The sequence below is a fragment of the Balaenoptera acutorostrata genome, chromosome 2 (assembly GCF_949987535.1).
Source record: "Balaenoptera acutorostrata chromosome 2, mBalAcu1.1, whole genome shotgun sequence".
In the NCBI taxonomy this organism is placed as follows: Eukaryota; Metazoa; Chordata; class Mammalia; order Artiodactyla; family Balaenopteridae; genus Balaenoptera; species Balaenoptera acutorostrata.
In genome coordinates, this window is record NC_080065.1 from 86670261 (window position 1) to 86814439 (window position 144179).

Below are 144179 nucleotides of genomic sequence, written 5' to 3' on the forward strand. Positions count from 1 at the left end.
AATTAATATTGTTAAAATGCCCATACTACCCAAAGCCATCTACAAATTTAATGCAATCCCTAACAAAATATCCATCACATTTTTCACAGAACTAGAACAAATTATCCTAAAATTTATATGGAACCACGATAGATCCAGAATAGCCAAAACAATTCTGAAAAAAAATAACAAAGCTGGAGGTATCATGCTCCCTGACTTCAGGCTAAACCACAGACATACAGTAGCCAAAACCCCATGGTACTGGTACAAAACAGACACACAGAACAATGGAACAGAATACAGAGCCCAGAAGTAAACCCAAACACTTATGATCAATTAATCTATGACAAAGGAGGCACGTATATACAATGGATAAAAGATAGTCTCTTCAATAGATGGTGCTGGGAAAACTTGACAGCTACACATAAAACAAACAATGAAATTAGAACATTTTCTCACACCATATACAAAAGTAAATTCAAATGGGTTAAAGACCTAAATGTAAGCCTTAAAATCTTAAAACTCCTAGAAGAAAACAGGCAGAACACTCTTTTGACATAAATCGTAGCAATATTTTTTTGGATCTGTGTCCTGAGGCAAAAGAAACAAAAGTAAAAAATAAGCTATTCGGACTTCCCTGGTGGCACTGTGGTTAAGAATCCACCTGCCAATGCAGGGGACACGGGTTCTCTCCCTGGTCCAGGAAGATCCCACATGCCGTGGAGCAACTAAGCCCATGCGCCGCAACTACTGAAGCCCGCGTGCTCTAGGGCCTTCGTGCAGCAACTACTGAAGCCTGCGTGCCTAGAGCCTATGTTCCGCAACAAGAGAAGCCACCGCAATGAGAAGTCCGTGCACCACAACGAAGAGCAGCTCCCGCTCGCCACAGCTCCCGCTCGCCACAACTAGGGAAAGCCCACACAGCAAAGAAGACCCAATGTAGCCAAAATAAAAAATAAAAAAGATAAGCTATTCAGACCTAATTAAACATAAAAGGTTTTACACAGCAAAGAAAACCACTGACAACTTACTGAATGGGAGAAAATATTTGCAAATGATATGGCCAATAAGGGGTTAATATCCAAAATATATAATCAGTTCATAAAACTCAGTATCAAAAAACCAAACAATCTGATTTAAAAAATGGGCAGAAGACCTGAATACACATTTTTTCTACAGAAGACATACAGATGGCCAACAGGCACATGAAAAGTTGCTCAATATCACTAATCACCAGAGAAATGCAAATCAAAACCACAATGAACTATCACCTCACACCTGCCAGAATGGCTATTATCAAAAAGTCTACAAATAACAAATGTTGGTGAGGATGTGGATAAACAGGAACTCTAATACACTGTTGGTGGGAATGTAAATTGGAGCAGCCCCTGGGAAAACAGTATGGAGGTTTCTCAAAAAAACTAAAAATAGAACTACCATATAATCCAGTAATTCCACTTCTTGGTATATATCCGAAGAAAACAAAAACATCTTAATAAATCTTAGCACAGCTAAATCTCCATAGCATTTTCACCCAGCATCACAGTCACTCAGTCCTTTGTAGGTTTAAATGCTGGGGCTCACCTCCCTCCTTTGAGATGTAGTTCCTTGAGGGCATGAATTCCCAATAGAGAACAGTTTCATCAAACATTTAAAATCTGATACTTAAAAGTGTCTTTGCAGCTTCTTCATCTGCGCTTGCAGCTTCACTAGATACATTAACGTAGAAAGTGTAATGATCCTTGTTAGCATTAAAACATTCAAAACTGACTCCAAAGGAAGGTATTTCAATAGGATTTTTAGCTGGTTTTTTTTTTTAAGACTTCTTCTTAAGGTCTTCTCATTAGTAGTGAGAAAGCTTCCTCTGATTGTTTCAAAAGCTGCTAAATTTGTGTTAACCAGTGACTTTGGGTTATATTTTCTCTATTTATCAATCCTCTATGAACTATAATAGTTTGTGACATAGAAACACATGGTCTATTGTAGCAGAAAGTTATACGCAAATTTAAGTCTTAACACTACTCTCCAAATTATTATAATCTTTATTATACCTTTGCTGGTTTGTTTTCCAAAAAAAAGCAAAAAGAAAATATGTAGATATTTACATATACACACAGAAATATATTATAAGCACCTTCAAATTGGATCTGAATATTATTCTTTTACCTTATTTCCTAGTTGCATAAATTTTCAAATAATATTTTTAGACAATAGAATATTAAGAAAGAATATAAATAACCTAAAATTATTAATCTTTAATTCTAGATAAACATATATTGTACATTGATGTTTAAAATCCTACATACATTAAAAACATATGAGAAATGCTTTATAAGAATGTACTTTATTATGAAAATACAAATCACCACAGATACATTTCTACTACTTCGGTAAACATCACATGTGATGTCCCTTTTCTGAAAGTAGGGCACAGCAACAGATCTTGTAGAATCTTTAAAGATTCTGTTTTCACACTCTGATCCTCAGATATTCTGCCATCCTGCTGGTTCAAACAGAGAAGAGTCAAACTGTCAAGTAGAGTTTCACATAAAGACTGGTTTATAGATTTTCATAAATGCATGTTAAAGTTAGGTAAGAAAAACGTATAGTAAGATATGAATACTCCCTGCTTCACACTTCCTTCTGCCAGCCAAGACCAATAGGGCAATGTCTGCCCTTACACATAGGGTCATTGACTAATGTAAATAACAAAGAAGAAAATTTGTCAGTTATTCATTCTCCCAAGAGAACAAAAGAAACACTGCAGAGAAGTTTTTGTTTCAGAACAATTTGATTTTTATTTCAATATTTGGAAAATTGCTATATAATTTGGATAGATGTAGAATCATGTATGAAATAATTATATCAAAATTTTTCTATAGAAACACATTTAAGCTTAAGAAGAATTCCACAAATGGTTGACACATTTTCTGCATCCGAATTTGAACATTTCTTTAAGTGAAATAATTACGATTAATCATAAAATTAAATATAAAAACACAAAAATGGATATCAACTTAGGTACCAGTAGTCTTTATCAATAAAATTCAAGTCAAGGTAAAAATAGAGAGGTATATGATCAAATTGAATTTTATGTCTACTAAAATTAAAGAAGCATGAAAATATATATTACAAACTGGCCAACTGACCAGAGAAATTTTCTGAGGAAAACCTCTCCATTAACAGAGATAAATGTTAATTTTAAAATGTCTCCTTTTGGAGAATAAATATGACCTTCATATAAATTTTTATTATATGAACTGGACTGGCACATCTAATATTACTTTGAAAAATTATTGCGAAATAAATATCCACAGCCCAAATGAAAAGTAATAAGAATAAACTATATGAAACCTAAGTAAGCCTACATAACCAAAGACCAATAACTAATATATAAGATATCATTGCAGTCAGAATTAACTTATGTGTATTTTCCCATTTCCACTTCATGCTTTTCTTTCAAAGTATTACCTTTCTATTGAAAGTATTAAATATGTATCTTATAATATCTTTTAAAAGTGCAAAACACAGAGACTATATTATTATATTTATACTCAAAATATAATAAAGCTTATAAGATCACATGAATCACATTCACTTATTAAACATGTAGTTATATTAAATCATTTTAAATTTTATTAATATTTAATAATATACCATTGATAGATTGACAATGTGTAATTCTTACATAATGATGATCCAGTTCTTTCCTTTTTTTTGACTTTTAGATTCTTCACAACTGTAGGCAGGACGTCACTGTTTTCCTGTGGTAAATATTTATATAGGCCAAATGCAATAGCAGTGAAGAAGATAGTAACTACTTTGCAAATAAAACCTGAATTCGAAAAAAATACAGCCATCAGATGTGTCAATTTATTTAGAGCAAAAATGTTTGTGGAAAGAGCCATTTACCAAAGAAAAGGTAAGTATATTTCATCTATAAAGGTACCAATTTTCCAATTATAGAATGCAATTAATGTCATAAACTTATGTCAAGTTACTTAAAGGAAATTTTAAAAATATGCTTATAAAACCTTTTAGACTTCTTAAACAAATAGCCCAAGACAAATGCAAAGTGTGTTACTATTTCACAGAATGTATTAATTCTAAAACATAAAAATATATTTCTACTTTCAAAACTTAATTATCAGCAGAAACTGGAACCTTTTTAAACCACTTCATGCAGCTTTACTCCTTGAAATATTCATCATTTTCCAAATGCCAACAGAAATATTTTAGAAAAATTAATTGACTATGTAAGTTTTTAAATTCTTTTTCATTTTTCAAGTTTCGGAAAGTTAATACATTACAGGAATTATATAAAAGTACTTGAACTTTGGATGCAAATAACCCTGGTCATTAAAGTAAAAAATATTTTACAGCAACAATATCAATTATCTGACACTATCAATTATAGTGGTTTCAAAGATAAAATAGGAAACATTAATGAGTTATTTGTAATGATACAATACTTCAAGCATTTATTTATAACAGCTGAACACTGCAAACAACCCAAATGTCCATTAATAAGAGCATGAATAAGCTATAGCATATTCATAAAGTGAAACAATACTCAGAAATTTTTAAAAAGCACAAACTACTGCTATAGAATAGCATGGATGAATCTCCCAAAAGCATAACATTAAGCAAGACAGGTGAAAAACCCCACCAGCATGTATTGTATTCCATTTGCATAATTTTTAGAACAGGCAAAGCCAATATATTTTAATAGAAATATGAAAGGGGTTTATCTGTGGGGGAGGGAAATTGACTAGCCAGGGGCATAGGAGAAATTTCTATAGCTTCTTTTGAGTGCTGGTTCCACAGGTGATTGATAGACTGATAAAATAAATTTTTTATTAACTTTTTTGAGTTGATAAAACTTTTGAGAATCTGATGAATGCTACAGCCTTCCTTTATAGAAGACATACAATTGTACAAACAGAATTTTAGGATTCCAAAAATATACTAAAGTTTAATGTGGGCTCCTAGGGCTCATGCATCCCTCTTGAATAAGCCTTGCTCTAGAGTAGTGGTACGCATAGAATTTTCTGTGACAATGGCAGTGTTCTACATCTGCACTGTCCCATAGAATAGTCAAATGTGACCATTAAGCAAGTGAAATTTGGCTGTTGATACTGAAGAACTGAATGTTTAATTGCATTAAATTAAATTAAATTTAAATAGCTATGTGCGGGTAATGTCTACCATATTGGACAGTGCAGCTCCAGGATCTCTCACATAGCTGTCTTCAAAGTTTACTGTGATAAAAATCACCTGAGGTGCTTTATTAAAAATATACATTTCCTACCACTAATTCTTGGTATTCTAAATAAAGACCTCAGAACTTATATTTTAGCAAGCACTCCAAGTGATTCTGATTCAAATGACTCATGGAACAAAATTTAAATACTGGTTTACACTAAATTGCTGCAAATGCATATTCCTATTTCAGTTTCCTGAATTTGCCCTTTCTGACTGTAATTCCCTATGTTCTGTATTATCATTATCCCTTTTAGTAGCTCCCTAGTAGGATTTCTAATAGTTCATCAATTTTCTCAATTATATGCCGTGTTTGAAAATAGCTAAGCATATTACAGTTATATCTAAAATGAAAACTAAAAGGTTCAGCAGACTTTCTTAAGAATAATGCCTAGTTTTGTTGAATTATCTCTGAGAAATTAATTTTGACTTCCTAAATGCCATTTTTGACTTTTTAAATTTTTTTAAAGTTTATTTAGTGTTCAGTATTGACTAATAAGCTCACTGGACAATTGACTTCTGATTTAGAAGGCATTGCTGAATACTGTTTATCAAACAGATATTTGTTACTGTTAAATATTAGAGTCTATCATTATGTGGTTCTTTGAATTACTGAACCCACTCAGTAAAATCACAAAACATATAAACACTTTAAAATATTTAGCACACCAAAAGTATCTATACAATAAAACCACTGAATGTTAATGCTGATTAAGGCTTCAGAAATTATGTAGTCCAACATCTTCATTTCACAAGAAGATCTAGTGAATTTCCCGAAGTAATACAAGCATATCTAGACTTTCCCCAACACTTTGACCATATCAGTATAGCATCCCAATTTTCTATATCTCTTATTTATTCAACAATACTGAATGTTTGCTATATGTCGGCCCTGTTTTATCACTGAGCAAAAGAGATGATGTGAAATTTACATTTCAGTGGGGTAAGAGTATTTTGATACTTTTCAGTGGTGTAAAATTTCTTTTTTAAATTATCCAATCTCTTTTACTGCAGAAATGGAAAAGGCCATAAGGTCAAGCAACTTAGTTGTATATGTATACAGGCAAAATTGTTTCCCAAATTGAAATTCTGCTAATCATCACCCTTTATTCAGGAATAACATAAAACAATTGTGTAGTTAATGCAATGTCTCAAATATTTACATCAGTTCTATAGTAATTTAGTTTCTAAAATATTTTGTATATAATAATATATGTTTATTTAATAATCAAAGTATCCATTTGTTCTTAGTTTATTATGACTATAACTTACTCTAAACCGTAAGGTTTTAAAAACAATTTTACCTAGAGTCTGTCATACAGAGTGAAGTAAGTCAGAAAGAGAAAAACAAATACCGTATGCTAACACATATATATGGAATCCAAAAAAAAAAAAAAAAGGTCATGGAGAACCTAGGGGCAAGATGAGAATAAAGACACAGACCTACCAGAGAATGGACTTGAGGACAGGGGGAGGGGGAAGGGTAAGCTGGGACAAAGTGAGAGAGTGGCATGGACATATATACACTACCAAATGTAAAATCGATAGCTAGTGGGAAGCAGCCACATAGCACAGGGATATCAGCTCCGTGCTTTGTGACCACCTAGAGGGGTGGGATAGGGAGGGTGGGAGGGAGGGAGACCCAAGAGGGAAGAGATATGGGGATATATGTGTATGTATAGCTGATTCACTTTGTTATAAAGCAGAAACTAACACACCACTGAAAAGCAATTATACTCCAATAAAGATGTTAAAAATTTTTTTAAATAAATAAATAAAAACAATTTTACTTCTCGACATTCTTCAATAGATATCACTTACATACTCCTGCCAATAGGTAGGCCATTTTTGTCTTGTTATAGATCCAACAACTTCCAATGCTTCCACAGCGCTCAGTATCCCGAAGGATGCAAGAAGTTTCTCCTACTATTTTAAAAATTACTGGTCCAGGTATAGTCCCTACGAAAAACGCAATGGTTGTAAATTCACCATGAAAACACTGTAGGTTGGGATCAGAATGATTTTTATCCTAAACATAAACTTATATATTTAGTCATCATCACTGTAAACATATCATTTAAAGTTATCTAAGAAGTTGCTTATCAATAGGATTGTTAAAAACTGAAAACGTAATTGAGTGTTTTCGAAAATCCTTATCCCTGTAGATATAAAAAAAGCTAGCAGATTTTCATCTTCTTAGAATGATATGCATGTTGTTATTTAGTTGACGTCTCAACATTTTTGTTAATTTCTAAATGAAAAACAGAGACACTAAATATTGATTTTGTGAACTCAATATACCTCCTAAGATTTCAAATTGTGAAATTTTCAATGACTGAAAATTTAGTTTTGAAATGCAATGTATGCCTGTTATGTATCAAGATATTGAGAAAATAACTGAAAATGTAAACGCTTTGGCGTTTGTAGCAGCCCTAGCTTCAGAAGACCTCATATGCAGAGGAATAGTTGTGTGCTGCCTGAGGGAAATCTCTATATACTCATAGAGACATTTCCTCAGCAACAGTATTGCTTTCAGGTAAAAGTGAATGCAGTCTTAAAAATAAAATAAAATAAAATAAAATAAAATAAATAAATAAATAAATAAATAAATAAATGCCACTCCAAAGACATTAGAACTGGGTTTTCAGAACTAACATATCTAATGATTGACCATCTTCCTTAAGAAATTATCGGAGTGCTCATGCCTCATGACTTTTTAATTCCTGTCAAAGACCACTGCCCATCACCAGATTTCCCAATCTCAGTGAGTGCTGGTACTCTGTTTATAATTGTTCAAAGTGAAAAACCTAGGCCTACTACTCATTTTTTTCTATTTCCCACCATATTTTTTCTAATCCATGATAAACCTCTGTAACACCAACTCCAAATACACCTTGGATAAGTTGATTTCTCTTTTTCATTACAACCCCCAGAATCCAATTTAATATAACTCTGACTTAGACTTCAGCAAAAGCCTCCTTTTTCTTTTCCTCCACATTTATCTTTGATAAATATTTCTCCCTCCAGCAGCAGAGTTATCTTTTAAATGTAAATCAGATAATATCTACCCTCTGCTTAAATTCTCTGATGGCAAAACCCTGAAAGATCTAGAGACAGTTGTATCTAAAATATCATCACCTTATTCCACCCTCTCCCATTCAAAAATGCATCAGCCTCACTGGCTTCCTTTCTGAGGTAGGAAAATGTGCACTTGCTGTTTCCTATGCTCCTTCCTCCATTAAGAATCCATCCTTATCCACTGGATCACTTTTGACCATAAAAATATGCTCTAATTTTTCTCAATTAAAGCAGCTAATTTAAACCCTGCATATTGATCTAGCTATAGAACAATTTCTCTGATCCCCATTAGAGCCACACTTCAATTTTTCTACATTCTTGACTCCATTTATCATATGGCTTTCAGTCTTCAATCCAGTCTAATCTTGTTTCCTTACCCCACCGATAATTTTAATCAACTTCTTGAATCAGAGGTCCTAATATAGTCATAATGTGGATTTGAAAGCTATTTTTTGCATTTTAAGAAAGCCTGAAGTACACAGTGCATCACCCTCAGCAAAACCAATTTGTTCTTTGGATATAAATCTTTTAAAACATCAGATTCAGTGTCTTTGGTAATGAGAAATTTTTAAAGCACTAGTCTAGGTTAATGTCTCAAACATGCAAGCAATGTAAAATATAGTTTCTGTGCTTATATGTGCTTTGTTTCAGCTTACCAAACCACTTGTATAAGCTTGAAGAATATACTTCTGATCAAAAAGATTCTCTTCTAACTGAATATAATATTAATGCATATTATATATGACAGGATAGGCTTTACATTAAGTATTATCTTTTTACACTAAGTATTGTCTCCTAAATTCTATAAAGCAGCTCCTCCATTCACTTGTTTTGTGTCAGTTTATCATAATTATTCATTTGAAATTCTAAATATACATGTTCACACATGTATAAATCAAAAAAGAAACAATTCAATTCAATGTAATAATAGATTACCAAAAGTCCATACCAAATATTCTCAAAATCACAAAGGTCACACCCATGGCCAGAGAACGTTGTTTGTCAGATACAATCCTGCAAGCAAATAGCAATGATATCATGAAAACATCATTATTATTAGCTGTAGAGAATGTCTGCTAGGTTCAGGGGTAATTTTTTTCCCTGTGCATCCATTAGACTAAGGATCTTTGGCCAGTTGACAGAGTGCAATCTGGGTGAATTAACTGCAACTCTTCCCATTTTTCCATATTCTGCCCCCTGCCAACCAATTCCAAAGCTACTTGCGCTTCACTAGGAGGAAGCATTTATGGCCCAAACTCTCTGCCCCAGCCTTGGCTGAAAAAAATTTAGCACTACCTTTCACACTTCTCATTCTTCATTCTGTGGTGCACATCCATTGTTTCAGATTTCTTCCTTTTGTCCCTGTGAAACTTACTCTCTACCTTTCTCTACCTTGCTCTCTGCCTTGGGAGGCTGACCTAAATGGACTACATCAATAGGCTCTCTTGCCTCTGGCTACTGATTGGGTTATGCCAATAGGGTGCTCCAGAGTGAGAAAGGAAAGTGAAGTCAAGGTCTTCATTCCCAGACTCCTTCTCTGCAGTTACCCAAGTTGACTGGGTCACTAGGCAAAGCAGTACCCTCTACAGGTCTCTCTTCTTCCTACCCTTGTTTCCCTTTGGGTGTTGGGTGGTAACAGACCTGAAGTATTGCACTATACTTTGGGATTCCTTATACCCTGCCTGCATTTTAAATAGCCACTTTATTCAACCTTACTTGAATTGTCCTAATTTGAGGGTGCCTCTGACTTTTACCCTCACTATTCAAAAGTTAAAATAAATAAGAAATAACTTTCTCAAATATAAAGAATGAAGATTTCTGTATTTTGTATTGGTCAAGTATTTGTTTTAAAAAGAAAAATAATGTATAAACATCACATATTAGTATTTTGGAAAATAAACTAAAATACAACAAAAAATAATCAACCATTGAACATTTTAGAAAGTAAAGAACTAAAAGCTACATTTTAAATGGATATTTTAAATAAATCCTATGCTTACCCTTTATTTCCTTGTTCCAGAACTTGAATAATAAACAAGTGTGACCAATATTGTCATCCAAAATGACTCAATTTATTAAAATGTAGCATATGTTCAGTATTTTATGACTATTTTGTAAAAAGTGAGATAATTCCACCTGTATCAACCTGGTAAAAATATATGTTCTTTCCTCAAATATTTACTACTAGGAAATGAAAACATATTTACCAATTCTTAAAAGATAATGATGTTTTTAAATGAAAAATAATTTAACTTTTATTATGAGCAGATTCATTAAAGACATATAAAGGAAGTAAAGTGTCACATTTTAGAACCACACTTTAGGATAAAGTTTTTGGTATAAAATAGAAATGTGGGTCATATGCCTAACTAAAATTGAGTATTCTGCTTCATTTAGCATAAGCAGTTTTTTTATATGCAGTATGATAATGGTGTTCTCTGAAGTATATAAAGAGCTAACAATAACTCATAATTATTAACAAATATTTATGTATCTTCAGTTTGATTATAACCTTCTTTCTGATATACAAAAGAAGATGAAAAGATGAATGATTCTCATAATTTTCCAAAATCAGTTAAATGAACAGCAAAACAAGAAATAATATTCATAAAACACAATTTTTTAGTGAAAAACATTACTATGTTTTAAGAATAAAGTGAATTTTTTTGGTATTTTGTCTAAGGAGTAAGGCTATGATGGTATGGTTTAAGAATTTCATGGAATAAACAAAATATTGGTTAGTACTCTTCCAAGATGTAAAAGACAGCTTCCAATATCTTTCATGACTTCTAAATATATATTTTCAGTCCATATCTTTCTTGAGTTCTAGACTTAAGTTCCTATCACACACAAAAGTTGCTCTTCCCGTGGTGCTCCCTGTCACAAGAAATGGAATCGTCACCCATGCAGTTTTCAAGCCCAAAACCTGGAAAGAGGCATGCTTGAAAGAGTATTCTTTTCCTCATTCACCACAGACAATCAATAATAAAATACTGTGATTTTTATAAATAACTTTTTATATCTCTCTCTGATTTTCTTCATCTCTAATTCCACTGGCCTATTCCAAGCATGTATTTTTTGCCTGAAGAAAATAAAACAATTTCCTAACTTATCTGCCAACAACCATTTTTATCCCTGCAGTCCACTCTCCACATACAGCCACAGTGATTTTTTTAAGGTAAAATTCTGATTATTTCACTAACCCACTAGGAACCTTCAATGGCTCATCAGTCTCATTGCATGCCACCTCACACCTTTTGCCTTTACCACCCTCTTTGTTTACGACATTCTATCATACAACACTCTTATATAGCTATTTCTTGCACTCAGAGTCAGAGTCTTTGCATACATTGTTCCCACTGTGTGAAATTCTCATCCCCCATCTTTTAGGGCTTAGCTTAAATGCGATTTCTTTAAGGACACCCTCTCTGAATCCTCAGAGAGGGGATTTAGATTTAGATTGTCCCATAATTCTCTCTTGGCATTCTTCTACATTTTCTTTGCAGTATGTTTTAATATTACAATTGAAAACTTATTAGTGAAACTACTTTTTTTTTTTTTTTCTATCTTGCCACCCTCCAAAGTCCATCAGAGAAGCAGGAATCTGGTCACTTCTGTTCCTCTTTTATTTCACCTTTTTCTCTTAAAGTGCTCATCCACCTTCTTGTTTAAATCCATGGTAACTATCACAGGTGAGAATACATACACATATTAAAATAATGATGGATGGGGGCTTCCCTGGTGGCGCAGTGGTTAAGAATCTGCCTGCCAGTGCAGGGGACACTGTTTGATCCCTGGTCCGGGAGGATCCCACATGCTGCAGAGCGGCTGGGCCTCTGCGCCACAACTACTGAGCCTGCACTCTAGAGCCCATGTGCCACAAGAAATAAAAAATAATAATAATAATAATAAATTAATTAAATAATGAGGGATGGAAGGGAAAGAAATGAATGAAGAACTAATTTTTCTTAATGATCGCCTTGATGGAGCGAGAACTGACAAATCATGATATTGATACTTTTCTGTTTAGACTTAAGCCTCACACAGCTTCAGATTTCATCAGAATTCTCCAGAGGAAAAAGAATGGTGTCATTCTTGGCCCCATTTGGTCACCAGAAACTATGCCAGTTTGCTTGCCCCCTAGTGTGACACTACCTAGACCTAGTCCATGTTGTCAGCACCTAGCCCTCATCAAGAATTGACAAGAATGTCAGGGACAGCTTTAGATCCCTATTTCATCTCTAAAAGCTTCTGCTCTCTCTGGAATTTTAATCCCTCTAGTCCTCTGCCACTTTGTGCCTTTAAATATATGATTTTTAATTTAACCCAGCTTTTCTAGTTATCCTCTGCAGGAGCATTGGCCTGCAATGCTATTCCATCCTACACCACTTCCATGACATTATCACTTGATAATGATTTCACAATTTATGTATTTGGCTTTGACTTTTATTGTACTTTTTAAAAAATTAAACTGTTGAATTTGAAGTATGATTATATTTTGGAAAGCTATACAAAGAGCACATGCTGGAGAGACATGCTTGCTTATACCCCTGCTCTCATCTACTCTCATTTCTATCCCACCCCTTTAGGTTATCATTTTCATCACTTTCTTGTTTATACCTTCACAGTGTTTCTTTATAAAAATACAAATGATTATAAATGCATACCGCTATACTCTCTTCTTTCTTCAGAGGAAGTAGCAAACTATTGGGTCGGCCAAAAAGTTTGTTCAGGTTTTCTGTAACATCTCATGGAAAAACCTGAATGAACTTTTCGGTGAACCCAATATATTGACTGTTCTGTACCGGATTTTTTCATGTTACAATATATTCTTAAGATCCCCTCCTATATGAACATAGAGCTCCTCCCTATTTGTTTTCACTTTCATTATATTACATTGTGCAAAAATGAAATCATCTACTCAACCTGTCTGTTGCTCTTTCACACTTAGTTTTTTCCCAGTGTTTGTTGTTTCATGTATATATTAAATACACAATATGTGGTTGTATGTAATATAGATAGCCTTACGGATGTAAACATATTTTTTTGCAGGATATCTGCAAAAAGGATTTCAAGAAGTACAAGTGCTGGCATAAACGGTAAACATATCTGCAATTTTTTTAAGTATTAAAGATACCCTTTTCATCAGAGTTGCACCATTTTGTGCTCTTTCAAGCAATATATGAAAGTACTTTTTTTTATACAGCAACATAAACAGATCTACTATCAATGTTTTATTCCTGTCAACTAGGTACATAAGAAATACTATCACATAAAAATTTTAAATTCTATGACCTTTACTATAGATATGGCTGAACATCCTTTCATATTTGTATTTGTATTTTGTTTTCTTTGATGCTTTTCCACTTTTCTATTGGGATGTTAATCTTAGGAGAGCTTTACTTATTAGAGGAATATACTTATTATATTCTATAATCTTTTATAGAATATGAGTTGCATAAATTCATTGTTGCTTCGCTTTTGACTTTGCTTATTATTTTTAATTTTATGGAGTAAAATTTATCAGTCTTTCCCTTATGACTTCTAGATTTTTAGTCACAGTTACAAATACCTTCCCCTTTTAAAAATAATAATGGAATTAGCTGATTTTTTTTACCACTTGTATTATTTAATTTTTTTTACATTTAAATCTTTGTCCCATTTGAGTTTTTCCTGGTGTATCACATGGGCTCTGGATATAATTTTTTCCCCAAAGTCTATCCCCATTGTACCCAAACCACTTTCTTAAAAGTCCATTATTAATGCACTTATTTAGAATTTTACTTTCATTACATTAAATTCCTATATGAGTTGAGATCTGTTTCTAGACTTAATGTCAGTCTATTCATAAATCAATATTATATTTCTTCAGTGTTGAGACTTTATGGTGCATTTTAGCTTATGAGGCTAAGCCTCTGTTATTGTGTTTCTTTGTTTCAGATTCCCAAGCTACTCTTGCTTATTTTTCCATAAAAACCTTAGAATCAGGTTTTATAGTTCAATAATTCCATTAGTATTTTCGTTATCACATTAAAATTATGAATTAACTTAAGGAGAACTGATATATTGGTGGTGTTAGGTCTTCCTATTCAATAATATGAGATATATCTTTTCAAATTGTTCAAGTCAGTTTTTGTGACATTCAAGTGTGTTTCATTTTATTTTGAAAGTATTTTTATTTTGAAATTATTATTTATTTTGTAACTCACAGGTAGTTGTAAAAATAGTACAAAGCATCATGTGTACCCTCACCCAGCATCCCTAAATGGTGAAATCTTATATAACTGTAATATAATATTAAAACCAGGAAACTGGCATTGGCTTACTGCTGTTAACCAGACTACAGACCTTACTTTGTTTTTATTTTTCAGTTAATATACGTTAAATTTTTTTAACTGAATTTGTTTGTGTGTGAGTGTGTGTGTGTATAGCTCAATATATCTGCTATTTTTTATATGCTGTTACCTTACCAAATAGTTAGCTAAATGTACTGGCTATTATTTCTTTTCTTCTTTTTTTATAAATTTATTTTTGGCTGCATTGGGTCTTCATTGCTGCATGTGGGCTTTCTCTAGTTGCAGAGAGCAGGGGCTACTCTTCAATGTGGTGGCTTCTCTTGTTGCAGAACACAGGCTCTAGGCGCATGGGCTTCAGTAGTTGTGGCACGGGGCCTCAGTAGTTGTGGCTCACTGGCTTAGTTGCTCTGTGGCATGTGGGATCTTCCCAGACCAGGGCTCAAACCCGTGTCCCCTGCATTGGCAGGCGGATTCTTAACCACTCTGCCACCAGGGAAGTCCTATTATTTCTAATACAATGTAAAAAGAACTGGTAATATTGCTCTAGGAAGTTTTACTGTGACTGGGTAGACAAATACTGGAGTTCAAATGTCACCAAAAGTGAAGGATCCTATGTTTAACATACCTTTCAATCAGGACCTCTTGAAAGACTATACTCTAGGATAAAGGACAATCTGAAAATTGATAAGGTCTTTTAAAAACTTAAACCTATCCTTAAATCAGCTAAATTCCTGCTTGGTTTACAGGGAACTGTTCATATTCTACCTTCCTTAATAAAGCTATTGTAAAATATTTTTGGAGTTATTAATGTTCAGAGTCTCTATTATTTTTAGTACACAAAATCTCACATGATTAAAAATAATTATAGGAGTTATAAGAGACAGAGTCAAGAGAAAAAAAATGAAATTTAAATAGTACTACAGGATATTCAGATACTAGATATCTGACAGACATTTTAAATTTAGAGGATTAATATGTCCAAGAAAACAGATGACAAGATAGAGAATATTATCAGAGAACTAGAATCTATTAAAAAGAAATAAAATTCTATAACAGAAAAGTACACTAATTATAATGAACTCATAGGTGAATTTAACAACTAATTAGACACAGGGGATGGTAGAATTAGTAAACTAGAGTAGAGGTAACTGGAAAAGCAGGTGGAAATGTTATTAATACATTAGAGTAGAGATCAGTGAAAAAACTTTAGTCTGAAGCACAGAGCATAAAAGCAAATGAAAACAGAAAGTAGAAAAGAATAAAAGATACATGGATATAGTGAAAGGTTTACAATGTGTAACTGATATCCAAAAGGTAAGTAGATAAAGAATGGAGCAGAAGCAATATCTGAAGAAAGAATAGTTAAGTATTTTCCAAAACCAATGAAAGATACTGTGGTAGATAATCACTCAACATGGCTATCATTGATTCCTCTTTTCCCCCGATACATGCTTGTTGCTCCTGACATCAAGAGATGGAATCTAATCACCCTCTTTCTGAAACATGACTTTTTTGACAAATAGAATGCAGAAGAGTGACATTCTTGGACTTTCAGCCTAGGTCTAATGAAGCCTTGCAGTTTATGCCTTGTACCTTATGCCTGGGTCTCTTAGAACACTAAAACTTGGGATGTTCCCTTTTGGAATTCTTGCACTTTGTTAGCAGACATTTAAGTTACATAAAGAAGCCTCTATGACCAATCAACAGCCCCACCTAGGCTCCTAGCAAAATTTAGCCTAAATTGTCAGCCATCTAGGAAATCTAACCCAGTCATGCTATCAGGTAACTCAAATGTTATGTGCCATCTGACCACAAGCTCAAGAGAAACCTTAAGCAAGAACTACCCTGTTGAGCCCAGTCAACTCACAGAACCATGAAAGATAAGGATAAATTGTTGTTGTTAAGTGATTAAATTTGGGATGGTTTGTTACTGTTATGGACTGATTTCTGTTCCCTCCAAAATTTATATGCCAAAATCCTAACTCCCAGTACTTTGGAATGCCATCATATTGGATACAGGGTTTTACAGAGGTAATTAAGTTAAAATGAGGTCAGTTGGGTAGGCCCTAATCCAATATAACTGGTGTCATTATAAGAAGAGAAAATATGGACACAGACATTCACAGAGTGAAGACAATGTGAAGACTCAGGAAAAGATAGCCATCTACAAGCCAAGGATATCTGGAACAGACCCTGCCTTCATAGCCATCAGAAGGAACCAACCCTGCACCAACTGTACACTTCTAAATGACACATGGCTTAAATGAAAAATACATTGAAAGGCATATTTGAATTGAAAGTATGAGTAAAAATATATATCAAGACTTCTGGGATGCAGCTAAATTTATACTTGGATAGAAAAGGCATATATACCAATAGACAGAAGATATAGGTGAATAAAATAAAAATACTAAAAACATAGAAGTAAAATGATAGAAATTATAAAAATAAAAGCAGAAAGATTTGTTAGACACACACACACACACACACACACACACACACACACACAGACATTCAATTTTTAATTTAAAACATTCTCACAAAGAAATTCTAGGCCCAGGTACATGACAAGTGAGTTCTTCCAAAGATTCAGTTTAAAAATTATATCATACCTCCATAAATTAGTCCAGATATTAAGAGAAGAGGAAATATTTCTCAACTTATTTTATGAAACCAGAGTAACACTGATGCCAAAGCCTAACAAGCACATTAATAAGAAGGGAAAATTATAAGGCAACCTTATTCATGAATATAGATGCAAAAATTCTAAACAAAGTATCAGCAAATTGAATCAAGCAACTGACTAAATCCAATTTATTCCTAGAATAAAGTAGAGGTATCATATTGCAATCATTTCAATAGATGCATCAAATGCATTTGATAAATTTTAAAATTTATTAATTAAAAAAAAGTTTTAGTGAACTAGAAATAGAAACAAACTGGCTTATTTTGATAGATGGTACCACTACCACACTTAAGGGTAAATTTACAGCAAATTTTATATCTAACAATAAAATACCAAAAACCTTCATCTTGATGGGCATAAAAAACAAGTATACCATCACTGCTTCTATTCAACACTGTACAGGATATCTTAATCAGTGCAAGAGAAAAAAAATGTATAAGCGTTAGAGAAGAAGAAATAAAAATCATTATTTGCAGATTGTGATTATGTACTGCGGAAAAAGGAACTTCAGAATGTAGTCAGTATTGCTAAGAGAGCTCTTTAAAATGGAGTTGGAAGGCCATTAAGGAAGCAGGGCTTATGCACATCCTCACCAGCTGGAACTATGAACTTCTGAATTGGGCCAAACCACAAATATTCCAAGAACTCTACAAGAAAACCTGCAACCTGTCACAGTAACAAACTTTTCCCTCCCTCTGGTGGTAGCCTTTAGCAACCAATCATGTAAAGATAAAAATAGCTTTGGCTTGCCAGTACCAATCATAATTCTTTTGAAACAACTTTTGCAATCTTGTTGGTTTTTTTGCCTTTATAAACCCCTGTTTTTTATCTCCTCCTTGGAACACATTTTCAACTCTTGCTCAGATCAGTGTCTCCTGAATTGGAATTCTCAAACGCCAAATAAAGCCTTTATTTCTTTGCAGCTTTGCTGTGGTGAATTTTGTTCATTATTACATAGAAAATCTGAAGTAATCTACCAACTAACTATTAGAAATTAATATGAACACAGTCGCAGAATACAAGGTCAAAGCAATAAGAATGAATTGCATTTCCTTCATACCAGTAATAAACAACGATTTTATACTAAGTTTATTGTTTTCCAAAGTTATGTATTCATTTGTAGATGGTATTTTGCTGGCACTTTTTTAGATCTGCTATGTCTGGACCCCCTAGGCATTTTGCAAAACTTTTTTCCCATTCTTTCCAAAAATACTCTGCTTTGACTTATCTACCTCGGTCCTACTCCCAGAACTTCCATCTTAAGGTACAACCCTCTCTTCCTGAGCAGAAATATATGCTGGAGATATTTGAGATCTGTCAATCCTGAGACCCTCTCCACATTCCCTGTTATTCTTTGTAACATCTTTATGAATCTACAAGCTGGTTCCTTGTTCTACTTCAATTTTGGCAATATTTATATGCAATTACAACTCTGTCATTTTTTGTTGATCTCATACTTGTACTGAAACAACAGTATATGTGTGCATGTGTGTTTATGTGTGTGTGCATGCATGTTATATTTTATTCTACTTATTGCTCTCTACAGTTACCAGGAGACATGAGAAGATTCAGAACTAGACTTCTAGAATATTACTATGATCTTTCTCATCTCACTGCTGAGAATATTTGCTCAGAAGTTTCACATGAGCTTTAAATAAGGCATGCTCAACATTGTACTGATTATGTTCAATCTGAGCTTTCTCTTCTCCTTGAATTTCTTATCTCAGTTAATGCATTATCATTCATTTAGTTCTCCAGACTGGACAACTGGACATAATTCCAGATTTTTCCACATTGTATACCAGGAACATCAAATTAATAACCTTGCCCTTTGATCCAAACTAAATATTTCTCTATTATGTTCTATTCTCTCTATCTCTAAATAGAGATAAATTCTAAACTGGTCTCCTAAGTACCTTCCTTTGTTTCCAGTTTTCCCCTATCAGCTTCATCATCCACACTATCTTCAAACTAATCTATCTAAAACACATATTTGATAACTTTTACTTCTGAGGTTTACTCTTTTCAATGGCTTCCAGGTACATACAGGATAACATCATTCATGTTAACATGGCAAAGAAAGCCTCCCATGACCAGGCCCCTACCAAGCTCAAATCTCCCTGTCCAATTTACAATCATGCTACTCTTGTCATAACAAACTCCTTGCCAAGATATTTCACACATTTTTGCCTCTACTTTTCCTACTAATTTTTCCTGTTAAGAACTTGCCGCCAGTTTGCTTGCATTATGAGAAATCACTTATCTTCACAACTCAAGTTGAAGTGCCACACTGTCTATAAGCATTTCCAAATCATCCTAGATAAAAATGACCATTTTCTCCACTTTGTTCCCAGGTCAATCTGTACAAGCTTTAATCAAGGCATTTCTAAGTACTCCCTGCACTCCTTTTTATGTGTTTTTCTCCCCCTAGTAAACTCTAAGCAGCTTGAAGGCAAGGTCCATATTTTATTAGTTTTTGTAGTTTCAGTGCCAGATCTAGGTGAATAAGTAAAAACCTGCTTCACTGTATTGATATGTTAAAGTTTTGTCTCCCATCTAAACTGCAAGTTCATTGAAGTCAGAGACCATATGTGCCCAACTCAGATTTTTTTGCATATATTTATTCATGTTTTTTAGTCTGTTTTCCTAGGGGACAACAAATTGCTCCTGATGACCTAAAGGTTTATGTTAGCCTTTTGAAAAAAATAATTTGAAAATAATGACCAATTATTCTGCTACTATGATAAAAACAAATGTTAAATAAATTTCATATATTCAGGAAGAACAAATGAATAACAAATGTTGGTTTAAGTTAGAATAGTAATAAACTTATGTATTGAAATTCCAAAATTCTAGAAGTTATTTTGTTCCTTTGTTGATGACACTGATGTTTTCTCATAGTCAAACTGGTAATATAGGAGTAAATAGTCAATAAACATCTATAACCAATGAATCAACATTGTAATCACATGTGTTATAATTAAGATTTTTTTCCTATATTTATGAATTTTTCAGGTGTGTTAAATTAAGTAAATAAATTTAGTTTTAAGTTAAACTAAATGTGTTATCTATATACATACTTTATGCAAATAAATTAGTTAAAATAGAGAATTAAGCATATACATGAATTTTGAAAATATAACAATTTTCCCCTCTAGCAGTTGCTACCTTGAAACAAAAGCATAAATCATTTACTACAATATTCTAAAACCTTCCTAAACTTGTCTTTCATATGTATTAAATGAATAATGATTATGAATAACATATACACACCGAAGGATGGTCAGGATGCTTGGTATACCAGCAAAAGCAGAAAATACAATTGTAGAAAAGATAAAAGCAATGAACAAAGGTAATTTATAGCACTTTGAATCACATGTCCCATGTCTAGCGTCAATAAAATCACCTTGATTATCTGAGGTTGTTAATCCTTCTTTAATGCAAGAACAATTGTAATATGTCTATGAAAATGAAGACAGGAAACAATCTTTTAGAAATATAGTCATAAGACAAAAACTCTTATAATTGTAAAATAAAAATTAAATCATTAACTGCAGGGAGACTAGGCAGTTTTATTAGTAAATATCCTTATATTAAATCTGCCATTCATAATTTACAAATGAACCACTAATGATAAATAAGACCAAGGTATTTTACCTAACAAAGAATTGTGTATGTGTATATATAATTGTAGTTACTTAGGAAAAATTCTATTAATCTAAGAAATTTCACTAAAAATATTTACACTTAATTGTACAAATAATTGTTGGAGAGAGATATAGATTAAGGACAAATAAGGAAAATGTAATGAATAAAGTGGAATTTTAGCTAGGATTTGAAATACGGAGTTACCCAATCATAGACAGTTTTAGAACTATGCTGCAAAGGCAAGACTTTATTTTGTATGTGATGATGACAGGGCTGTTATCTATTAGGCAGAGTAGGCACAGTGTACCTAGGAACCACAATACTTTCAGAACCAAAAAAAAAAGGTTTTAATTTTAGTGTCTTTTAAAATCAGAGAAAAAATAAATATCATAATAATGAATATATTATAATGCATCCAGCCTGGATCATATTTGTCTTTACGCCAATGCAGTTGTACATTAAATCAATCTCTCTCTCTCTCTCTCTCTCTCTTTCTTTTTTTAAGTGAAGGAAAGGGTTTAAAAAGGCAAAAGTGCCTAAAGCCAACATAAGTCATAATGTAGTCCCTAATGGGAACGAATGAAAACTTGGGGTTGTTATATTATTATTGATAACTCAAGGAAGATGAATAGGTGATATTTTCTAAGAAGAACTAAACAGAGTTGGAGATACAGAGACCAGTTAGCAATTTGTTAATCTATTGAAAAGATTCTAAATTAAATAATAATAATAATTTTAAAAATTCAGTAGAAATATTAAACTAAGTTACCAGTGAAGGAATAAGAGGAAATAAAGATGGCTTGAACCTGGGTGATTCAGAAAATGATGGTACAAAAACCATGTCGTTGTTTAGGGAAGCTGCTAAGTGGTTACTGGATATATTAAACAAAAATAGAAATATCTAAATAGCAAATCATTCATTCTACCATACTTTTTTTATAATGCCTATGTGCCAAACATCATTCTAGGTATTGTGAAAACATAGTAAGCAATACAATAGAAATCCCTGCCCTCATGTAGGAAATTTTTTACTTGCATGAGATAGGCAATTTTTTTAAAAAAAGAACCTTTAATGGAGCACATGGTGACAAATACTATGGAGGAAAAAATAAAGTAAGGGATAAAAACAGGGATTATAGGGGTGAATTTAGCATGATCAGGTAATGCTACAATGATACAGTGATATTTGAGCAGAGATTTGAAGAAGGTAAGGGAGTGAGCCATGTGGTTACCTGAAAGAAGTATATTCCAGGTGGGAAAAACAAAACAGAAATTGAAAAGCCTTGGGACTGGAGCTTGCTTGACAAATTCAAAGAAAAACAAGGAGAAAAATTTGGTTGAATCAGAGTGAACATGAGGGAAACTAAGAGAAAATAAAATTGGAGTAATGAGGGAAGGATTTATATAGAAACTGGTAGGTAATCGCAAGAGCAATTTAAGAACTTCAGTTTTCATTCTTAGTAATGTGAAACCATTAGAGGGATAGATGTATAAATGGCATTTTTTAAAAGATCGCTCTAGCTGATATATTGAGGCTACTGAACTGTGCAAGCAAGGGTAAAAGCAGAGAAAACAGTTAAAAAGCTCTTGAAGTAAGATGCAAGTCATTGGTGACTGCGGCCGGGGTATCAGAGAAAATGATGAAGATAGTCAGATCTAGCATGTATTTTGAAAGTAGATTTGAAGGGTCCTAGGGTAAGAATAGTTACCAGAAGGAGAAAGTCATATGGAGAAGGCCTCCCTGAAAGAAATTAAGACTTGCAGGCAAGGGAGGCAGTCAGTCCATGGCTCAGAGAGGGAACCAAGACAATAAACACAACGACTTCACTTTTCCCCCCCATCTTTCTGATTTTCTATCAAGACTCCTTATTATCATAGTCTATATGATAATAGATTATATATGATAATAGAACTCTCATCCTATAGTTTGGTCTCTTGGAACAGTGAGGAGGGTAGAGAAGGTGAAAAGTGGATCTGGAGGTCAGAAAAAAGATATCGAGTACAACAAATAATTGAAGACCATAGAACCTAAGATGACTAAGGGGAAAAGTGAAAACGTGAAGAAAGTTTAGTGAACAGATAGTAGGATCACAAGATATTAGGCTCTGGAAGGGCTGAAGAACTGTAGAGTTATATCCAAAGAGATACAACCAAAATGGGAAAAATTATATTAAAATGAAATAGTAAAATATATTCAATTCAAATAATAAAAGAAGATAGATCTAAGTCTACCATATCAATAATTATAATAAATGTCAGTTGTCTAAAAACTCCAATTGAAAGACAGACATTAACAGAATTGAGGAAAAAGCAAAAGCATATTATACCTTGGCTACAGGAGACACTTTAAACATAAGGACACGAACAGTTGGAAAATAAAATGATAGAAGTAAGATAAACCATGAAAACAGCAAGAAAGCTTACAGTGACTGTTTAATATATAAAACAGACTTCAAGACAAAGAGTATTATCAGAGATAGAAAGGGACATTTTGTAAAGATAAAAGGAACAATTCATCAAGAAGCTGTGACAATTATTAATGTGTATGCACACAATAAGAGGGTCTAAAATACATGAAGTCAAAATAAAGAGAGAAATAGACAACTGTATAATTATATTAAGATATATTTTTCATATATAATGTTCAGGATTTCATATATTATTACAAGGTATGCAAAATGACAAGAATAATTGGCTTAAAATTAGAAGAACAAATATAAGTAGACTACTACAGATAGTAGACTTAATAGCAAGAACTTTAAATAGTTATGATTAATATTTTCCAGAAAATAGAGGGTAAATGGATAAAATATCTTAAATGATGTGGAATTTCACCAGGGACTTGGATTCTACAGAAACATAAATGTTAGAACGGAAAAACACAATGAGTAAACTTACAACCTCAGTAATGGGTTTAACAACAAAGCAGACACGGCAGAATACAGAAATAGTAAGTGGAAGACAGGTCAACAGAAAATATCTACATTTAAACAAACAGATAAAAGGAGATGGAAAATAGAGAAAAGAGCAAAAGAGTATGGGACACAGTGGAAAGGTCTATTTGTAGTCTGCTGTTAGGCAGAATATTAAGATGGAACCTGGGCTTCCCTGGTGGCCCAGTGGTTGAGAATCTGCCTGCCAATGCAGGGGACACGGGTTCGAGCCCTGGTCTGGGAAGATCCCACATGCCGCGGAGCAACTAGGCCCGTGAGCCACAATTACTGAGCCTGCGTGTCTGGAGCCTGTGCTCCGCAACAGAAGAGGCCGCGACGGTGAGAGGCCCGCGCACCGCGATGAAAAGTGGCCCCCACTTGCCGCAACTAGAGAAAGCCCTCGCACAGAAACGAAGACCCAACACAGCCAAAAATAAAAATAAATAAATAAAAACATGTCAATTCATTAAAAAAAAAAAAAAAGAAACAGATGGCACCTAAGATTCCCACCCTGCTATTTTATAAACCTGCATAATCCCTAGATTGATGTGAATTGGTGGATTTTAATCCCCTTACTAAGTTATGTTACATGGCATAGCTGACTTTAAGAAACAGAGGTAAACTTCACCTAATTAGATAATATATAAAAGGAACTGAGCTTTTCCTGAAGTCAGAGAGTGAAAGCATGTCATAAGGGAGATTCTGTTGCTAGTTTTGAAGATGGAAGGAGTCATGTGGCAAAGAATGGGGGTGGCCTCTAAGAGCTAAAATTGGCCCTCAGCAGACAGTTACCAAGGAAATAGGGGCTTCATTTTTTACAGCCCAATGGAACTGAATTTGGCCCAAAATCTGAATGACCTTGGAAGTAGATTTTTTCCCAGAGCCTCCAGAAAGGAATGTATTTCAGCCAACACCCTGATTTCAGTCTGTGAGACTCCGAGCAGAGGAACCAGCAATGCCATATCTAGACTTCTGACCTGTGAGCTAATAAATGGGTATTATTTAAAGACACTAAGGCTGTAGTAATTTGTTATGCAGCAATATTAAACTAATATTTGGTGCCTCCTCCACAACCAATAAAAGAGGAGAAAGTGAGGGAGAAATAATAGCTGAGAATTTTCCAACTGATAGACATAAATCCACGGACTAAAGATATTCTGTGAAACCCTAGCAAAATAAGTATAATGAAAACCGCATCCAGGCACATCAAAGTAAAATTGCTAAAAGTCAAAAAAAAAGAGAAAATCTTAAACGCAGCTAAGCAGCCAGAGACATAAAGACAATATAATGACATCTTTCAAACGCCGGGGCACGGTCAGGGGGTGGGGTGGCGGGCGGGCATCACTGCCAATACAGAATTCCATACCAAGTGAAAACAGTTTTTCTTTTCAGAAATGAGAGTGAAATATGGTTCTTAAGGAAAAAAAAAAAAATCTCATATGAAAACATGGAAATGCAAGGAAGTGGGTAAATATAAGTGCATACTGACTGTGCAAAAAACAACAATAACAGTATGTGTCCTTTAAAATATATGGAGAAATAAAATATATGACAAAAATAACACAAAGGTGGGAAATCAGTAAATGAAGTTAAAATATTCTAGGGATGTTTCAACTGGAAGAGATCCTGAAGCCTGGCTTCTTGTAATCCCTAATGCTTTGGACGAGACTGACTTCCCTTCTCTATAGATATGTAGAATGAGGCTCCTGTTGGACTACAGCAGTCTCTGGAAGAAAACCCCTGATACTGCTATTTTATACTGAAAGCCATATCAGCTGCTGAAAAGAGCTAGTCCTAGTGAGAAGATCATGAAGAAAAGCCCAAGATTTCTTTCGTATCTGTATAAGGAAATTTGAAGATCTTGATAGCATGGATAAGAATATGTGGGTCTCAATGAGGCAAGACACTTGGAATATTATCAACATGAAGAGCAGATATCTATTTTCAGTTTTGGTAAAGCTGTGATTTTCTATAGAAACTTAGGAATCTTCAAAGGTATAGTATTTCCTACCACTCCTCTTGTAAACTTTTGCATAAGTGTAATTGAAGAGCACTCAATTCTAATACATTTGACCCTTATATTTTGAATACGAACATTTAATCAGAATTATTTCAAAGTTGACATATTTTCATTGAAAAAAATTTTCCAGAGGGAATTCCATTAACACAATTTAGACACAATAATTTTTTTATATGGTATTTCTCTAATTTTCATTTTGTTAAAATTATTTTTACTGGCATCAGTTCTTTCCCATTTGAAATTAATGTATATTTTATCCATTAATTGGTTTCATCTGTATCAAATTGTACTAATCATTACTTCTGCTATTGTCAGTTTTCCTTCAGAGCCATTATTTCTTTCAAGGCTAATTGTCCTGGGTAATTCGTAACAGATCTAATTTTTGTCAAAAATATTTTATTCTTTCAAATTTTATTCAGCATCAAATGTTATCACACAGTTTGAGTCACTATTTTGTGAATTATTTCATTATTCATTATTCATTATTCCTTAGAGGAATGAAAGGAAATTATAAAGTTTTTTATGAAATAGAAACAATTCCCTAGAAGGGATTCCCCAGAAAAAGAAAGATGGGTTGGAGCTATATAGTGGCTGGCAGTTTTAGCTCTTGAATATCCCATGGATCAAAACACCAAGGTCAAGCAGTTCTGCTTTATTCTGTGGTGACAACATGAGCTTTAAAAAATCATTTACTTGTCAAGATAAAATGGAGGAGAGGAAGTAAACAGGAGTGTAAATTAAGATTTTCCATAAGTTAATAAATTGTTGAGGATGGGTAACTAACATATGGGAGTTCATTTTGGTTTTCTATTACATTTAAAGTTTCCCACAGTAATATATTTTAAAGATTTTAAATATCATTTAAAATATATTTTAAAATATATAAATCATTTAAAACATGTAATAGTTTTTAAAATATATAATACATATAAATGACCATTTTAAATTTAAAAATTTTAAAGAATCATTTTAAACATTTAAGAAGAAAGATTTTTAAAGGGTATATAATCTTTTTAATATTAATATTCAATTAAAAACTGAAGATATATTGTTAAATAGTAGGCCAGTGAAAATATGACAACGAGGAACTAAAGTTGGTCAGGCATGCTAATATACTGTAATAAAATGATCTGTGTGTAACAGGAAAAAGAATATTGTTATGTACGTACTAATAAATAAAGTACTAATAAAGTACTTCATTGCCTGCTAAGGAAGATGCTATAACGCCCATGGGTCAGGAAATATCCTCTTTGTTGCTCTCTTCCCCTCGCAAAGACTAGACAAAGAGAGGGGAGGGAGGAACACAGAATTTTTAAAACCTGGGTCCCTACTTCACTCCCAATTCTCACAAGTCCTATGTATTGTGATCACATGAAGCCATAATTTAAGAAAAATTTAAGAAAGGGGAAAATAAGAGGGGGAAACGATTTTATAGAGAGCAGGAGTAAAATATAAACATCATCTATAAGTTGCACTTCTTAATGGAGAGGAGGAAGCAGAGAAAAAGATAATTACCTTGTGATTCTTTAATGTTTTAGAATATGTACAACCTGCAAAGCAAGGAGAAAAATATCCAATATCATTTCTTCCACATGTAGCAGAATAAAATGAAGATGAGCATTTACAATGAGAATTGCAAGGAGCTGTCAGGTTTCCCAACTGCCCTGTTCTGTAAAAGAAGAGATTGAATGTAATTATAATACAACTGTATTATCCTTATTAATGTATACACAAAGATATCAATGAGATCAATAAAATATGATTATTTAAATAATTTTAACAGATTTAGGTATAACAGATATATAATAAACTGTACATTTTTAAAGTATACAATCTGCATACACTTGTGAAACCATCACTGCAATCATGTTAACAAACATAATCATCACCCCCAATAGTTCCCTCATGCTCCTTTATAATTTCTCCACCCCCTGGCATCTGCTGATCTACTTTCTGAAACTGTTCATTAGTTGGAATTTCATAGTGCACTAGGTGCACTTTCTTTGTCTGGCTTCTTTCATGCAGCTGGTCTTTACATGGTCTTTGTATGGTCATATGCTTCCATGTCTCTTGGATAAATATTAAGGAGTAGAATGTTTGGATCATATGGTAGGTGTTCATTTAACTTTTTAAGAAACTGTCAAACAGTTTTCCAAAGTGATTGTGCTATTTTGCATTCTCACACGCAGTGTGTAAGATTTCAATTGCTTTCTATATTCCTTGCCAACACTTGGAATAGTCAGTCTTTTTTAGACATTCTAACAAGGACACAGTAACTTCATATTGTGGTTTTTAATACGTATTTCCCTAATGACTGATGCTGGACATCTTTCCATGTGCTTATTTTCCATCTGTATCTATTATTTGGTTAATATCTGTTTAAATCTTTTGCCCATTTTTGTGCATATTACTAAGCATTGAAAGTTCTTTATATGTTCTAGAAACTAAGTTCTTTGTTAGATTTATGATTTTCAAATATCTTCTCACAGTCTATGGCTTGTTTCTGCATTACCTTAATGGGATCTTTCAAAGAGCAGATGCTTTTTATTTTAATGAAGTCCAGTTTATCAATACATTTCTTTATGTATCACATATTTGGTGTCATAACTAAGAAATCTTTGCTGAACCCAAGTTCACATAAATTTTCCTTATATTCCTGGAATTTTATATTTCACAATTATATCTACAATCCATTTTGAATTAATTATTTACATGGCATAAGATATGGATCAAAGTTTGTTTAAATATAGATATCTAATTGATCCAGCATCATTTGTTAAAATGACTGTATGTTCTCTGCTAAATTGCATATGCACCCTATCAAAAATCAATTATCTATATATGATTGTGCTTACTTTTGGACTCTCCGTTCTGTTCCACTGACTTATTGGTCTATATTTACACCAATACTACTTTCTTGATTATTGTAGCTTTATAATAAGCCTTGAAATCAAATAGTGTTAGTCCTCCATGTTTGTTCTTTAGAATTGTTTGTGGTTTTTCCAGATCCTTTGCATAACTATATGAATTTAAAAGTCATTTTTCCAATATCTAAAAACAAAAGCTTGCTGGGATTTTGATTGTGATTACATCACATACATACATCAATTTGGGGAGGATTAACATCTTAAAGATACTGAGTTTTGTAACCCACAAATATGGGATATCTCTTCATTTAAAAATTTAGGTCTTTGGGCTTCCCTGGTGGCGCAGTGGTTGAGAATCTGCCTGCCAATGCAGGGGACACGGGTTCGAGCCCTGGTCTGGGAGGATCCCACATGCCGCGGAGCACCTGGGCCCGTGAGCCACGATTGCTGAGCCGGCGCTTCTGGAGCCTGTGCTCCACAACAAGAGAGGCCGCGACGGTGAGAGGCCTGCGCACCGCGATGAAGAGTGGCCCCCGCTTGCCACAACTAGAGAAAGCCCTCGCACAGAAGCGAAGACCCAACACAGCCAAAAATAAATAAATAAATTAATTAAAAAAAAAAAAATTTAGGTCTTTAATTACTGTCAGCAATGTTTTACAGTAATCAGTGCATAGGGCTTTTACATCTTTATCATATTTATCCTTAAGAATTTCTTTTTCTTGATACTATTGTTAATGGTATTGTTGTTTAATATCAATTTCAAGTTGTTTGTAGGTAGTATATAAAATGCCATAGAGTCTTATATATTAATCTTTTCTTCTATGGTATTTCTTTTTGTTTGATAGTATTAACATTATTTTTTAAGTTTTTTCCAGAATTTATTGAGATATAATTGACACAGCACTGTATAAGTTTAAGATGTACAGCATAATTATTAGACTTACATACATCATGAAATGATTATCACAATAAGTTTAGTGAACATCCATCATCTCATATCAAAACAAAATTAAAGAGAAAAAATGTTTTCCTTGTAATGAAACTCTTAGAATTTACCCTCTTAACAACTTTCATGTATGACATACAGCAGTATTAATTATATTTGTCATGTTGTACATTACTTCCTTAGTACTTATTTACCTTATAACTGGTAGTTTGTGCATTTCGACTGCCTTCATTCAATTCCCGATCCCTTAACCCTCTGCCTTTGTTAACCACAAATCTGATCTCTTTTTCTATAAGTTAGTTAGTTGGTTGGTTGGTTGGTTTTAACATCTTTATTGGAGTATAATTTACAATGGTGTGTTAGTTTCTGCTTTATAACAAAGTCAATCAGCTATACATATACATATATCCCCATATCTCCTCCCTTTTGTGTCTCCCTCCCACCCTCCCTATCCCACCCCTCTAGGTGGTCACAAAGCACTGAGGTAATCACCCTGTGCTATGTGCCTGCTTCCCATTAGCTATCTATTTTACATTTGGCAGTGTATATATGTCCATGCCACTCTCTCACTTTGTCCCAGCTTACCCTTCTCCCTCCCAATGTCCTCAAGTCCATTCTCTACGTCTGTGTCTTTATTCCTGTCCTGGTTCTTCAGAACCTTCTTTTTTTTTTTTTTTTTTAAGATTCCATATATATGTGTTAACATACGGTATTTGCTTTTCTCTTTCTGACTTACTTCACTCTGTATGACAGATTCTAGCTCCATCCACCTCACTACAAATAACTCAGTTTCATTTCTTTTTATGGCTGAGTAATATTCCATTGTTTATATGTGCCACATCTTCTTTATCCATTCATCTGTCGATGGACACTTAGGTTGCTTCCATGTCCTGGCTATTGTAAATAGTGCTGCAATGAACATTGCGGTGCATAACTCTTTTTGAATTATGGTTTTCTCAGGGTATGTGTCCAGAAGTGGGATTGCTGGGTCGTATTGTAGTTCTATATTTAGTTTTTTAAGGAACCTCCATACTGTTCTCCATAGTGGCTGTATCAATTTACATTCCCACCAACAGTGCAAGAGGGTTCCCTTTTCTCCACACCCTCTCCACCATTTATTGTTTGTAGATTTTTTGATGATGGCCATTCTGACCGGTGTGAGGTGATACCTCATTGTAGTTTTGATTTGCATTTCTCTAATGATTAATGATTTGAGCATTCTTTCATATGTTTGTTGGCAATTTGTATATCTTCTTTGGAGAAATGTCTATTTAGGTCTTCTGCCCATTTTTGGGTTGGGTTGTTTGCTTTTTTGATATTGAGCTGCATGAGTTGCTTCTAAATTTGGGAGATTAATCCCTTGTCAGTTGCTTCATTTGCAAATATTTTTCTCCCATTCTGAGGGTTGTCTTTTCGTCTTGTTTATGGTTTCCTTTGCTGTGCAAAAGCTTTTAAGTTTCATTAGGTCCCATTTGTTTATTTTTGTTTTTATTTCCATTTCTCTAGGAGGTGGGTCAAAAAGGATCTTGCTGTGATTTATGTCATAGAGTGTTCTACCTATGTTTTCCTCTAAGAGTTTGATAGTGTCTGGCCTTACATTTAGATCTTTAATCCATTTTGAGTTTATCTTTGTGTATGGTGTTAGGGAGTGTTCTAATTTCATTCTTTTACATGTAGCTGTCCAGTTTTCCCAGCACCACTTATTGAAGAGACTGTCTTTTCTCCATTGTATATTCTTGCCACCTTTATCAAAAATAAGGTGGCCATATGTGTGTGGGTTTATCTCTGGGCTTTCTATCCTGTTCCATTGATCTATATTTCTGTTTTTGTGCCAGTACCATACTGTCTTGATTACTGTAGCTTTGTAGCATAGTCTGAAGTCAGGGAGCCTGATTCCTCCAGCTCCGTTTTTCTTTCTCAAGATTGCTTTGGCTCTTCAGGGTCTTTTGTGTTTCATTACAAATTGTGAAATTTTTTTTTCTAGTTCTGTGAAAAATGCCCGTGGTAGTTTGATAGGGATTGCATTGAATCTGTAGTTTGCTTTGGGTAGTACAGTCATTTTCACAATGTTGATTCTTCCAATCCAAGAACATGGTATATCTCTCCATCTATTTGTATCATCTTTTATTTCTTTCATCAGTGTCTTATAATTTTCTGCATACAGGTCTTTTGTCTCCTTAGGTAGGTTTATTCCTAGATAATTTATTCTTTTTGTTGCATTGGTAAATGGGAGTTTTTTCTTAATTTCACTTTCAGATTTTTCATCATTAGTGTATTGAATGCAAGAGATTTCTGTGCATTAATTTTGTATCCTGCTACTTTACCAAATTCATTGATTAGCTCTAGTATTTTTCTGGTAGCATCTTTAGGATACTTTGTGTATAGTATCATGTCATCTGAAAACAGTGACAGCCTTACTCTTCTTTTCTGATTTGGATTCCTTTTATTTCTTTTTCTTCCCAGATTGCTGTGGCTAAAACTTCCAAAACTATGTTGCTTCATAGTGGTGAGAGTGGGCAAGCTTGTCTTGTTCCTGATCTTAGTGGAAATGGTTTCAGTTTTTCACCATTGAGGACGATGTTGGCTGTGGGTTTGTCATATATGGCCTTTATTATGTTGAGGAAAGTTCCCTCTATGCCTACTTTCTGCAGGGTTTTTATCATAAATGGGTGTTGAATTTTGTCAGAAGCTTTCTCTGCATCTATTCAGATGATCATATGGTTTTCCTCCTTCAATTTGTTAATATGGTGTGTCACATTGATTGATTTGCATATATTGAAGAATCCTTGCATTCCTGGGATAAACCCCACTTCATCATGGTGTATGATCCTTGTTAAACGTTTCTTGTATTTTCTCCATTTTATTTCCAAGATTTTGGATCATCTTTAGTATTACTATTCTGAATTGTTTTTCAGGTAGACTGCCTATTTCGTCTTCATTTGTTAGGTCTGGTGGGTTTTTGCCTTGCTCCTTCATCTGCTGTGTGTTTCTCTGTCTTCTCATTTTGCTTAACTTACTGTGTTTGGGGTCTCCTTTTCACAGGCTGCAGGTTCATAGTTCCCGTTGTTTTTGGTGTCTGTCCCCAGTGGCTAAGGTTGGTTCAGTGGGTTGTGCAGGCTTCCTGGTGGAGGGGAGTAGTGCCTGTGTTCTGGTGGATGAGGCTGGATCTTGTCTTTCTGGTGGTCAGGTCCACGTCTGGTGGTGTGTTTTGGGGTGTCTGTGACGTTCTTATGATTTTAGGCAGCCTCTCTGCTACTGGATGGAATTGTGCTCCTTTCTTGCTAGGTGTTTGGCATAGGGTGTCCAGCACTGTAGTTTGCTGGTCATTGAGTGGAGCTGGGTCTTGGCGTTGAGATGGAGATCTCTGGGAGATTTTCGCCACTTGGTATTATGTGGAGCTGGGAGTTCTCTTGTGGACCAGTGTCCTGAACTTGGCTCTCCCACCTCAGAGGCACAGGCCTGATGCCTGCCTGGAGCACCAAGAGCCTGTCCTCCACATGGCTCAGAAAAAAAGGGAGGAAACAAAAGAAAGAAAGAAGAAGATACAATAAAATAAAATAAAGTTATTAAAATAAAAATAAAAAATAATGATTTACTAAGCAAAAATTTTTTAAAGTAATAAAAAAAACCCCAAAACGGACAGACAGAACCCTAGGACAAATGGTAAAAGCAAAGCTATACAGACAAAATCACACCCAGAAGCATACATATACACACTCAGAAAAAGAGAAAAAGGGGAAAAATATATATATATCATTGCTCCCAAAGTCCACCTCCTAAATTTGGGATGATTCGTTGTCTATTCTGGTATTCCACAGATGCAGGGTACATGAAGTTGTTTGTGGAGATTTAATCCGCTGCTCCTGAGGCTGCTGGGAGAGATTTCCCTTTCTCTTCTTTGTTGCACAGCTCCTGGGGTTCAGCTTTGGATTTGGACCCGCCTCTGCATGTAGGTCGCCTGAGGGCGTCTGTTCTTTGCTCAGACACGACGGGGTTAAAGGAGCAGCTGATTAAGGGGCTCTGGCTCACTCAGGCCGGGGTGAGGGACGGGTAGGGAATGCGGGGCGAGCCTGCATGCTGGCAGAGGCCAGCATGACGTTGCACCAGCCTGAGGCGCACCGTCTGTTCTCCCGGGGAAGTTGTCCCTGGATCACGGGATGCTGGCAGTGGCGGGCTGCACAGGCTCCCGGGAGGGGAGGTGTGGATAGTGATCTGTGCTTGCACACAGGCTTCTTGGCAGCTGCAGCAGCAGCCTGAGTGTCCCATGCCCGTCTCTGGGGTCCGCGCAGATAGCCACAGCTCACGCCCGTCTCTGGAGCTGTTTTTAGCAGCGCTCTTAATCTTCTCTCCTCACACACCAGGAAACAAAGAGGCAAGAAAGAGTCTCTTGCCTCTTTGGCAGTTCCAGACCTTTTCCCTGACTCCCTCCCAGCTAGCCGTGGCGCACCTAGCCCCCTTCGGGCTGTGTTCACGCAGCCAACCCCAGTCCTCTCCCTTGGGTCTGACCTCCGAAGCCCGAGCCTCAGCTCCCAGCCCCCGCCCGCCCCGGCGGCTGAGCAGACAAGCCTCTCGGGCTGGTGAGTGCTGCTCGGCGCCGAGCCTCTGTGCGAGAATCTCTCCGCTTTGCCCTCCGCACCCCTGTGGCTACGCTCTCCTCCGTGGCTCCAAAGCTTCCCCCCTCTGCCGCCTGCAGTCTCCACCCGCGAAGGGGCTTCCTAGTGTGTGGAAACCTTTCCTCCTTCACAGCTCCCTCCCACTGGTGCAGGTTCCGTCCCTATTCTTTTGTCTCTGTTTTTTCTTTTTTCTTTTGCCCTTCCCAGGTACATGGGGAGTTTCTTGCCTTTTGGGAGGTCTGAGGTCTTCTGTCAGCGTTCAGTAGGTGTTCTGTAGTTGTTCCACATGTAGATGTATTTCTGATGTATTTGTGGGGAGGAAGGTGATCTCCACATCTTCCCCTTCTGCCATCTTGAAGCTCCTCCCTGGGGATTGTTTTTATAGGTCTTTTTTGTTCCTTTCTCTTCCTTTGTTCTCTTCCCTTGTGATTTGATGACTATCTTTAATGTTATGTCTCGATTCCTTTTTTCTGTGTGTGTGTAACTAATAGATTTTTGATTTGTAGTTACCATGAGGTAGGTACACACACACACACACATCATTATTTTATGTTATTTATCTAAGTTCAAACACATTTTAACAATCCCGCATTTTTGCTGCACCCATGTTTCCTGTTTTTGACTTAGTTTACATCTTTTTGTGTATCTTTTAACTACTTATTGCAGATAGATATAATTTTACTACTTTTGTCTTTTAGTCTTCCTACTAACTTTATATGTGGTTGATTTACTGTCTTTCCTTCATATTGCTGTTACCAATGAGTTTTTTCCTTCTATTATTTTCATGTTTCTAGTAATGACCTTTTCTTTTTCAGTTAGAGTAGTCCTTTTAATATTTCTTGTAAAGCTGGTTTGGTGGTGCTGAAGAATTTTAGCTTTTGCTTATCTAACTTTTTATCTCTCCATCAAATCTGAATAAAAGGCTTGCTTGATAAAGTATTCTTGTTTGTAAGTTTTTTCCCTTTCATCACTTTAAATACTTCATGACACTCCCTTCTGGACTACAGAGTTTCTGCTGAAAAGTCAGTTGATAGCCTTATGGGAATTAACAATATTATTTTTAATATTGATTTCTGCATTTGTAGTTAGCATATAGAAATACCATAGATTCTTGTAGGTTGATTTGATCTTACAAACTTGCTAACCTCATTTTATTAGTTATAGTGTTTTTTGGATTTTCTACATAGACAATGGTGTTGACTTCAAATAAACACAGTTTTGCTTCTACTTTTGCTATTGTAATGCCTTTTGTTTATTTTTCTTACATTATTGTATGGCTAGAACCTTTAGAACAATGTTAAAATAGAAGTATTAAAAACAGATATCCTTGTATTTCTGGTTAGTCAATGTTTCATCGTCTTAGTCTGCTCAAGCCACTATAATAAAATATCATAGATTGTGTGGCTTAAACAACAGACATTTATTTCTCACTATTCTGGAAGCTATGTCCAGTTCAAGGTGCAGGCAGCTTTGGTGTCTGGTGTGGGCTGTCTTCCTGGATTGCAGAACATCACCTTCTCATTGTTATCCTCACACAGTCGACAGAGGGAAAGCTTTGGTCTCTTCCTCTTCTTAGAAGGACATTAATCCCATCATGAGGTGTCCACCCTCATGATCTTACCTAACCCTAATTATCTCTTAAAGGCTCCATCTCATAATACTATCATATTGGGGATTAGGGCTTCAGCATATGAATCTGGAAGGAGGGGGAAACACAAACATGCAGTCTATAATCATCAACTAAGTATGATGTTAGCTGTACATTTTCATAGAATCCCTTCCATTATTAATTTTCTACTTGATCAGGAATAGATGTTGCACTTTATCAAGCATTTTTGACATCTATTGAGATAATTTTTTTTCATTTTTAGTTTATTAACATGGTAGATTATGTATCAATCGATTTTCAACTATTAAACTATCCTTGCATCTCTATATGAATCTTGTTTGATCATAATTTAGTTTCCTTTTAATATACTATTGGATTCCATTTATTAAAGTTCTGTTAAGAATTTTTGCATCTATACTCATGAGTGATGTAGGTCTGTAGTTTTCCTTTCTTACAATGTCTTTGTCTGGTTTTGAGATCAGGATAATGCAGGTCTCATAGAATGAGTTAAGGAGTATCCATTCCTTTTCAATTTTCTAGAAGAATTTGTGTAAGAACAGATATTTTTTAAATGTTTGGTAGAATTCCCCAGTGAAACCATTTGGGCCTGGAGTTTTCTTTGTGGGAAAGTGTTTAACTACAAATTTGATTTATTTGCTAGATATAAAAATTAGCTATTTCTTCTTAAGTGAGTTTTTTGTCTTTCAAAGGTTTTACCCATTTCATGGTAGCTGTTAAATTTACGGGCATAAAGTTGTTCATAATATTAACCTATTATCTTTTTATATTAGTAGAACCTATACTAACAACAGATCTCTAACTCCTGATTTTGGTAATTTTCTCTCTGTAGTGGTTTAGCAATTTCATCAATTTTCTCAGAATAACACCTACTATTTTACTGATTTTCTCCATTGTTTTTCTCATTTCTACTCCACTGATTTCTGTTCTGATCTCAATTGCATGCTTTGTTCTACTTAATTTACAATCAGTCTGCTTTGATGTTTATAGTTTTTTAGGGTAGAAAAAAATGTCACTGGTTTGAGACTTTTTTCTTTTCTAATACAGACTTTTAATGCTATACATTTTGCCCTACATACTGCTTTAACAGCATCCCACAAATTTTTTAATGTGTGTTTACATTTTCATTCACTTCAAAATATTTTACAATTTCCCTTTAGGAGAAATTATTTGACCCAAAGTTTATGTAGAAGGTTTTTTCAGTTTCCAGATATCTGGGGCTTTTTCAGAAATCTTTTTTTATTAATTTATTTCTAATTTAATTCCATCATGGTCAGAAATTTTACTTCCATTTTATTATTTGATCCTTTAAATTTACTGAGTTTTGTTTCATAGAATATGGTCTATTTTGGTAAGTATTTCATGCATTCTTGAAAAGAAAGCATATTTTCCTTTGTTACATGAAATGTTCTACAAATGTCAATTAGGTCAAGTTGGTTGACAGTGTTATTCAAATCATTTTTATCATCACTGTTTTTTTTTTCTCCCTACTTCTACTAAGAGAGGAATACTGAAATAGCTGACTACACTTGTGAATTTCTACATTTCTCCTTGCAGTGCGTAAGTTTTTGCTCCACATATTTTAAAGCTCTTTCATTAGGTTCCGAATCATTTAGGATTGCTATTAATTTTTTATGAATTGGCCAATTTATAGTACATAATGACATTATTTTTTCCTGCTAATATTGTTTGCTCTCAAATCTACTTGGTCACTGATATCAGCTTTCTTTTGACTTCTGTTAACATGTTATATCTTTTCCCATCCTTTTACACATAATCTACTTGTGTCTGTATTTGAAGTGCATTTCTTTCATGCGGCATATAGTCTTGCTTTTTTTAAATTAAACTGCAGATTATCTGCCTTTTAACTGAGATACTACAACCATTTGCATTTAATGTGATTACTAATGTGGTTAGGTTTGAATATATCCTCTTTCTATTTGTTTTCTATTTATTCTATCTCTTCTTTGTTCTCTTTTTCCACTTTTCTGCCTACTTTGAGATCAAACAGTTTTGGAAAATTCTATTTTAACTCCTGTGTTGGCTTATTAGCTATGACTCCTTGTTTTTTAGTGGTTGCTTCAGAGTTTACACTATACATTTTTACTTAATACAGGCTACCAACATATGATATGATAGCACTTCATGTAAACCCATATTACATGTTAATCTGTTTTAAACAATTGTTTTTAAAGAGATTTAAATAAGAAAAAATGATTTACCTATATAGTTACAATTTCCTTTGCTCTTCTTTGCTTTGTGTAGTTCATATTTTCATCTGGTATTTTTTTTAATGTCCTTTATTGTAAAATTATCCAGTTCAAATCATGCATTGCATTTATTTTTTATTTATTCATTTATTTATTTATGGCCGCACCACACAGCATGTGGAATCTTAGATCCCCGGACCAGGTATCAAACCCGTGACCCCTGCATTGGAAGTGTGGAGTCTTAATCACTGGACCGCCAGGGAAGTCCCTCATCTGGTATTATTTTATTTCAGCTTGAAAGACTTCCTTTAACACTTCATGTAGTATAAGTTTGTTGATTGAATACTATTTACATTTTTAATATCTAAAATTATTTCTCCTTCATTTTTGATAGATATTCTGATTTTGTGTAGAATTACAGGTTGACTTTTTTCTTTCAGTACTTTAAAAATAGTTCCACCCTCTTCTTACCTGTATTGCTTTTGATGTAAAATCAACTGTTACCCTTATCTTTGGTCTTTCATATTTAAGGTATGTTTTCCACCTCTCACTACTTTTAAGATTTTCACTTTACACTTATTTTGAGCAACTTGATTATTATGTACCATGATGTAATTTTTCTCATGTTTCTTGTACTTAGTGTTTGTCTGATTTTTTTAAGTCTGTAGATTTATAGGTCACATGAAATTTTAATGTTTTGGACATCATTTCTTCAGATATTTTTCTTTTCCCAAGCTCCTTCCTCTGGGGACTTCAACCATATAAGCACCTTCACATATAGCACCTGAAGTTGTTCAACTCAGTGATGCTTTGTTCATTTTTATTAATTCTCTTTTCTCTGTTTTCTGTTGGATGGTTTTTATTGCTATTGATTTCAAGTTCACTAGTCTTCTGCAATGTCTAATCTATCATTAATCTCATAGAGAGTATTTTTCTCACAAATTCTAGTTTTTATTTCTATATGTTCAATTTGGGTTTTTAAAATTGTCTTCTACTTAACTTTTTTAACATGTGGATTTAATAGTCGTGTTAACATTCTTCTCTGATAATTTTAACATACACATCAGTTATGGGTTTGTTTTGATGAATTGAGTTTTTGTTCCTCATTATGGGTTGTGTTTTTCTGCTGATTTGAATTTCTTATAATTTTTAATGGATACTAGGCCTTGTAAATTTCACCATCTTGGAAACTAAATATTTTTGTATTTAGATAAATAAGCTTTGGTCTGGAATGCAGCTAATTTACAGGTAAATGTTTTATCTTTTTGGGCTCTTGCTTCCAAGACTTGATTGGTAGAGCCAGAGTAGTGCTCAGTTTAGAGCTAATTATTACCCACTACTGTGGCAAGATCCTTCTGTATACTGTGTGCTCTGTGATTTTTGAGGTTTTCCAGTCTGATCAGAACAGGTACTAATCCCAACCATGTGTGAGTGGTGAGTACTGTTTCCTTTGATTTTTTTGGTTCCTTAGACTCAGGTACTTTCCTCACATATATGCTAATTAGTACTCTGCTTTACATTTTAGAGCAATCCTCTGCAGATATGTTATGTCTTCTGGTACACTATCCTATGAACTCTAGCTGTATTGGTTTCTCTGGACTCTCAGCTCAAATGCCTCAACTCAGGGAGTCTGCCAGAATTTGTCTGGTTCCCCCTTCCTGTACCATGACCTCAAAACCCTCTTAAGGCGGTAAGCTGGAGGAATTATAAGGCTCACCTTAAATGTTTCCCACCTCTCATGTATCACTGTCCTTCACTGACTGACTCCTCTGTCATGAAAACCACTGTTTCAATTTTTGGTTGGTTTTTATAGTAGGGGAAATGTGTTATTCCATCTTGGCTAAAAATGGAAGTCCAGAAAAGTTTCTAAATATAAATTTAGAATGAAATCAAAGGGTCTTACTTTACATTATTAATAATTTGAAAAAGTGGCTATATTTCAAAATCATTTTTAAGATTATCATTTTTCTTTTATAAACTATATATTTGAACCAATACAGGTAGCATAAACTAATTCTGGATAAAGTGAATGAACTTATTGAAAGAACGTCTAAGAGCTCATAGAATGAGGAAGAAGCCTCAAAAAGTAGATTCTGAAAACCATCAAGAACCCAAAAAAAGGCAAGCAAGATTACATTATAGGACTAATCTTCTTAGCAAGATGTCCCCCATGCCCCCACCCCCAGGACTTGATGCACTGCAGTACTCAGTTTTGCATTGAAAGCTGCAGGTAATCTCTCACTGACCATGGGCTTTTTTGTTACTTTCTCAAAAATCAAAATCTTAAGGGAGCAGTCCAATCATATGAGCCTAACTCATATACTTGTTGACGTAAGGAAGATTAAAAAAGTAGTATTTAACTCCCTTTGGTTGATTTAGATGGAGGCAAGGCCCTGACTTATATGTACACTGAATGAGCCCCAAAAGAAAAGATGATGAATGTTAGGCACCAAAAGGACTAACTTTTTATACATTGTTGCATTTAACTTGCTAACATTTTGTTGAGACTATTGCATCTAAGTTTATGAGAGATACTGTTCTGTATGATCCATTTTTTTTGTATTGTCTTTGGCTTTGCTATCAAAATAACACTGGCCTCATCAACCAAGTTAGGAAGTATTCCCTCCTCTTCTACTTTCTAGAAGATATCGTGTAGAATCATTGTTAATTCTTTAAATATTTGGTAGAATTCTCCAGTGAAATCATCTGGGCCAGAATATGTTTGGGGGGTACTTTATAAACTGTGGATTCAATTTATTTAATAATTCCTTTTATAACTATTCAAATTATCTGTTTCATATTGGGTGAGTTTTTTCAGTTTTCAAGGATTAGTCCATATTACCTGTCAAATTTTTTTAATTTTATTTTATTTTTATTTATTTATTATCTTTGGCTGTGTTGGGTCTTCGTTGCTGTGTGTGGGCTTTCTCCAGTTGCGGTGAGTGGGGGCCACTCCTCGTTGTGGTGCGTGGGCCTCCCACTGTGGTGGCCTCCGCCGTTGCGGAGTACGGGCTCTAGAGAGTGTGGACTTCAGTAGTTGTGGTGCGTGGGCTCAGCAGTTGTGGCTCATGGGCTCCAGAGCACAGGCTCAGCAGCTGTGGTGCATGGGCCCAGTTGCTCCGTGGCATGTGGGATCTTCCCGGACCAGGGATTGAACCCGTGTCCCCCGCACTGGCAGGTGGATTCCCAACCACTGCACCACAAGGGAAGCCCCTACCTGTCAAATTTATGTGTGTGGAGTTATTTTTGGTAGTCCCTTATTATCCTTTAAATATCTCTGGGGATAGTTACTGCCTGTTTCATTCCTGATAATGGTAATTTGTGTTCTCTGCTTTTCTTCTTTGTTAATCTTGCTAGGGATGTGTCAATTTTATTGATCTTTCAAAGAACCAGGTTTTTGTTTGATTGATTTCTGCTTGTATCTTTATTATTTGCTTCCTTCTGCTTCTTTTGGGTTTATTTTGCTCTTAAATTCTTGAGGTGGGAGCTTAGATTATTGATACTTTTCCTATTTTTAATTGTATGCATTTAGTACTATAAATTTCCCTCTCAATACTGTTTTAGTTTTGTCCCACAATTGTGATATGTGGTATTTTCATTTTCATTCAGGTCAATGTATTTTCTGTTGATTTCTCTTCAGACTTCCTCTTTGACCTACAGATTATTTAGAAGTATGTTATTCAGTTTCCAAGTGTTTAGAGATTGTCTCATTACTTTTCTGTTTTAATTATAGTTTGATTCTGCTGTGGTAGAAAACACACTCTGTATAATTTCAGTCTTTTATACTTTTCAGGTCTGTTTTATAACCCAAAATATGGCTTATTTTGGTGAATAATCCATTTGTATTCAAAAAGAATAGGTATTCTGCTATTGTTGACTGAAGTGTTCCATAAATATAAATTAGTTCAAGTTGATTGTGTTATTCAGTACTTCTTTAACTCCCTTGAGAGGGTAGTAATAAAGTTTCTAAGTATATTTTTGAATTTATCTTCTTTTTCTTTCAGTTTTACTAGTTTTTGCCTCTTAGATCTTGAGTCTCTGTTGTTAGCTGCATACACAAGTAGAATTGTTTGTTCTTTGTAAACTGACCATTTCATAATTTGTAATGTCTCTTTATCCCTATAATTTTGTTGATTCTGAAGTCTGATATTAATATATTTATTTCAGCTTTCTTTTATTTAGCATTTGTATGTTATAACTTTTTCATCTTTTTACTTTTAAACTACATGTCATTATTTATTGTAGGTTTCACATAGACTGAATTTAGCTTGGGATTACTTTTTAAAATAATCTGACAATTGCTGCCTTTGAATAGGTAGGTTTAGATTAGGGATCAATGAATATTTTCTGTAAGGGGCCAGATAGCAAATATTTAGGCTTTACAAACCTTGTACTGTCTGTTGTATATTCGCAGGCATCTGGAAGCTGACTGTGATCCTCCCCAGAGACTGGGGAAGACATCAGACACCACCTTTGCCTTCTCACTCCAGCCCACTACAAATGGCAAGTCCTCCTGGAAGGAGCACGTACATATGTCTGGCACCCCAGCTTTTGTGACTGCTGCCCAAGGAACAGGTCCCTGGATCACTTGGCTCTGACAGCTAGTGGGGCTTGTATTCATGAGTCCCAAAGGACTGTAAACAAAAAAGCAGTTATTAATGGGCACAGGGGCACTCCACTTGCAGCTATACACTCAGGCTTAGTACACAGGCAGCAGGCAAAAAAAGCCCATCACCCAGTTTCTCTCTAAAAGCATCCTAACTACGTATTCTCCCCTCTACTGCCTGAGGATCTGGCTTCCAATCTGCCTGTATCTAAGTGTTGGCTGCAATCCTCCCCTTTGGGACACTGACAGGTCTTGGCACACCCTCAACTACTGGGGGCCACTAAAAACAAAGAAGACAGCCTGAACAATCACAAAGATTTGATAGACAACCAAGAACTCAGGCCTGGTTGGTCAATAAGGCTTATCTAGTCATTACAATTATAGATAAGGTTATTGTTATAGATAAAGTTCATCTAGTTATTATAGTTAGAAAAATAAATATAACTACAATAATTTGTTTATAGATACACAAGGTAAAAAGATATAAATTTTAACATCAAAAACATAAAATACAGGAGGAAAGAAAAATGTAGAGCTTTAGTATGCATTTGAGGTTAAGTTGTCATCACCTTAAAATAGACTGTTATAAATACGTTTTATATAAGCCTCATGGTAACCACAAAACAAAAACCTATAGAAAATACACAAAAGATAAAGAGAACGGAACCTAAGCACTAAAGAAAATCATCAAATCACAAAGGAAGAGCAAGAGAAGGACGAAACACAGGAACAACAAAATAGCCAGAAAACAATTAACAAAACGGCAATAAGTACATACCTGTCAATAATCACTTTAAATGTAAATAGACTAAATTCCCCAATTAAAAGACATAGAGTATCTGAATGGATTAAAATAACAAGCCCCATATATATATATGCCCCATAAAAGAGACTCACTTCAGATGTAAGGACACACAGACTGAAAGTAAAGCGATGGAAAAATATATTACATAGAAATGGAAACCAAAAGAAAGCTGGGATAGCTATACTTATATCAGACAAAACAGACTTTAAGACAAAGACTGCAAGAAGAGACAAAAAAGGTCGTTTTATAATGAAAAGGGATCAATCCAACAGGAGATATAACACTTGTAAATATTTATGCACCCAACACAGGAACACCTAAACATATGAAGCAAATATTAACAGACCTACAGGGAGAAATAGACAGCAACACAATAATACTAGAGGACTTTGATGTCCCACTTTCAGCAATGGATAAAACATCCAGGCAGAAAATTAATAAGGAAACACTGAACTTAAACTCCAGGTTAGAACAGACAGACTTAACAGACACTTACAGGACATTCCATCCAACAGCAGAAGAATACACATGTTTCTCACACGCACATGAAATATTCTCCAGTGTAGATCATATATTACATGACAAAACAAGTCTTCATAAATTTAAGAAGATTGAAATTATATCAAGCATCTTTTCCAACCACAATAGTATGAAACTAGAAATCATTTACAAGAAGAGGACTGGAAAATTCACAAATATGTGAAGATTAAACAACATACCACTAAACAACCAATTGGTCATAGAATAAATCAAAAGAGAAATGTAAAAATACCTTGAAATAAATAAAAATGAAAATATACCAAAAACTAATGGGACATAGCAAAAGCAATTCTAAGAAGTGGTTCAGCCATTATGGCAAACAGTATGAAGTTTCCTCAAAAAAACTAAAAGTGTAACTACCATATGACCTAGCAATTCCACTCCTGGGTATATATCCAAAGAAAATGAAAACACTAATTCGAAAAGATACACGCACCCCAATCAATGTTCATAGCAGCATTATTTATGATTGTGAAGATATGGAAGCAACCTAAGTGCCCAGCAACAGATGAATGGATAAAGAAGATGTGGCACGTATATATATATATATATATATATATATATATATATATATATATATATATATATATATATATATATGATGGAATATTACCCATAAAAAAGAATGAAATAATACCATTTGCAGCAACATGGATGGACCTAGAGGGTATTATGCTTAGTGAAATAAGTTAAATAGAGAAAAACAAATGCCTCTATGTTATCACTTATATATGAAATCTAAAAAATAAAACAAATGAATATATAAAACAAAACAGAAACAGCCTCACAGATACAGAGAACAAACTACTGGTTACCAGCAAGGAGAAGGAAGAGGGGAGGGGCAAGATAGGGGCAAGATATGTAAAAAATAAATAAGCAATAAAGACATATTGTATAACACAGGGAAATGTAGCCATTATTTTATAATAATCTTAAAAGGGTTATAATCTATAAAAATATTGAATCACTATTTTGTACACCTGAAACTAATATAATATTGTAAATCAACTAGTTTTCAGTAAAAAAAGCAATTTTAAGAAGTTCATAGCAATAAAAGCTTACACTAAGAAAAAAGAAAGATCTCAAACAATCTAACTACACCTCAAGGAATTAGAAAAAGAACAAACTAAGTCCAAAATTAGTAGAAGGAAGGAAATAAGGATGAGAGCAGAAATAAATGAAATAGAGACTAATACAATAGAAAAGATCAATAAAACTGAGTTGTTTTTTTAAAAGATAAATAAAATAGATAAACTTTTAGCTAGACTTGCCAAGAAAAAAAAGAGAGGATTCAAATAAATGAAATTATAAGAAAGCAGAGACATTACAACTGATACACTACAAATACAAAGGTCATAAGTGACTACTATGAAGAATTATACACCAAAAATTTTTTCTTGCTTGCTTGCTTTCTTGCTTTCATCATTCATGCTCTTCTGCTTTCTCTGGTTTTGAGTACTTTATGAGATTTCATTTTCTCTCATCTGTTAGCATAACAATTATACTTCTTTTTAAAAACGTTTTAATGATTTTCCCTAGAATTCCCAACATACATTTTCAAGTTATTTAAGTCTACTTTCAAATAACATTATACCACTTCATTGGTAGTTCAGGTACTTTATAACAAAGCATTCCCGATTCCTCCCTCCCTTTTTATAAGACTGCTGTCATTTATTTCACTATCCATAAACTATAATTACTGAATACCTTAATGCCATAATTATTTTGAAGAGTTATCTATTATACCTATTAAAATGATAAAAATAAAAGAACATAGTCTACCTTTATTTATTCATCTCTAATGCTCTGTTTCTTTATGTGAATCTACATCTAACTCATGTCATTTTTCATTTTTCTGAAGAACTTCTTTAAACATTTCTTGCAAAGCAGATTTACTGGTGACAATTCCCTTATATTTTGTTTATCTGAGAATATCTTTATTTCTCCTTCACTTTTCAAAGATAGTTTCATTGCATACAGCATTCTAAGTTGACTTTTTTTTCCCAGTCCTTTAAATATTTCATTCCTCTCTCATCTTGCTTGCATTGTTTGTGAAGAGAAGTCTGTTGTAAATTATCCTTGATCCTCTATAAGTTTTATTTCCTCTGACTTTTTTTCAAGACTTCGATTTTGATTCTGCAGTTTGAATATGATATGCCTACATGTAGATTTTTTTTGGTATTTATCCTTCTTGATATTCTTTGAGCTTCCAAGATCTGTGGTTTGCTGTCTGTCATTAACTATGGAAAATTCTCAGCCATTATTAATTCATCTATTTCTTCTGTTCTTTTGTCTCCTTCTTCTCTTTCTGGTCCTTCCATTACATATGTGTTACATCTTTGTAATTGCTGCACAGTTCTTGGATATTCTATTCCAGTTATTTGCATTCTTTTTTCTCTTTGCTTTTCAGTTTGAAAGGTTTCCACTGACATATCTTCAAAGTCATTAATACTTTCCTCAGTTCTGTACAGTCTACTGATGAATCCATGAAAGGGACTCTTCATTTTATTATAGTGTTGTTTTGGCTTTCTAGAATTTACTTTTGATTTTTTTCTTAGAGTTTCCATTTCTCTGCTTGCATTACCTATACTTCTTTCATGTTGTCCACTTTTTCCATTAGAGCCCTTAGAATATTAATCATAGTTATTTTATGTTCCCAGTCTGATCATTCCAAAATCTCATTTCTTTTAGAGCTAACAACAAATGTTACTAATTATCCTTCACCTGAGACTATCTTTCTTTCATTTTCTTTCTTGAAGGATATTTTCACTGGATAATAAATTATGTGTTAGCAGTTCTTTTCTTTCAGGACTAAAGATATTGTTCTACTGTTTTCTGAACCCATGGTTTCTGATGAGAAATTCAGTTATCTGTATTACTGCACCCATAAATACTATTGTAACATTCTTATTTGATAATGCCAATATCTGGATCCCCTGTGGTCTGTTCTATCATCTGTTTTAGCTAAGGGTTTTTGGCCATGTCTTTGGCCTGCTGGGTATTTTTTTTAATGCAAGACCCTTGCCTACAACACTTTATAGCTTTGTATGATATTATCTTTCTTTCGGAGTGTTAAGTCTGCCTTTCTGCTGCTACAGCACTCGCTGACCAAATTAATCCAATTAGAGACAAATTAATTCCTGGCTGGGTTATAGTACTTTAGGGAGGCCCTCACTCATAGGTCTTAACCTTACAGAGGTATCAGTTGAGAACATGGTATTCACCACAGTTGCTCCCCAACTGCACAATCTAAAGTTGAACTCTTATCTATAGAGCATCACAAGACTGGTGAAATTTTTCTCTGCTTTTTACAAGATTTCTACTTGATTTCAGCCTCTTAGCTTCATAATTCAGCAAATGTATTGAGTGAAACCCCAACAGAGTGTTATCTCATTTGTCTACCTCTCTCCTTACTGATATCCTGTCCCACTCCATGTCCTAATTTTTGTCTCTTTAGGTTCAAAGGTCAGTCAAAATTTGTGCCAGTTTTTTTGTCATCTTACTAGATGCTTTTTGCCCAGACACTTTGCCAGAATTGCCAGCTTCTTGCCAATGTCCAGAAATAGTAAATATACTCAGGGTAAAAAGTAACTGCAGAAGATTGCTTCTCCTCACAAGGTTTGCCTTTCTCCAGGATTTTGGTCTTTAAATTCCTAGTTGCCTAAACAACTGTCTGATGCCTTTAAACACATTTTTTAAATGTTATTCAGCTTTTCTAGGTGTTCTCAGTAGGAGCATTGGTCTGCCATAAGCCACTTCATTGTAGCTCAAGTGTAAGTCTTGTTTTCTTTACTTATTTTACTTGCTTAGTCCTTTGGTTTCCAATTCCAGTTCTGTTTCTCTTCTTTAACATCAATCTCTACTCAGTTCTTTGAATTTTTTCATGTTTAACTTAAAGGAGACATTACTCATGCATACTTTCAGATGTCTTCAGTTCCATTCTTTGATAAGAAGGCAGACATACCAATTCAAAAACAAAGGTAAGACTGGCTTTGTACAGTTAGTATGGTCTCCTAGTTGCTACTCACTTTAATACAGATTTCTAGTTCTGGGTTCTGATTCATTTCATTATGATGTTTTTTTTCTTTAGACTATATGAATGCATAAGCAGTCATACCACAAGCTATCATGATATTTCTGCCCTTAAAGTGAAAGGTGAACTACGCTTTATGTTTCTTTTACATGTTCAATAATGCCAAGAATGATATGAGCATATTAGGGTTACTGGATAAATAATTGTTAATCGACTAAGAAATCTATTGTTGGGATTAGATGTAAAAATCTCATAAATATAAAATTATATTTACCCGCCATAATCTTCAGTGATCCCAGCAAATGGTATTGAATCACAGTGTACAAAAATTACAAATGCAAGCAGTACAAGTGTTACAGCAGATGTAACCATTACAAATCTCATAAGGCCTTTACAAGACATTTTTAACTTGGAAATAATGATACCTCCCAGAATCTGGCCAAGAGCACCTCCTGGAATTAAAACAAGTCCTAAAAGAAAGGAGGAAGAGAAAACACAGTTAAAAAATAGTCAGCTAAAGACAGTACAGAAAATTCATACTTTGAGGCAATCCCCTCTGCTCTAAACATATAGCAAACATAGATTTAACTAAGAGACTGAGACAAAACTTAAAGGCATGATATTAATAAATACCTCAACAAACCCTGAACCCTAAGAGAAATACAAATTTGTGAGTGGGGCTGAAGCTATAGGCCTAAAGGACCTAGAATAAGAGGCTCCACAAAATGTTTTACAGCAGTTGTGAGAAATACAATAAAAGGCATACCGGAGGAACAACATTTGAAAATTTGTAGCTAAGAATGAGAAATTTCAATAATTAAAGAAATATTGGGCTTCCCTGGTGGTGCAGTGGTTAAGAATCTGCCTGCCAATGCAGGGGACACGGGTTCAAGCCCTGGTCTGGGAAGATCCCACATGCAGTGGAGCAACTAAGTCTGTGCGCCACAACTACTGAGCCTGCACTCTAGAGCCTGTGTGCCACAACTACTGAAGCCTGTGTGCCTAGAGCCCGTGCTCCGCAACAAGAGAAGCACCGCAACGAGAAGCCTGCGCACTGCAGCAAAGAGTAGCCCCCACTCACCGCAACTAGAGAAATCCGCGTGCAGCAACGAAGACCCAACACAGCCAAAAATATAAATAAATAAATAAATTAAAAAAAAAAAAAAAAAAAAAAAAGAAATATTAGTCCTGGGAATAAAAGTGCACTCCAATTACTGAGAAAGAGTAAAAATAAATAAATATTAAATCACATAAGGTAATAAGGTAAGGAAACTTCATAACATCAAGATTAAAGTATAAATTGTAAAAGCTTCCAGAGAGCCTGTAACTTGCAAAATAATTATAATTATAGCTAATTTTTTAAAAAGATAAAATTAATAAACTAGACCAAACACACATACACAATCCTGAGGAGTGGGGTTAGTAAACTGCAAGTGAGTAGTGAAAATTTCCTAAACCAACTGAGGGGGATAAAATGAATAAAAAATGAGTCCATTGAGAGAGGACAGAATAGTGGGGGAAAAAAAGAAGCAAAAGAGAAGTGTAATAAACAAAATGTACAATTAAAAATTTAAAAATTACTTAAATATGTCAGAATTTACAATAATGATAAATGGATAAAACAACTATTAAAAAGACAGAATATCAAATTTGATATTTTTTAAAAAGGAAAGCTTGAAAATAAAGCAGTGAAAAAACATGTACCATGAAAATGTAAATCATGAACATGTATATACCTAATGACAATGCATAAAATAAATTATGTAAACACTGCTTAGATTCCAAGAAAATTAAAAACCTGTAAACAAAGTGTTCTAACTCAGCTTTCTCAGAGACAGAGACTTAGTTAACAACACTATTAAAGATATGGAAAGTATTAATTGATTTGAACAAGCAGTTATTTAAAAAGAGAAATAAGAGCCTATGTCTACAAACTAAAAATCTCTTTTCAATAATTCATGGCTTAAGTAAAAATATGCTGATGAGAATTAAAAATGCTTAGAACTGAACAATGATACAAATTACATCTAAATGTATGAGATGCTACTAAAGAAAATCTATAGCTCACGATACCTCCATTATAACTTGTTAGGAGAACTAAATGAGTTAATATTTAAGTGCTTAGAACAGTGTATAGTCACATAGCAAACATTATACGAGTGTCTGTTAAAAGGTAGAATTTACAGACAAATTCATTTATTAGAAAGCAAAAAAGTACAAATAGTGTAGTGGCAATGTTTATTAAGAAAATTGTGGGAATTGGAAGTGAATCAGAGGGTGAGCAACAAGGCTGCAGTTAAGAAGTCAAGAAGAAGTAAACCACATTTTACCTCATAATCTCAGAAATTAAGGGCAGTAGGTATGACTGAAAGCAAGAGTGAGGTAGACTTAAAAAACAAGAGGATCGGATGGCTGTCTATATAAAATGTTTGATCCCCAATTCCTATCCCTACCCACAATGCCAGACAACCCTAGGTTTATTCAGTTTGAACCCAACAACTATAGAGTTAAGAAAACCAATTACGTCTGTGAGCAGGAAACTGAGAACACAACTCGGCTGAGAAAAGTATTGGCTGTCAGGCTTATTGCTCTAGGCAATAAGAAAATACTGGACACTGGGGGTTCAAAAATTAAAAAGCTGGGTCCTTGAAAGACTATCCTAAAAGGACACAAAACAGTTGAAAATTCAACTGCAAAGCACAGAACTTCCAATCAACTTCTTATGTAAATACTTTATTGGTGTACAGAAAAATACACAAATCAATATTACACATTTGATGAATTTTCAAAGTGAACATAACTACGTAACCACACCCAGGTAAAAAAAATCAAACATTACCAGAAGGCCAGAGGCTCTTTCATGCACTTATAGGATTTTATAAAATATGAATCATAAAGTATGCATACATTATGGCTTCTTTTATTGGACATGATGTTTGAAAAATCCACCCATGTTTTTGTATATAACAATAGTTCACGCCTTCTCATTGCTGAATAGCATTCTAGTATATGCATACAACTCAACTTATTTATTCACTGTGATGTTGCAAATTGTGCTGCTACTTTAAAAATTCATGTATATGTCCTTTTGTAAATGTTTGCATTTCTGTTGGGTGTACTCTTAAGAGAAGAACTTATGTTGGGTATATAACTAGGAGTTGAATTCCTGGGTCAGGGGATATGTATAGATTCAGATTTTTATGATACTGCCAAACAGATTTATAAAATGATAAACCAATTTACATTCTCACAGTAGTGGATAAAATGTCAATTGCTCCACATCCATGCCAACATATATCTTTCTTTTTCATTTTAGCAATTCTGGTGAATGGGTAATAGTATTGCATTGTGATTTTAATACGCATTTCCCTGAAAAACCACTGAAGGTGAGCACATTTTCAGATGAATATTGGCCAATTGATATCATCTTTTATATAATGTCTGTTCAAGTCTTTTGTCCATCTTTATTGGATTATCTGCCTTTTTATTATTGTCAGATTTTTTACATATTCTGGACACAAACACTTTGTAGAATATTTCTATTGAAAATGTTGTTTTGCATGCATTTTCACTCTTCATGCTGACATTTGATGAACAGAAGTTCTTAATTTTAATGTAATAGCACATTTTTTTTCCTTATGGCTATGTAATTTGTGTCCTGTTTAATAAATCTTTGTCTTCTCCAAGCCATGAAGATATTTTCCTATGCCTTATTCTAAAAAGTTTCATTGTTTTATCATACACATTGAGATCTGCAATCCATCTAGAATTGGTATCTATGTATGTAGTGAGGTAGAGGTCAAGATTTGTCTTTATTTAAATGTACTATAACTACTACTCTATTTATTGGGCAACAATTCTCCACTACCCTCTGATGCTGTATATCCTACAAGTAGAAGTACTGACTGCTTTTTGTTTTATATTTTCTAGGATATTTCTATAGTGAACATGCTTGGATAAGCAAGATAGATCCCCTTTTAGAGCACTTTTGTTGTGGCTTCACTACACAAATGCTGTGGCTTCAATTTCAAAACATAAAATAGGTAATTATTTTACCTATTTTAGGCTTGTACTGTATATCTCTAAATTCCAAAAGTGATACTGGAACACATAAATTGTTACCCCTGCTCCTCAAGTATGGTCCAACAGGAACAACACAGAATCTCAGGAGGAAAAAGGAAAGTCCCAACTCTCATTATGGACTCACATGAAGCAGAAGTAGTAAGAATTGCAGTATCTCAATTCAACAGACCTTATGTTCAGTGAAAAAAGTTACCAGGGGCTTGAGGTTTACAGTGGATTAACCACCAATTGAATTCCATTGTTCCTATAGCCCTGGATGTTCCATACACTGTGATGTAACTAAATTTTTGGCACAGACCAATGGCACTGGATATGCTGTCCTGGACATTGCCAAAGTCTTCTTTTGAATCCCTCTATCACCCAAAGAAAAAGACTAATTCTCATTCATGCTACAAGGCCACAAATATACATTTGCAGTATTCCCTCAGGAGTACCTAAATTCCTCTTCCATTTACTACAAGGGGGCAGGTCAGGATTTATTGTGACTACCACTACACTATGATGCCCAAAGCTTTCAGTGATAGATGTTATTCAGTTGGCTGTAGGGTCAGAAGCCTGACTCAATGGCTCTGACTCTGGTATTAGCACACCATCACCAGCAAGGGTGACTGATCAAGCCTAACAAAATCCAGAAGTCTGCTCATCGAGTTTTGGGGGGATTCTGCAGACAAAATCACAATGCTCTATCACTCTGGAAGTTAAGGAAAAATTGTCTCCCTTCCCCCAACCAAAAGCCAGCCTAGCATCACTTTGGATTCTTGAGTATTAGAGACAGTAGCCGATTCACTTGGGCATTCTCTTTGGTCTTGTATACCAGCTAACCCACAGGCCTGCACTGGATGCCAATCCGCAAGCTGTGGTATGCTCCCTACTTTGAGGTACCACAAACCTAATGACCTATTTGAGCTACAAGGCTCCATGACTGATGATTTTGTTTGCTGGAGCCTATGGAAAAGGGAGGAAGTCCCCACTCAGAAGCATCATTGGTTGTATAGGACTCACCGACTCGCTGAAACAGGTACATTTAAAAGCAACTCTTAGCTTACTGCTGGCCCCTTGTCACAACCAAAGCTCTGACCCACAGAGACTTTGTGATTCTGTGGACTGATATTCTCAGTTTGAGATGAACCAAAATAGACTCACCACTAACCATTTGACAAGCCTTACTTGTCAACTGGAATTGGTGTGTACAAGCCATGGGGGTGGGTCACAGAGATCTTCAAATGATTAAAGAAACACCACCAGTAGATCACCAGTAGCCCTCAGAAGACAGTGGAAATCTCTTTTAAATGCACTTACTTTTGGTTACTCAGGGAAGATTTCCAGAGGGACTACTGATACATTATTTATATGTACCCTGAGGGCAGTTATCTTTATTACTCTAAGAGTAATCCAACTAGAAAAGGTGGTACAAAATTTGTCCCTAATTTTAGTTGAAATAATCAATGACACCTCATCCCTGGAAAGCACTCTGGTCAGCCTCAGTCACTGATCAGCATTGTTATGGATGACAGAATTGCCCAAAACTTCATCCTTGCAGGCCAGGGTAGAATATATGCAATTGCTAATGCATTCTGTTATGCTTGGATTAATACCTCAGGCTAAGTGGAAAGGTCAATACGGAAACTTTAGGAGAAAGCCATCTTGCTTTCTAAGGTAGACCCTGAGGGCCAAGAAATTTGTTCAGCTGGCTTGGTCCAGGAATTTGCCAGCATGATTGAGGCCAATACTGCAAGTGGCCTTATCCTGTTCTTTGGAGTCCTGTTGATATGAGCCTTAATTAAATACTCTATGAAACAAATTGAATGGGTTTAGTCCCTATCTCTATTAATTAGATTAATCAGAGTGTCAAACAATGTGGTACACCTGTGGAAAAATCTGTCATGGCCCCTGAAACTGGGTCATGTTTGGCTTTTGGACTATGCACAGTCTGACAATGGTGTGCCCTTTATCACAAAATCTACTCAATAATAGGCTGATAGTCAATGTTTTTGCATACCTTAACATTTGTTTTTTATTTGGCCCACATGTTTTATGTTCCTTCTTTTTTTCCTTTCTTCTTTTTTTAAATTATTAGTAAAAATTTTCAAATAAATATACTCATTTACTATTCTTTTACTGGTTACCTGCAAGTTACAGTATGCATCTCTGACTTTTTATAGCATAAAATAAATGATCACATTTACCATCTTTCCATTAATGCTGGAACCTTAAAACATTTAGTTCCATTTGCAACCTCTTTTGGAGAGCCAATTCTCAATATCTAGTAAAACTGATGTACACAATAGCAATGCCTCTTCAATGTCTAAATATAGATCAACTTTTACAAATGTGCACAAGAAGACATGTACAAGTCTACTTGTTACTGCACTGTTTGGAAAAGTGAAAAAGTTGGGGGCAACTTCATATCCTTTTATATGATATGGATAAATAAACAGTATTCATAAAATAGAATCCCACAGCACTGTTAAAATGCACTAAATAGAGATCAACATAAATCGATGAACATAATTTCAGATGAAAGTAACAGAAGAGTACATACAAAATGATATATGAATTTTAGAAACAGATTGTATGTAAGTAGGTACATAAGAGGTAAAAATATATAAATGTGAGAGAAGGATGAACTCTAACTTTAGAAGAGTTGTTACCTATGGGGAGGGAGAGAGAGAAATGGGATAAAGAAGAGGTACAGGGGCTTCCCTGGTGGCGCAGTGGTTGAGGGTCCGCCTGCCAGTGCGGGGGACACGGGTTCGAGCCCTGGTCTGGGAAGGTCCCACGTGCCGCGGAGCGGCTGGGCCCGTGAGCCACAATTACTGAGCCTGCGCGTCTGGAGCCTGTGCTCCACAACAAGAGAGGCCGCGATAGTGAGAGGCCTGCGCACCGCGATGAGGAGTGGCCCCCGCTTGCCGCAACTGGGGAAAGCCCTCGCACAGCAACGAAGACCCAACACAGCCAAAAATAAATAAATAAATTTATTAAAAAAAAAAAAAAGAAGAGGTACAGAAGTCTTACAAGGTTTTATGTGTTAAAAACTATTGATGGGCTTCCCTGGTAGCGCAGTGGTTGAGAGTCTGCCTGCCAATGCAGGGGACACGGGTTCGAGCCCTGGTCTGGGAGGATCCCACATGCCGTGGAGCGGCTGGGCCCGTGAGCCACGACTACTGAGCCTGCGCGTCTGGAGCCTGTGCTCCGCAACAAGAGAGGCCGCGATAGTGAGAGGCCCGCGCACCGCAATGAAGAGTGGCCCCCGCTTGCCACAACTAGAGAAAGCCCTCGCACAGAAACGAAGACCCAACACAGCCATAAATAAATAAATAAATAAATAAATAAATAAATAAAACCAAAAAAACTCAAAAAACTATTGATGCAATGATGGCAAAGTGCTCATATTTTAAAAATTTCAGCAAGAAGTACTTAGATATTTAAAGTTTAAGCAAATGCTACTAGTCCTTCTACTTTCTGCTTATTTGAAATAGTTCATAAATACATATAAGAAAACTTTTCATAAAAATTTCATAACGAGTACGAGTGGAAATGTCTACCTGCAAGTGTAGTTGCTTCACTGGGTGTTAATATAAACTGATTTTCTATGTATATAGGCAAAAATTCAGATGCTCCAATCATAACTAAAGATTCTGAAGCTCTGGACAGGGATAGGTACACAAACATTGGATTCTTGATCAGAATCTGAAATAGAAATAAGTTACATATGAATTACTTTATTTTGTTAGGTAAAGAGGAATAGATATACCCACTCGCATGTTAATGACCAATCCACAAAAAGTTTAGCTTTCTCAATCTTAACTGAAAATACATATATATGTATATAAAAATTGAAATATAAATTTAAAATTCACCAATATACACATACCATAAAAGACATGTAGTGTTTTAACCATTTTTATTTGTTATTTGATCTCCATACCACCGATAATTTTTATTTGGGGATCTGGCAGTTTGCTAGAAATGCTAGAACTAAAACATTAACCTTCAAACTAATTTCTGGATTTCCTAGATATGTATATATCTTTGAAACTATTTAGTGGTGTTTTATATTTGTATATATTTTTTAACAAACTTAAAATTTCTTTTTCTAGCTCTAAACACAATTTCTAAAATCTAATCATTTTCTGCATATTCATCGAATTCATCTTCTGAGTGCTATTTAACATTACATAGTGTAATTCCACAATATTTATCCACTCCCATAGGGTTAAATGCTTAGGCTTACTTCAACTTCCTACTGGCACAAACAAGGCTACATTAAACATCCCTGTGCAACCCTTAAGGAAACAGGATAGAGTGTCTTTGGAAGTACATATCCTAGAAAGGGATTGCTAGGGCATTGGAATTTGGTGTACTTCATTCCATTATTTCTCCAAATCTTTTCTCCAGAATTATCAGTTTATATTCCCACCATAATATAAGATAGTTCCATTTTCTTCATGTAGCAACTGATACTTTCTAAAATTCATCAGATCAATATTTCTTTTTTTTTAATTTTATTTATTTATTTATGGTTGTGTCGGGTCTTCGTTTCTGTGCGAGGGCTCTCTCTAGTTGCAGCAAGCGGGGGCCACTCTTCATCGCGGTGCACGGGCCTCACTATCGCGGCCTCTCTTGTTGCGGAGCACAGGCTCCAGACGCGCAGGCTCAGTAATTGTGGCTCACGGGCCCAGTTGCTCCGTGGCATGTGGGATCTTCCCAGACCAGGGCTCGAACCCGTGTCCCCTGCATCGGCAGGCAGACTCTCAACCACTGCGCCACCAGGGAGACCCAGATCAATATTTCTGACTTCACATCCCCTTCCAGAACTTTGCTATTCTCCAAGAAAGAGGCATTGAACTTGGAAAGGGCTTTACGACCGCCTCAGCAAAGCAAGTAATGCTGCATGACTTCTGAGGTTGGGTCATAAAAGGATAATATGACTTCTGCTGGGAACTCTCACTCTCTCAGGACTCTGGCCTTGGAACTTGGTTACCATGTTATGAGAAAGCCCAGGCCAGATGGAGAGGTGATGTGTGGGCATTCCAGCAAACAGCCAGGATCAAAAGCTAATATCTGAGTGAACAAGTCTTCAGATGACTCCATCCCCCAGACTTAGTTCACTACAACTGACCACAAGTACAGCTGAGAAGAGTAAGCCCTGCACAAATCACAGCATCATGAGCAAAACGGATGCTCTAGTATTTTAAGCCACTAAGTTTTGGGGAGGTTTGTCATGTAGCAATAATAACTGGCACACCCCACATAATCACGAACACTTTAATATTGGCTGGCTTTCAAAATTTTTCCATGCTGATGAATGTATATTATTACAATGCTATATTTTGTATTTCTCTAATTTCCAATACAACTGAGCATTTCTTGATATAATTCTTAGCTATTTAGGACTATTTTGTGTGTATGAACTGGCTATTTGTATGTTTATTAGGCTTCCTGAAATTCTTGTGTAGATTTTCCAAGAATTCCTTGTTTATTCTAAATATTAATCTCTTGTTGGATTTAGGTATCTCTCGCCCACCTTTTACAACTGTTTATAGCTTCCTTCATTGAACAGAAATCTTTGACTTAATGTAATCTAATCCATAAATTATAAGCCCATATTTGACGCTATTGGGAATCTTGTCTAACCTTTTCCTACCTCTATGTCACAAGGTATTTCTTTCATTTTAAACATTAACTTTGTTGTTTTTTCTAGTCACATTCTATTAACCTAGAAATCACCTTTTTGCATAACATGAAGTAGAGAGCCAACTTCATTTTACCAAATAGAGAACGAAGTTAGTCATCACACCTATTGAACAATTATCCTTGAAGGGCCTCTTCTATCATATGACAGGTTCTTAGATACATAGCTGTGTATCTATAGCTGTGTTCTTTATTCTGTTCCACTGGCCTATTTATCTGTACTGAGAAAATGCTACCTTTTTTTTTTTCACTGCTAAGGCTTTATAGCCTGTCTTAATGTGTACGAGGATCAACACTCTTCGTTTTACCTATTCATGCCCTTATTCTGCCATAATAATTTTAGAATCAATTTGTCATTTACTAAAAAAATAAAATTCTTGCCATAGTGATTACATCACATTGAATTCATAGATTGAGAAAGAAATCACATATATGAAAGTTGTCATTTTATCCATTAAATTGTATATCTCTCAACTTATCCTAGTCTCCTCTAATACTGTTACATGAGTTTTAAATTTTTTCATGAAGTTCTTGAGTAGTTCTGAATTATTTATAGTTTTGTGATTACTTTTTACTTTATCTAATTTTAAAAATAGATAATTATTTATGAATAGTCTTATTTGAATATTTTATTTTTTAAAATTTTATATTTTTTATGTTGCACATTCAGATACTGCTCAATTAGTGGATTATACCTCTTTTATAGGTCCTTCTAGTTCACAAATGTTGATTTATTCATAATAATTATTGAGAATTGAATATTAAGCACAGTCCTTATTCTAATGAAAGTTATAGCAATATTCCATGATTCTGTATGAAATGGAAGTCTGTATTAGATATAACAAGCAAAACAAGAAACAGAAAATCTGGTTTTTTGTCTTGGCTCTGCAACTGATTTTTGGAGTAACAATAAGCAAATCACAATCTCTACATATCTCATTTTCAGCAAGTATTATGTAATAGTAGATAGAGCAATGGCCTGAGAGTAAAACACATGAGGTATTCTTATATTCTTAACCTCAATTCGGCCACCTGTATATGTGTGTGTGTGTGTGTGTGTGTGTAAGTGTGTGTCCAAAGACATACATGTCTTTGGAAAAGTTACTCATCCTCTTTAAATTACTGGTTCATCAACTGTAAAGTAGAAATGATAATACCTATATTTATGGTGATTATGAGAATTGCATATATGTAATAATTTATATAATTTCTGGCACATAGTAGGTGCCCAGTAAAGAATATACATCAGTTTCATAATTTATAAAATAAGAGTAATCACATGAGATTACTAAATTTGTTGTTTGTAAACTTGAGTTAGCCTTAAATCATTTGGAGGGCAATTATAAAACATATATTGCCAGGTCCTACTTCCAGAGTTTCTGATTCAGTAGGTCTGGAATGGGGCCTAAGAATTCACATTTTTAACAGATTCCCAAATGATGATGATGATGTTAATCTGAGAACCAATGCATGAGATAATTTTTCTGTTTATGCTGTTTAGGATTAAAATGAACAGACTCAGTGGCTAATTCAGTTGATGCAGCTTATCATAATGTTACACAGAAAGTAAGAAAGCCCAAACACTCTCTCAGTAGCTAAACAATTCAGCGCTCGTAAAGAAATAGAATCATCATTCAGAATAAGATGGCAATCGCTTCTCGGCCTTTTGGCTAAGATCAAGTGCAGAATAAGATGGCAGCCTATCTTGTCTGCTCAGTAGTGGGAGTTCCATTGCTTTATCTTGATTGCTTCAAAGGCCCAAATATTCAGTTTCTTTCTGTCAGCTTATTGTGTCTATGTCTGCTTCTATTTTGGCTACTGACTATTCTCTCTCCATTTTCTTCTTTATCTCAATGGTCTTTGCTCATTCATTTTCTCTATGTCAATTTACCAAAGCTATGTTGCTTGAGTTTCCCTCTCTTTCTCCTATGTATATACTCCCCAAGAGAGAGGAACTGACTAGATTAGTTAGTTTACAGCAAGGTGTCTCTGTTGGTCATTGTTCTCAAGATATGATATTTAATAGGTTTTGGGGAAATCTAAAGATTACTGTCTTGGACTCAAGTGCTGATCTCAGATCTACTTTTGGCTAGGACATTTGGAATATATCATACAGAGCAAGGCAACTAATGCACAAGGAAACACTTCTGGGCACTTTATTCAGAAAGGGACTGTGAGCATAGCAAATACTCAGAATACCATGGATTCTCTTCCAGGTGTTCCTGCTTAAAAAAAATCAACCCAGGGTCTTCCCTGGTGGCGCAGTGGTTGAGAATCTGCCTGCCAATGCAGGGGACACGGGTTCGAGCCCTGGTCCGGGAGGATCCCACATGCCGCGGAGCAACTAGGCCCGTGAGCCACAATTACTGAGCCTGCGCGTCTGGAGCCTGTGCTCCACAACGAGAGAGGCCGCAATAGTGAGAGGCCCGCGCACCGCGATGAAGAGTGGCCCCCGCTTGCCACAACTAGAGAAAGCCCTCGCACAGAAACGAAGACCCAACACAGCCAAAAACTAAAAATAAAAAAAATTAAATTAAATTAAAAAAAAAAATCAACCCATTTCTTTTCTTAGATATAAAATACAGGAGTCAAAGAAGAAGGCCAGATATACAAATCGGTATCCAAGTGGTTTCATGTAGCAAAATTAGGCTTAATTCTGGTAGTTGTTGATACACAAAGGGAGAAACTGAATTAGTTCCGCACAGTAGGAGACAGTTCTGTGCAACAGCCATATCTTGCAGTACTGTGGATCTTAGCCCTAGTCCATCACAGAGTCTGCCAACAACTAGGGTCTTTACTACACCAGAGGAGGCTCATGCTGGTCTGGAACTTCGAACTAGGTTAGGTACTTCTATATGTGCTTACTTAGTTGGAGTCTGAAACAAGAGCAGGACCAACAAAATATAAAGTATTAGGTATAGAGGCCTCAGAAAAGTAGGCTGAGGTTCAGGAGAGGGATCAAGTAGCAGTGGGGTACAAATGTTAATGAAGAAATCGCTGTAGAGGAATGTTGCAGAGAGGAAACAGTTCCTGAAGATGGGTCATATGATGTCACAATTAATTCTGGAAGTTTTTTCTTTCATGAGGTAGAAGTATTAATCTACTTCCTACCCTAATCCAGGTTGCATGATGGGAGACACTGATCCTGCCAGTAAAAAGGCCTTGGTGTCTATGGACAAATAGAAGGAAAACGTAAGTTGAGGAGGACACCAATAAATTTTTAACTTCTCAAGTGTCTTACCTGATTATTTAACTTCTCACCTGCTCTGGTCTTGATTCTTTATGGTACACAGCTATAATTTGCCATAGAAAATAAGTAATGGTTATCTTTTTGCTTATAGCATGTTTAAAAATGTTTCAGCTTCCCATGCTGGAATCTTACCTAGTCTGCTTCCATGAACACCAATTTATTTTAAGTAAAACCTAGCAGACAACTCAGAGATTAAAACCAGTATATAATGTCCTGACATAAATACAAGTGATATATTTGATTATGTTTTCTACAATAGTAATTAATTTGCCTTCAAAGGAAAGTCAATATTTTGACTACCAATATTTGACTACCAAAATATCTAAATAATTTGGACAGTATCTTCTTTGATATAGTCTGTCATCTATCAGCAGTCACACAAGCAATGAAGAATACCTCATATTCATTTGGTCCTTTATAGTCACAAAGTTCTTTCATATTATAATACTCATTGACACTTCTTTGTTCATTGGAGTCCTGGTATGTAAATGTCTTCCTGGGTAATAAGGGATGAGACAAGCATGAGATGAAGAAAAGGAGGGTGAACGTGTTGATCTCTCTGCTCCACACATTTAAAAGGAGCTTTTCCCCTATGAAATTTTATTCCTTACATACTTGCAGTGAGTGTTAATTTCATTAATTTTTCTTTTCCATGATTTATTTCCCTCACTTCCAAGTATTATGTTCTTGTTGTTTTAAAATATGTTTCTAGTCCATTATATTTTTATAGCTATAGCTAAATAGATATTAAATTTATTCACTGTTCTACTTTCTTTTCTTCAAGCTTAATCCCATTTACTTTTACAGTTACAACTTTTCACCTCATGTACATTATAACTTTATAAAAATGTTAAGTATTTTGTCTCTTCTAGCTTTTTATCTTTTATTTTACTTATGTCTATTTTATTTATTTTAAAAGTATAAAAATTGGGGAAGAGATCAAGATAGCAGAGCAGGAGGACACTGGGTTCACATCCCCCCCACAAACACATCAAAAATACATCTACATGTGGAAAAATTCTCACTGAAAACAACTGGAGACTGGCAGAAAGACTCTTCTACAACCAAGGCTGTAAAGAACTATCCACACAGAATCAAGTAGGAAGGGAGGAGAATGATCAGGTAGGGACTTACACTCCTAGGAGGGGACAGAGAAGAGGAGAGAGATTACTATGGGCTCAGAGAGCCTCCCTGGAGAGTGAGGGATTTGAACCAAATATTGAGTATCCCAGCCCTGGTATTTGATAGTGGGAAGACAAGTCCCCATAGCTGGTTAGAAGACCAGTGGAACTTACATGAGAGCTGTAAGAAACTGAGACTCTACTCGTAAAGAGTGTGCACATGCTTGTTCACTCCCCAAAAAAGATGGTGGAAGCAGACTGAAACCGCCTGGGGCTCTGACTGGTTTCCTATCACCACCCTAGCGAGTACCCCAGCCCCTTTAGCTCCAGTGCAGTTCCCCACTAGGGTGAAGGTTACCACTGTCTTGGACAGTGCACACTTGGTGAGGACATAGCTGACTTGGACCCAGCACTGCATCTGAATGGGGTGAGGGTGGCCACGACTGATACTCATGGAAGTTGGTGGATCGGGAGCTGTCTGGAACACTGACTGATGTGCAGAGACCACCTTGGCACATGCCCTGGCCCACACTGGGCACCTGCTCTGGCCCCTCTTGCTTCAGCACTACTACTCTCTAGGGCGAAGGTGCCATTGCAGGGAAGGGGGAGAGCACACACCTACAGGGAACAGAACCAGCTCAGACCCAATTCTCAGAGCTTCTCCTCCAGCACCTCAGGACACAATCTCACCCCAGATAGTGTGAGGATGGCCACTGAGCATAGGAGAAGCCCTGGCTCACCCCTGACTGGCTCTAGCCATGCTATCTCCAGCCCCACCTCCCATCAAGGTGACAGCTGCCAGTGTACCCTGGCAAAATACATGACCCATGCACACTTTAGATCCAGCTCTCCCACCAAAGGCACTGGGAACACACAGACTGCACAGGGATGCTCCCACACAAGGACACCCTTACAAGACTGGGAGAGTTAACTGTTTTACCTAATTTCATAGACATTCAGGAGAAAGTTAAACAAAACGAGAAGACAAAAGAATTTGTTTCAAATGAAATAACAAGAAAAAAACTCTGAAAAAATAATTAATGAAACAGAAATAAATAATTTACCAGATAAAGATTTCAAAGCATTAGTAATAAGAATGCTAACTGAACTTGAGAAAAGAATAGATGAACATAGTGAGAATTTTAACAAGGAAATTGAAAGTATAAAAAGAATCAGAGCTGAATATGAGAACTGAAATGAAAAACACACTACAAGGAGTTAACAGCAGACTAGGGCATACAAAAGAATGCATAAGTGATCTAGAAGATAGAATGATGGAAATCACCCAATCAGAACAGTAAAAAGAAAAACAAATTTTAAAAATGAGGACAGTTTAAGGGACCTCTGAGATTTCATCAAGCATACTATCATTTGCATTATAGGAGTCCTAGAAGGAGAAGAGAGAGAGAAAGGGGTTGAAAATGTATTTGATGAAATTATGGCTGGAAACATCCTGAACCTGAAGAAGGAAGCAGATATCCATGTACAGGAAACACAGAGAGCCCCAAAAGAGATGAACCCAAAGATATCTACACCAAGACGTACAATAATTAAAATGGCAAAAGTTAAAGATAAAGAGAGAATTCTAAAGACCAGCAAGAGAAAAATAAAGAGTCATGTACAAGGGAGCCCCCATAGATCTATCAGTGATTTTTCTGCAGAAACTTTGCAGGCCATAAGGGAGTGGCATGATATATTTAAACTGCTAAAAGGGAAAAACCTACAACCTAGGATACTCTACCCAGCAGGGTTATCATTCAGATTTGGGGGGAGTTAAAGAACTTTTTAGACAGAAAAAAACAAAAAGAAATCGTGAATACTAAACTGACCCTAAACAAAGTGTTAAAGGGTATTGTCTAAGTGGAAAAGAAAAGATTATAACAATAAGTAAGAATTTATGAAAAAGGAAAAATCCCACTAGGAAAGGCAAATATATAGTAAAGGCTATGGATCAACCACTTAAATAAGCTAGTATAAAGATTAAAAGACAAAAATTGTGAAATCAACTATAATACAATAAAGAGTTAAGGATAAATATGGAAATGTAAATATGCCATCAACAACACAAAACATGCATGGGGGAGTAAAAAATGTAGATCTTTTAGAATGTGTTTGAATGTAAACAGAGAACAGCTTAATACAAGTAGACAGTGTTATAGGTCAGCACATATGAAGCCTGTGGTAACCACAAATCAAAAACCTACAATAGATGCACAAAAACTAGAGAGGAAGAAATACAAGTATACTGCTAAAGAAAATCATAAAACCACAAGGGAGAAAACTAAAATAAGAAGAACAGAGAAGAATTATAAAAACAACCAGAACACGTAATGAAATGGCAATGAGTACATACCTATCAATAATCACTTTAAATGTCATTGGGAAAATGCTCCAATCAAAAGATAAAGGTTGTCTGATTGGATAGAAAAAACAATATCCATCTATATACTGCTTAGAAGAAACTCACTTCAGAGCTAAAGACACACATAGACTGAAAGTGAGGGGATGGAAAAAGATAGTTCATGCAAATGGAAATGAAAAGAAAGCTGGGGTTACAATACTCATATCAGACAAAATAGATGTTAAAACAAAGTCCATAATAAAAGACAAAGAAGGTCATTATATAATGACAAAGGGATCAATATAAGAAGAGGATGTAACATTCATTAACATATATGCACGTAATAGACGAGCACCTAAATATACAAAGCAAACACTAACAGACGTAAAGGGAGAAATTAATAATAATAATAGTAGGGGACATTAATACTCCACTTACATCAATGGACACATCATCCACACATAAAATCAATATGGAAATGGTGGTCTTACATGACACATTAGTCCAGTTGGCTTAATAGACATCCATAGGACATTCCATCCCAAAACAGCAGATATACATTCTTTTCAAGTGCAAATGGAGTGTTCTCCAGGTCAGATCAGATGTACGCCACAAAGCAAGTCTCAACAAATTTAAGAGGACAGAAATTATATTGAGCATTTTTTCTAACCACAGTGGTATGAAACTAGAAAACAATTACAGGAAAAAACACAAACTTGTGGAGACAAAAAAATACTACTAAAAAACCAATGGGCCAATAAAGAAATCCAAGAGGAAATCAGAAAATACCTTGAGGGCTTCCCTGGTGGCACAGTGGTTGAGAATCTGCCTGCCAATGCAGGGGACACGGGTTCGAGCCCTGGTCTGGGAAGATCCCACATGCCACGGAGCAACTGGGCCCGTGAGCCACAATTACTGAGCCTGCGCATCTGGAGCCTGTGCTCCGCAGCAAGAGAGGCCGCGATAGTGAGAGGCCCGCGCACAGCGATGAAGAGTGGTCCCCACTTGCCGCAACTAGAGAAAGCCCTCGCACAGAAACGAAGAACACAGTCATAAATAAATAAATTAAAAAAGAACGTGAATTTCTTAAAAAAAAAAAAAAGAAAATACCTTGAGAAAAATGAAAATAAAAAGACAAATTTCCAAATCTGTGGGATGTGACAAAAGCAGTTCTAAGAGGGAAGTTTATAATAATACAGTCCTACCTGAAGAAATAAGAAAAATCTCGAAAACGAACAACCTAAACTACTACCTAAAGGAATTAGAAAGAGAAGAGCAAACAAAGCCCAAAGTCAGCAGAAGGAAGGAAATAATAATGACCAGAGAGGAAATAAATAAAATAGAAACCAAAAAATAATAGAAAAGATCAACAAAACCAAGAGCTGTTTTGTTTGTTGTTTTTTTTTGAAAAGGTAAACAAAATTGATAAGCCTTAAGCCAGGATCATTAAGGAAAAAAGAGAGAGGATCTAAATAAACAAAATAAGATATGAAAGAGGAAAAATTATAACCGATATCACAGAGATACAAAAAATCATAAGAGAATACAACAAATCTGACAGCCTAGAAGAAATGGATAAATTTCTAGAAACATACAATTTTCAAAACTGAATCAAAAAGAAACAGACAATCTGAACAGACTGATTACTAGTAGTGAAATTGAATTTGTAAGAAAAAAACTCCCAGGAAACAAGTCCAGGACCAGATGGCTTCACAGGGGAATTCTACCAAACATATAAAGAAGAGCTAATACTTATCCTTCTCAAACTATTTCAAAAAATTTAAGAGGAGGGAACACTCCCAAATTCATTCTACAAAGCTACCGTTACCCTCATACAAAAATCAGATAAAGACACACAAAAAAGGAAAATTACAGGCCAAAATATATGATGAATACAGATGCAAAAATCCTCAACAAAATATTAGCAAATTGAATTCAACACTATATAAAAGGATCATACACCATGATCAAGTTAGATTTATTCTAGGGATGCAAGAATGGTTCAATGTCCACTAATCAATCAATGTGATATATCACATTAGCAAAACAGCATAAAAATTGTGTGATCATTTCAATAGATGCAGAAAAATCATTTAACAAAATTCAACATCCATTCATGACAAAGTTTCATCAAGGTGGGTATAGAGGGAACATATCTCAACATAATAAAGGCCACTTAGGACAAACCCACAGCTAACATCATACTCAATGATGAAAAGCTGAAAGCTTTTCTTCTAAAGTCAAGAAAAAGACAAGGATGCTCACTCTCTCCACTTCCATTTATCACAGAATTGGAAATCCTAGCCACAGCAATCAGACAAGAAAAAGAAATAAAAGGCATCCAAATCAGAAGGGAAGAAATAAAACTGTCTCTATTTTCAGATGACATGATACTACATATAAAAAACCCTAAAGTCTTCATCACAAAACTGTTAGTTCTAATAAATGCATTCAGTAAAGTTGCAGGATATAAGATTAATTGATGAAGAAAATTGAAAATGATGCAAAAAAATGGAAAGATATCCTATGTTCATGGATTGGAAGAATTAATATTGTTAAAATGTCCATACTACCCAAAGCAATCTACAGAATTTAATACAATCCCTACAAAAATACCCAGGACATTTTTCATAGAACTAGAACAAATAATCCTAAAATGTATATGAAACCACAAAAGACCCTGAATAGCTAAAGCAATCATGAGAAAAAACACTCATGAGAAATAACACAATTTATTACATAAATTGCAGTAATATTTTTTCAATCTGCCTCTAAGGCAAAGGAAACAAAAGCAAAAATAAACAAATGGTATCTAATTAAATTTAAAAGCTTTTGCACAGAAAAGAAAACCATTGACAAAATGAAGAGATAACCTACTGAATGGGAGAAAATATTTGCAAATAATCTGGATGATAAGGGGTTAATATCCAAGCTATATAAATACCTCAGAAAACTCAATATTAAAAAAAACCCCAAATAACGCAATTAAAAATTGGGCAGAAGACCTGAATAAACATTTCTCCAAAGAAGACATACAAATGGCCAACTGGCACATGAAAAGATGCTCAACATTGCTAATCATTGGTGAAATGCAAATCAAAACCACACCTGTCAGAAAGGCTATCAACAAAAAGATCACAAATAATAAATGTTGGCGAGGATGGGTAGAAAAGGGAACCCTAGTACACTGTTATTAGGAATGTAAATTGGTGCAGGCACTATGGAAAACAGTATGGAGGTTCCTCAAAAAACTAAAAATAGAACTACCATATGATCTAGCAATTCCACTCCTGGGTATATATCCAAAAAATTCCAAAAACACTAATTCAGAATGATAATGCACCTCAATGTTCATCACAGCATTATTTACAGTAGCCAAGATATGGAGGCAACCTAAGTGTCCATCAACAGGTGAATGGATAAAGAAGATGTGGTATATATATATAACAGCCATAAAAATGAACAAAGTTTTGCCTTCTGCAACAACATGGATGGGCCTGGGGGATATTATGCTTAGTAAAATAAGTCAGACAGAGAGGGACAAACACTGTATGGTATCACTTACATATGCAATATAAAAACTAAAACAAACAAATGAATATAACATAACAGAAACAGGCTTACAGATAGAACAAACTAGTGATTACCAGTGGGGAGGAGAAAGGGGGAAGGGCAAGAGGGGGTAGCAAATAAAGAGGTACAAACTACTATGTATATAATAAATAAGTTACAAGAATATATTATATAGCACAGGGAATATAGCCAATATTTTATGATAACTTCAAATGGCATATAATCTATAAAAGTATTAGATCACTATGCTGTACACTTGAAACCATATAATATTGTAAATCAACTACATTTCAATAAAAATAATAAGCTATAAAAATTATCTTTACTGACATGTTAATAAAACTCTTTTCTTTCCTTACTTGTTGAATTTTCTAAAATATGTCACACCAAGCAAGAAATACAGTAATAGTAGGGAGAATCCATTTAAAAATACCCACTTCTCTGGCTCCCTTTATTAAAAACTCATGACAAGTAAAGAAGACTTTAAAAAAAACCCAAAAACTATGTGTAGAAAATCAGGGGGTGTGTATTTCAACCAACTATTAGTAAGTCTTATAATGATGGTGATATATTTTACTGGCTGGAATGATCTGTTTGCTGGAATGATTTTCCATTAGTCCTTATATCAGGAGCTTCTAAACAGTCATTGGACTTCAAGCAAACAATACCAACTAAGTGTCATGAACCAGGAGGTACTGAACTACAGGATTAATAGAGGAGAAAGACAATAGGCCTTAGGAAATGAAGTTCCTCACACTAGTCTTTTTAATTTTCTTATTTTATAGTTGATAACTCACATTTCTTATCAAGATAAAGGAAAATCTTGTCATGACGTTTTCCCCTAATTTTTTTGTGCATTTTCCTTCCCTAATCTAAAATCAGAAATATCTCAATATCTCAATTCATATTATTTATGCATTTATTGAGTTTTTACTATGGGCTATGCACTGATCTGTACACTTTACATTCCTATGAGGAAGGCACCATTATTGTACCAATTTCTTGGCTGAAGAAAGTGAGGCTCAGAAAGGTTGAAATACCATATTTCATTGAATCTAAAATGCCAATGCCATCTACTGTAAGAGACACCATTATTTTATGTACTTCTAAGTAAAAAAAATCACTACCACTCACATTATGGTACAATGCCTTAAGGAAAGTCCTACGTTACTCAGCAGTCTAACCAGCTTTTGAAATACATTATATCTATTAAGAAGATATAATGTCAATTTTTCTGAGTTTTCTGAGGTATTTATATATTTTGGATATTAACCCATTATCATCCAGATCATCTGCAAATAATGCCAATTTTTCCTGACTCAGCTACACAACTTGGCATGTGGGAGGCAATCCTTTTGCAGATATCTCAATAAAAGAACAATAAAGCTATCTCTACTTGTGGGAATTCTTTACTTTAGTCCCACAAAACACTTGGCTATTTCTTTGCAAGAAAATGTGAACTAGTGATCATTCCTACAACAGCAAGTATTTGCTTTACTAGTATCAAAAATTATATCCTGTTGCTGTTTCTGTCTTTCTATACATATATTAACTTTAAAATTCAATGCTTAAATATTGCATTAGCTTTTTGAAGAGTTAAAGAGAAGTTTCTTTCAATATGGACAGCACCACTAATGTATATAACTCAAAGCAATAATAATATGAATAGTCATGACCAAGTTTGCTATATCAGGCAATATCTACTATGTCACAATTACATTCTGACTTACAGCTATTTCAAGATTCCATCAGTTTAAGATCCTACCCAATTTCAAAGATGTTAAAATGTCAAGGGGAAAAAGTGTATCTCAGAATCAAAGAAATACTTGTATCAATATAAGGTCTCAACAGTAGTAAGTGCTATATACTGTCTCCACTGGGTGGTCCTACTAGTAGGTAGGCCTGCTAACAGATCAGAACCTACGGATAAGGGGAGACCTGATTCACCATTAGCCTTGTTAACTCTTGAATATATATGTGGGACACAAAGAGAAGGCTACAGCTGGCTCTCTCTAAGGCTTTTCACCAAGGAAACTAGGATGTTACTCTCTGGTGGTCAGTCTCTAGTGTGCAACCTGACTTTTGGGCTTAGGTGAAAGTAACAGACCCTAACAAGGAAAATCTCTCTGCCTATTAGATCTACCACAGAGAAGCATAAACTCACAATTAGTTCTACCTTCTACTCATTACCAGAAAGTCATAGAATCTCTAGCCCTTACCTGATGAGAGATTATAACCATTACCAACTGCACAAATCTGCTCTTGCTTACATGAATTCCTTTATAATCTTCATTGCTTGACTGACTCACAAGTAAACACCAACCCATCAGAGAACACTGGCTAACCCTTTATCATCTGGGAAGACATGCTCTACTTTAATTTCACCAACATGGCTTAACAGATATGTTCTACTAAGAAACTCATCTTTGGCAGGTGCTAAACTATGAAAGAAAGCAAACACTGCAAATTTTTAAAATCTAGTAGGCCCGTTATCTCTCTGTTTTCTTTCTGAAACTCAAGCCTGCTATAATGTTAAAGGCAAGAGCCTAGATGCCTGGGCTTTTCTATTGAATCTTAACATTACATGTCTATAAGGTACCTGGATTTTAGAACATTTGCTTCCCATATTTTAGGCTTTTTATTTTTCTTTCTTTGTAATGGCTCCAGAAGCTCAGATCATGTTGCTTCCTAGAACGTCTATTTTTTTCTTCCTACATAAATTATTATCAGTAGCCCTGAATTTTATGAAGGCCAAATGATTCTTTAATTGGCTCCTGAAATTGAGTCCTCATATGCTAGAGCTGAATAAAAAATTCAACTTTTTATGGCACATAAGGAAAACTTCCTGAAACAACACTCAAATTGTACTGACTTTTCAATTCTTAATCCACTCTAATCCATTTTTTACACAAAGTTTAAAAGTTCCTAAAACAAAATTTATATTATGTTCATATTATTCCCCTACTTAAACTAGTGACTTCCTATTGCATTAAAAATAAAATCTAAAGTTCTTACCCTGTCCCACAAAGACATGAGTTAGCCTCTGAATGTCTCTCCAACCTATCATTCTATCACTCTCCCCACCAAGTAACTATGCTCCAACACAAAGGTCTTCTCTAAACTACACATACCCAAATCTTTGCTTCCTCAAGGTCTTTCCACATGTGTACCTTGTGCTTGGAATTTTCTTAACGACCATTCTTCACATGGTTAACTCCTTCTCATGCTTTAGGTTCCTCCATTTAAAGGCTCCCTGTTCAGTGAAGCCTTCTTTACCCCTCATCTAAAACAGGTTTCACACAATTTTCTCTGCTCAGTTGTTAATCAGTTGTTTTTAATCTGTGGGTTTTTTTTTTTTTAAATCTGAGACCCATAAGTTCCATAAAGGCATGGATATTAGTTACTAGTTTATCTTTAATACTGTTGGGCTGCACCCCACAAGCCTATAAGGCCAGTGCCTGCCCAGCTTTAAGACTGAAGAAAGAGTCTGGAGTCAGTGACAGAGACATCAATGGTTTAATGGATGGGGGAGCTTACATGTCTGAGGCAAGGTCCTGGAGCAACATCTCATCGTGTGCAGCAGACCAGCAGACAAGACATGGTAGCAGGCTTTGCTGGGGGGTGCGGGGGGTGGGGAGGAGGGGCGGGGACTGCCAGTTATAGGGGGAGTCAGGTTGGCTCACCAGGTTACCATGGAAACTAGCAGAGCGGCATGCCCCTCACCACCCCTTTGATAAGAACAATCACTAGCTGGGCCTGGGGCAAGTGTGTAGAAAGGTTAGTCAGGTGAGTAGGGTTTAGGTGAAGCAGGCACTGGTAGAGCACAGGAATGTACAGAGAGCCAGAGAACAGCCACCTTGAGTGGCCTGACCATACAAATACCAAACACAGTGACACTACACAATTAAAAAGAGATGAATAAGAAAAACTAAAATAACAATCCGTTATATTGTACTAGTATGCACCAGGCACTGTTCTAAGCACCTTACATCTATTAATATGTTTAATTCTAAGTATGTATATAAGATATGCACTACTATTACCATTATTTTATAGAAGAGCAACTAAGGCACATAAATGTCCCCAAAACTATTTAAGAACCATTTTAAATGGTGGGTTCAACAACTGTTAACTTGTAATCATTTAAAAATTAGATGGGTATGGTTCTATCAGGTTGTAACAAAAAAAGTTTAACTTTTTAAAAGAGTAACAAGTTATTCCATTTAAATTACACACCAATTTGTACTTGATAAATGAAAATGAGAATTTCTCAAATTATTGTTTATATAAAGTCCAGGTGGGCTCAAAGCAAGGAAACTTCATTTTGACTACTGCTTTGCTCTTGGCCACTTCGTGGCAGTGTGTTAGGAATATCACAAGGTGATTTATGGTTTTTGTAACCTTCCTTTGTCCTAGGACAGGCACCTATCAGAAACTAAGTTTATAAGCCAACGACATATGCAGAACCTGCTCTGTAACTGTGCTTTCAGAATTAGGGTAAGTAGAAAAATCTTTGATAAATCAGTGATTTTCAAAGTGTAATCCTAATTTCCAGAGTTTTGAAATGGTTGTTGACAATTTTGCCAGTTTCAATTACTATTTTTTGGAGCTTAAGAATTTCTAAGGTCCTCACTCTGACATTCTGGAAGTCTCTTCTAATAAACTTTTAAAAAGATTAAGATATCTTCTAGTTACCCACCCGGACAGGTGTTAGTCAGAAGTCTAAGACCGTTAACTGGACATTATATTATTTTGTATCCTAACGCTAGCAATCAAAGCACTCTATTTCCAAGAAAGAAATATTGGAATTGGCTTGTTTTTGTTTCTTGCCTGGCAATAATTTAAAAAGAAAAAAAAATCATGTTTAAATTTTCTGAAAAGTGTATTTTAACAATTGTATTTTAATTTTTAACAATGTGAAAAAGTTATACCCAAGTTATTTCAGTAGTTAAAATATACACACGAAATATTTTGTAAAAATTAGAATTAAATAAAAATCTGAATGAAATATAATCCATTACTGGGAAGAGTTCATGATTTGATAAAAAATAAACACTTTTGTGTTTGAATGAAAACAAGTAAACAAAATTTCTGATTTTATACAACAAATCTATTCATTTTAAGAAGAATTAAACTAATATAATAAAAAGTACTATCTGTACACATTCAATATATACATTTATATGATATGATATTTTGAACAAACATCTATGAAAGCATTAAGGAGAGAGAAACTCATTTTGCCTAGGAATGTAAGGTAAGGTTTGACAAAGAAGTTTTCTCAAATGGAGAAGAGAGAGAAGAACATTTGAAGTAGAGAGACTTGCATCTACAAAGGTAGATAATTATAAAAGTACCCAATATGTCCAGGAAAGAGCAAGTGGGGGAGATAGGGATAAAATTCTGAGATGAGGTAGGAAAATTCAGTTGATGGTATTGTGAAGGGTCTTCAAAGTTCCACTGAAAGAGTGTGAAATTCACCTGCCAAGTACTGTGGAAAATGACTTGATAAAACCTACATGTGAGAAACACAGTTCTTCAGACAACATAAAGGATGAAGTTATGAATAGGAGAAGTGGTTAAATTGGTTAAATTGAATATAGAATCACTATTTAGAAGTTGGGTTTTTTTAACCCCACTATGTCTGTACTGTAGGCTGTGTTTCTCACCCAGAAAACGAAGAGTTCTTCTCCATTTGATACTGAGATGAGATTATTTTCCACAAAATAAGATGTTCATTAGTTTTGCTGCTTTGACTGGTGGGCCATAGAAGCAAAACTCAGTCATAACCTGTGAGAAGGGCTGACAGGACCTTTATCTGGGTAAGGTCCTATAGGTCATTCTAAAATAAAGATAAACATTTCTAAATGAAAAAAAAAAAGTTGTTTGTGAAAAGATTTGTTAACTTCTAAAGTTCTTTTCTAAGTTATTTAAATATAGTAAAAAGATAATGTTAATACCTCTGTCATCTTTTTTTTTAATTTATTTATTTAATTTATTTACTTTTGGCTGCATTGTGTCTTCTTTGTGGTGAGTGGGTTTCTCATTGCGGTGGCTTCTCTTGTTGCAGAGCCCAGGCTCTAAGCCCAAGGGCTTCAGTAGTTGTGGCTCGCAGGCTCTAAAGCACAGGCTCAGTGGTTGTGGTGCATGGGCTTAGTTGCCCCGCGGCATGTGGGATCTTCCCGGACCAGGGGTCGAACCCGTGTCCTCTGCATTGGCAGGCGGATTCTTAACCACTAGTGCCACCAGGGAAGCCCCCTCTGTCATCTTATTAAATGGGTTATTTATTTATGCAGGGAGAAAATAAACTCAATATAATATAAAAGTCAAATTAAAAGCAATAGAAGAAAGAAAAATACTTGGTACCAGTCTTTGACACTAATCAAGTTCTTGGTGATGCCACTTAGGTGAAATGGGTCCTATTTTCCATTACCTATAAAATGAGTAGGTTAATTAAGACTTCAAAAGTTCCACTCAGATTTAAGCTGAACACTTTATAGTTATTTTCTTAAATCCACTACAAAAGAATTGTACATGTTAATTTAATTTGCTTGTTTATGTAAAATATTTTACTTTACCCCAAAAGTAGCAAATAAATCCTTGATACTAGCTGCAAATTCCTGATCTTTTGTTTGATCTCTGTCCAACAAATGAGGCTGTTTATGTTCTCCGGCTTTTATCCTCGCTGTGCCTGTACGTTAACAAGTAAAAGAATCTTATGACATGTTCAAATAACTAAAACACATATTATAAACATACATACACATCCCAATACACCCAGTTCGTCTTGAAATGGCAAGTGAGCTGTTTTTGAACATGCTAAAGTCAATCTAACTAAAAGGCACATTCTTCTAAAATAGTGCTGTCCTAAAGAACATTCTGTGATAAGGAAAATTTCCCACATCTGTACTCTCCAATACTGTAGCCATTAGCTGTACTGTGGCTGTTAAATACTTGAAATGTAGCTCTTATGACTGAGTAAATGGATTTTTAATTTAATTTAAAACTTAAATAGCCACATATGGTGACTACAGTATTTGACAGCATAGCCCTAAAATATAAAAGCACAAACTTTGATATTACTAAAAATATTTTGTGCCAATGAAATGTACTACCATTAGGAGAGTATTTGATTTCTCTAACATTACATGTATATTTTAGTGTTTCCAAAAGAATTTTAATAGTTATTACTCTATCTTACAACAATTCTGTGGGGTAACACATGCCTTAAATCATGATAGGTAAATAGGTTTAAATATGCTTCTTTCTTTAAGAAAACTTCTGAATTTTAGATATAAAGCATTTTTAAAGAGGAATGACAAGAAGCAAAAATATGTGCTAATGAAAGTCTGGTACATAAATAAAATAATACTTGGCTACATGCGGCTTTATTTGTTCAAATAATACTAGCACATGTCACTGTATGTCCATGACAGAATGAAATGTACACAGAAAGAAATGCAGTTCAGCCATATTCTGAGAATTGGTAGGGATGAAGAATATACTGTCCTTTAATTTAATGAATTATATTTTTATAGTCACCTCGAATACCGTGTGGAAAGCATGAAAATGGTATTAATGTAGACCATGCAATCACTGCAATAATAACAAAATGAATCCACCAACTCTGCTGCCAGCGTTCATTATCATCACTGTCTTCAACACTTTAATAGAGAAAATGAAAATTTTCAACTTTGTATACTTTATTACAAACAAAGCTATGATTAAGCAGAGAAAGAAAGAGCATTTTCTGTTAATTTGTTGTTTTGCTGAAATTGAGTGGTTGTGAGTTCTCCAATTATGTGCTTCTCTTTTGTCCTGCAGGATACTAAATTTTTTCCTTTCCCCACTTTTCCCCTGTCCAGTCAGGTGGCGAAGAGTAATTCTTTATTCCTTTTTAACTTGTTTCTCCAACAGAAGCTATGCATTTAGAAGACTATCACTAAATCTCATCTCTTTTTTGAAATCATTCCTGCCCCTTTAAATCATGTGCCCAATTCTTTAGGACAAGCCTGGCCCTTTAAGTTGCACAACTAACACTTTATCTGGGTGTGTGACCCTTTAAATCACATATACTTGGCAATTTTTTTCTTATAGTCCCTTCTCTGAACTCTCAGATTGAGTGTGTATTACCCTTCTAGTGATCATACCTAATCATGCTTTGATAGAACTTTGTCTTCTGTCTTCCCTGTGGTTTTTCTTGGTTGGCCTTTGCAAACTACAAAGCCTTGCAGTGGGCAGGGTGAGATGGAAATGTGAAGGATCCTCTGCTGGGATTTGTTGATTTTTCCCTTTTTACTCACAGTTGTTTTGCAGTTTCAACATTCTTTGTCTTCAGTAATGCTCAGGCCATAATTTTGTGGGGGATTTTCAAAGCTGTGACATTATTTTGTATCAATGTAATGGTATTAGGAAGTGGGGCCTTTGGGAGGTGATTAGGTCATGAGGGTAGAGTCTGCATGAATGTGATTAATGACCCCAGATAGACTTCTTGCCCCTTCATCCATGTAAGGACACAGGGAGAAGCAAGGACACCAGGAAGCAAGATCTCACCAGACACTGAATTTGCCAGCACCTTGATCTTGGACTTCCTAGCATATAGAACTGCAAGAAGTAAATTTCTGTTTTTGTAAGCCCAGTGTATAATATTTCTGTTACAGCTGCCCAAATGGACTAAGATAGTACAGAAGAAAAATTCCTGCCTAGGATAAGTATCTTTCCCTATAAAGACAAATCTCTATGCTAAAAGAGGGCCAACCTAATAACAAAGTAATCAACCTGATGACAGCTTGTCTCCCAATGAACGTGTCGTATCGGGAATTCAGGGTTGACCTCTACTACTGATGAACTGGATACTCAGCAGTAGTAACACTCATACCCTAGTAAATATTCTTGTTGAGAGACTGTCCTTAGTGTGAAGAAGTCCATGTTACTGCACTCATGCAAAGCCACCATTACTGTCACCATGGCCACTTTTCACATGAGCTTATTGAGGAAGAATTAGGGTGGTTAAAAAAAAAAGAGAGAGGCTGGCTAACATTAACAGGATGGGTCATCTTGTCCAGCTGATTAAAGAGCCTCTTCCAAAGGACATACCCTTTTCATTTGCCAGTTCTAAGAGTTTCATCCACATATTCTCCTGGTTACCTATTTTTTTTTTATCTTGTTCTAAGTCCTTGGCTACCCAACCATAAATTAGTATAAATTTATACCTCAGGCCATCCCTCCTTCTATGCTAAGTGGACAACCAGCCTGAAGTTCTACTCACTAGAATGATCTCCTGATTTCAAGGCCACTGTTGAGTGGAGTTGTAATATAGTGGCTATCCCCTTTCTCATCTCAATGAGAGAACTTAATATTCACACAATTAAATGTTTCCTTTTCCCTGGGAATATTTTCTAGTATTGTTAAAAGAAGCCATATGACCCAGAACTCTTAAAATAACTTCTGTCCCTCCAGTGATTAAATGCTACAACTATTTAATTTCCAAGTCTTGCCATCCCTGGACTTAATCCCATCCTACAACCTATGATCATTTTAGTAACTATCTTTAATTTACTCCCAGCAAGGAGGTTATCTGTGCATACAAATATGCAACCTAGTTCTGGAATCCTAAAGCTACTTCTGATACTATTTTTAGTATCAGTCAGGATACTGATAGGAAACAGATGGTATACTCATCTGAGATAATTTGAAGAGAGAGGGACAAGAAGACTATTTCCAGTGATGTCGGCAGAGTTTAGAGAAATGAACAGGGTACAGCACAAAATTATGGGGTCAGCAGTACAGTAGCAAACTGTTATGACAAGCCTTAATGTCAAGTGGAACAGTGCTTAATAAATGGAAAAGGAAGCCTCAAAGGAGGCGTCGTCTTTAGAATAGGGATACAGCCAATCTGGGTACAATCCCTGCAGAAACTGGAAGGATAATACCCTAGCCTTAATTTGCTCCTGCCCTCTCATTTGCCAGTGCCTCTCATTGGCCAAATCCAACTGAAATCCAGAGTTCAAGGGATTATGTTGAGGCTCTCAATATAGCCTCCTGGGGAAGAAAAGAGACTAGAGAAGGTTTTAGAAAGGTGGAAGTGAATTTAGAGAATCAAAAAAAATACATCCAACACATATTCTCTGATACTTTATCTGCCCACCCACCCTGCCCCTTCCAGCTACCAAAACTTCACTATGGCTAGGTAAGAACCTAGATGAGCTGGCAGGGGAGCTAGGAGGAGAGCTTCCACATACTAACTGTAGCAATAAATAACTATGGAAATAGTTGGCAAGTTGGCAATAAATAAGAGGAGCTAGTTGGCTTCTGTACCTCAGTTTTAATTAGTTCTACATTTATATAAAACCAGAGTTTCAGAAATGGAGGGTGGACCTTTCTGTTTTCTTGTAGTGGTAGATTTTTATCTCCTTCATTAACTCCGTTATCTTAATGAGAGAACCAAAAAAGGCAATAAGTCACTTATAGTACCACTTCCAATACATAATTAAATATAACTTTAAAAATACTTATTTAGGGACTTCCCTGGTAGCGCAGTGGTTAAGAATCCACCCGCCAATGCAGGGGACATGGGTTCGAGCCCTGGTCCAGGAAGATCTCACATAATATCCCTGATGAATAATGATGAAAATTCATCAACAAAATACTAGCAAACCAAATTCAACGACATATTAAGAGAATCATACATCATAACCAAGTGAGATTTATTCTGGAATACAAGAATGGTTCAACATATGAAAATCAGTTAATGTGATTTACCCCATTAACAGAATGAAGGACAAAAGCACATGATCATCTAGATGCAGAAAAAGCATTCAACAAAATTTAGCACCCTTTCATTGTAAAAACACTCAAGAAACTGATAATAGAAGGAAATTACCCCAACATAATAACAGCCATATATGAAAAGCCCACTGCTAACACTGAACTCAATGGTGAAAAACTGAAAGCTCTCCCTCTAATATCTGGAACAAGGCAAAGACACCTACCTATTTTTACCACTTCTATTCAACATAGTACTGGATATTCTAGCCAGAACAATCAGGCAAGAGAAAGAAATAAAAGGCATCCATATTGGAAAGGAAGAGGTAAAATTATCTCTGTTTGCAGATGACATGATCTTCTATTTAGAAAATGCTAAAGACTCCAAAGAAAAAAACTGTTAGAACTAATAAATGAATTCAGCAAAGCTGCAGGATACAGCGTCAACACAAAAATCAAGTGTGTTTCTATACACTAACAATGAGCAGCATGCAAGGCAAAGACTTGTACACTGAAAACTCCAAAACATTGCTGAAGGAGTTAAAGAAGATACAAATAAATGGAAAGACATACATGCTCATGGATTTGAAGACTCAATATTGTTAAAATGCCCTTAATACCCAAAGTGGTCTACAGATTCAATGCAATCCCTATCAAAACCTCAACAGAATGTTTTGCAGAAATAGAAAAATAATCCTAAAATTTCATATGGAATCTCAAAAGATCCCAAATAGTCAAAACAATCCCAAGAAAGAAAAATAAAGACAGAGGCTTCACACCTCCTGATTTCAAAATATATTACAAAGCTATAGTAATCAGAACAGTATGGTACTGATATAAAAACAGACATATGGAACAATGGAAGAGAATAGAGATCCCAGAAATATATTCTCATAAATATGGACAAATAATCTTTTACAAGGATGAAACGAATACACAACAGGGAAAGGATAATCTTTTCAATAAATGGTGCTGGAAAAACTGGATATTCATGTGCAAAAGAATGAAGTTGGACCCTTTCCTTATAACATATACAAAAATAACTCAAAATGGATTAAAGATCTAAACATAAAACCTGCAACAATAAAGCTCCCAGAAGACAACATACAAAGAAAGCTTCATGACATTGGATTTGGCAATTATTTTTTGATATGACACCAAAAGCACAGGCAACAAAAAAAATTAGAGAAATGGGACTACATCAAACTTAAAAACTGTACAGCAAAGGAAACAATCAACAGAGTGAACAGAAAAACTATAGAATGGGAGAAAATATTGGCAAACCATGTATCTGGAGTAGGGCTAATATCCAGAATATAGAAAGAACTGCCTCAACTCAACAAAAACAAAAATCTGATTTTAAAAATATGCAATGGACTTGAATAGATATTTCTTCAAAGAAGACGTATGAATGGCCCACAAGTATGTGATAGGATGCTCAACATCACTAATCATCAGGGAAATGAAAATCAAAACCACAATGAGATATCACCTCATACATACCTATTAGGATGGCTGTTTAAAAAAAACCAATATGAAAGTTCCTCAAAAAAAATTAAAAACAGAAATACCATACACTCTAACAATTCTGGGTATATATTCCAAAAATATTGAAAATAGAGTCTCAAAGAGATATTTGTACACCTATGTTAATTGTAGCATTATTCACAATAGCCAAGAAGAGGTTGAAGTAACCTAAAGGTCAACTGACAGATGAATAGATAAAGAAAATGTGGTTTATACATACAATGAAATATTATTTAGCCTTAAAACAGAAGGAAATACTGTTATATGTTACAACATGGATGAGCCTTGAAGACATTATGCTAAGTGAAATAAGCCAGTCATAAAAAGACAATTACTTCATGATTCCACTTATATGAGGTGTCTAAAGTAGTCAAACTCTTAGAAACACAAAGTAGAAGAATCACTGCCAGGGCTGGGGGAAAGGGGGAAATGGCAAGTTGTTTTATAATGGATATAGAGTTTCCGTTTTGCAAGACGAAAAATTTCTAGAGATACGTTACACAACAATATGCATATAGTTAACATTACTGTATTATACACTTAAAAATGGTTAGGATGGTAAATTTTACATTATGTGTTTTATACCACAATTAAAAAAAAAAACTATATGTGGAAATAGTAGTATGGTTGTCATTATAAGTTGTTTTTTGAATTATATTTCAAACAGCAAAGATAAAATGTGTATTTTAGATATATTTATATGTATGCATATGTGCATATCAGTCACATTTACATATTTTAAAAATACAGTTATTACAAATTAAATATATATTTATAAGCTACAGTATCTATCCAATAAATATTTTATACAATGTAAAACAGAAAAAAAAGAGAAAAAAAAACAGCCTACCTTTTCTCAAAAGTACTGTTCACAGAGGCCTTAATTAAGGGTGCTCCTATTGCATACCCCAAAGCATATCCAAGTATTCCTGCGGCTTCCACAAGGCCTATAAAATGGATACTGAACATCAAATAACTAAATAACCCAACTTTGTTGTAAAAAGATAAAAATTATCTCACTGCAATGGATTATTTCTGAAAGCTTCATGGAATATTCTATTAGTCTCCAAAGAAACACAACCAATAGGATATTGAGAGAGAAACAGAGAGACAGAGACAGAGAGTTAGAGAGGGAGGCAGAGATTTTAAGGAAGTGGTTCATGAAATTGTAGAGCTGGCAAATCCAAATTTGTAGGGCAGGCTGGCAGGCTGGAAATCCAGGTAAGAGTTAATGTTATAGTCTTGAGTCCATAATTAAGTCTTAAATCTACAGGGCAGGCCAGCAGCATGGGAAAACTCAGGCAGAGTTTCTACACTGTAGTCTGGAGACAGCATTGCTTCTTCTTTGGGAAACCTCAGTCTGTTCTGAAAGGCTTTAACTGATTGGATGAGGCTCACCCATATTATGAAGGGTAATCTGCTTGATTCAAAGTCTACTGATTGTAAATATTAGTCACATCTAAAAATTATCACAGAAACATCTAGACTGGTGTTTGACCAAACAATTGGTTGCCATAACCTAGCCAAGCTGACACATAAAATTTATCATCATACATATTATTCAATGCACATATTAGAAAAACTCAGATAATTTTGTAATTCACTGTACCTTATTTAATCTATATATTAATGTAATATAAATAAATATATGTATATTTAATACAAATTCAACGGATCTTATTTCAGTTTAATTTGTGGTACTAAAGCAAGATGATACTCTAACATAAACATCACCTTTGAATCCTTCACTTTAGCTGCCAGGGTGGCAGGAGGTAGCAATAAAGTAAGCTACTCGCTGTAGTGTATACATGTGTTTTAACTGCTATTCAGTAGAACCATAAGTAAAACAAACAGATTTGTTGCCACCATCAGCCAACGGTAATGAATGGCTGCAATTATTTTCTAAAAACAAACATAAATATAAATATTATCTATTTTAGTTTATTGACATGACTTTCCTTACCTCTGGTGGAAAAATTATTATTTTAGTGAAAAATGTTATTTTCTGTTAAGTCACCTTCACAATAAATATGTAAAAACAACTTTAAATATTTTTCCAAAAATGATAGTTAGATAACCCTGTATAAGAAGATGACATACCAGGACCAGAAGCTATTTCAATATAAAGAGGTACAGATTACTGTACCCCAGGGCTACTTATTGTGTGATACACTAGCATGAAATATTATAAAGAGAGGATACTACACTGTAGTTAATTAAATAGCATATCACTCCTCTCCTTGATAGGATGAATGAGATTATGTTTTCATTAACTTCAAAATATCAAAGCTCCCCCAAACGATTGTGTTAATGTACGTAAAGAGCTTAGTACAGTAATGATTATTTCAGCACCACACTGAATCTTGCTCTAAGGAAGCATAAACAATGTTTCTATTCCCTTATGGACATTATGGCAGCAACATCCCACTATATCCTTGATCTTAGCCAAAAGGCCGAGAAGTGATACCCCACTATATCCTTAAACTTAAAACATACAACTACTCGAGCAATTTAATCTGGTAATTTGAGATTTTTTTTCCTAGCGAAATGAACCGCAGCCTAAATAGGTTGATAGGATGAAAATATATAAAAATCATATTAGAAGGGGAAATAACTTGCCTAGATAAATACCAGCTGAGTGTGTGGCAACGCTGTTATAAATAAAGGTTATTCCAAGGACATAAAGAGGTATAGCTGCTATTCCCTGCACACTCTGCCCAAGGATGAAGAAAGTCATATATTTTGATCGGAATGATAATGAAGCTTTCTTGCAAGCCTTGACCATCTTCATTTCTTGGCAAATATCTTTTGAAAAGATAATTATATTTTTGTTAAACGAGTCAAAACTTAAACATACAACAAATATGCAGTATCTTCTATGAAATGTTTTACCTTTTATAAGCTATTTCCACCATTATGCTTTTATTTTAGTTAACACTCATTTATATTGAATGTAGTAGTTCTATAATCAATCATGTTCTCAGAAAAAAAGCAACGATAAAAGAAAATTTGTGGGAATACTTGGGAAATACTTGGAAAATATGCGCACATTATATCCAAATATAAATGTGTATGCATGATTATACATATATATTACTTATGTGTGCATAAGTATATATATACATATATGTATATATGTATATACACACACATACACAGATATTCCTCTTAAATTTAGCATCTGGTACCCCTGAGTTTTGACCCCAGGGTAAAAGTATTTCTAATGTCCTAAATTATCTGAATTACTAAAGATTACCTTCTGAGTTTAGTTCTAGATCCACTTCTTCAGCAATCTTCACATTAACTTTGTGTCACTAAATAGTTTCCCATTTTAGACCCACTAACTTCTAGAATACAGGTGCATAAAGACAAGGCATTATACAATAAAAATTTCTCTCTGTTAGAGTTACTCATTATATGGTAATGTACTAGATCTTAAATTCCCTTTAGGTGGCAGTGTATTCCTTATGCTTTTTCAAATTCACATGGTTGTAAATCAATAGTAAATAAATGTTTGTTGGAATTACATTTGTCATTAGATTGGTAGATCCAGGTAATGCTAATTAGATCATTCTGACTGTGTCTATTTTGATTGGAATTTAACAAATGCTCTTAAAATATTAGTGGAAAACTGGTAAGAGTATAGATTGCAAAATAGTACACAAATGGAAATTTTCAGGTGGTTCAGTATCCACAGAGAATGAAACTTGATCCCACGTCAAATGGGAGGAGGTCTCTAGAATTGTGATCCAAAATACTGATGATTCAATTTTACATAGACATATTAACTTGTGGTGATATCAGTATCAATCTGATATTTCCAACACCCTAGCTTCTTAGTTCCTTGAACTCCTCTCCGTTCATGTACTTGTATTCCACTTACCCTAGCTACTCATTTTAAACTTTCGGAAACAAAAACTACAAACCTTCCCTAATTGTAAGCATCCTACACTCAAACTCTCTCTATTTTTCCAGATCACTCCTTCCAGTAACCCAGCTGCTACAATCCTTAAAACTCACCAGGACCTATAATCAATCCATTGATCCTGCTCCTTTTCACTATCTCAATGTCCCCTTCATCTCCTTACTTCTCTCATTATCATCTTAACACTTTTAAATCCTTTGTTCTCTTTCATATCATGCAATCCCTTAGTAAAACTACAGCCCTGGTCAAATTAAACTCTTCTCCCTACTCTACACCTACGCTTTCAAAGTTGAATGAGGCTGGAGGGAAACACACAACGATGCAAATCTCACTTTGAATGAATGATTATTAAACTCAGGTAGGTCCTTCACCCTCCTGATAATCAAGTACATCCCTAATCTACTACTCTTGTCTCCTTCTAGAAAAAAAACATTCAACTTGTTTCCCTTCTCCTAAGGATCATGGTCCTGAGATTCCTGCTGCCCAACATCTGAAAACAAATGTCTTCTACCAGTAGGATAAAACTAAGCTTTTAGTGCCCTTCTTGAAATTATAGTCCAAACAAGGGATTTTTTAAAGTGAAGAAGGGCACTTGGATCTTGGACTCTCAGCCTTCAGAGTGGTGAGAAATAAATTTCTGTTTTTTAAACCACCCAGTCTATGATATTTTTGTTATAGCAGCCCAAACTAACTAAGACACGAGGAAAATCAAAAATCTTTGTTGTGAATTATAGAAGGGAACTGAAAAAAAGATCAGGGGAATGGATCCACTTGAAAGTATAACTGAGGTTGAAAGTAACAAATTCACTGTGGGACTAAGCTGCCCTCTTGTGTGATTTTTCTCTAAAACACTCATCAGCAGCCCAGGTATAGATATAAAAGAAAGGTATATGGTTGGATCAAAAGTTTTCCAGACCAGGAACAAGAAAGGACAATGGGACAGAGAGCTTAGTATAATGATTAGAGTATATCTGAAATATTCTAACATGTCATATTAAGGAACATAAAAGAAGCTACAGATGAAAGAAAGTAACAACAAGGAGAATCTGATAAAGGGAGAAAGTAGACGTCAATACACTAAAGGTTCCAATGAAAGGAAAGAACTGATGTTTCTTTATATAACTGAACATATAACTGATGTTATATGAGTGAGTTAGAAGAATTAGTGGATATAATCAGACAGTGAGATAACAGATATTTAGGAAGTTCTTAGTAATGTGACAGTGCACTGCAACCATGGATATGTTGGGTGTTCAATTATATGAAGAGATCTAGAAACTAAAGATCAGAGTGTGATACAACTGTTTGCATGAACTAGAGGAGAAAATTAGTTTTAACTTCTCAAGGATTTGGTTTACTATGATTTCTACATGTTAGTTGATGCATAGGGACTGAAGACCAATTTGTCATTAGTACAGAAAACTGAGATGGGGTAGAGGGGGCAGAGAAAGGGAGTGTAAGGTGGTGATAAATGGACTGCTCCAAGGTTCAGGCCAGTCATACAGGAAGATGAGTATGGCAGGTAACTAGGGAAAATAGAGAATAGAATAGGAGAGATATTCAGAAAAGAATAAGAGAAGGATCCCCCCCCCCAAAAAAGGATGAAAGAAGAAAATACAGAAATTAAAAATATATACATACATAAACTGAAGTGCATACATAGAGTAGAAAATTAGTTATGTAAGAACTAAACTTTTCAACAAAATGAGTGAAATATCTGCATAGATGGGTGTATGAAATAAGCACTTCTACCTGCAAAGACCATTTATTTACTTTATTTCTGCTTCTCTAACAACAAGCAGAGCGTTACCCAGTAAATACACTGAATGGTTGTTGTTAGATAAATTACGTGTTCCTAATCACAAGCAGAAAATAAAATATGCAGAATCTAGACACTATAAAGAAAACACAAAGGAAGAAAGACTGTACTATTTCTATTCTCATTACTCCTGAGTACTCATCAAGCAGCATTTTTAATGTCTCAAGCAGTGCTTCCTAACTTTTCACCCTTTCTGACCAGAACAGGGTTAAGGGAAGAATAGGAGTAAAGTGTTATCCATTCCCTTCTTCCCATAAGCCATCTTCTAATTCAATTAGCTGTCCATTATACAAATATAATAAATATATTACAAATATATTCTACAAATTAATAAATATTTATTCTACATATAGTCTACAAATATAATAAACAGATTATAAATATGTGAATATTATATTTCATAAATTATGATATATATCATATACATATCAGTATATTATTTATAATATGAATTACATAGTATATATTGCTAAATATCTTAATATATTATATAAATTATATTTAATATGAACTATTTTTATTTATATTGTAAACACACAGCATAAACACACATCACAAACATACTTTTAAACATCATGAACATGTATATACACACATACATACATATAGAGACATCCTCATGCCTTTTCCATCATTTCTTGCTAAAGCCCAGTTTAAAGTTTCCAAAACTGGTAAATGCATTCCAACACTTTTATAAGCCTATACATAACAAGAAAGTCCCTGACACAAAAGTGTCAGAAATAGTGCTATGAACTTCAAATAGCCTTTTTATCTACTAGGAGTAGCAAAAAATTGTGGAATAAATCAAAAAAAAAAACAATGAAGAAAGCAAAGAAGCCTCTAATCTTTCCAGATTCGGAGTCCTGTGTCAAAGGGCAGCACCCATTTTGCAATGGCAGAAGTAGCTAGAAAAGTTCTGACTTTTTCTGTCTGTCTGCGTAAGTTTGGTTATCTTTGCCTTTGTACTTGTGTATATGTGTGTTGAGGTCAAAATAAAGGGATCAATTTAAGTATACTGTGGAAGACATAAATCAAAAGATTTATAATATATATGAAAATTGATAAAAGAAAACCAATTTCACAAAATAATTATCCCAAATATTATTCCAAATATCATCCAAAATATTCTTTCATCTTACTAGGCCCATCTCTTAGATGAAAGGGTATATGATCATGAGAAGATGGGAGAATGACATACATGTTACCAGGGAGCTACCATTAGTTAGCTTAATAAACTTGATCATTTAAATAGATATAGATGAATGAATGTACAGATAAATATCACAGTCTATTTTAAGTTCCTAGAGCCAATGGTTTAAATGAATAATGATTTGATGTATGATAGTATCTTTTAAAACCTTACCTTCAGTTTCTACCGTCATTTTATAATTTCCACCACTAAAGTATGGAAAAGCAAATAAAAGTGATCCAGATCCTACTAAAAAGGAGGAAACTGTAATCCATCCTGGTATGTTTCCTTTCCCTCCATAATATGCTATAAACACTACTACCAGGCAAGATGAAATATCATAGGTCAATGACAACACTAAATTCTCAGTGGTTTTCAGATGATTCTCCTTCTGAAAATTGTCAGTGCTCAGATCTACAAGACCAAACACAATACCTAAAATGTAAAAAGAAAAAAAGAAAGCAATAATATGCATTAAATTATCTTTATAAAGACAAAATAGATCATTATAATCATTGAAAAACAAAACAATTTGCAATGACTTAAGTTTATTTTACATTACTCTGAATGTTTAAGATCTATAAATACATAATAATTCTTTTTCTAAAACACTAATAGGTCTTAACCTCTATGAAATATTTGCTAATTGAATTTTTGTAACTATTTTTAAACTATATGAGTAATATACTGAAGAATATGCTCCTTTTAATCATCTCAGTACTGATCTTTATTTTAATTATGATGTTTCAATTATTAAAAAATGAATAAATAACAATCTAATGAATATTTGCTTATCTCCCATCCAGAATAGGAAATAAAACATTATCAAAATAGTTGAAACCCAACATGCACTCCCTAAACACATTCTTCTCTCTCACTCTATAACCCATATCCAATATTTGGAGTTTACCATTTCTGAGCTGTTTTAACACTATTTTTGACAATGTATATATACATCCTTTAACAATATAGAGTATAATTTGTCATGTTCTTGAATAGTAAGTAAATGGTATCATATATGTGCATTTCTATAACTCAGCATCCAACTGGGAAAAATAAACATACTGAATATTTGAAACAGAAAGAAATTGGTATCAGTGTTGGTTACAAAAGTAATACATTTGTTGGAGTGAAAAGAAAAAATAGCTACTAATCAAAACTCATGATATAAATACCACAAAAGTTGCTGGAGTAGTGACAGCTACTGCTGCTGCTACTGCTGTTGGAACTGCAATCACTACCTCTTTGTAGGAAGCCAGGACCCACACACCTATTAATGCTATGAAATTTAGCTATCTCATAGTCACCTGCTGTTTCTGCTGCTCTTGCAGTTGCTTGAGCCAGTGCCCATGAACACTGTACTGCTGCATCATCCACTGTTGTTGCTGATGGAGCTTTATTTATTCCTGTCTATAAATCCAGGAGCCTTCACTTACCCAGTATTGCTGCTGCTGCCAAAATCATCACCAGAATAGAAAGAGAAAAAAGAGAGAGGCTTCCCCTTGCCCCTTTTTCAAATGTACTGCCACAGCCTCTTACTGGCAACACCTAAGTGGAAGCCAGCTGGCAAGGAAGTCTGGTAAATGTAGTTTACAGGCTGCCAGTCCCCTTGGAAATAGGAGTGAGTCCAGAAGGGCAACAATGGAGTGCATGGCTAACAAATAACTTGAAGAGTTCACCCTCTGGACTTACTTAGGACACATTTTCACCCTTCTTCCCATATTTAAACTTCCATACCAAATTAATAGCAACATAATCATGCTTCTGCCAAACATGTTGCAATTATCATTCTTACAAACAAAGATGTTCTCACTTTTTCCCCAAAAAGGGAGACACACAGTCCAATCAGTCACCATATCCATTTCAATGTAATTTTAACCCTTATTCTAGTTGAATCACAAACCTGAATGGGTTTTCTTTAACATAAAAATTAAATTGTAAGGTATAAATGGTATAAGTAAATAAATAATTAAGCAAAGATGTAGGCCTAACTAAATCTGTGAGGGAACTGTATTGCAGAAGAAACCATAATCAGACCCAGAACCACAGCAGTTTAACAGACCAAAACCAGCAAGAAACAAGATATAGAAACTTTGCTGCACCTAAAAGCATTTTCTTCAACTCTCATTTTTTTTTTTAACATCTTTATTGGAGCATAATTGCTTTACAATGGTGTGTTAGTTTCTGCTTTATAACAAAGTGAATCGGTTATACATATACATATGTTCCCATATCTCTTCCCTCTTGTGTCTCCCTCCCTCCCACCCTCCCTATCCCACCTCTCTAGGTGGTCACAAAGCACTGAGCTGATCTCCCTGTGCTATGCAGCTGCTTCCCACTAGCTATCTATTTTATGTTTGGTAGTGTATATATGTCCATGCCACTCTCTCACTTTGTCAACTCTCATTTTAAATGTGGCCAAGGAGGATACTGGCCAAGGCAAGGAATGTCCTGTCAGTAACTGTGTCCGTCTCTGGGGTTGGGGTATTAATTCCTCTTCTAATTCAGGAATATTCTGTAGAGACAAATTTGTAAAGTTATCTTCCACAATACTCTTCTATAAAATAGTAAGGGAAAGAGGAAGAGAAAAAAATTAAAAATTGAAATACATACACACACAAATGTATATATGTTTGTGTGTGCGTACACTTAAAACAAGAGAAAAATGCATAGTTGCTACAGTTTTTATGTCTCTAAATGGTTATGAGACCACAGTTGATATTTATAACTTCCTCCTTCCAAAATTCACCCTCTCTTCTTCCTCTTGATCTCAGATAACATATATAGGTTACTATCATAAAGCATATGCCTCACTCTACAGGACAGTACCCAAACTTTTGACTGTTGTTTCCTAGCTGAAGCCTCATCTGAGTCTTCAATAGGACATTAAAATTATCTATAACGCCAAGAGTTTCTGGTTATTGAACTCTGTAGTAAGACCAGTGAATTCCATGAACATGAACTTCCTGATGTACTTCTTTTGCTGTAAAACGAGTTCCTTCATTAAAAGCAATGTGACACTACATAAGATGATTATGATGGTGTATGAGGCATTCATTAAGTCCAATTATAGCTGTTCTGGCAGAACTGTGGTGATAAAAGCAGAACCCAGATCTAAAATAAATATCTATTTCAGTGATGAGAAATTATTGCCCACTCTATAATAGAAGCAGATAACATAATCAACCTGTCTCCAGATAGCTGGTTGGTTTCACTAGGGAATGGAGTTATTTCCTGGATTGTGTTGAATTTTCCTGGTGGCAATTCAGGCACTCCGAAATGCAATAGCCAGATCAGCTCTGGTGAAGATAAAGCCTTGCATTCAGCTCTCATATAAACTCTTATCTTTGATGCGATTGTCACTATAAATATGAGCCCATTGAACAAGACATACAATGGCAGAGGAAAGAGGCTGATTAATAGTCACAGGATAGTTGTCTATCTACTTCATTATCGAGAGCTTCCTCTGCAATGGATTTCTTTTGGTGAACATTCACATAGGATAACTTTGCCCATTCAGAGACACATATCACTTACCCAACCCTTTCCTAGTCACCAAATGGTCAAACCGTTAGTCAAAGGCAGCCTGGTATCTAGGCAATACAGACAATCAGATGTACTCTCCAATGTTTTGCCCACTAGAAGGACTTCCTTTTTCCTCTGTTTTTCAGGGCTATAATGCTTCATATAGCATTATACTACAGCAGACTTTCGTCTTCCAAAAACCACAAGTTCACCAAAGATTATGTTTTTTCTTAGTAGTGGGTGGTAGAAATGAAAAACTTTTCCTTCGTTTGAGAAGAGGTAGCCCTGCATACTCCATACCAGTTGGTCCCTAGAGACATCACTGAAGTGGCAGGCAAATTTTGGGTGTATAAGATATTATCTCCCAGGACAGATTTTATGTTAGTCATTCTGGGAAGGCTGGAATCTGATTCTAGCTATGAGTCTAGTAGCAATAAGGGATAGTAGGGTGGGTCATGAGGGCAATCAGCATTCCCTTAACTCAGGTGAAGTAAATTCAGTGTCTCCAAGCAAGGAACTGCTTCTTTTTGAGACACAGCAGGAATAGTTGCTCCTACTGGGAAAGGAGGTTCAGGATTTCAGAGTTTACAATTGTTGGATTCACAGAATTCCACCCAAATGCCTTTGTCCCAATTCTCAGGGTTCCACTCTTCTCCAATCAATGCCCCAACTCTCACATAAGTGATCTCATAAATTTATGAATTCAACTTATGTTGTAATTCTGAAAGTGTGAATACGGGTTGGTACTGTTCCAAATATGCAGTATGTGCCTAAAAGTGATAAGATTCTCACAGAACCATCAGAAAAGCTCATGCATTTCTAATCATGCTCTAAACTTCTCATTTTCTTTCTGTGAATTTTTCAGTGCAGTGAGAAGCAATCAACCCCAAAATCTTTGTAGTCAAAAGTTCCACCTTAGGACTCAATTGCAGAAGCTATTTCTCTCCCAAAGTCTTGCCTCTAGTAAGAACTTTATCCCAGGCAACATTTTAAATAACTCTTTTAAGTCACTACATGCCACTGACTTCCAGTGTACCATTTTCCACAGGCACAAATATTGCTTTTTTCATTGCTTTCAAGCCCAATCAGGTCAGATAACCAATTCCAGATTCCCATCTTTAAGGGTTGTTTTGTTTGTATTTTTCCTGGTTCAATGCCTGGTATGGAGTACTACATAAAAAATCATATAATTTTTGTAATTTATAAACCAACTAGTTTTATTACATTAGTGAAGCTAAAAATTTAGTCAAAAACTTTTAAAATATCTTTATATTATGTATCATGATATTTACAAAATAAAGGGATATATTATTCTCGTTATACACTCAGATACTTTAACCAATTTTTTATCCATACTTACCTCTAATAAAATGTTAATTCATATTTTTTCTGAAGAATATATTTTAATATGATCTTATCTCTAATTGTTCTTATAAAATTAATTGTAATTCAGAGTTGCTTTTTATAGTTTTGCAGTAAAGAGTTAACTCAGGCCTGGGTTGCTCAAAAAAAGGCCTGTCTTCAAGACTGGTCTTTGGTTGGCTCCTGGGAGATGACTCTGAGCCCTTGGAATATTCTGCCATATAAGAGTGCTTTTATATGCCGGAGGCCTTGAGCCACACAGTCCCATTTTGGTCAGACAGTTTATGTTAACAACATGATTTATGGTGAATGCCTTCTTTGTTGGGTGTGAGGGATGGGGTAATAGAATCTGAGTAGCTGAGGTCAGTCACACAGATGCTACATGCCTAGAGGACTGACACCCCCTCAAAAACAAAAACAAAAACAAAAACCCTGGACACCAAGGCTCACATGCGCTTCCTTGGTTGGCAACTCTTTGCACATGTGTTATCACACGTTGTTGCTGAGAGTATTAAGCATATCCCTAGTATTAATTCCACTGGAAAAGGACACATGGAAGCTTGGCCTGGTTTTTTCTGGACTTTGTCTCATGTGCCTTTTCCCTTTGTTAATTTCAATCTGTATCCTTTCACTATAATAAATCATAACCATGAGTATAACATCTTTCTCTGAGTCCTTCTAGCGAATCATTTAGCCTGAGTGAGGTCTTAGAGATCTCCAATATAATAGTTAATAAATTTGAAGTTGTTAAAGCCTCCAAATGACTCTTTACTGCAGATCATAATATTTTCATTGAAAAAACACTCTTTATAAGTGTGCAAGTATCCCATAAGCTCAAAGAAAACACTACTAAATAATGTCTTCAGTTATATTTTTGTACTGAAATATTTCAGACAAAATACTCAATTCAGAGAATCTTTCTTTGACAAATACTTTACAAGACAAAGCTCTTTAAATAGGTTGTCTCTATGATTATTTTGAATGTTTCACCAAATTTAAGTGCCCAAAGCCATAGGCCTCCTTAATTTCAATTCAATATATGAAAATGAATCATTGTAATTCACTAAATTAATATAATAAAAAATAAAAGCCACATGAACATCAAAATGCAGGAAAAGCATCTGACAAAATCTAACCCCCTTTCATAATAAAAACGCTCAATGAACTAGGAATAAAAGGCAACTTCTTCAAATCGATGAAGTACATATATGGAAAACCTAGAGCACACTTAAAAATTTAACTGTAGAGGTACCGTATGACTGAGCAATTTCACTCCTAGGTATAAATCTAGAGAAATGAAAATATGTGTCCACACAAATACTTACACACAGTTCCAGTTCCACATGTAAAGAGCTTAGAAGTTACCACTATGTCCTAATAAGTAACAAACTGAACAGACTGAAAAATTAACACTCTTCTTGAATACATAAGAGAGGGGAAGACACAGGGCAAATTTGAGAAGATTTTGAATTCAACTGTCATTATAATTCATCAATCCATACATTTAAATTTTGTGTTCGATTTCCAGAAATATCTGTTCTGTGGTTAAAAGAAATGAGAGTTTATTTCAGGGCTTTGATGGGAGCCCTTGAATTCTCAGACTATAAATTGAGCTGAGAGTTAACAAACCTAAGTTTGTCATTTTCTCTTCATAAGTGCTTCAGGGCATTCAAAAGATTCCATCCAACACCAGAGTCCTTATAGTCATCATTACTACCATAAGGTAAACTACAGCATCCACTCGGCTTTCAAGGTACATGCTTCATTTGGCATTTCATCCCAATCAAGCATAGGTGATAGCTTGGTTAATTATGATACCACTACATGCCAAGAACTACTACCCATCTTCCACTGGCAAAGAGCTCAGCACTTCACTCAAGATTAAAGGCATAACAAAACCAATCCTAAAATTACAACTTTATGAGTATATCTTCTGGGACTACTCCTGATACCAATTCCATAACCGTCTGAATCCAATCAGAAGAGAGAAACCACACAGTAATTTGAACAAGAAAAGTTTAATATAAAGAATTATTATCTATAACAGGAGATTCATGTAACAAGGCATTAGCTAGTTAGATGTAAATAGAATGCTAAAGAATATAGAAATAGCCCATATAAGGAACAACCACTCCCCCAGGGCTGAAAGGGAGCACTCAAGGGCTAAAACTCAGAGCTTGCTGAAGAGAGCATAGCCATGGCTTATTGAATGACCAGGAAGTCACTGTGGTGCCATGCTAACAAAACTGGCAGGAAATCTATACTCTAAAACTCTGTGGTAGTTCTCCTTCTATGTGCCGGGGAAAGCTCTTCATGGGGGATGCCAAAGGAAGCTGCCAGCCACTGAGTGCTTCTGGCCACCATGCACTACAGCAGAGGGATACTGGGGAAGATGCAAGCACTGCAACAGCCTGATGACAGAGAAACCTGTATACACTGCGGGAGCTTGCCAAGCAAACACACTGGAACCAAGAAGTAAAATTTCCTGTGTAATGGCTCTCCAGGACCTTCTACTGTTCAAATTTAACATTGTGACAGCTGGTAAAGAAAAATATTTAAAGGGCCCAGGTCCATTTTCACAGAGCAGGCAAAAAGGATGAGTTTGGAGCTGAGAGGCAAAAAGCTGATACTAATATTGATATAGAGAGGCAATAAATCGACAAACTAATTCTGAAAGAGTTTGTGTAGGCACCCAATCATACATAAACTCTTTCAGAAAAAAGAAGAGAAAGGAATGCATCCAAATTAATGTAATGAGGCCAGTATAAACTGATACTAAAGACAGACAAAAACATTCCAAGAAAACTACAGACCAATACTCTCATTAAAAAAAATTCTTAGCAAAATTTTGGCAAATTGAATCCAGCAATCTATAAAAAAAGATAATAGGCCAGCAATAAGGGTTTATCCCAGGAATGCAAGGTTGGAAACATCCAAAAATCAAAAAACACAATATATAATGTTAATAGAATAAATAAGAAAAACCATATCATGGTCTCAATAGATACAGGAAAAAAAACACTTGATAAAATTCAACACCACTGATGATAAAAATTCCCAACCAACTAAGAATAAAAGGGAACATCTACAAACTGGTAAAGAGTATCCACAAAAACCCTGCAGTTAACATACTTAATTGTGAAAGGCTAAATGATTTCTACCTAAAATCAGGAAAAATAAATGAATATCTCTTTTCAGAACTTCTATTCAACATTGTACTGGAGGTCCTAGTCAGTGCAAGAAAGCAAGAAAAAGAAATAAAAAGCATACAGACTGGGAAGAAAGAAGTAAAACTGTCTTGATTCACAGCTGACATGATCATGTAGTTAAAAATCCTAAGGAATCTGCCAAAAGGCTCCTAAAACTAATAAATTAATACAGCAAACTTGCAGGAGAGAAGACCTAAATAAATAGATACACCATGGTCAGGCATCAGAACACTCAGTATTGTTAAGATGTCAATTTTCTGTAGAGGATGGACTTGAGGACATAGGGAGGGGGAAGGGGAAGCTGGGACGAAGTGAGAGAGTGGCATGTAAAATAGATAGTTAGTGGGAAGCAGCTGCACAGCACAGGGAGATCAGCTTGGTGCTTTGTGACCACCTAGAGTGGTGGGATAGGGAGGGTGGGAGGGAGATGCAAGAGGGAGGAGATATGGGGATATATGTATACATATAGCTGATTCACTTTGTTATACAGCAGAAACTAACACAACATTGTAAAGCAATTATACTCCAATAAAGATGTTAAAAAATATATATATAGGCTTAAGCTGATTGCAAAATGAATCTTTCATTGGGGTCTGGAAAATCTACTCTCCTAGCAACTATCTTTCAAAAAAAGAAAATTATATATATATATATATATATATATATATATATATATATATATATATATATATAAATATAATTCTAATGTGCTATTTGAGGTTTCCAGTAGAATGACTGTTTTGAGCAATAGTAATTTCTCTTTTTTTTTTTAAATTTATTTATTTATTTTATTTTATTTTTGGCTGTGTTGGGTCTTCGTTTCTGTGCGAGGGCTTTCTCTAGTGGCGGCGAGCGGGGGCTACTCTTCATCGCCGTGCGCGGGCCACTCACTATCGCGGCCTCTCTTGTTGCGGAGCACAGGCTCCAGATGCGCAGGCTCAGTAATTGTGGCTCACGGGCCCAGTTGCTCCGCGGCATGTGGGATCTTCCCAGACCAGGGCTCGAACCCGTGTGTCCTGCATTGGCAGGCAGATTCTCAACCACTGTGCCACCAGGGAAGCCCCAATAGTAATTTCTTTATTCTTTCTTATAATAAATCAAAAAAAAGAAAAAAAAAAGATGTGAATTTTCTCCAAACCTATAGAATCAAAGAATACCCAACTAAAATCCCAGTAAGTTTTTTTACAAAATTAAACAAATTGATTCTACAATTAATGTGGAGAGGAAAAGTACCTAGGATAGTCAAAACAACTTTTAAAAAGAACAAAGTCAGAAAAATACCTGATTTCAAAACATATAATAAAACCAGAGTAAACAATGCAATACAGCATTTGCATAAGTTAGACATATTAGTTCAATAAAACAGAATAGAGAGGCTAGAAAAAGACTCTAGAGATTAGAATTTCAACAACAGTGTCAAGGTAATGCAATGGGTCAAAAGACAGTCTGTTTAATAAATCATGCTGGAATAAAGTATCCATATGGAGAAAAATGATTTTTGACCCTTTCCATACACACACAAAAAATTCATTCAAAATGGATCAGAGATCTAAACATAAGAGCTAAACCATAAAAATTCTAGAAGACAACAAAGCAGAAAATCTTCATGACGTTGAGTTAGGCAATACATTCTTAGATAGAAACCAAAAAGAATGAACCGTAAAAAATTAAGAAACTGGACTTCAACAAAAGTGAACACTTTTTTCATCAAAAAGGCACCAGTTAGAAAATGAAAAGGCAAACCACAGGTTTGGGGAGAGAGAGGGAGAGGGTGGCAGGCAGGCAGGTATGGCCTGAGTCTGGTCATAAGGAATGATCAAAAAAACCCATGTCAAAGTTCAACATAGAGAATGAAAGACCCATATACTTTAAGACTGGCATGGACATAAGAAACAGGGAAAGAATGAGGAACTGTTGCAGATTAAAGAGGAAGTCTAAAGTATGACAACTAAATGCAACATGTGTTCCTGGATAGAATTTTGGACCAAAAAGGAAAAGGAGACAATATTGAGACAGCTGGCAATATGTGAGTGGGGGTACGAATTCATAACATGATGCTGGTGTCACACTAATATTCCTGACTGGGAGGGTTGTAAGGTGGTTATGCAGGAGCATGTCCTCACTTTGGGAAGATGCACAATGGAGTATTTAGCAGTGATGGGGTACCATGTCTGAAAAAGTCTATAAGTATAGGAAAGAAAAGGTGAAGGAACAAATGTGGTAAAATGTAAACAACTGGAGAACCTGGGTGAAGGGGAGGCAGGAATTCTTTGTATTGCCTTTGCACCCTTTCTGTATGTTTGAAATTGTTTAAAATGCAACAATAAATAAATGAATTGATAAATGGAAAATGAATTCATTTATGAATTCATTTAAATAAATTCATAAATTCATTTATGAATGAAAGACTCAGTATTTATACCCAAACTGTGCTAATGATCTGTATGAAGTCAGTTAATAAGCAGTAGAGCTAAAAACCATTCACTGCAACCACTCGTTAAAAACATTCACTGGCTCCACATTACCCACCGAATAGGGGGATTATATTGAGATGATGCTTGTAAAGCACCTGACTTATTAACCCAGTACATTGATGGGAAGTAAACAACTTTTAGTATCCTTTCAGAATTCTCAGTCTGGTATTTAAAGACCTCCATAATGTGGCCACAATTTGTCTTTTTCTTCTTTTTTAATTTACTTATGTATTCAATACATATTTATTGTCTTTTCTGCCTCAGTCACTATATTAGGTCCTGGGGAGACACGATGAATAAAATAAATATAATTACCAGTTTTGGTGGTTAGGTGAAACCATCATCCAGCCAAACTTGTCACTCACCATTCTGAAACAAGGCTTTCCTGCATCTGAGTGTTTATTTACCAGAACACTCTTTCATTCATTTCCTTATTCAATAAATATTCTACATCCCCAGCTATCACTGTACCTATTTGTCAAGGCATAATTCAAATGCTTCTTTCTCAAAGAAACTTCTTTGATGATTTCTCAAGACAAACTGATGACTATTTATTTGTTCCTCTCATATGGTACTTATCACATATAGCCTTTTTATTGAAGTTACTTAGTCACAGCATTTTAGAGCAAAAAGAGATCATGTTTGGCAAACTCCAATATCATCAGTGTAAACAGGATGGTAAAGAATCTAGGTGTAATGGGAGTGGTGAGGGCTGTGGCCAAGTAGAAAATATACGCTTCCTCTAAAGGCATTCAAATTCACACTCTTCTTCAAACTGTGTGGGCAAAGATAAACACCTCTGAGTTTGGTTTCTCTGATATAGTTTGAGGTACCACTCCACCTCTTCAATCCACACATAAGGAAACAAGATCCAGGAGACAAGTGGCTTGGCCAGTGTGTCTCAAAATTGTGGGTAGAAGCAGAAACAACCTGGTGATCACAGATACTGTTTTCGACTTTATTTTAATCTCCCAAGTGATTCAGCCCTGAATGACGGAGCTTCTCAGGGCTGGTGACCAAACAACGGTTCAATGACTCAACGCCACCCTCCCTCCATCAGGCTATCTGGAGGCCAGGCCCCCTTCGCACACGGAGGGGGGATTATGTCCATCAGGTGCCTGATGAGGTGAAGTAAACCAGGCGGTGGCCCGTTTAACCTGCTTTGATTGCAGACGTACCTTGAGAACGCTGGAGAGTACCGCCACACGAAGCGGGGCCGCCACACCACACGTGGCTCTCCCCACGCACCTCGTCCCTCTTCCGCCTCCCCAACCTAGGCAACCCTCTGGCGCCCCGCATTGGCCCGCACCAGAACCACCTCTCCTCCACCCAGCCCCACCTCAGGCTTACATTGAGAGGTGACCAGGATGCAGAAGAAAATCAGGAAGCAACGGATGTTGTTAAAACGCTGGCAGCGGGGAAAAGCCATACAGCCCAAGCCGCAGGGCCCCTCCAAACTCTCTTTCTGTTCTTCCCGTACCTTCTTGATACTGGGGGCCGTGGACCCAGCCTGGTCTCTTTCCCTTTTTTTGAAACTTCCGAACTTGATCAGGCTAGCTGTAAAGATCCTGAAGCGCGGGTATTTTCCCCTGGCTTTCCCGGCCTCGGCCTCCGAGGGCACGGTGTTCTCGGCAGGCTGGGCCAGCGCAGCCCGGGGCTCCACTTCCACTAGGGCTTCTTGCATGGCTCCGCCGCGGCCCGCTGAGGCAGGGGTCGTGGCTGACGCTGGGCGGCGCAGGCGGGGCGGGCCGTGGGCTGCGGTTCCCACAGGCGCGGTGCGGCCTGTTCTCCTTGCTTCAGCGGAAAAGCCTGCCGGGCACGGACGTCGGGGAACTGGTGGCCACCCAAACCTCCAGAGGGAACGTTTCTCCTTGGGCAGGAGGCAAACGTCCCGCGGGGAGGCTGACAGTTGCCCTGGGAGAGCTTACAGGGCTGTTTCCTTCTTTGCTTCCACGTGGGGAGGGGGAGGGGGTGGAGCGAAAGCTAGCACGACTAGATTCTGCTAACTGCTCACACAGGGGCCGCCAGAGGAACTCTAATGGAAAGGATCCATTAGATATTTTGATCCACTAGCATCAGAGGATGCTACTACTTATTTAATACTTTCTCGTTAGGAAGCAAGGAAAGAGAAATGTTCAATGATGGGACAGTAGAACTGTCTCCCAGTTTACCCAGACTTATTTTATCGTGGTGTTTTTTGAACTGGATGATCTCGCTAGAAACAACCTGAAAATTGTTAAACGACCAGGAGAAATCAGAAGACATGAAAAAGAAACTTCCTTTCCATTAGAGTAGGGTTGTTTTTGTACCTGGGAAAGTAAATCACTTTCCCATTCCCCTATTTAGGGAGGAAAATAATAATCCTTTCTGTTCTTAACTAGGGATAGAGTTTCCAGGACAATAATTTCTATGTGTAAAACACTTCACTTAGAGGAGCAAATGGATGAAAACCAGCAAGATGAAAAAACAATGTACTTTCCCAGGCACAAAAATCTTTCTGAAAAGAAAGAATGTAAGAGAATATTACCAGGATATGAAACGTGTGTTTTTATGTAAAAATGCAATTTCTTATTGGTTTTCTTTTCTTAGGCAGAAATACAAGTTATTCAGGACATATGTATGGGGAGGATGACTTTCCAGGAGAAATGAAACTATCTTTCCTCCCCTGGATTAGACGTTGTGTTATCAAAAACAACCCAGCTCTTCAACAAGTTTTTGTGCTGCTAAAATGGTACTGGGGCTGGTAGACCAGGGGAAAAAAATCACTGAGAAGAACTGCGGAGGAAGGTACCAGAGACACCACCATTGACCTGAGGCTGGGCTTTCTTCAGCAGAGCTATATGCCCATTGGTGAATGGAAATGTTATTTTGCCTATACTAAGAAACTTAATTTGTCAAATACATGTAACTACATACAGAGGAACAATGCCCTAGTTTTCCCATGTTCATCATACTCAACTAGGATTCTCCCTTCATATTGCTTCCTGACATTAATAAGCATGAAGGAAACAGAAAGCCTCGGAGGTAGGAAAGAGGTTGGACTCTTATTCTTGTGCTTTGGTACCAGACTGGGCACTGCCTGAGAGCAGAATGAAAAAGACAGCTCTGATCAAAATAAATGATACTAGTACTTTTACTTCTACTCAAAATACAGAGAGCCAAACTGAATGTTACCCCCACTCTAACAACAACAATAACCAAAGGAAAAAAGCAAAAAGAAAGCTAGATAATTTTTTAAATTATCACTTTTTTGAGCCCAAAGCAACCAGGTGAAATGATTCCAAGGATACAAACACCTTGGAAGAAGGATGAGACTCACAAACTGTTTCACCTTTGGCAGAGCACAGAAGGAAGAAATAGCAACCATAAAAGAAGATAGGAAGAAAACACCTGAAATTTTAATGAATACATAAAGGCTAAGTGAGGCTGGCACAACAGTTTAGAAACCTTAGGAACCTCAGACACAAGGGGAATCTACACCCACTTACCAGATCTTTGTTATTCAAAAGGATAAGTGTGCTCTCCTCAATGAAGAAAGCATTTAATGGTGATAGGTTGCCACTAAGGGAGAAGCAGGAATACTCGCTCATCCTTGTACCCTCCAGCTCTGTATTCCTGACGCTTTTGGAATGCAAAGCAAAAGCGGTTCTGCCTCTGAGATTCCTGCCCCCCAAACCCCTGGTAAAGTTTAGATGTTACAGGGAGAGGGACAGAACAAAAGCCGTTTGTCATTGAGGGAGGGGCAGGAAACCATCCTGTCCTGTGGTCCACCCAGAAGTTGGCTACCACCAGAAGGAAGGGTAGAAATAAAAACTATCTTCCAAAGAGGGAGGGACAAGAACATCATTCCTTCCCAAGGACTGCCACCAAAACAAGGCAAAGTCCAACCCTTGAAGCTCAGGCACTCAGGGCCTAAGATTGAGGCTGGACTGGGGAACTTAACCCCTGCTTCCATTATGAGTTTTGCGTGAGTAAAAAGCAATAGCATTCCACCAATATAAGTGGGTCATGAGAGGAAAGGGAGACCCAATCTTTGGTGCCTGAAAGCTGAGGATGGAGTAGTAACACTGACCAAAACCTTCAAGTACTCCAGGTTTCACATGATACATAAGGTAGCTGCAGTCCCCATTAGAAGAATTTTAACCCTGTGGTGCACTGAAGATAAATATAGGAAAAACAAAACCCAAATCGAACTCTACTTCTGTCAGCATTGACAAACCTACACTAATAGCCAAACAAAAGAAGAATCATCGTTTCTAGATATAAATACATCAGTCTCCAATATTCTTTTATATACAATGTCTGGAAATTAGTATTAAATGGTCTAACATATGTATAATTGAGGTACCAGAGAGAAACAATGAGGTAGAAGAATTATTTGAAGATATAATGGTTACAAATTTTACAGAACTAATGAAAGATATAGAACCACATATGCAATAATCTCAGAAAACTCCAAGCAAGATAAATACAAAGAAAAACACACTTAAACATACCATAGTCAAGCTGGTAAAAATCAATCCTAATTAGGGATGTTTAAAGAAAGTCAGAAAAAATAGAAACATAACTTATGGAGCTATTAATTTTTAAAAAGTTATAACATCAGAAACTATGCAGGCCAGAATACAATGAAACTATATCTCTAAAATGTAAAAGAAAAAAGATCCAACCAAGAATCCTTTATTCAGCAAAATATCTTTCAAAAATGTGTATGTAATGTAATACAATATGTCATTAAAAGACAAGATCTACATGGTCATTTTAACAGCTGCAGAAAGAGCATTTGAAAATATTCTTCACCCTTTCATGATAAAAAACACTCAAGAAACTAAGAATAGAAGGGAACTTCTTCAAACTGATAAATGGTATCTGTGGAAAACTTCCAAATCATATTTAAAATGGTGAAAGACGAATGCTTCCCTCCCTAAGGTCAGGAACAAAACAAGGATGCCTAATCCTGCCATTTCTATTTAACATTGTACTGACAATTTGCTATAAACTGAATGTTTGTGTCTCCCTAAATTCATATTGAGATTCTAACTCCCAATGTGATGGTATTTAAAGGTAGCGCCTTTGGGAGGTGATTAGGTCATGAATGCAGACCCTCATAAATGTAGTGTAGAGCCCTTATGAATAGGATTAGTGTCTTTATAAAAGAGAGCCCAGAGAATTCTCTCTGAGGAGTTAAGAGGGTAAATCTTTAAAGTTCTCATCACAAGAAAAAAAATTTGTAACTATGTGAGGTGATAGATATTGACTTAACTTATCATGATAATCATTTTCCAATATATACATATAGCAAATCATTATGTTGTACACCTAAAACTAATACAATGTTATATGTCAATTATATCTCAGTAAAACTGGGAAATAAAAAGAAATAATATGAAGTCTGTACAAACTCTTCCAGAAAACAGAAGAGGGAACAACAGTATAGTAATTGCAAGAAAGAGAGAGAATAATAAAAACAAGATATTACTGTTTCTATATGTGTTCATAATATTTCTTAAGAAAATAAATCCAAGAGCTCCCACAGTTATATTACTAGTATTTGCAAACTTTAGGGATAATTGAGTATAGAATGAATTTGTTTATATGCTAAGATTCCACTATCATAATGCAATAAAATTCTGTTTTTGCAGAAAACTATGGCACTAGAACAGCATCTAGTTTTTGCTTGTCCAGTATACTAAATTTTTTAAACCACAGCCTATAATAAAAAGCATATTTTACACTGCAACTCAGTACACACATATACACACCCATAATGTGTATATGAGTGTATATATGTATGTGTGCATATGTGTGTATGACTGAAGCACAAACATACGCATGACTGAAAAACTCATAAACAATACATTGTAAATTAATTTTTAATATTGGTAGCAACCTTCTAAATGAAAAACACAGGCCTAGAATATTTTTCTTTCTCCTAAAGTTTTCTTAATAGAAAGTTTCAACAAACTAACTGAGGTTCTGCAGACTTAAAACTACTCTAACACAGTATGTGCTCTAGACACAATTCCCCCTTAGGGTTTAAGGTCGAGACAACTAAATTAGTTATGTTTAGACAGCATACCCTTTTAAAAAATTTACCAGTATTTTGTTTTGTTTTGTTTTGTTTTTAGGCTGTGCTGTGGGGCATGTGGGATCTTAGTACCCTGACTAGGTATCGAACCCGTGCCTCCTATATTGGGAGCATGGAGTCTTAACCACTGGACTGCCAGAAAAGTCCCCAAAGCTTACCAGTGTTTTATTTGCATAGTTTATTAAAATATTATTATTCACTTTTTACTTCCTTTCCCCTCAATTAAAGTTTTGTCAATGTTGTTCACGACAGATAAACAAACTTTTATTAAACATCTAGTGGGGAAAAAATGGTTAACTGCAGGGTTTCTCACACCTGTGCTGCAAGGAGATTTAACGTGTCGGGGATAACACTTCAAGTAACTGTTGATACATTAGTACAAAAGATAGCTTAGCTATGAAAACGAAACTAGGCCCTAAAATTTTATGGAAATAATGTAGGTTCCATGATGGCAAGAAAGACTTCTAGCATGGCCTAGTTGCAGGATAGATGTTTAATAAAACATAACTTTTGTTATGAGGTCATCGTCTGAATCAGTACTGTATTCACTTCTTTCCTTCACCTCTTTCCTCTGAAAGTAATAATAACATGGCTAATGTTAGTCTAGAATTGGTCAGTACTTGAAAAAACCTGTACAAAGCAATCCTAAATGGGAGCCCATTGACAAACATTACTGGTAAAACACTGACTACTAATTTGGTTCTTGATTCCATCCTTGATCTATCACATGTAATCGAAGAGATAATTCTTAATGGAGTTTAAGAACACACTCAATATTTTGTTGGTTTATAATCGGTTAGAATCTCATGTGCCTCAGCAAATTTCCATCAATTCTACAGTCTATGTCAGATCACCAGCTAAACCATAAATACATAACCTTGACTTCACATTAGAAATACTTAGGAAGCTTATAAAAATCTCAATACCCAGATCACACTCAGGCCAGTTAATTCAGAATCTCTGGTTGTGAGGCCCAGGAATCATTATTTTTAAAAATTCCCCAGTGACTCCAATGGGGTGCCAAGTTTGAGAACCACTGATACAAGAATGTAGCCACCTCTACGGATCACTTTGAAATGTGGTATAGACTGCAGATATTCCTGTTAAGAAAAAGAGGGTGAAAAGCCTCAAGGATAACATTTACTTATGACACGTACCATAATGCAAACCTGCTTCCCTCTCCTGTGGTCTTGATTCCTGTGCTTTGAACGGTAAATATGAACCCTATACCCTGGAATACCAAAGTCCTAAAAGAACCCAATAAGAAGTATTCAATAGAATCTTGGTCCATACTTCTTACTGATTTGATATTTTGGTCACAGGTTAGTTGAGAGAAAGTGAAAATGAAGTGGAAAGGGAAGGATAAAGTAATGAAATGTAGGTAAAGACAGCTCCTGAATGGGCAATATCAGCTTTCAGAATTATGTGAAATATCAGCTTTCAGAATGTTACTTGTTGTCCTTACATGTAATACTAATAATGAGGTTGGTAGTTGCACTAGCTCATAAAGACATGTCATCAAAACACTCTTAGTGTACAAAAAACACTCAGTGAATATATCCTTCAGAACTAAACTGATCAGCTGCCTTCACCCAGACCCTTAATTATTTCTTTTTCCCTCCTTCCCTCCCTCCTTCCTTCCCTTTCTTCCTCTCTCTTCTTTTTCTGGATCATTTTTCATTTGACAGCAGTAATCTTTAGAAAGAGTTCTAGGCATTCAGCTCCAGAAGCTTCAAGATGAGTCCAGTAACTCTGCAGATTACAATAAGAGTTGTCAAATTTATCTTTATTGTATTGAAATTCCCAGGTAGTGTTGGTTAAGGAACTCTCTCCTTTCCCTCTCTAATAAAAGAAGTAGCATAGATCCCAAGCTAGTCACAAAGGGAATTCTAAAATCCTTTAGTTAAACTAAAATTAAAATACAATAATCTTTTTCTTGTGTCAGTGAGTTTTGAGATTAACTAATTAGACCTTTATCATCAGTCCTTATTTTGGGAATAAATATCATTTTATTTTCCATCCTTCGTAACTTTTTCAAAGTTATAGGAATATAGTTTTTACCTAAGATATTTTTTTGAACTTCTACTTTTTTCACATAATGTCTTAGTATTCCGTTTCCTAATATTTCTCATTTGATTTCAAAAACCTGTTCTAAGACTTTCAAGTGTGTCATAATGGTAATTTATAAAAATAATACCAAAGTTAGAGCTATTCAAATAGAACATTAAAAGTTGTTACTATGCAAGTGACCAACTGGTTTCCCTTGAGAAAGGAGCATTTTTAACTAGTGATTTGGAAGCTCTTTCCCAATAATTAAGAGCATGTTTTTATTGTAGAGTCTTGTCTTACAGACATAGGTTTCAAAAAAAGGAAACCTGTCTATGAGTTTGTACAGAGAATTGTACATTTGGACAAAGTCCATTCCACATCTCTGATTTTTTTCTATAACATTTATTACATGGTAAATTAAGTACAACCTGTGTAAATTTAAAAACAACAAACTATAACATTTATTACATGGTAAATTAAGTACAACCTGTGTAAATTTAAAAACAACCAAAAAGAAACATTTAAAAAAAAAAAAACAGTCTGCTCTTCATCCCCCTCAAATTTTGAACTGTATTACATGATGATAAGTAAATATTAAAATCTTTAAATAAAGATAATATGTGCTGCAACTAAATATGCAGCATTGTATTCAAATAACATATTTAATCTAGTAGAAGGTAATTATTATAAATGGAAAACGTACTACATTTGGAATCAGAGACTTAGGTCAAAATCTGTCTTCCTTACTTATTAACCTTATGCCTTTGACAAGTCATTTAAACTCTCTTAACCCAAGAATCTTTATTTATAAAATGGGGATTCTCCCTAACCTACTTATTTCATATGGTTTTTGTGAAAATCAAAGGTGACAATACAAATGAAAATGAATTAAAACTACAAAATATACAAATTTTAAACTTAAAAATAAAGTAAATATTAAAATAAAATTTTTAAATGATTTAAATTTTAAAATATTTTTAAAATGTTAACAAAATTACCACAGTTCTTTTCTCCAATGTTTACTGCAGGGATTTACTTCTAGCTTAAAATAAAGTCTCATTATTTACCACACAAAGGGTAAACTGCTTTGTTACGATATGTTTCCATTTCTAGAATCTAGGATAACCTGTTGGATTTTCAAAATTGAAAAGGAGGAAGCAAAGAGAACTGTAATTTGTTGTGTGCCTACTCTCTGCCAATCACTGTGCTAGGTATTTAGCATTTCACTCAGTTTTTCAGATATACAGGCTCAGGAAAGTTAAGCCCTTTGCTTAAAATATCACATGGATCAGGAGGGAGCTAGGAATTCTATATTTGATCTAATTCAAGGGTTCTTGACAAGGAGCGATTTTGCCCCCGGGGGTCATTTGGCAATGTCTAGAGACATTTTTGTTTGTCACAACTCAGGGTGAGGGGTAGGATGCTACTAAACATCCCACAATGTATAGGAATAGCTCCCACAACAAAGAATTATCTAGCTCTAAATGTCAATAGTGCCAAGGTTGAAACGTCTTGGTCAAATTTCAAAGCTCATGCTCATTCTACCATGTAATATCGAAAATAAAAGCTGTTTCTAAGTTTAAATATTCTACAATATTCAGCTGTCACAGATGTACCAACTTCAATCTAAGGTGTACTCTCTCTGTGTTCTGAGTGTGTCTGGGAAACTCCATTTTAAGATCCCACTAAGTTATCTTTTCATTCAAACAATAAAGAAGGTTCCTGGAAAAATTTCATGCTTATCAGTCCAAGGAAAATGACTCAAGGTCAGAGAGCAGGGATGATTTTGAGAAAGGCTGTAGGTATATTACTCAGATCACACCCTGGCCCCTTCTCTCCCCCAACTCCCCCCACCAAATAGCACTGTGTCCTAGTAAGAAAGAAATGGAAGCAAACACTAAAGGAGTTTTTCATGAAACTCTAAGGCACTAGGAAGCTCTATAGTAGTATAACACCAAAGAGAGGAAAGAATACTATTCCTATTTGGAGTTGCCTCTTGAAAAATGATGCGGATACATGAGTAAGAGCAGTATTATGCCCCAACCTAAGTTTGGACCAGGAGGACTTCATTTTTGGAAGCAAATCACACTGGAGCTTAATAGCGTTCAAGAATTTGTAGCTTCAAAATACTTTTATAGAAGTTTGGCAGCCAACAATAACTCTAGATCTAGAAAAGAGAACACTATAAGGCCAGTATTTTTGTATTCCTTGACTCTGTGAATGTCACCAACACCCTCTCAGTTTGAAGTCTTGGTAGTCATCTGTAATTTATTTTTCTTCCTAACTCCTGGGAACTCTTCAGACCCAGTGTTAGAAGAGGATTTCCAGTACTGCAATCTATTTACCTGTTTTACCCTCTGAGACTCTATGTAATATTTTATTTGAATAAAGGTTTCCAAAGTTCAAAAACTATTTGGAAACCTGTGGTTTTTCAGGATGAAATTTGCAAGGCTCTTGCTGCTTTGACTACTGCCTTCTGACTGACTTTATTATGACTTTGGTCTTCATGTTCCAGTTCTACTCAGTTCATTGTGACTTCCCAAAGACTTCATGCTACAATTTCACTTTGACCATATAAATCTCCATTAAAACAAGCACCTCATTGTATTTGTATATATATTTCTCCACCAAACTGAACACATCTTGAGGGAACAGTGCTTAGCACTTTAAAGAATTTTATTAAGATTTGATTAGTAATTAATTAATTAACTAATTAAAAATTGGATGCTACAGGAAGACAATGACTACAACCAATGGAAACTATTAGTAATACTTAGGGAAATCTTTAAAGGAGCATGGAGCATATTACTAGGGTAAAGATAAAACCAGGGAAATATTGTCCTTGGATTGATTTACCCTGGGAAACCTATGCAGAAAACAAAGAACATTCATTCCATGAACAGAAGGTTTTATAAGAACCATTTTTAGCTAGAAATATTAGACTTCCAGCTATGATTCTACAAATAACATTTTACCCTTTAATAGCTGCACATTTCTAGATTCTCAGCTGCATTACTTACTTGGGTAGCACTAGTACCTTATCAAGGAAACTGACAGAGATGATCTCCCCTCCCCTGATTCTGATTTATTGATCTTTGACTTGCTTCCAAGGTCATCTGAGTAATCCTTTATGCAAGAATACAACTGTATGATCATGTAGTCATATTTTAAATACCCAGTGATGTTTAAAATATCCATGGAGAAAAAAAATGATTTAGCCCCTTACGAATGTTAAGTCTGGAAATCACTACTGAAAGCAGTAGGTGACAGTCATAAAGTGATATGTCGTTTCACTGTACGAGACAGCATATGTTAGAAGGTCATTGCAATAACACCTTATTAGCACAACTGCATCCTGAGGGAAAGATGAAGTCCTCAGGGAAGTTCTGCCCGTGGCTTTTTTGTGGTTGTTATTCTGATCACAATTTTTTTTTTAAGTCCAAAGGAGTGTCAAAAAGAATAAATGATTCCTTACTAACTTCTTTTTACTTTTAGCCAGAACTGAGACCTTTGAAGTTTCTAAGTCTCTAAGAAATAAAAGTTATAGAGCAATGCTGTCCAATAGATATAAAATGTCAGCACATGTGTAATTAAAATTTTTCTAGTACCCACCATAAAAAATAAAAACAGGTCAAATTAATTTGAATTATATATTTTCTTTAACCAAATATGTTCAAAATATTGTCATTTCAGCATGTAATCAATATTTTAAAACCATTAACTATAATAAGGTATTTTATACTCTTTCATTCCTACTAAATCTTCAGTATTTAGTGTGTATTTTACACTTAGAGCATATCTCAGTTTGTACTGGCCACATTTCAAGTGCTCAGTAGCCACATGTGGCTGATGACTACTGTAATGGAGAATGCAATGACAGAGGTTCCTTTTTAGCTTTAAAAAGTTAAGTCTGTAAGTAATTTTAGGGCTAGAATTTATTTAAATCACAGAATTAACAATAATTCTTTTAGTTATTAATTATTTAACTCATGCTTTGGTGTTCTATATCTTTTATAATTTACTATAAAATGAGGCTTTTTCCATTTTTATAAATAAATTTGTTTTTTAAAGCCAAGCTAAATTACTTAGTTGTGTCTTTTTTAATCTTAGTGCTTATTCAAGTGGAGAAGTGTCTAATCACAGGTTTTTATTACCTAATGGGGCACTGCCATTCAGTTACAAGAATTGTAGCCTAAGTTTTTAAGAAGAAATAGTAGCTCTTTCTTGCCTTGCACATTTAACCTCAGTAAACATCACACTCAACAATCCATGTTGATTCTCTTTATATGGTGGTACAATGTCTACATAGAATTCCATTGTATGAATTTAATATAATTTAGTTAAGCACTCCCATATTGATGAAATTGGCTTGTTTCCAATTTTTGCTCTGACAATTCTGAAATGAACATCTTCATATGTAGACTATTTTCCTAAAAGACAGATCGCTGATTTAAAACAGCTTTTTATAGAAAATGTAAATAAGACTTATAAAACATATCCCAATTTTGGAAATACTAAATGTGAAAAAACTGTCTTTGAATCTATAAAAGTATGGATATTAAAATCCTTTTGTATATTTTCTAGAAGTTAACAAGTGACTATTGCATAAAATTTCAATATAGGTGCTGAAATATAGCTGTCAAGTAAAGCAGTCCCTGATCAATTCAGCAATCCAAGAGCTTAAGATATTTCGAGACCAGCTTGAATTAAACAATGAATGTTTACGAGGTGCTGTTAAATATCCCCCATATAATATTTATTTCAGCTAAAATCTCTAAACTTGTATATAGGAAGAACTACTCACTAAAGTAACCTGTTAAGAGTAATTCATAAAACTCTTTTTGCCAAATGAGTCAATAAAGCAGATATACATGATGGTACAAACTACTGTAAAGTGGTTTAATACATAAATGACCTTAGTTATTAAGGGATATAGAACTGTTTGCTCCTTTAGTAAATTGCCGTCATTTGCTTAGCTTAGCCTTGGTAAATGATTCTTGCTTCCTCTCTGCTTAAGAGTAGTGACTTTTAAAAAAAAAAAAAAAAAAAGAGTAGTGACTTTTTGCTACAGTTTCTAATATGTTGCCTCCCATAATTATGTAATCAAACTTATTACATATTCTACACAAAATTTAAGATCTGCAGTTTCTGCACTGAAAATAAATGCAACATACCGCTAAAAATATTAAAAATGTAGGTGCTATAAGTATTGCTTTTCTCAATGATTACAGGTTTTTAAATTTTACTTTTTTTTTTTTGGCTTCCCATGAGTCTCTTTAGTTTTCTGAGATTAGAAGTCTGACTGCTGGACAAACGAAGCACTAAATAATTTTTTAAACCCAAAGGAAAACAATGGTAGGTGGCATGAAAGAAGCATTATGTATAGTGAATGAAACATAGACTTTGGATCTAGTTCTTCTGCTTAGTTATTATGTGTGGGGTAAGTCTTTTAAACATTCTGACCCTTAGTTCCTCAATTGTAAAGCAAGGATAGTATACTATTTAACAGATTATTGTGAATATTAAAAGTAACATACTAAAAGTGTTTAGCACAGTTCTTGGCATATTGTAGATATTCAAACAAAGATAATTACTTATCAAGTTACTAGAATCATGAACATTTATATTAAAAAGTACCTACTATGTGTAGCCCTCTGTAAGTTAGACCTCAATCAATGGATAGAAGTTGACTTAATTGAGGGGGGAATCTATGAGCAGATGTTCTCACAAAAGGCTACAGTGAGAGGGCAACACTTGAGATTATCCTTAAAGAAGTGGTAGAACAAGTAATATTGTTCTCAAGAAGCAGAACAGCCTAAACTGATGTTTTCTGTGAGAGACATTACAGATGAGGTTGAAGACATTTAGAAAGAAAATTAAAAGTTGTAACAATGAGTTTTAAGGTTTCCTGAGCAGATTTTTTTTTAAACAGACTGGATGACTTTTATTTATTTATTTATTATTTTTACTTTTAAAATTTTTATTTATTTATTTATTTTTGGCTGTGTTGGGTCTTTGTTGCTCTGTGCCAGCTTTCTCTAGTTGCAGCGAGTGGGGGGTCTACTCTCTTCGTTGCGGTGCGCGGGCTTCTCACTGTGGTGGCTTCTACTGTTGCGGAGCATGGGCTCTAGACGTGTGGGCTTCAGTAGTTGTGGAATGTGGGCTCAGTAGCTGTGGCTCGCGGGCTCTAGAGCGCAGGTTCAGTAGTTGTGGTGCACGGGCTTAGTTGCTCTGCAGCACGTGGGATCTCCCCGGACCAGGGATCGAACCCGCATCCCCTGCATTGGCAGGCAGATTCTTAACCACCGTGCCACCAGGGAAGTCCCCTGAAGTAGCTTTAAGAACAGCAAACTACTCTGACAGGGAAGGACCTGGAAAAAAAGAATATGTAGATACCCGGGAATGACTCCCTGATTGACATTTTTGTGGAAATAGGGGTGCTCAGAAGTATCTGGGAGAGCTGAGATCCTTCGATTAAGAATGCGTTATGTTGGGCTTCCCTGGTGGTGCAGTGGTTGAGAATCTGCCTGCCAATGCAGGGGACACGGGTTCGAGGCCCGGTCTGGGAAGATCCCACATGCCGCAGAGCGACTAGGCCCGTGAGCCACAATTGCTGAGCCTGCGCGTCTGGAGCCTGTGTTCCGCAACAAGAGAGGCCGCGATAGTGAGAGGCCCGCGCACCGCGATGAAGAGTGGCCCCCACTTGCCGCAACTAGAGAAAGTCCTCGCACAGAAACGAAGACCCAACACAGCCATAAATAAATAAATAAAATTTTAAAAAAAATAAAGCAAATAATTAAAAAAAAAGAATGCGTTATGTTAAAGTGAATATAAATTTTTATTAATTAGCTAGTGAAGCCTAGGAATTCAAGATGATTGAGTGGATTGGAGTTGAAGATACTAGAAGATCATTTAAGAGGTCAATAAGTGAAGTAATATACAGCTGAATGAGAAGAGAGATGGTGAAGAAAAAGAAATGTATGCCTGTTAGAAATAAAGCACTTTAAAAATAACTTAGGTTTAAAGCCATTCAGAATAATTGCTAGATCGCATGTTAAAGTTTTGAAAACAAGTAAAACATTAAAAAATAAAAATGTATTATTAAATTATTGTCACAATTGTTAAAATAGTAAGGAAGACTTTATTCAAGACTCTTGTAATAGGGGTAAGAAGTTGAGCTCAACTCCAAATACAACAAAGACAAATGGGAATTTATAGCCAAAGAGTAGACTAAGGGTGTCAGTGGATGGAAAATTACCAAGGAGGCATCAAGCGTATCTTGTTAACAAGATTCTTGCTAAAGGAAGGCCAAGGACTTATGCATCAAAGGTGCAGATGAGGAACTTGATGAGATACCAGAAGTGATCAAATATCAAGGGTAGAGGATGATGACTTAGCAGATTCTTTACTAAGAGTGGCTTAGACTAGTTGAAAAGAGTGCTACAAAGGAGATTGTGTAAAGTTTGGTCAAGGAGAGAGTCTTCCTCAGAACGTACATTTAATGGTTCGCTTCTTCCCTACTGACAACATTTGACTTACATTACTGAAATAAATCTATTTCAATATTATAGCAACTTTGAAAATAATTCCTTAGTAAGTTTGATAATAGCATGTCTCATTGATACATGAGCTTTAAGCTCATCAGCCAGTATGACCAGGAACACCTCTATAAGTCTAACTGAAGCAAGAGGGAATGAATACCAAAAGGAGGGAGGTAGGGAAGTGTACAGAAAGGGTTTGGGGTGCTAGAGTTAGTCATGGGTGATCTTGGCAAACATTATTTAGAATCTGTAAATTGGGCCAGTTTCTGTCACAGTCAATGACTGTATTTTCAGAACCCAGAAGACTGTGGGGAGTTGGATCAGTTTGTCTGTACTATTTTCTTAGAACATATGTGTTCAAAGGAATTGGTGTTAAAAAGAGTTTAACCTTAGGAGACCAATATAGATAGTCTGTAATCACAATTTGGTTGATAGAATTTATCTGACTTGCGAGTGCATTTTACAAGTCATGGTTTCTGTCTAAATTCCTACTTCTTCCCTAACAACTTGACTGCCAGCAGGGACTTCTTTTCCCCTCTACTTTAACAGAGGTACCGTTTTAAAAGATTTAATTTGCTGCCATCTAGTGGGCATATACTTTCATTTTTATATTAAGTTTAAAAGAAAGGATTTAGACATTTAAAATAGACTTCAACATGCTGTTACATTGTTTACTTACCTTTCTTTCAGGAAAATATTTTCAATCACTTTCAACCACAAAATGATTTAATGTTCCTAATTATGTCTCCAGTACTCTGTGAGAGCTGAATTGGACTTACTGATTATACTCAGGGTACAACAGTATATTTTTGTTTATACCATGCTAACTTTTATAACAGTGCATAATATATTTGTAAAACTTGAGTTTTAAAGCAAAACATTTTTAAAGAAAAAACTTTAACTCTTTTAATCGGTATTTTAAAATTCTTTTAATCAGGAATACCTGATGTGCACAATTTTAAGGCAGGGATTGATTACATACAAATTGGTAACCAATGGGGCTAAACTGGCCCACAATTAGCTTTTAACTGATTGATTGACATTTTATGTAGGTGGTAATTTGACTGGGGGAAACATCTATTACTCTTCTTCTTTCATTTCTACAAAAAGAGAAGTCTCCTATATTCCTCAGAAAGAAACATTGAGGATTACTTCTGGTCACTCCCATCACCACATTATTTGATTATCCCCCGAGAAGGAGGATTAATTTATCAAAATGATGAAAATAGGGGAAGGACACTGAACATGCAGGACACTGGGCTGCAGTTATCTGTTCTCTACCTATGATGACATGGTAAGCTCAATTCAGTGGGAAGAACAAGAAGAATATTTCACTTTCAAGTTGCAATTATGCTCTTCAGTATAGCTTTTCCAGTAGTACAGCTGATATTTTACTCTGTACTGCACTTCTGTATCTTTTTTAATGTATTCAGAACTCAAAGGCAAAGGGGGGTGGAATTAGTACCACCACAAAACCCAGTATTTTCCGTATGTATGTGTGAAACAGGACAGCAATTGAATTAGAGGAAGAGGAATCAATGGTAAAAGTTCTCTTTTTCTTAGGGATGAGTCATAAATAGAGAAAGAAGATCTTTGGGAGGCCAAGCAAGAGAGAGAGTTACTGAAAAAGTATTGAAGTAAATGCAGGATCTGAGAGAGTGACCATTTATTTAGCTTGACCAAGCTGACTGTCCTCAAATACAGATATTTTCAATAAATTCAGAGCAGGACAGACCTTTGTATTCTTAGAAAGTTTTTGACCTGATTCAAGATCCTGGAATATGTTATAAAAGCACTTTTCTTTACATCTTCTAGTAGTGAGATAAAGAGCCTAGAGGCCAATGAAATAAAATTGAAAGGAACAGAAATATAACATTTGTTGGCCTATTATGTGTCCCACTACACAATGCACTGGTGTTGGCCCATTTCCTCTCACTCTCCTTCTTCCTCTGCCTGCTATTCTCTTCTCTCAAGGGTGCTGGCCCTGCAGGCTGCAAGTCTCAGGCTTTGTAATCCACTGCTCTCTGTTAGGTTTGGCCAGTGGGAAGGTGGAAGGAAGGAAGAAACCACGATATTTTTCTCCTTCTCTCTCTGCCTTGGCAGTTCTCTGGCAACAGCTGCATCTTCCCCATGGATCCAGTTTCTGCCATTTAACTCCAGCCCCTGGGCTTCAGGAACACTGCCTTCTCCTTGTCTCCCTCCAGGGGTGGAGCAGCTTCCTTCTCTTGCTAATTTCTGCAGTGCCTCACTGTCCCCTGTTTGGTTTCCATAACCTATTTAACCAATTCCTGGTATTAACTTCTTTAAAAAAAAACTGTAGAGTGGTCTCTGGATTATGTTTTCCTCTTAGGACCCTGACAACATATACAATATACGCATATACATATAGGTGAGTGTATATAGTTTGCTTCCGATTCTGATTCCATCACCAACTTCCTGCTAGGAAAGCATCTTTGGTGAGACTGAGGAAAGTAACAGAGACTCTTTGGGGATCATAATGTGGTATAATTAAGCATTAAGAAGAGCTCCATCGAAAAGGGAACCCTCTTGCACTGTTGGTGGGAATGTAAATTGATACAGCCACTATGGAGAACAATATGGAGGTTCCTTAAAAAACTAAAAATAGAATTACCATATGACCCAGCAATCCCACTACTGGGCATATACCCAGAGAAAACCGTTATTCAAAAAGACACATGCACCCGAATGTTCATTGCAGCACTATTTACAATAGCCAGGACATGGAAGCAACCTAAATGCCCATCAACAGACAAATGGATAAAGAAGTTGTGGTACATATATACAATGGAATATTACTCAGCCATAAAAAGGAACGAAATTGAGTCATTTGTTGAGACGTGGATGGATCTAGAGACTGTCATACAGAGTGAAGTAAGTCAGAAAGAGAAAAACAAATATCGTATATTAATGCATGTATGTGGAACCTAGAAAAATGGTACAGATGAGCCAGTTTGCAGGGCAGAAGTTGAGACACAGATGTAGAGAATGGACATATGGACACCAAGGGGGGAAAACTGCGGTGAGGTGGGGATGGTGGTGTGCTGAATTGGGCGATTGGGATTGACATGTATACACTGATGTGTATAAAACTGATGCCTAATAAGAACCTGCAGTATAGAAAAACAAACAAAACAACTAATACTAAACTTTTATTGGGTTATTTGTATGGAAATATGTTAATATAAATGTTTCAGACATTACATGAAATTTCTAAAAATCTTATATTTGTATTTGTATGGAAATATGTATGGAAATATGTTAATATAAATGTTTCAGACATTAAAAAAAAAAAAAAAAAAAGAAGAGCTCCATCTTGGTAAGAGAAAGGTTTGACTGGCAGATATTTTGATTTGAATGTTCTGAAGAATCTGCACCATCCCTCACCCCACCACATTAACAGAATCCACTGACTAAGAGGAGGGACTCTGCAGATAGGGGAGATGGAAGAAGGCTGGGGGGACTGACAGTGAAGATGAAGGAGGGACAGAAAGGCTTCTTCACTGTAGGAACACCCCATATCTTCATCATATTCATTGTCTCCCCAACCCTGGGAGGCAGAGAGGATGTAGGAAACCCAGACTTTTACAGGTTCACTCCCTCCAAGAATTTCTAGGATATTTTTTTTAAAGATTTTTTTTTTTGATGTGGACCACTTTTAAAGCCTTTATTGAATTTGTTACAATATTGCTTTTGTTTTATGTTTTTTGGCTTTTTTGCCCGCAAGGCATGTGGGATCTTAGCTCCCCAACCAGGGATCGAACCCACACCCCCTGCATTGAAAGGTGAAGTCTTAACCACTGGACAGCCAAGGAAGTCCCTTCTAGGATATTTTTAAGGAATATTAACACATTCTACAAATCTCTAATATCCAAATATGATTTTCAGAAAAATAAAAGCATCACCCACCCAAATAAAGTCAAATATTTTTTACCTCATCAATGAGGGAACCGGCAAGATGGTGAGGCTGGTTGAAAAAGAATCGGAAAAAATCAGAGTATTTATAGTGGTTTATAGAAGAGATAGTAAAATAAGAATGCTAATTTAAATACAAAACTAGTTAATATCCTACAGAGCAATAAAAGTACAACTTCTGAGGTTCAAGACAGAAATCATTTCATCCCTTAAACAAAATTCATTTGTATTGCTCTCAGAAAATAATCATGTGCATCAGTTTCTACAAGTTAATAATTTCTACAGAGATATAAAATATCCTAATCATTATTAAAATAGCAAGAAAAACAAAGTTATTCACTCCTAGAGACTCAATACCTCTGTGGACCAGCTAGACAATAATTAGTATGACACTGAAAAGATACCTAGTAATCTCTTTTACCTAGTTCTAAGATTTGGATACTTTTTCTTAACATTTACTAGATACCTAAATTGCTGCCTGATTCAAGCAAAGAAGATATGGCATACCTCTTTGAAGGTTACCACTAACTGACCTGTAACCAGCTTTCTCTAAGCTATTACCCTTCACTCCCAACAAGTAATTTCAAGTGTAGACTCCAGCTAGAGGGACAAACCATCCCTATTTGCCTGGATCTGAGGAGTTTCCTGGGACATGGGACTTCAGTATTGAACCAGAAAATCCTGGGGAAATTGGGACAAGTTGTTTATCCTAACACAAACCCATCCCCTTAATTCTACAAAGGAAAAAAAACAATATAATGTAACATAAACCAAAATTTTATTGAAGTTTTGGGATATCAGAAGACAGAATTATCAAAGATGTCAAAACCAGACATTACATATAACTACTACTTAGAATCCCCTGGTCAAGCCATTCCAATGCAAGTGCTTGTGGACATCTCTCTTTTAGTCCCCAGCCCCCTGCCACATTAGATTTAGCTCTTGACGTATGTGTCCTTCAGCATGACCCTCCTGCCCAGAATTTAAGACTACGACTCCCCAAGGACTACAGAAAAGGAGAAAACAGGGAATTTTTTATTCTGAAAGGAAACAGACTTCTGAGATGTGACTCCATTTTTAAGTAAAAAAAACAAAAAACTTTTATTTATAATGCAGAGCAATTTCACTGCTCACTGTATTATATCTCTTCGCTTCAAAATGGGATATTGGCTTCCCATAGGAAAAGCCCTATTAAACTGTTTAGATTTCTTGTCTAAAATAAAGATTGCTGACTTCAAAGGTAAATTCAAGCTTCTCCATTTACAGAAAAAAAAAAAGAACTGCTTGCAACTTTAAAATTGTAGAATTTCCCCCTTCATAATATGAGGTATTTTTCAATGATGATTGCAAAAATACATCCTAACCAACAAGCTCCATCACAATGTGATATTCACAGCTCTTCACCAAGAGTTGGGATCTATGTATCTTCCCCTTGAATATGGGTGGGCTGTGACTACAACGGAGGGACGCCATCTGCCTTCTGAGGCTAGGTCATAAAGCAATTTGATACCTACCATACCCAATTCAATAGATACATATTCGTGTGTGTGTACGCAAATAATATGTTTATTTATTTAAAATAGTTTTTAAAATTGTGACCAACGACACATAAGCTAAGAAACTTGTTCACAGACAGGGGTAGATAGGAATGGAAGAATCCTCTGTTCTTATTATCCTTAATTATTTCTAACGATCTATCGGCTGAAAACTCAATTAGGTCTTCCTTCAGTTTTGTTGAAGACAGAGAACTGGAAATCACCAGACTTTCAAAAAAACATAATTTTACTCATTGGTGCCACTCACTATCTGAACACTAACAACACTATTTCATGTAGTCACTTTATTTGGCACTGGAGGATTTATACTTTAAGTGAAAGCAGCACAGTAAGATTCTGGATGGGTAAGAAATGTACTTATTTTGGAATGTGGTAAAGAAGAGTTGTGAAAAAAGAGAAGAAAACAGGCATGATGCTCTAACACGACCCCTTTTCCAGCCACAAGTTCTCAGGCACAGCACTGTTGAGTTCAGGGTCTGGAAAGTGATTCCTTTAAAACTGCCCACGCTCTTTGAAGTGTTCATGCACCTGGTTTAGGCCACCATATTAACTTATTTTATCCTTAGAACAACACCATGAAGTAGCTGCTATTATGAATCCGTTTTATTCATGAGACCATTTGGACAAAAAGATGTAGCATCACTTGTCCAAGGTCACAAACTTACCAAACGACACAGCCAGGATTCACATCCAAGTTGTCTCTAAAGCCCACATTCTTAGGCACTATCTTGAATACCTCTTACACATACCACAAATACAAATAAATACATATATACAACATCTTGCTTTAAAGCCACATAGAAAAACTTAGGAAGGAAAAATTAATGTTAAGTGAGAGTAAAGGAAATTTTTAATGATCTCAAAGATTACTTGTTCTAAATATCTAATACTATGTATTTAATATTTATTTAATTCATAGAAACTTGTAACCAGGAGTATTATGTCATTTGGTTTACTTTTCTCTGTTTTTCTAGTACTACCCTTTGGTAATAATTTTTAGAACCTACAGTTTTTCTATTTGCTAAAATACTTCTTTTACACTTCCTCCCTGCTGGTACCAGGAAAAGCTGTCAGGAAGGAAAACACGAACACAAATCAGCATCTCTCTTTTCCAGTTCTTGTTTCACATTTGTTCCATTGTCTCAAGAGCAAAAATAAAGAAAAGGTGCAATTAGTGTCTTTGGAAGATATGAATCCCTGAATAGATATTATTGCAATTCTTGGAAGATTTTTTTTTTCTTTTGCTCACAAGAAAAGAAGTAGATCAGCTCCTTGCTATTTTTCCTTCTCAAATAAGGAATGACCATTTTACTAACATTTGTATCATATCTAATTTATTGATTTTTCTTAACAATCTCCCAACAAATTTTTTATGAACTACTTTAGAAAGAATCCATTTAAAGGGTCATTAATCTTTAGAATTGAATATTTGAGCAGTAAATTAAACTAAATTCCCATTGAGAGTAATTTATTTTTTTCTGCATGACAAGAAAAGACAAGCTGGCTTTTGGAATTTTGATCTTTAGGTTCATGCTTCCATTAATTTCTGAATTTGTGTTTTGATTCATAAAGTTATAAGAGGGTGTCTGTAGAAAGAATCCAAAACCTAGATTGGAACTGTGCCATAAATCTAGTGTATTCCATAGCAAAACATCATCTCTGGGAAAATCATCTTACTGCAAGTAATATTAACCTTATGAGCTTTAGGAAACTCCATTTCCCACAGTCTCAAAGACAGTAGATTTAGCCACAGTCTGTTGCATTTCAATAGTAATTCAACAGGCTACTGTAAATTTTTTGGTAGAAATCAGCTCTCATTTAGAGTTCTAGTAAAGACTCACTTGTCAGAGATAATGGAAAAAAGAAAAAGGACAGTAACGGTATGAGCCACATACTGGTGAGTACTGCTTATACATTCTGTCTGCCCTTGTCATGGCATTTCAGGCCATGACCATGCCCATGCTTGGGGATAGAGAGAGGGAATAAACACAACATTTTGAGCCTGAAGTGGAGAAACTGTGTCATTAAAAGTTTAACATGTTATATACAGAGAGAATCAAGCTCATTATTCTATTACTTTCAGATTTGAGATAGTATCGATCACTAGTGTGTCCAATAGGGCAATAAATCTCTTTGACTATAAACAATGTAAGTAAAGACTTCTATGGCCCATTAAATTTCCTTTTTGAGGGGGAGGGGGTAGTCTTTTCATGTTTATAACTTTGTCCTAGATTGTCAGAGCATTAATCTTGTCAGTCAAAATTCCCACTTTGCCACTGTAAATATTTTACATCTCTGAACTTCAGTTTCCTTATCTGTAAAATGTGGAGAATAATGCCTGGCTGACTTTGTACTTGGTATTAATTAAAACTAAGTGTATTAAAACCTACTACAGTGCAAACACACTGTAGGTACTCAGTAAATGATGACAATGGTGGACATTACTAGGATCAACTAGAAATCCATAGGCAAAGTACCTGGTGCAGTACATGACACAAAAAGTTGGAACTCAAAGTACATAAGGTGCTGTTATTATTCTAGAGACAGGGAACTTCTTGTTCAAGTTATTTAAGTTGGACACACAGGGTATGTCACACATGAACCCATGTATTAGTAATCCTTGTTCTTTTGTGAAGGGAAAAAAGGTACCCCAGCTCTTCCACCTTGTCATTTTCCTACTGTGCACATTCTTGTTCATGTGCAGATCACTAGAACCAGAGTTACCTATCTTACTGTATAGTGATGACAGTATGACTAAGGCAAGGTTTAGGAACAGCCCAGTAGATCAAATGCAGGAAAGGAAGGCAGTGGGAAGAATTGTGACAGACTGAGTTTTACAAGAGCTGAGAGCAAAGGAAACTTGGTCAGCAGTTTAGGTAGAAATCAGCTCTCATTTAGAGTTCTAGTAAAGACTCACTTGTCAGAGATAATGAAAAAAAGAAAAAGGCACATAAATAATATTAATAGTTCAGGTCTGAGGAGTTGCTTCAGCACTAAAATCCTAACATTAAAAATGCCATTTGAGATTAGTGATATACTTTCTTGCTGTTAGGTTGTAGGTACAGGCTCTGCTGAGTTTGGGAGATTCACCAAATGGTAATACTGTGAGTCCAGGGGGCGAGGGGTGGCGGTGGGGAGGTAATATGAGCTCAGGTTGGAGAACAGCTTTAAGATTCCCATCAAGTGTCAGTGCCCTTAGGATCAGGTCTTCTAAAAGTCTGCATGGGGGGCTTCCCTGGTGGCGCAGTGGTTGAGAATCTGCCTGCCAATGCGGGGGACGCAGGTTCAAGCCCTGGTCTGGGAGGATCCCACATGCCGCGGAGCAACTAGGCCCGTGAGCCACAACTACTGAGCCTGCGCGTCTGGAGCTTGTGCTCCGCAACAAGAGAGGCTGCGACAGTGAGAGGCCCGCGCACCGCGATGAAGAGTGGCCCCCGCTTGCCGCAACTAGAGAAAGCCCTCGCACAGAAACGAAGACCCAACACAGCCAAAAATAAATTAAATAATTAATTTTTTTAAAAAAAGTCTGTGTGGGTCTGTCTGTATTAGTTTTCTAGGGTTCTGTAACGAAGGACCATAAACTAGTTGACTAAAGCAACAGAAATATATTTTCTCACAGTTCTAGAGACTAGAAATCTGAGATCAAGGTGTCACCAGAGTAGGTTTCTTCTGAGGCTGTGAGAAGATCTATTCCATGGCTCTCCCTTAGCTTCTAATTGTTCATAATCTTTGGCATTTGTTGGCTTATAAAAGCCTTACCCCAATCTCTGCCTTCATTTTCACATGATGTTTTCTCTTTGTGCATGTCTGTGTACAAATTTCCCATGTTTATAAGGGCTCCAGTCACACTGGATTAGGGGTTCACCCTATTGCAATATGACCTCATCTTTTTTTTTATTTATTTATTTTTGGCTGTGTTGGGTCTTCGTTTCTGTGCGAGGGCTTTCTCTAGTTGTGGCAAGCAGGGGGCCACTCTTCATTGCGGTGCGCGGGCCTCTCACTGTCGCGGCCTCTCTTGTTGCGGAGCACAGGCTCCAGAGGCGCAGGCTCAGTAGTTGTGGCTCACGGGCCTAGTTCCTCCGTGGCATGTGGGATCTTCCCAGACCAGGGCTCGAACCCATGTCCCCTGCATTGGCAGGCAGACTCTCAACCACTGCGCCACTAGGGAAGCCCATGACCTCATCTTAATTAATTACATCTGCAATGACTCTATTTCCAAATAAGGTAATATTCTGAGGTTCTGCGGGTTAGGACTTCAACATATGAATTTGGTGAGGGGTGGGATAAAATTCAACCCTTAACAGGATCCTTGGAATTGTCACCTGTTGCTATGGTCCCCTGGACAAACCCATAATGCTACAGGGAAAGGAGAGTGAGTGCACTGAAATAGGAATATATGTGTGAGTGTAGTGCAGACAACCAAGTACTAGTATATCTTTGCAGTGGGGTGAATTAGCCAAATAATGAGGGATTCATTGGAGAACTTAGTGGAAAAAGAGCACTGAGTGTTGGGAGACAATTTTCCATGGGTCTCTCTCATATCTGCTTAACTTATGTGAAGCGAACAGATTGAGGAGACCTTAAATGTTGAGTTTTAACAAGTTAAGGGTTTAGAACCATGATTCTAAGGACTTGATATTAAGTATTTGATGAAGATGATGAAAAAAGCACCTAAGTAAAATTATTCTTCTTTAACTACTTATTTGCAATTTATCTCAAAATATGTAATATGAAGAGTCAAAAATAGACAGTGATTTATTTAAAGAATAAAGAAAAAGCAATGAAGTTCTTGGTAGTGAATAATATATTTGAAATGACAGTGAAAGATTCATAAGGTTATTGGCAAAGTTCAGATAAAAATAGGAATATCCAGCATTAACTGTGGAAGAGCCAACAAATCAAGATGAATAATGATCTTTTAAATGAGATTAAATTTGGAATTTCATAAAGCTAATTGTTAAATGAACACAATAAAAAGTTCTCCTGGATATGGTATATGCTGACAATTCTGCTATTTGGAGTCTAAAGCTTATTGACTTTTGGACAAAAATTCTGCTCCTAAAGAGGCTTGCTTTTAAGGGTGATACGGGTTTGGTTTTGTTTTGTTTTTTGCATGAACCCATCATCTCTTCTTTACTTCCGTTCTTTAGAACCTTTTGTTTTTTTTTAACATCTTTATTGGAGTATAATTGCTTTACAATGGTGTGTTAGTTTCTGCTTTAGACTCCTTAGAATCTTAATTATTATCCAATCCATTTCAAGTGTTTGCTTTGAAAGTTAGTGTTATTTGGCAAAAGTAACCACATGCCAGTTTTCAGACAGCTGTGTGTCACACCTCACTACACACAGTTGAATTTCCAGCCAAAGCAGACACGGATTCAGCAGCACTGTCAGAAGACCTTATTCCTAAAATGTCAAAGAACAAACATTAAGTGACATTTTGTGAAAGAAAAAATAAATGCATGTAGGTTACCATGCATTTGACTGTTGCCTCAAGGAAAAAATTAAATATTAAATGTATATATTGAATTCATAGGACATACTGGAAAGGTGATTGTGTGTATATGTGTGTGTGTGTGTTTAAATCAAATGCTATGATTCTAACAGATTGAAATTTTTTTCCAGAAACATATATCTTGCTCTACAAAACTATCCTCATGTTACTCTAAAGGCTTTGACCAAAGACATTACATCAATGAAATGTGAAAGTGTTGCCTTCTCCGTCTTCTTTTTGAGTGAAACCATTTTGATTTCTTTTTTTTTAAACTGGAGTATAGTTGCTTTACAATATTGTGTTAGTTTATACTGTACAGCAAAGTGAATCAGCTATACGTATACATATATCCCCTCTTTTTTGGATTTCCTTCCTCATTTAGGTCACCATAGAGCACTGACTAGAGTTCCCTGTGCTATACAGTAGGTTCTTATTAGTTATTTACTTTATACATAGTATCAATAGTGTATATATGTCATTCCCAATCTCCCGATTCATCCCACTCTCCCTTTTCCCCTTGGTATCTGTAGGTTTGTTTTCTAAGTCTGTGTCTCTATTTCTGCTTTGTAAATAAGATCGTCTATACCAATTTTTTCAGATTCCACACATATGCGTTAATATACGATATTTGTTTTTCTCTTTCTGACTTACTTCACTCTGTATGACAGTCTCTAGGTCCATCCATGTCTCTACAAATGACACAATTTCGTTCCTTTTTATGGCTGAGTAATAGTCCATTGTATATATGTACCACATCTTCTTTATCCATTCCTCTGTTAATGGACATTTAGGTTGTTTCCATGTCCAGTGCTACAGTGAACATTGGGGTGCGTGTATCTTTTTGAATTATAATTTTCTCTGTTGATTTCTTTTTAATTTTAACTCTTTTTTTCCAGTCAGTCGTGGCATAGTATTCGGGCTGGTTCTCAATAAACATTTATCCATTCATTCAATAAGTATCATTAAATAAGAGTTAATATAATATAATGATTAAAAACGTAGGTTTGGACATTAATCAGCCTGAATCTTGACTACGTCATATACCAGCTCCATGTAATGTTTCAGTGCCTTGGTTTCCTCAAATGTAATTTAAGGATAACATTCATGCCTCTCTCACAGAGAGGCTGCCATATTAATTGAGACACACATCCTTCCTAGTCTAAAAAGCTATTGTGGAGCAGTGGGGGAGGGAATAGGAATAGGAGTTAGGTCAGTGCAAGGCTCTAAGGGCTGTGGACTGGGTAGATTTCCTTAGATCAAGAGTGTGTGTGGCAGACAAAGATTGATATGGCAGGAAGAGAGAGCAACACACAAAAGCATGCTAATGTATAAAAGGTGGAGCACATTTGGGGAATTTCCAAAACTTTTCCATGACTAGAATAAAGTGAGTCTAAAGCAACAGTAAAAAATGAGACTAGAGAAGAAGAGGTGAGTTCACACATATCATTAGGCATGTTTTATATACAGTATTATATGTGCTGCAAAGAGTTATATTATAGTATTTTAATTTTAAATTAAATGGCATACTTTCATAGATCACCACAAGCAATTTAGGATCCATCATAAATAATAAAAAACATGTTATTTTGACCCTGTAATGGAGATGGTAAATAATGAACAGAATCTCTATGATTCATCCTAAGTATCTTGCTCTCTGGGGAAATAAGAACACAGGGCCAGCCATGTCTATTATAATTGCCATTGTCATGAAGTATCAGAAGGGACCTGAAGATTTTGTAATCTCAAGCAGCCATGACTTACCAGTGACACAGACTGCTTTTCCTTTTCTGGTAACTGAATCCTCTTTTTCTTTTGGGAATTGCTTTTCACCTATTTGATGTGATTCTAACAATGTGTCAGTCCCAACCAGCCCAGGTTAGCCACATGCCTCTGGAATTAGTGATTAGTCCAGTAGCAGACACTTGACCCAAGCAGAGCTAATCAGTTCTTTTCTGACAATAAATATAAACTCTAGATGAAAGGAGCTCTCCTTCTAATATTGGGAGCTCTAAAGATTATGTAACTTTGGTGTTTCCAGGGTCGATATTGATGCCACATACAGAAAGCCTGACTGAAGCCAATATAGAGGAAAGCAGAGCCAAAAGATGGAAAGAGAAAAAGAAAAAATGTCCTGGATAGAGTCAGTCTTAAACCAGCACTACCCAATAAGATTATCCGTTATATTTGCCAGTAAATTTCATTCTCTTGTTAAACCAATTTAGTTCAACTTCTGCCTCTAGCAACCAAAATATAACACAGATGATCTAGAATATGAAAATTAAGATCAAGACAACTGAATAGACAAAATAAAATAAACACAAGCATCTCTGAACATTTTATCTGTAGTAGTCATTTCATATATCTTGTTAAACATTTCAATAGAAAGTTCTATATATATATTTACTTAATAGGGTCTTGGGAGAAGCAAAAATTCCTACCCTTAATTAGCATTACCTGTGCTTGGTAGACTCACTATAAATTCTAATTTTTTCTTTCAGGAATCATGTGAGAAAATAGGCAAGGTGATTAAGTGGTAGATTTCAGAGCCATATCACAAGGGTTTGAACAAGGCTTTGCCACTTACCAGCTATGTGACCTTGAGCAAGTCACCTAACCTCTTTATGCCTCAGTTTCCTCTTCTATAAAATGGGTATAATAACTGCTCTTATCTTGTAAGGGTATTATGAAGGTTAAATGTGTTAGTATATGCAAGAAGCTTAGTGCAGTGCTGGGAGTATAATAAACACTACACAAATGTTTAAAGGAGAATATGATGCTATTTTTAAGCTGTGGTATAGAGCAGCAGTATACTTTTCATTAAATAAACAAATGCAAAGAATAGTCTTTATAAAGTTATTGTGGTCACTAACAACATTTCTGTTAAATGGTGAATTTTGGATTAATGAAGTTTATATAACTCTGTCTCTGATTCTTTGAATTATAAGCTATTTTTATATACTTTTTTCAGTTACTTAGGTATTTTTTAAAATAACGTCTAAATGTGAACACTTAGGGACTTCCCTGGTGGTGCAGTGGTTAAGAATCCACCTGCCAATGCAGGGGACACGAGTTCGATCCCTGGTCCGGGAAGATCCCACATGCCTCGGAGCAACTAAGCCCGTGCTCCACAACTACTGAGCCTGCTCTCTAGAGCCTGTGAGCCACAACTACTGAGCCCTCGTGCCACAACTACTGAAGCCCACGTGCCTAGAGCCCATGCTCCACAACAAGAGAAGCCACTGCAATGAGAAGCCCATGCACCGCAACGAAGAGTAAGCCGGTGCGCAGCAACGAAGACCCAACGTAGCCAAAAATAAAAATATGAATAAATAAATAAATTTATATTAAAAAATGTGAACACTTAATCTGAATCATTTGACAACTAAATTGCTTACTAAGAACTTTGTTTAAGGAAAACTACAGGAATCAGTAATTTAATTAAGAGCTAGAAGTCAGTGGAGATAATTAAACTGGCCCTTTTACAGTGAACTCTGACATGGGCAAATGACATGGCAAAGCCTTGCCCAATTTTCAACAGTAAAATCAATGATAGGAAATGAGCTACTCACCAAGTTCAGTAAGTAAACAGATATTAGTCCACTGCAATTAAGCCTTGACCCATAAATCGTATTTGTAAGTAAATTATAATTTGCAAACTGAAGACTAACTTAGCTGTTTCAATATTTGCTAAAAATTAATGAAAGAAATTAAACACTTAGAAGTGGAAGCAGAAAACCAGCATTGTCCCTTAGCAGGTAAGAGATTTTAGTTAAACCATATAATTTCTCTGTGTATCAAGGTTCTTACTCATGAAATAAATACAATGCTTGCCCTATTTAATGTAAAGATTGCTGTATGGTTTAACAGAAATAATTTTGATCAGTCTTTTTTAAAGTTATGTGATGTGATTGCAAAACACCTCTTCTATATGCCTTAGTATCTTCCAGGCAATTTGCACCAAACACTTTTCCTATAGTAGTGCTAATTATCAGAGCCTTGCTATGAAGCACATACATTTTTCATTTTGCAAGGAGTATACAGAAACATAGTAATGATAAATAACTGGTTCAGAATGACTCACAGAGCAAGTGATGGAGTCCAGATTCAAATCCAGGTTGGTCTGTCACAAAGATGTTTCAGTTTGCCTTAACTCAGATGCCCAACCTCACTTTCCTTAGGCCTTACCTCTGAGTCCATGCTTGGCACTAGCGATCAGTGAAGGGCTTGCTTTGACTCACTTGGTACTGACAGTGTCTTGTCTCAAGTGCCAGTCCCAGGGCTTTCCAATTCTGTGCCCTGAAAGTTCTGCAGGATCCCATCACACACACACACACACACACACACACACACACACACACAAGGGCAACTAGGGAGTAATAACACTGGGTAAGCCTCACTCAATGGGGGATGAGAGCTAACGGCAAGTGCTTCCTCAGGCGCACCCTCAGGAGGACAGCTCTGAGGTATTCTACACCCTCCTCAGAAGGATGGAGCCCTGTTACCTACAGCACTGACCATCTCAGTAACTTACCTTCATCTTGGTTTCTCCTGCCTCCCTGTCTGACCTTCCCCTCAAGTCTGCCTTCTAAATAACCACTGGCACACAAACCCTTTTTTTCCGGCTCTGCTTTCTAGAATGTCTCAGATGAAGATATGGACTAACTGAGGAATTATATGAGATCAAATTTCAACTAAATTAAGAACCTTTAATATCAAGTACTAGCACTAGTAAAGAAAAGAGCCTCATTATTTAGGTGTTGTGGATAAAACAAAAAGATAGAAATGGCAGAAAGTATTCACGGTTGGAGTCACAGGAGAATGAATTTCACCATCTGGATATTCTTCCTCAGGATAGATGGGATAGTGACAAGTACTACGTTTATGAGCCTCTTAGGCAAAAACCAGTCTACACTGGGCTTCCATAGTAATGATTTACCTTGTTTTTACAGAGAATAATCTACTGGCATAAAAGTAGGGCCTCAAAGCATAATTAGGTCAAGTAAAATATTCTCCATACCACCCCACTTCTAGACACATGTTGTGCTTCCCCTGCACATACTGTCTCCTAGCTCCTATTACTTAAAATAAGCCTGCTTGTGATGGATATTCTCTTTTAAGGAAGACAAAGTAGAAAGAGAAAAAAGGAGCCAGAGCACAACGGGACTGTTATTTCTCTTTGCTCATTTAAGATCCAGTTAAAAGAGCAAGCAGGTCTAATTATTATTGGTCCATTTGAACTACTTTTCTTAGGAAAAAAGAATACTAAAATTAGAAATCAAGCTACTTCTCTGATTAGGTCATTCTGGCCAGTACAGGGTTTCCTGGGTCTATTGTATGCATGGTGCCCCTTTTCTGAATTCTAAACATTTCCACATCCCTTTCTCTTCTGTTTCCCAAAGGGGGGGAAAAAAACACCTAATGGTACACATAGAGATATTCCCATACTTGCTGGACTTTTCTTGTCCTGGGTTCCAAGTTTAAATATCACAAAGAGAACTACAAAAAGAAAAAAAAATCCACAACATACAATGACCACAATATACAATACAATGACCGTTTTCTACTATTTAAATTAATATAAGAGCAAGGGGTTTGGGGGACTCATTATTAAGGTGGTTGCTAAATAAATGTGCTCACTGGAATAAAATTAGTATAAATTGTTAAACTCCCTTGCCATCAGAGTTCCCATTTGTAAATCTGGGATAATAAGATCTACTTCACACAAAGAGGATGAAATGAGAAATCTATACAAGCCTTCTGGCCCAAAGTTGGATATATTCTAGCTACTCAAAATACATAATAAATACTCATTCCTTTCTTTGATATATAGAAATGAGAACCTTACTTACTCCTGATTATCCCAAAGTGCATAATATTATTAAAGTTAAATAATAGCTATTACTTAGTGCTTATTATTTATCAGGCACCGTGCAAAGCACTTCTCATGTGCTTTGTCATTTAATCCTATAATCTATGAATTAGTCACGCATATTATCCTGATTTCACAGATATAAAGGAAAGGAGGTGTTGACCTAAAACAAATAAGCTGCCAGATATTTCTACTGGGTTTATTCAGTAGCAGCAGAGAATTACCACTTAGGGTCCACAACCACGGCAAGCCGCATGCAAGTCCCCACATGCACTAGGGAAGGAGAAGTCTTTTATAGAGGGAAAAAAGGAAGTTGGGAGGGCTATAGCAAATGAAAAATCTATGGCTTTTCATTGGCTCAGTCCTTGCCAGGAAAGAAGAGGAGTCTTTCTTCTTTCTGTTGGGCTCTGCTATCAACAGAGGGCATGAGCACTCCCCCTTCTGGTCTCCCAACTCTGTTTAATTGAGGTTTCTGTTTATTAATTTTTTTACATGGGCAAAAGAAGTACCTAAACAAGTCCAACACAAAAGCCCAAGCTTAACCAAATGGATACTTATAAATACCATTAAATTATTAATTGATTAAAGACAATACAAGTTCTAATGAAAAATAACCCAGTGATAATTACTAGAAGTGCATTCTAATATTACAAGCTGAAAATCCTGTCAAATTAATAAAAAACTCTGTTCTTTAACAATACTGATTATTCAATATGCTTAATCAATGTAGATGTTTCATGTGTCAGAAATATCACAAAACTTGAAGCTCCAAATTACCTAACTATTTCTGGCAGAAAAACAAGGGCAAATGTAGAACTGGCAAGGCATTAAATGTAATATTGACTACTAAGATGGTTTCAAATGTGTTAGTGTAACCTTTACCACCACCACACAGAAATAGCCTCTTTCACAAAAATGTCTAAGATGTGATATTTACCTATTTCTTTGGTTGGGGAGTTGTTTGTTTTACACATTCTGGAATACTATATTGTTTTTCTAAGTGACATACTACTGCAGGCAACTCAGTTTATTCCTGAAGGAGTGGTTCTCAGTTATGACCACTGTAATCATCTAGAGAGCTTTAAAAAATTCTATTTTATAGGTGTGGGGTGTAATCTGGGCATCAGGAATTTTAAAAGCTCCCCAGATATTTCTAATGTGCAGCCAGGGTTGAGAACCACTGTCCTAAAACCTGAACTATAGATTTCACATAGCTTCGCATTGCTTCTCTATAAAAAATAACATTCTGTGTGACTCATCTAGACACACATGAAAAGATGCTCAACATCACAGTTATTAGAGAAATGCAAATCAAAACCACAATGAGGTATCACCTCACACAGGTCAGAATGGCCATCATCAAAATGTCTACAAATAATAAATGCTGGAGAGGGTGTGGAGAAAATGGTCCCCTTCTACACTGTTGGTAGGAATATAAATTGGTAAAGCCACTATGGAGAACAGTATGGAAGTTCCTTAAAAAACTAAAAATTGAGCTACCCTATGATTCAGCAATCCCATTCCTGGGCATATATCCAGAGAAAACCATGGTTCAAAAGGATACATGCACCCCAATGTTCATTGCAGTGCTGTTTACAATAGCCGAGACATGGAAGCAACCTAAAGGTCCATCGGCAGATGAATGGATAAAGATGTGGTACATATATACAATGGAATATTGCTCAGCCATTAAAAAGAATGAAATAATGCTATTTGCAGCAACATGGATGGACCTGGAGATTATCATACTAAGTGAAGTAAGTCAGACAGAGAAAGACAAATATCATGTGATATCGTTTATATGTGGAATCTAAAAAACAAAATACAAATGAACTTATTTACCAAACAGAAACAGACTTACAGACTTAGAAAACAAACTTATGGTTACCACAGGGGAAAGGTACCAGGGCATGGGGGGAGGGATAAACTGGGAGTTTGGAATTGACATATATACACTACTATATTTAAAATAGATAACCAATGAGGACCTACTGTATATATAGCACAGGGAACTCTACTCAATATTCTGTAATAACCTAAACGGGAAAAGAATTTGAAAAAGAATAGATATATGTATACGTATAACTGAATCACTTTGCTGTTCACCTGAAACTAACACAACATTTGTAAATCAACTATACGCCAATATAAAATAAAAATTTAAAAAAAGCAATCAGTTGCTATCTTACTGTTTGCTTTTGTTATACTGAAGCCTCTGCTACAATTTCTTCAACATTAAGTTTTGTCCACGTTTCTGTATGCGGGACAGATATTGGATTCTTAAAAACGTCCTTCTTCCACTTAGACCCTTTCAAGTATAATTTCCAGTCCTTTATCTTGATCTTCTCATCTCCATGGAATCCTTAAACCAAGTTTGAAAGAACCATCACACCAAGGAAAAAAGGGGAACAGGGAATCAGTGACTCTTGGTCACTGGCAGGGGAGGACTTAAACTCCCTAAAGCCCAGTCTGAGGAAGGATCAAAAGAGGGTTCCTAGTTTGTTGCCCCTCATGGGTTCCCAAGTAGAAACAAATGTTTGCAGCCAGAATGACACACTGGAGCCTCCCAACCTGATTGTAGTTGGTATGCCTTACTGCATTGCTAAATGCTGTGGAGAGATGCGGTGTGAATTATCTCCCAGAAGAAAGGACAAAGGGCTGAACAAATCTCCTGATTAACTGCCCTGAGTCTGCCAGGCTATATCTCCTGGGCAAGGAAAACAACAGGCCAACAGGGGCTGCACAACTCTTATTCTCAAAACAAGCTCATTAAGAATGTTTACTGAGTGGCCACTCTGTGATATTTTAGATAGTCTATATATCATACCCTAAACCAAATAATATTGTGCCTTTTAACAAATTATTTGGGCAAACTGTGGAACTTAAAGATTAGCATATTTCCTCTTTAACCTGCCGTAAGGATGCTGATGGAAGCAAAGTGAATTTATGGAACGGTTACTGTTCCTCACTAGGACTGAGAAGAGCATTATATGAGATTTTACCAAGTCCTCTTGCATGTCATAATTTTTATCATCTTGCAAATTGTGCCTCAAGGAAATAAATTTTGATATAGGTTATTTTTATTTATGTCTTGCTGTTTTGTTTTGTTTTGTTGCAAAGCAAAAGACTGTAGCACAGGAGCTAAGAAGACTTGTAAGAAATTACAATGAGATACACAGACTATATCTTATGAATTTAATGACAGGTTCAATTTGGCCTGACTTATTGGGATAAAAACAAGAGATAAAGCTAAAATAAGTATCATGGATCATGAACTAGAAAGAAAAAGAGAAAAGCCTGCCCAGAATATCACACAAGAAACAAAAATAAAACCACAACAAATGTATACTTTTAATATTCCTTAAACTAAAATATACTTTGGAGAATTTCACCCCGATGTTTCTGAAATTATCGTATAACTTTCATATTTTCTGTTTGTCACTGTATTTTTAGTATGGCATTTACCACCTACAACCTGAGTTCTCCACACAGGTACATGGTCTGTAAACTTAGATAATAGTTGCTAAGCCGCTGAAAAACTAAAATCCACAGACCATGTAGGAAAGAAAAGCAACAGCTGATAGAACATAAAGGAAAAGAGAAAACTGTCAATGCCTCTACATGCCTGGTTCAACTGAGAATGAGAGTTCTGACAACTGAGGTTGTGCTTACACATAAGGCCCAATTTAGTTACTTACCTAAAAATAACCTGTCAATTCAGTCAGCCAAATAGTTAATTCATTTTTAAAAGAAAGAGAGAGATTTCCTGATTGTAAGGTTGAACTAATCGATTGTTTGCATTGATTGACTATTTTGGTTAAAAATAATCACATTAGAAGTACGTGTATCTGGAGAAATTTATTCAAATTGCTTAATAATCTTAGCACTTCACCCCTGCTCTCAGGACAGTGGCTTAAATGAGTTGGTGCCCCATAAATGTTTGTTGAATTTTGGCACAAAGACTTCATGCTATATCAAACAGTACCTGGTCAGTACCAAGATCCATTCTGAATAAGAGCTAGGAAAAAAATCAAGTGTTTTAAGTTTTGGAATATAAAAGACCAAAAATAATCCCAGTGTCATATTTACAATATTTAAATAGTTTTAAAATAGTAATTACTCAGTTGTTCATTATAATCAAATCTTTAAAAATGAGAGAAAAACTAATGAAGGGAACTTTCAGTAACTAGGACAAGAGCCCCTATAAAATGACTCTCTAAGTGTTAAGTCTAAAAGGAATTGCTCATGAAATGATGCCTTTCATGATGAGATTACTGCAAGCTGGTGCTTGGGAAAATGCTGTACAGCCTTTATTGCCTAGTCTACCTGGTTTAGACTAAGTAAGTTATGTTTTCTAGTACTTACATGCATGACTTTTGGAAACAATAACAAAGGACTGATATTTGTAACAAGAAAACAATATCATAAATTTGTTTATTAAAGCACCCCAATGCTTTAATAAACTTGAAGTAAATTACAGCAGTATAATTTATAGTTTGGTATTAATTTTCAAAGTTTCCTTCCTAGAAAAAAGCCTCAGTCAATAAAGGCCAGAAAATTGACTTTATCCTTATCTTGGTATAGATTTAGATTCTTTCATCCTCTGATTCTATTCTTGGAAGTTGGTGCCCTCTTCTGGAGAACCATAACTGGATCATACTGGCTGAGTCATTTTCTTCCTATCAACACAGAGAGTTTCCAGTTTCTCTGTCAGCTACCAATCAGAATTTGGGTTACTTGCTTCAACCACAAAGAGTTTACCAACTGTTCATGAACTTCTTTATCTGTTCCTGTCACTATTGCACAAATCTGTGCAATTAAGAACTTTTCTTCAGATAAAATTATCCTACTCAACCCATTTAGGATGATGTCCTTCCTCTGTTACTAGCAGGAAAAAGCAGATGATGATTTTGATGACAAAGCAGACACAAATAAAAGGAAAAGTCATATTTAGCAAGACAAATTTAAACATACAGCTTTAGTAAAATGCTGATTATCTCCAAAACACTGCACTATAAAACAGGTGCAGAAAACTCAATCTCTTCATCAGCATCATCTTTATTGCACATTGACTTGTAGAATTTAAGTAATCAGAAACTCTGGGGCTAAGAAAGCGAAATAAGAGATTGCTATGGATCTATAATGTGTGAAGAACATGGTTTGAGTGAGTGGAAAAGAAATGCAAGTAAGAGAGTCAGACCCGCACCTCCGGGTGACTTCTGTTAAACCACTTAACTTCAACATACATCAATTTCCTCATTTGTAAGTTGTGAAAAGCAAGTATTGACTCTTTCATCACCAGAATGTTGAAAGCATGTTGTAATGAAATGTACATTGACTTCCTTTGAAGGAAGAAAGTTGTAAAACATAAATTCATTAGGTTACAAACTCCTTTCCATTAGAAGAGCCGGAACAGGACAGAGGCCTCATTAAGTTGTACTTCTTAAGAGCAGAGATCACCAATGTAGCCACATAGGAAGTATAAGTCTGTAGCCTATGAGAAATCATTTATCGCTTTTACACAGAACTTTTACCACAAAAAGGACACAAATTATTATATACAACAGGGTAAAGGTTTATGGTTAAAATCTCCCACAATTCATAACTAACCATGCTTGATGTACATAGAGTTTCTCCTATTAATAGGTTATAGAAATCATTCTCCAAAAAGCCTGGAATTGCATCTCTTTATTTAGCTATTTTAAGAGTTGAAACAAAATGGCACTGAGTGGTTTATTATATAAATTGACATGCCATAGAAAAGAAGTATTCTGTAAATTAATAAACAAGTTAAAATGTTAATATGCTCTAGATACTTGATATAGTTATGTAAAATTAAACCTAGGCAATATATTCCATAGTTCTAAACAATATATATATATTAACATCTTTATTGGAGTATAATTGCTTTACAATAGTGTGTTAGTTTCTGCTTTATAACAAAGTGAATCAGCTATACATATACATATATCTCCATATCTCCTCCCTCTTACGTCTCCCTCCCACCCTCCTTATCCCACCCCTCTCGGTGGTCACAAAGCACTGAGCTGATCTCCCTGTGCTATGCGGCTGCTTCCCACTAGCTATCTATTTTATGTTTGGTAGTGTATATAAGTCCATGCCACTCTCTCACTTCGACCCAGCTTACCCTTCCCCCTCCCCATGTCCTCAAGTCCATTCTCTACATCTGTGTCTTTATTCCTGTCCTGCCCCTAGGTTCTTCAGAACCATTATTTTTTTAGATTCCATATATATCTATTAGCATACGGTATTTATTTTTCCCTTTTTGACTTACTTCACTCTGTATGACAGACTGTAGGTCCATCCACCTCACTACAAATAACTCAATTTCGTTTATTTTTATGGCTGAGTAATATTCCATTGTACTCAGTAATACATTGTACTCATTCCATCTTCTTTATCCATTCACTGTTGATGGACACTTAGGTTGCTTCCATGTCCTGGCTATTGTAAATAGAGCTACAATGAACATTGTGGTACGTGACTCTTTTTGAATTATGGTTTTCTCTGGGTATATGCCCAGTAGTGGGATGGCTGGGTCGTATGGTAGTTCTATTTTCAGTTTTTTAAGGAAGCTTCATACTGTTCTCCATAGTGGCTGTATCAACTTACATTCCCACCAACAGTGCAAGAGGGTTCCCTTTTCTCCACACTCTCTCCAGCATTTATTGTTTGTAGATTTTTTGATGATGGCCATTCTGACTGGTGTGAGGTGATACCTCATTGTAGTTTTGATTTGCATTCCTCTAATGATGAGTGATGTTGACCATCCTTTCATGTGTTTGTTGGCAATCTGTATATCTTCTTTGGAGAAATGTCTATTTAGGTCTTCTGCCCATTTTTGGATTGGGTTGTTTGTTTTTTTGATATTGAGCTGCATGAGCTGCTTGTAAATTTTGGAGATTAATCCTTTCTCAGTTGCTTCATTTGCAAACATTTTCTCCCATTCTGAGGGTTGTCTTTTCGTCTTGTTTATGGTTTCCTTTGCTGTGCAAAAGTTTCATTAGGTCCCATTTATTTATTTTTGTTTGACCACAGGGCCGGGGGGAGGAGGGAGTAGGGAGTTAATATTTAATGGGTACAGGTTTCAATTGATGATGAAAAGTTCTGGAGATGGATAGTGATGATGGTGGCACATCAATATGAAGGTACTTAGTGCCACTAAACTGTACACTTAAAAATGGCTAAAATGGTGAATTTTATATTTTAGCACAATAAAAAATATGTGTATAATATTTTTTTAAAAGAAAGTATGTGGGGCTTCCCTGGTGGCGCAGTGGTTGGGAGTCTGCCTGCCAATGCAGGGGACGCGGGTTCGAGCCCTGGTCTGGGAAGATCCCACATGCCACGGAGCAACTGGGCCCGTGAGCCACAATTACTGAGCTTGCGCGTCTGCAGCCTGTGCTCTGCAACAAGAGAGGCCGCGACAGTGAGAGGCCCGTGCACCGCGATGAAGAGTGGCCCCTGCTTGCCACAGCTAGAGAAAGCCCTCGCACAGAAATGAAGACCCAACACAGCCATAAATAAATTAATTAATTAATTTTTTTTAAAAAAGAAAATATGTGGAAATATTTTATTTTATACACTTGATTATCTTTGGGATTTTCTTACCTTGAGCTCATAAACTACCACGTAGAAATGATTCAGAATAAAATAAGAATGTCTAAATAGGGACTTCCCTGGTGGCGCACTGGTTAAGAATCCACCTGCCAATGCAGGGGACACGGGTTCGAGCCATGGTCCAGGAAGATCCCACATGCCGCGGAGCAACTAAGCCCGTGAGCCACAACTACTGAACCCACGTGCCTAGAGCCCATGCTCCACTACAAGAGAAGCCACCACAATGAGAAGCTCGCGCACCACAACGAAGAGTAGCCCCCACTCGCCGCAACTAGAGAAAAGCCCTCCCGCAGCAAAAAAGACCCAATGCAGCCCAAAATAAATTAATTAATTTTTTTTAAAAAGAATGTCTAAATAAAAAAACAGGATAAAATTGATATGCTGCAATTCTCTAAATCAGACGTAAATTTAGATTTTATAAGCATTTCTTTCCACTAGGTGGAACCATTTGCTTAAACTAGTTGTAGGAAAATTGACTGGAATAGTGTATGTTTAATTTTATAAGAAACTGCAAAAGTGTTTTCCAAAGTAGCTATACCATTACGCATTCCCTCCAGCAACATATGAAAGTTCCAGTTGCTCCAAAGTCTTATTAGCACTTGGCCACTCCCTTGCAGGACATTGGTCCTGGATATTTTGGACAGGACCAAAGGTCTACTAACCCTATATGATTCCATTCATATGACATTCTTGAAATGGAAAAACTCCAGAAACAGAAATTGAATTAGTAGTTGTCAGGGACTGGGAGTGGGGAGAAGGGACTGAGTGCAAGGGGCACTGGTAAACCATTAAAAGAGATTAAATTATGCTATACCTTGTTTGTATTAGCGGTTATATGATTATGGACATTTGTAAAAAGTCATTGAATATACACCTAAAAATGGTGACTTTTACTGTTCAAAAATGGTGACTTTTACTGACTTTTGTCCAATTATTATTGGGTTTTGTTTTCTTAATATTGAATATTTTAATATTCGATTAATGGGACATACAAAAAAATTGCTTATGAGAAAGCAATTAAGATTAAAAACACGCTGAAGAATTCTGCCAGGTTTTATAAAAGTCTCTGTTAACATAAAAATCTTAAGTTTTTTTCTCTGTTCTACCATAGTTTAAGGATGTGCATTGATGCCTTCTAATAAAAATGTATTTGTTTAAGAGACTCAAAGACACTAAAGTGACAGCGATGATGTTTGTTTTATAATGAAAATTCCAAACTGGGAAATAACAACATCTTGGTGATGTATACATATCAAGTATCACCATATATTGTTCTTTTATAATTGGATACTGTCTTTCATATATATGTGAAAAGAATCTTACTCTTAAGGATGAGAAATCAAATAAGTATTTTAGATAGAAGAGCATTCTGAGATATATACCTACATATAAACATATATAAGTTATATATTTCTCTTGTCATATAAAAGTATCATCATCAACTTGGAAGTTACATAATAAATATATTTAGTTCTAGCTTTACCATTATAACCTAATATTTATAAATAGAGTAAATCTCATCTTTAAATATATTTTTTAGAAATCTCCATCTGTATTTCATTTGGAGTAACGGGACTTGGGTTTCCTAGAGGGAAGACATCCAGTATATCCGAAAAAAATCATGCTTTGTTGGTACATTTTAAAATATATTCAGTGAAATCACATATTTAATTCATGTGTGAGAAAACCCAAAATTTTATAGCCTATGAGGTGGACAAGAAAAGAGGTTGGCAGGAAAGCTTCAACAGTGTGACAGCATATGAAAATATTTTTGAATGAATTGGGCCTTGGGAATTGTAATAGAATTGTAGTCTTTAGCGCCATAGAGGAATAAAACTGGATTACGAACAGCTACAAAGTAACAGAAAACTAGCCTGTCTATGAGTTCTTCTGGTCATTTTCTAATAAGAGCGCTTTGTCTTCTTTTTTTTTTTCCACACACACACACTGTATTTTATTTTTACAAGAGATAAATAGACTGACACCAAGCATTGTACATGGATGACCACAACAAAAGCAACAATGATTGCAATTACCAAACATGAAACACACTCATACTATGTCATAATATTGACATTCAGTCCAGTAATCCTCCACTGTAACAGCTCCTTTACTTTGCAGTGAAAATTGATTTGTATATTCTTTGCCTCTGAGTCCTTGTGGGATTTTTTTTTTTAATTCAGACAGAAAGTCACAAAAATTATACTCATCCTCATCAGTTAACTTAGTCCCATGTAATTAATTTTTTTTTCATCTTGATCTTTTGTTAGCACTTTTATGAGTTCATCAGTTTTTCATTAGAGTTCTGAAAATGCTTATTCATTCAGTTCAGCAGTACAGTCAGTTACCAGAAACCTGTACTTGTCAGAGTCTTTTCCATGAATTTCTTGAAGATGAAACCCTGTTATAGGAACATATTTGCAAAATCATCAGAGTACACCCAGAACTGTCTGTAAATGACAGAAGACTTAAAAATGACCATGGTTAAAGATTTGATGAAAGTTCATAATAATGCAGTTGACAAGAAAATTAGTTATTTCTGAGATATACATTTTAAAGTAATAACTAGGATTATTACTTATAACCTTATATCAGAACATATAAGATTCTTAGAAGTTTCCTGTAATGTCTGAAACATTTATATTAACATATTTCCATACATATTTCCATACAAATACAAATATAAGATTTTTAGAAATTTCATGTAATGTCTGAAACATTTATATTAACATATTTCCATACAAATACAAATATAAGATTTTTAGAAATTTCATGTAATGTCTGAAACATTTATATTAACATATTTCCATACAAATAACCCAATGAAAGTTTAGTATTAGTTGTTTTGTTTGGTTTTTTATACTGCAGGTTCTTATTAGGCATCAGTTTTATACACATCAGTGTATACATGTCAATCCCAATCGCCCAATTCAGCACACCACCATCCCCACCTCACCGCAGTTTTCCCCCCTTGGTGTCCATATGTCCATTCTCTACATCTGTGTCTCAACTTCTGCCCTGCAAACTGGCTCATCTGTACCATTTTTCTAGGTTCCACATACATGCATTAATATACGATATTTGTTTTTCTCTTTCTGACTTACTTCACTCTGTATGACAGTCTCTAGATCCATCCACGTCTCAACAAATGACTCAATTTCGTTCCTTTTTATGGCTGAGTAATATTCCATTGTATGTATGTACCACAACTTCTTTATCCATTCGTCTGTTGATGGGCATTTAGGTTGCTTCCATGACCTGGCTATTGTAAATAGTGCTGCAATGGGGGCTTCCCTGGTGGCGCAGTGGTTGAGAATCTGCCTGCTAATGCAGGGGACACGGGTTCGAGCCCTGGTCTGGGAAGATCCCACATGCCACGGAGCGGCTGGGCCCGTGAGCCACAGCTGCTGAGCCTGCGCGTCTGGAGCCTGTGCCCCGCAGCGGGAGGGGCCGCGATGGTGAAAGGCCCGCGCACCGCGATGAAGAGCGGTCCCCGCACCGCGATGAAGAGTGGCCCCCACTTGCCGCAACTAGAGAAAGCCCTCGCACGAACCGAAGACCCAGCACAGCCAAAAATAAATAAATAAATAAATAAAATAAATAAATTAAAAAAAAAAAAATAGTGCTGCAATGAACATTCGGGTGCATGTGTCCTTTTGAATTACGGTTTTCTCTGGGTATATGCCCAGTAGTGGGATTGCTGGGTCATATGGTAATTCTATTTTTAGTTTTTTAAGGAACCTCCATATTGTTCTCCATAGTGGCTGTATCAATTTACATTCCCACCAACAGTGCAAGAGGGTTCCCTTTTCTCCACACCCTCTCCAGCATTTGTTGTTTGTAGATTTTCTGATGATGCCCATTCTAACAGGAGTGAGGTGATACCTCATTGTAGTTTTGATTTGCATTTCTCTAATAATTAGTGATGTTGAGCATTTTTTCATGTGCTTCGTGGCCGTCTGTATGTCTTCTTTGGAGAAATGTCTATTTAGGTCTTCTGCCCATTTTTGGATTGGGGTGTTTGTTTCTTTGATATTGAGCTGAATGAGCTGTTTATATATTTTGGAGATTAATCCTTTGTCAGTTGATTCATTTGCAAATATTTTCTCCCATTCTGAGGGTTGTCTTTTTGTCTTGTTTATGGTTTCCTTTGCTGTGCAAAAGCTTTGAAGTTTCATTAGGTCCCACTTGTTTATTTTTGTTTTTATTTCCATTACTCTAGGAGGTGGATCAAAAAAGATCTTGCTGTGATTTATGTCAAAGAGTGTTCTTCCTATGTTTTCCTCTAAGAGTTTTATAGTGTCCAGTCTTATATTTAGGTCTCTAATCCATTTTGAGTTTATTTTTGTGTATGGTGTTAGGGAGTATTCTAATTTCATTCTTTTACATGTAGCTGTCCAGTTTTCCCAGCACCACTTATTGAAGAGACTGTCTTTTCTCCATTGTATATCTTTGCCTCCTTTGTCATAGATTAGTTGACCATAGGTGCGTGGGTTAATCTCTGGGCTTTCTATCTTGTTCCATTGATCTATGTTTCTGTTTTTGTGCCAGTACCATATTGTCTTGATTACTGTAGCTTTGTAGTATAGTCTGAAGTCAGGGAGTCTGATTCCTCCAGCTCTATTTTTTTGCCTCAAGACTGCTTTGGCTATTCGGGGTCTTTTGTGTCTCCATACAAATTTTAAGATGATTTGTTCTAGCTCCGTAAAAAATGCCATTGGTAATTTGATAGGGATTGCATTGATTCTGTAGATTGCTTTGGGTAGTATACTCATTTTCACAATGTTGATTCTTCCAATCCAAGAACATGGTATATCTCTCCATCTATTGGTATCATCTTTAATTTCTTTCATCAGTGTCTTATAGTTTTCTGCATACAGGTCTTTTGTCTCCCTAGGTAGGTTTATCCCTAGGTATTTTATTCTTTTTGTTGCAATGGTAAATGGGAGTGTTTCCATAATTTCTCTTTCAGATTTTTCATCATTAGTGTATAGGAATGCAAGAGATTTCTGTGCATTAATTTTGTAACCTGCAACTTTACCATATTCATTAATTAGCTCTAGCAGTTTTCTGGTGGCAGTTTTAGGATTCTCTATGTATAGTATCATGTCATCCGCAAACAGTGACAGTTTTACTTCTTCTTTTCCAATTTGTATTCCTTTTATTTCTTTTTCTTCTCTGATTGCCGTGGCTAGGACTTCCAGAACTATGTTGAATAATAGTGGTGAGAGTGGACATCCTTGTCTCGTTCCTGATCTTAGAGGAAATGCTTTCAGTTTTTCACCATTGAGAATGATGTTTGCTGTGGGTTTGTCATATATGGCCTTTCTTATGTTGAGGTAGGTTCCCTCTATGCCCACTTTCTGGAGAGTTTTTATCAGAAATGGGTGTTGAATTTTGTCAAAAGCTTTTTCTGCATCTATTGAGATGATCATATGGTTTTTATTCTTCAATTTGTTAATATGGTGTATCACATTGATTGATTTGCGTATATTGAAGAATCCTTGCATCCCTGGGATAAATCCCACTTGATCGTGGTGTATGATCCTTTTAATGTGTTGTTGGATCCTGTTTGCTAGTATTTTGTTGAGGATTTTTGCATCTATATTCATCAGTGATATTGGTCTGTAATTTTCTTTTTTTGTAGTGTCTTTGTCTGGTTTTGGTATCAGGGTGATGGTGGCCTCATAGAATGAGTTTGGGAGTGTTCCTTCCTCTGCAATTTTTTGGAAGAGCTTGAGAAGGATGGGTGTTAGCTCTTCTCTAAATGTTTGATAGAATTCACCTGTGAAGCCATCTGGTCCTGGACTTTTGTTTGTTGGAAGATTTTTAATCACAGTTTCAATTTCATTACTTGTGATTGGTCTGTTCATATTTTCTGTTTCTTCCTGATTCAGTCTTGGAAGGTTATACCTTTCTAAGAATTTGTCCATTTCTTCCAGGTTGTCCATTTTATTGGCATAAAGTTGCTTGTAGTAGTCTCTTAGGATGTTTTGTATTTCT

At 35.6% G+C, this 144179-nt stretch overlaps 1 protein-coding gene across 1 annotated transcript; it reads right to left on the reverse strand.

Moving 5' to 3' along the window:
• Positions 1–2351: 2351 nt before the first annotated feature.
• Positions 2352–99689, reverse strand: SLCO6A1 (solute carrier organic anion transporter family member 6A1). The gene is made up of 14 exons (XM_007191910.2): positions 99356–99689; positions 87610–87870; positions 83122–83307; positions 81353–81449; positions 75754–75875; positions 74790–74902; positions 55778–55922; positions 48424–48619; positions 27418–27571; positions 20575–20762; positions 9269–9333; positions 7063–7200; positions 3668–3814; positions 2352–2479 (listed from the first exon to the last, which is right to left on the reverse strand). Coding segments are annotated over exons 1-14 (2148 nt in total). The 3' UTR covers positions 2352–2477.
• Positions 99690–144179: the final 44490 nt, after the last annotated feature.

Bases quoted from the DNA above. Each gene is read 5' to 3' on its own strand.
- SLCO6A1 (XM_007191910.2), bottom strand. From the start codon at position 99,689: ATGCAAGAAGCCCTAGTGGAAGTGGAGCCCCGGGCTGCGCTGGCCCAG. The intron at 87,871-99,355 runs GTAAGCCTGAGG...TTTACATTTTAG, and splicing joins CATCCTGGTCACCTCTCAAT to GTATTGTGTTTGGTCTTGTA. The intron at 83,308-87,609 runs GTAAGGTTTTAA...TCTTTTCAAAAG, and splicing joins AATGACGGTAGAAACTGAAG to ATATTTGCCAAGAAATGAAG.